We start from the raw sequence: 144,179 nt of genomic DNA on the forward strand, positions 1-144,179 counted from the left end.
ACATGCTCCTCCTCTGTCAGCTAGCATAACGTCTAATACCATACGATTCTGCAATGCAACAATTCTAGTAACCTGTAATTCCTCCGTAAGATTCCCAAGAGCAGCAGCAGTCTGATTTGTCACAGCTTCTACCACTCTTGTTAATCTTCGGATCTTCCTACTGTTCAGGGCAGCTCCAACAAAGAAAAACAGTCCCAAGTTAAAATCAATATACTGTTGCAGACTGGTGTCAGTCTGATCTACATCATCAATTGATAAAGTACGTTTATACCTATTTACAGTCACATTATTTAATAATTTCAAATCCTTATGATAAGATGCGGGAGCTAAGAATACTGGAGGTAATAGAAATGATACATAGCATACCCCAGACCACCCAGCCGGCAGACGGTAATAACCTTTATTTCCACACACAAAGTACGTATTATGGGAGGCTAAGAAGGTACTATTGTTCAACCCATCAATATTCAAAACAGTAATGCAATCACTAACACCAACAGGAATAAAACCCACACTCTGGACACACAGGTCCGCTTGAGCTTGTGCTACTTGAATTACAAACTTGTCCTTTTCCACAGTGTCTCTTGTGTTCGTAAAGATGTAGGGAATGGATTCATTGTCTGGTCGGTACTCTTCCCACTCCCAAATTGTCCCATTTGCTTGTGGATACCCATTTTTGTCTTGATGGCATTCTTTATTGAGTCTGAAGAGCAATCGTCCCACTGTTGGTTTCCGAGTAGCAAAAAGCAAGGTATACCATGCTCTACAAGAGCCATTGTGAGAGAAAGGAAGTGGTATAAATGGCGTTCCTCCTTTCTTCTGATGAGCTGGCATCATCCCACATATCCAACAGTTCGTAGCATTCGTAGCAACGTGGGTATGATGCAGCATCTGGATGAAAGTGTTATTCAAGTAAGATTGTCGATGCTTCAATTCTTGATACGGTAATGTATAAAAGTAGTGCTCCTCAGGCACCGGAGTTGTCAACACAAGAATCTTCCGAGCGGGAGTTACATCCTCCACGAACCATGTGGTTATCCCAACAATGGCTACTGTCAACATGAACCCTAATGCGCAAAGTATTTTCTTTTTCTCCATATCAAAGCAAAAATAAAACCCAATATCTTCCTGAAACTAGAAGTCTGTCAGAACTCTTCCCCTTGGGCAGCGGTTGATTTCTTCACCAGCGGGCCAAGACGGGTGTCACTACACTAATGCAGGGCTGATCCCCCCCCCTTGCCTCATCGGCTCTCCGTTTCACTAACCCAAGGGCCGTTCTGACAGTATGTCCCGGTACTGGAAAACTCACTTCCTTGGTCGAAGATGATATCGCCTTCCTCCAGGAGTCGCGTGGTCCGGAAAGAGCTCCTCAGTGGCGTTTGGCTCCGCAGCACGGCCTGTCTCTGCAGCCAAGATTTCTCGTTGATCGGTCAGCACGGCAGGTTCCACCAATCCGGGCGGCACCTTCCTACAGTGCAGAGAGTGGATCCAATTCTTTCGGTTGGAGACTCGCACAGCCGTCCTCGTTGCGAGGAGGACCTGCTCAGGGCCCACCCATCTCGGTTCCAAGCTGTTCGTCCTGTCGAAAACTTTCACCATGACATGGTCACCAGGCCGGAGACCATGTCCTTCACCGGTAGACCGATCAGGGAGCGCCTCTCGGACCTGTTGATGAATAGAAACCAAGTTATCCGTTAACTGTGCCAGATAATCGTTCATCATTACACAAGGTACATCATACACAGCCTTAGGTTTTGGTGGACCCCAAATATTCATTGGGCGTCCAAAAACAATTTCGTAAGGTGTAAGGCCAGTTCGAGAGTGTGGTACCGATCTAATTGACAATAACGCCAGTGGCAGAGCGTCTGGCCAAGTCAAAGACGTCGAAGCTTGAATTTTGGCGATCTTAAGCTTCAGTGTACCATTATACTTCTCAACTAGGCCTGCAGACTGAGGGTGAAACACGGCGTGGAACTTCTGGGTGATGCCTAGACCCTTCAAGACATACTTTATAACGTCCGCTACAAAGTGAGGGCCATTATCACTCCACAGAAGTCTACAAACACCATATCGGGGGAAAAACTCCTTCAGCAGCAGCTTCGCAGTAGTCATCGCAGTATTGTCTTTCGTAGGGTACGCTTCAACCCATTTGCTGAAAGCGCAGACCACTACTAGAACATACTTCAGATTGTTACAGCGCTCAAGCTGGATGTAATCCATCTGCAGAACCTCAAAGGGTGCAGTGGGTGTCACAAATCCTCCTGCTGGAGCTCGAGTACCCTTTCCTGGGTTGTACCTCAGGCAGATCATACAGGTCTGCACCACCCTCTTCGCTGTGCTAGCAATCTCTGGATGCTCCCAGACTTGGGTAAGCAATTTCACAATTGCGGAAGCCCCAACATGTGCTAGCCCATGTGCCATCTGAACCATAGGCTGTACAAAAGCCGTAGGTAATTTCCGTCTATCCATCTGCTTATTTCTCCAGCAACCCTCATCATCCAATTCTCCCTCAGTAGCCCATTGTTCCCGCTCTTTGTCAGAAGCGGTCCTTTGCATTTCTCGCACTTCCTCCTTCGCATCATGCCATCTTTCCACCTGTGACTTCACTACATACACGGCAGTAGTACCGGGCTGCATCGCAGTTTCCCGTGCTACTCGATCTGCCAACGCATTCCCTTCTACAACTTTGTCAACTACTTTCCTATGGGCGCTACACTTAACGATAGCAATTTTCTTTGGGTATGTCAATGCGGTTAAAAGATTGTGAACTAACTCTCCATGCATTATCTGTACTCCATGTGACGTTAAAAACCCTCTCTCCTTCCAGAGTAGGCCGAAGTCATGCGCTACTCCGAAGGCATAGCGGCTATCTGTATAAACATTCACACATAGTCCTGTACTGAGCTCACATGCTCGTGTTAATGCTATCAGTTCCGCTGCTTGGGCTGATTTCTGTGGTATGCGTGCTGTCTCCACTATCGTTTGTAATGTGGTAATTGCATATGCTGCTGAAGCCGTACCATCTGGCAGCTTCAGACAGGATCCATCCACCCACAGTTCCCCATCTACATCTGGAAAGGGCGTATCCTGGAGATCAATACGACCCTTTGTTTGTTCCTCAGTCACGAGAATACAATCATGCGCTTTCCGCGTCTCAGGCTGGGTTTCGGGGTATGGCAACAATGTTGCCGGGTTTAACGTTACGCACCTTTTTAACGTAATATGAGGAGCCAAAAGCGTCAACTCATATCCCGTTAAACGGGCGCTGGTCAAATGCTGCGTCTTCGTTTGATTGAGTAGGGCATCGACAGCATGGGGGACTAATACCAACAACTTATGAGATAACACAATTCCCTCACTTTGGCGTATTGACACAGCTGTCGCCGCAACCGAGCGAAAACACCCCGGTAATGCTCGGGCAACAGGATCAAGTACAGCCGAAAAATATGCACATGGGCGCTGCTTATCGCCGTGCATCTGCACTAAAACTGACAATGCACATCCATCTTTCTCATGCACATACAACGAAAAGGGTTTTGCATAATCAGGGGTCCCTAACACTGGTGCTGAACAAAGGGCCTGTCGTAGTTGCTGAAAAGCAGTATCACACTCATCTGACCAAGGGATTGGGATAGGCGTGTCCTTTGTCAAAAGGGCTAACAATGGCTTAGCTATGTGCGAAAACCCCAATATCCACTGTCTGCAAAAAGAAACAAGGCCCAAAAATGCACGCACATCCTTCTGTGTGGATGGTCTCGGTGTATCCAAGATTACTTGGATACGATCCGGTGTGAGTGCACGTCCCTCCTTAGACAAAAGGTGACCCAAATAAGTCACCTTTGGTCTACAGAATTGCAATTTCTTCCTAGATACCTTATGATTGTGGGACGCTAAAAAGGAAAGTAAGGATAACGTACTTTTTTCACACAACTCCAGGGTGTCAGCCGCCAGCAAGATGTCATCGACATATTGAATGAGGGCGACCCCCTCGAGCAGAGCAAAAGAATCCAATTGTCGTTTCAAAGCCTGACTGTAAATGCTAGGGCTTTCTGTATAGCCCTGGGGAATCCTACAGAAACGATAAGATCTATTATTCAATGTAAACCCAAAAAGATATCGGCTGTCAGGGTGAATGGGAATGGAAAAGAAGGCATTCTTCAAATCAATCACTGAGAACATGGTCGCCGTAGGCGGGACCAAGGTAAGCAACGTCGTGATATCGGAAACCACTGGGTATTGAGGTATCACGATCTTGTTCACTTCTCTCAAATCAATTATGAACCGATAAACTCTGGCATCCGTATCCTTTTTCAGTATAGGAAGAATCGGACTGTTACAAATGTTGTAGGGGACTTCCTCGACTACCCCAACCGTTATCAAATCATGCACTATCTGTATGAGAGCCTCCTCACCCTCCTGGGAAATACGGTACTGTGGGAGGCGAGGTAACACCGCCCCCTCCTGGACGCTGATGTGGACCGGTGGAATCACCATTTGTCCTACATCAGTATCCGAAGTTGCCCACAAAGCACGAGGGAGGGTAGCTAACAGCGCATCCTCTGACATCGTACACATTCGTTCTGATCGGGGGTAATTGTCATTCAATATTACCCGTACACCAGCAGGGGAGCAACGGATCGTAGCCCTAAAATGCTTTAACATATCAAGACCCATAATGTTGTCCGGTGTGTACGGGGCAAGCAGAAACGGACAGGGTGCAGAAAAAGAATCAACCTTAAACACGAGGGGCTGTGAAAGAGGGCTTCGGGAGAGTGTACCATCGAACCCTACCGATGTGACCATTAAGCCGGATGGGGGAGCCCCCGGAACCAATTGCTTAGATAGCGCACTACGTGTCGCTCCTGTATCCACTAGGAACTGATCAGTAGAGCCCAAAACCTCAGCCGATACATAAGGGCCCTTCTGATCGACCGGCACCTCAACTGATTCTAACCCCCATCCAACGCAATCCTATGCATGCTGAGAGTCATGGTACCCCGACCGGTCAATTCCTGATGCTTGATACTGATGCTGACGATCGAAAACATTTGATCTATCTCGGTGCTGCCCAGCAGAGTCAAAACGAGCCTGTTCGTTAGAATTCCCTCGAAAGTTCGAGAAACTCCCTCTACCTCGCGGGCCACCAGAGGTATGCCCCTGACGCGATGCATGCAACACCGGGCAGTCCCTAGCCCAATGACCCGATTGCTTACAATACGCACATTGGTTCCTATTTAAATCAGATCGGCCCAAGGGAGGACCATAAGATCCTCCCCTACCTCTATTACTACCCCGTCGGGGCGGGCCATAGACTTGTGCCAACATCACCTTTGTTTTCAAATCTTTCGATTTCTTTTCCTCCTGGCCCTTTGCTTCTTGCTCCTGATGCTCATAATACTGGGCGATAGTCAGGAGGGCCGTCGGTGTAGCGGAGGACCAAGAACTCTCGCTCGCTTTTAGACGGGCCGCAACTGCCGGCAGCAGATTAGCCACATATTTATCCGCAAAAAGGTGGCGACCCGTATCGTCAGTAAGCGACTGGCCACTAAAATCAGGAAACGTCTCCTCAAAGCGCGTAAAAAAGTCCGCAACTGACTCGTCAACTTTCTGTTTACATGCAGCTAACATATTCCAGTCAATCTTTTTAGGGGGGATAATTGTCTTCAACTTAGTCACAATAGCAGCAGGGAGATCTAAAATACTCTGGGGCGGTTTCTGCGCAGGCTTCCGCTCCCTATCCTCATCTTCCAATTCAGACCATCGAGCCTTAAAAGTGGCAACATCATCTACCTTCCGCACAGATCGCCACATGTCTGGTGGTAGAATAAGCCCAAAGAACAAATCTATGTCTGCTAAAATCATGACGCAAGAATTCAAGGCCCCCTCGACTTCTTCATAGAAGGCCGCTGGATTCTTGCGGGGGTCAGGCAGCGCATTCTTTAATGCCATCACATCAGCTCTATGCCACGGAGTATAAACCCAATTATACACAAAATATCCCTTAGCATCGGCGGAGGTAATGTCCGAGCTAGTCCCCGCTCCTTTAGGAGGAACATACAAAGGCGCCGCCTCGCGCATTGGCTTAGCATGCACTAGATCGCTCTTATCTGATTGAGAGGTGGATGAGTGGCCTTCTGCAGTACACGAATCCGACTGCGTCTCCTCCCCTGCTCGTTCGCGCGCTTTTTCTCTATGGGCCAGCACCGCCTCCCGCAAGGCGAATAGCCGCCGAGCCGTATCAGGAGCCTTAGAGGGAGAAAAAACACCATCATGCAATGCTTTGGCATCCGATGTCACTTCTTCAGGCTCAAAGACACTAGAATATTTCCGAAAAGCAGCAATCACTTCCTCAGCGAAATGGTTCAAAAAATACAATCTCTCTCTATCCTGCCACGACCCCCAAGTATGGAACAATTCATCCACGGACACCTTACCCTTAAGTGCACGGAAGGAAATTTGCCGAAGCTGAGCCATTTGCTCAGCCGATAACATGGACCGCGTATCTACCTTACCCGGACCCGGGACAGAATCTTGTGGCCTCGGAGCAGATGCGCCAACATAAGGGGGCGGAGAGCGATCTAGTAAATAAAAATCATCATCAAGATTATTAAGGACAGGATAAAGTGGCTGCCGAACAGCGTATTGACCCGAAACTTGTAGCCTACGCTCCTTCTCTTGCCTGTCCGTCTGCTCTCTGTCCTCCCGACGCTTCGCTTCCTGTGCTCGCACATGATCATTCTTCCGTTGTTCTTTATCAAACAGCGCTTTCTCACGCTTCTCTCGCTCACGCACCTCCTTCACCCACAACCGCACACACTCAAACATATCCTGACGAGCACGCCGCTTACACATACACTGTTCCACATACTCAATCTTACGTATATCAAACGATCCATACAAAGGCCATCGTAACTCAGGATTTTTTGTATATTTCCTCCATACTGTGCTGTACATTATGGAAGAAAGACCATGCTTCACATACATATCCCTATTAGGAGTCCCCTCTGGGGGAGCTGGAGCAGATTCCTCGAGGTTCAACCGGTTTCCGAAACAGCAGCACCACTTACGGAGTGCGCTGAAAGCAGGCATGCTCAGAAATAATGCAAAATATGCAATATTATAGAAAAATGGCACTTAATCGTTGCGCCGTTCAAAGTCACACAGCTCCGGAGAAATCTCTCCACATTACCTGCCTATATGTGTTGCAACGCATATATATTCACAAAGACAAATTCAAAATATGACTAGTCATCACAAATCAAACTCAAATAGCCGGACCAGGCTTCAAAATCTCGGAGCAAGTACCGTACACCGGTTCTTACCAATCAAGAGTCCAGATTCCAACTGCCAAGCTCCACAATCGCCCAAACGGCTTTCACGGCAAGACCGACAGAAGAGGTCTCAGTCGAGGACCGGCGCCACCCAGACGGTCAGCTCGGAAGGGAAGGAAGAAAAACCTCGGGATGCCAGGGCTAAAACGCCGCGGGCAGTGATCACGTCCCCGGTCAAATTCCTCACCTTCGTCGCGACCAGTCCTTCGGGCATCCGAGTCGCCGATGAGCCCCACGTGACGGGCGCCAATTGATGAATACAGGCCCCAGCTAGGCCCGCAGGACACAAGGGTTCGCTCTCCTGTAATGGAATCTATAAGGAAGTTGGCACGGAAACTGTAAAGTACAAAGACAGCATTTATTAACCCTTAAGGGTGGTCCTACAATCCACACAACACCCTTCAGTATTGCATAGAGTAGCACAAAGAACTTGCGTACACAGTCCCCTTTTATACACAACAGAGGGGCTCATAAGTGGGTGGATACAACATGAGGCTGAAGAACATTACCATTTATGGTCATTTTCGATACTGAATCAATATGTGGGCGGAGCTAACACACTCCTTGAGCCCGCGAAAACATGGTCAAGCAAGGCTAACTGATAACAGATGTGGTCAAGTCTGGGCATGTGCCAGATGAACAAAGGAGCTATTTATAGACTGTTACTAGGCAGATTACAAGAGCAACTAACACAGAGGTTGGACTCTTCTCGTGGGGAACACGTGGAAGCATGACAATACAAAATGGAGTCCGAACTTCGGTCAACATAACAGAGAAAACATGATCTATAAGAGGGGAATTAATGTCTTTAGTAAATGCTTAATCACATCGTTGTTTCACTTTACAACACACCCACTAGATCTCTTCGATCTAACAATCTCAATCTTTTGTCGGTACCGCGAACCAAAACAGTCACGTGGGGCGATAGGCGCTTCCTTGTGGCTGCTCCCAGATTGTGGAACTCTCTGCCAGTAGCCATCAGAGAAAGCTCGTCCTTGATGCAATTTCGCAGAAAAGTAAAGACCTGGCTTTTCGGTCAATAATAGCTGCGGACCAGCCCCTGTGGGTACCTCATGCATTGTTTCCAGCACCGAGACGCCTACGGGCATTTGTTCGCGCTTTATAAATTGTAAAAATAAATAAATAATAAATAAATAAATAACACAAGAATACCCACTCACCTTGCTAGAACATAGCATGTGAGCAATAGGAAAGCGTCAGGCGAGGTGCATCAAAGATTATGATTCTCAAGAAATCTTGGTAATTCAATTCTGTTAGGAAAAATAGAGTAACAGTACAGTATAACCAAACAATAAACTATATGTAAGTAGCTAGTCGCAAGTACATAAAACAGCTCACATAATCCCAAAGAGAACATAACAGTACCCTGCCTGTAAGTCCGCCAACAAAGTGAAACGCGTCACAGCATGTTACAAAGGCACAGCCAAATAGTTGTATCAAGTGGGCTTTAATATCGTGGGGGCGACATTTAACGTTCACGGAGTCCAACAATATGACGAATGATCAAGCCTCAATAGTAGAGTACGCCAATGAAGAAGGCTGGCCCGTACATTTCTAACGCCTCCAATATTCCAGCATGTAACGTGATCCGTAGAATGCGGCAAGGAGAAATAATGTCCATAGTACCGCTAATCCCTAAGTCCTACAGCGTAAGGCATAAGCGCCGCAAAGTGCTAACAAAACATAAAACCGTAATGTAGTTCTGCCGTGAGCGCGTTGCCAAAGAAAATGTGAAACTAATTTCTAATCGTACCGAATCCAAAAGCCTTTGTGCACAATAATTATAATGGAGCCTACTAGGGTGTGTTGTCCATGTATGACACGCAGCGAATCATTACACTCACACCCTGTCTGTCAACATTGTTCCATTCTGCGCTATTTTGACTTTACTACTTGACTGGCCTGGTGCACTTTATTAGTTTTCTGCATGATCATTAGCCCTATTTGCACTACGGGGTACAATGTCTGTTTTCATGTTATGAGACTACATACGTGAGCAAATCATCGACTCTGAACTGTTACTTAATACATGTTGTTTTTTTATTCAACACTTTATTGAATACAGGCATGGTTTTGCTTCAGTCACGTACTCCCCTCGTTCCCAGATCTTTCCTGTCCTTTATCCTTCCTGATGTTGGATAAAGTCCAAGTCTTGCGACAGACGATAGTTTACGTTGTGTTTTTCTGTACATGTTTGGTATTTATCTTATCATGTACATCTATGGGTCATACTATGGCCCCTTTTTTAATACTCATTTTCAGTCGCTTATCCTGTGCCTTTTTTCTTAAATGCACTCACTGCCCTACGAGAAGCCGCATCCACTTTCCCGACCTTTTCTCATTCTTTACCCTTTTTGGATGCCCTAAAAAAAATGTTTTAACATGACTCCGGTACATTTTATTTTTTACTTTGGCATGATGTACTATTGTTTCGCCAATGTCATTATTGTATTTGTTGCTGAAACGATACCTTTCTGCTCGTACATCGGTACTTAACATTTGTAATTCCTAATAGGATTTTGACATAATTGTTTGCTGTCAGCTGCGGTAGCATTAATTTGCTGATTGCTTTTTTACTAGTCTAATATCTGTTACTTTATTCGTTACCATATTATTTATTATCACCTTCTCATTAGAGTTCTGAAACATCAGATGCGTAAGTAGTGTTACATTGTCCACATACCGGAACTACTCCAAGATGGAGTATTACTGTCTTCCTAGAGCTTTTGATACATAGGATGCGGAATCTGCATCGTATTGTTCACACACCGGAACTTCTCCAAGATGGAGCACTCCGACTACGGACACGTTCTAGTGTACTCTCTCCGTTCAGCACGTACCGGATGTACTTTGTTTGGCGCCATGGTATAACTTTACTGGCGTTCCATTCACTTAGGTAACCGTTCCGACACGACGGCAACTTCGGCGCTACAGACCTCCTTTGGACAGTCCTTAAAATCGAACACTTGAAGTAAGTGTATGGTTGAGATACGAATATGTCGGGCTTTTGGATTCGGTACGATTAGAAATTAGTTTCACATTTTCTTTGGCAACGCACTCACGGCAGAACTACATTACGGTTTTATGTTTTGTTAGCACTTTGCGGCGCTTATGCCTTACGCTGTAGGACTTAGGGATTAGCGGTACTATGGACATTATTTCTCCTTGCTGCATTCTACGGATCACGTTACATGCTGGAATATTGGAGGCGTTAGAAACGTACGGGCCAGCCTTCTTCATTGGCGTACTCTACTATTGAGGCTTGATCATTCGTGATATTGTTGGACTCCATGAACGTTAAATGTCGCCCCCACGATATTAAAGCCCACTTGATACAACTATTTGGCTGTGCCTTTGTAACATGCTGCGACGCGTTTCACTTGGTTGGCGGACTTACAGGCAGGGTACTGTTATGTTCTCTTTGGGATTATGTGAGCTGTTTTATGTACTTGCGACTAGCTACTTACATATAGTTTATTGTTTGGTTATACTGTACTGTTACTCTATTTTTCCTAACAGAATTGAATTACCAAGATTTCTTGAGAATCATAATCTTTGATGCACCTCGCCTGACGCTTTCCTATTGCTCACATGCTATGTTCTAGCAAGGTGAGTGGGTATTCTTGTGTTATTGCGCCTTAGAGGATATTGGTTACTTTTGTTATTTTGGAATATTACTCATTCGTGCTTTTATTAATTACAGAATCTATCCACAGTTAATTACCTTCCCAATACTTTTGAAAATAATTTCGTGCATCAATGTTTCACAATTCGTGGTAAGCGACTGTTTTTTTAGCTCAAACGATCTAGTCTTAGTCTTTTATTTCCTTCACAACACACTTGGTTTTTTTTTGGCATCAGTCATGCGTTCACCTTATGGACATATACTCGGTGTTTCCCTTAGGGTATTTGTTTCTTCTGCTTATGTGCTTTTTCTTCTCACTTTTTGTTAGGTCACATGGTTAATTCAGTCACTTATCCGTAATGTGATATGTTCGTTTTCTTCACGGTCTATTCCTCACTGGTTTTGAACACATTTTGCTGACTCTTCCCTCTTCGCCGTTACTTGATCTTTTTCTTTCTTCTCCTTTACTTTTTTCTACTATTTTTATCTTTACTAAAACGTTTTTTCTTCCTTTTTCTCTCTTTCCACTATCATTGTTAGTGAAGTTTTATAAGTACAAATTAAGGACACATTCCATATCTTTGTATGATTCCTTAACAGCCTTGAAAAAGCCCTTGTCTGGGCGAAACGCGTTGGCTGTGAATATGGCTGTATCACCTTTGGGAATAAAGAACATCTGAATCCTTCAATTTTCGTGTGGACTCAGCAATCAATTCGCAACTGTATTAACACATTATACTCAGTTTTGTGTTGCCTCTCATATCTTTTTGAACTTATGTCTTATTTGTGGTCGTTTAAGCAGCTGGCCATTTGAGGTGGGCAATACTCTCACTACTGTATGGTGACAGGTCCAGGCTGTGCACTCACGTATAACCTAGCTGCTTTCTCCTATATTTTTAAACATATATTTATATCCTGCTCCTTTTGCAAATGTTTGTAATCGGGATTTCCCGAACACGTATATCTCATTTACATTGTTATCCTTTGCATGAAATGAATACATTTTTGGCAAGTGTGATTCGGCTCGAATTTTGCCAAAACAGCTAAACGTGTGAGATTACGTGGGTCAGACACCATGTAAAAATTAACATTATGTAAGAAAAATGGACTTCGGTACTGAAAATAAAGAACGTTGTTCTTTTAAATGAACGAGTTATACGCAGACGGGGCTACCGTGTAGGCAACCTTCTGTTATGTAAATACTACAACGTCACAGAGACAGTAGTGACTACTACAGCCAGGCGAGGGAGTGGGGCCCTCGGGAGAACGCCCGATTCATTGTGATGTGAGCAGCTGCACCTCTGGCCGTGTCGCTGGGAGGCCGCGGCCGCCGCGACGCCTCTCACTGTTTGCGGAGATCTGCCTGCCCGGTTCAGCCTCTTCCTGTCTAACAAGTATCGGACTACAGAAGCAGAAATACCCCGGGCGCTTCTGGGCACATCCCCGGCAACGCCCTGCCAGAGCCAGCCCTGCTTCCGCAATCCTCCCAGACCGTGTCAGGTCACACCCCGACCGCAGCGCCTCTGACTGAGCCGGGGATCGTAGCGCCTCGCACAGTTCCATTCTACTCCAGCTGCACCATGAGCTCCTCCGCGCTGGGACCGAAGTCGTCCGTCGCCGACAGCACCACCCCCTCGGCCGGCTCCTCCGGCTTCCTGGAGGTGCCGGGCCAGAAGGACAGCGCACCGGGCCTCAAGCATGTCGCCTCCGAGGGAGAGATGGACTGGCAGGCAGCGAAAGCCTTCTACGAGAGCATGGGCACCAAGAAGAAGCCCCGGCCCGTGAGTGCGGGGAAGAAAAAATGCATAAATAAGAGCGGTATATGTGGTAGAGAGAGGAGGTGGGGTGGCATGAGGGGGGTAGTGAGGGCGGAGGGATGCGGGAACGGGTGTTGGAAGAGAGTGTACTTAAAGTCTTTTGTGTCGTAGATAGATAAGAGTGGTGGGGAGATGTCATAGGGTGAGAGACTGAGTAGTGAAGGGGCGGGGGCTTTGGGAGGGGGCAACACCAAAGCTTGCGTGGCTTTGAAGGTTTGAGTTTGAGCACATTGAAGACTCTGCTTCCAAGGTTTCAGTTGGCCTTCATTTCCATGCTTCAGTGTGCATGAGCTCCGAAGACAGCTGCCACAGTTTCACTTTTCCTATTAATGTTTTCAGTGTACCTTATTTTTTGTGATTCACCTAGTAGCCTTTGAGTGATACTTCATCGCGAATTGAACTTATCGAATTATAGATGGGTAGCAGTTTGCACTCAGAGCCCGGAGGTGAAAAACGTCCCTTGAATTTACTGTTATCTATCTGCTGTAATTCTATGTTATGTACGGCCCACAGAATCATCTGCCTTTGCTTGCTACATGCAGGCAGAGGAGGGATGGGGGAGCTATACATCAGTCATGGCTGCTGCCAAAGCAGTGGTGGGTCAGCGGCAGGGGTGACAGGGAAGCAGCAGCGGCAGCTGGGGTGAGGGGGTGGATAGGGTTGAATGAAAAGAAAACTTACCTGATCCTGCGGCCGCCTTGCGCTTTGGTGCTGCCCCGTTCTCCTGCTGCTCCCAGCAGCCCCTGGGACAGACTGCCCATCCCATCCAGTTGCTGCTCTTACACTTTGAGAGCAGCGCCAGGGTTTTCCTGAGCGGGCTGCTTTGATGCTCTGCTCAGGCTGAGTCTGTGCCGTTTCATCTGGGTTAGAGAAAACTAAGAGCGCATGTCTGTTTGGGCGGCCTTAGATGGCCGGTCAAACAGACATGCGCACTTAGAAGTTCAGTTAGCAGTCCATTCCTCCTCCCTCCCATGCCCCGGCCCCTCCCTACACACGCTGGCTCAGCCAGCAGCTGAAAAATAACGATAAGATATCGTTTTATTTTTCAGCTGCTGGCTCTGAGCCAGTGGGGCGACTCTCCTCCGCCATCGCGGAGGAGCTGCCGCTGCTATACATAACACGACCTCTCCTTCCTGTCCCAATTAAAAACAAGCATGTGCAATGCAATAGGTCTCGCTTTTGCGAGGGTTTCAGCTCTTGGCATTTTAAATGACAATGCATTTTTTGTAAAACAGGTAAATTAAAGACATTGTCACTTACAATGCCAATAGCTTAAACTCTCGTAAATGTGATGCCTATTGCATTACAAATGCTACATCTGCGCCCTATGCAACTATGCAGCACGTATCATGACAAGTGAAAGTTAGGAGAAAATAAAACTATAGCCATGCACTGCTGCAATTAAGACGTTAGTAGTGAACGTCTTAATTATAGCAGCGCATAATTATATATTTTTTTCTCCTAACTTTCATAATGGCTTCAAATACAAAGCAGTTGGGGTGGGGGGAGGGGAGAGGAGGCAGCTGCCGTGCTGGTATGCCGAATCCCAAAAAAGCGGACGGCTGCCACATTTATGCATGGACTGGGTGGGGAGATAATGAGGCTAGCATTGCAGCTTGTCCAAGCCCTGGGGGCGGAGTGGACTGCTGCTAAAAACATAATTAAGTCAAGCACATGAAATGTAAGCATGAACAACATGGGCAGGACGGAGATGAGGTACTGTGAGCAGCAGGCGCCATTCGTGAGTTTGTGTTAATTTTGGCAGCAGTGCATAACAAGACATGAGCGGCTGCCATTCTGGAACCTGAAGGTGCCTTGCGAGGAAAGCATGACGCGTCTGCAGGACAAAATAATTAAATAAAGTAGTGCTTGCAGGCTAAATGAGACATACCATGTATCAACCGAAGTAAAAGGACCAGTCCTCACGGGAGGTAACAAATGATGACAAGGTGGTACTAAGGAGGGACTACCAAGCCTAATAACAAATCAGAAGCCAGCATTTACAAAGGACAATGACACAAGCCAATGACAAATATGGGCGGAGAGTGGTTGGGGCTTCAAGTATATACTCCAATACAGCATGGCTCGCAGAGCAGCGCATGCGCTGCCTAGGCTCAACCTAAAATTACATGGTGCCCTGCCACCCACTCCCATCAATCTCTGTGCCCTACCTCTCCTCTAGAAGCTGCTCACAAGGGAATTCAGAGGGGCCAGCCAGAGCAGCCTGGAATTCCTTTATGATGTAGCAACATCTGCTACTCATCGCTGCTACGGCATAGCAGTGAATTACTGGATTTAGAATCCAGTTGTTCATGCTAATGGCTCTCTATGACAGATGTGCATTATAAAGCAGTAAAATCTATGCAATAAGATGAACATCAGAAATTTTCCCCATCTGAGCAATCTAATGCCTCAGGTATGTCCTTAAGGTATCTATCCCATAATGCAAAGGGGTCTTGACAGAAGTCCAAGTATTGTAAATTATCACAAATGTATGGTAAGTGGCCCAAGGAAATCTGCCACTTTATTACAATGTTTTTAAGCAAGTCTACAGCTCACAGAGTATATTTTCTGACAAATGGATGTGCCAGTGCTGAGCATTAATGATGAAACAGAGGAATGCTTAGGACTGGGCGATCCATTTTCCAGTTCCATCGCATTATCAATAGTGATCATTTTATTGACCAGAAGTGGATAAGAGGCAGACTAGTCCCTGCCAATAATTGAACCTCAGTGCTCCAGGTTATAGGCAGGCGTGCAGCAGCTGCTCAGACCACTGAACTGTCTTAATGTAGGTGAATATCATGACATCAGCTCTCTCAAACAGAATTCTGCTGTCACCTCTTATTGGCCTGAAGTAGCTAGCATTCCAGTAGATTATTCCTTAGTGTTACAGCAATTCTCGGAAACAGGTTGGATATGGAACATAGGCCTGGTGTTTGTTAAGTATTGGGCCAATTCACAAATATATTTATGAGTGTGGGAAGTAGTACTCCGGTAGTATTATTTAAAATAATCTTTAAAGGGTGTATTACTTGGCCTTCAAACATCTAAGATGGGAGTATCAATATACAAGTAGTACAAATAGAAAGCACATGGTTTCTTCTTTGAACGTTTACTAACAGGAAGTTGCACACTTCAGGTCAAATTCACAAAGGCATTTTTGATTTGAGTTTGCGGTGCTGGCAAACACACATAGCAAACAGCAGGCAGCCAGGACTTCTCCTAGGTACTGTTTTCTTTATAAGCCTGGGCGGAGTTTGCGGAGTTCTGCTACCCAGAACTCCGCGAAGTGCAAAAAAACCTCCCCCACACTACGCGGCGCTCCGCAAGTGGCAGACTGCGTTGGTTGCCAGGTGCTTGTCTGCACTGTGCAATCATCGCGAATGGCACCATGCACAGCGCTAGCGGGCGCTGCTTCCTTTCTGCCGCTTGAGTAGATTTTTATTCGAGCGGCAGCTTTCTCAACGCGAACAGACAGTTTCTCAACGTGAGCGGTCGCGAGCATACGCGACCATTTGCAATGAGATCTGACCACCTGCGTTGAGTAATCTCGCCGGGAGGTTGATTTTCCACACTCGCGCTCGCCAACTTGATGTTGACGATCGCGAGCGAGGAAAAATCTTTCTGGAGGTGGAGTTTCCTCGCTCGTGCTTGCCAACTTGACGTTTACGAATGTGAGCGTGGGAAAAAACTCTGTACCGCTACCCGTTTTTTTTCTTTTTCAGAGCTCCGCGAGCTCCGTGTAACACAAAGTTTAGAAATCTCTGCAAACTCCGCGAGCGGAGCAGAGTTCACTGCCCAGACTTCGTTTTCTAGCAAGTAGCAGTGCCAAGCAAGGGCCGCAGTGACCAGCGGAAGAGGTGGTAGTGCATTGTCTCCTATGCTGCCAGTGAGGTTAGCCATGAACAGGCCTCTGAGTGCCTTGGCTTGAGCAGGTGGGTGTGGGTGCTCCTGCCCCAAATGTGAGATGTGACTCAATGTAGCCTGTGCTGCAGGTGCTCTTGGACCGCCTTCAGATCTCCCAAGCCAGATGGGCCAACAGGGCGAGTGATTCATGAGTAATTGCCAGGCCCACAGTAGCCCCAAATACAACAAGACTTAACTGTGGGTTCCTTGCCAATACACTGGGGCTTGTGCACCCTGCTAGTTGCTTCTTCTGTCACCTCGCATGACATTTGCACCACAGAAAACAGCCAGTTCCATGATGGGTGGGCCGTGTTGTGCAGCACTTGTGAGGTTAACCAATCAGGATCCAGATTGACTCTTTTGGCATTACTGTTCGGTCTCTACCAATTACGCAGGGTACTTATAGTAAATACATTAGTCAGACACTCGAGTGACACTTGTCAAGGCGTTGGAGGTGCAGTGAAATATCAGGTTGGGTAGGGCATATTTGAATGTTAATGGGTGTCAGGGAGAGCCGGATGAGAGGGAGGGATTGCATGAGTAAAGGGTCACAGAGTTGCAAAGTACGGTGTCCGGAAAGGCTGTCAGTGGCAGTGAAAGGAAGCGTCGTCTCGCAGGAGGTGCTAGAACGCCAGTGTCTGACGTCATATGGTGTGCACAGCCTGAACGTGGAGTCTCTGCTGCCTCTGCTAATGCTGTCCCTTCCCTCCTCAGCCCAAGCCGAAGCATGCAGTCACCATCGCCGTCTCCTCCAGGGCTCTGTTCGACATGGTGGAGGAGAGGAAACTGTATGAGGATGAGGGGGTGGAAAAATACGTCAAGTACCAGGAGGAGCACGAGCAGGAGCCTCTGAAACCGGGGCCAGCCTTCCCCTTTGTGAAGGTAAGGAATTGGTGCCGACTGGCTGCCACCCTCAGTCCACCCCACCCGCCCCCCCAGCAGTTGTCTGCACACACAGCGAGCCCATCTGTTTCATTGGTTTGAGGTTACTGGTGACAATAAACACCCCACCCCTTCCTTTGTGAGTGTGCCTTTTCATGATCTGCTTGGGCTTGGGGCGCTGTAATATTTAAATGCCAGATTTAAAGTGTATTGAAAGTTAGTGGCCTACAGTGGAGTGGGTCACGATCCGGCTGCACAGCCTTATGCACTTAGTACTTCAAATTAGTACACTTCCACCAGAGTAATCCGTAGTTTATCCATTTTATTTGCTTTATTTTTCATATTTATCCTTATTTTTCAACACGTCAAAGAGTATACAAAATTCATTAGTTTACTTTCAGCATATTTGTGTTCTACATATTGCCCATCCAGGCCTATAAGTGAACAATCATAGAATTTTCATGTCCTCCATCTGTTTCAATACACATCAAACTCAATGCATTTCGGTTTGTATAACCTTCATCAGGAGTATCTGCGAATTAAAAACGTGTGTGTATCAGTAACATTGCATTAACAACCCCCGTGTTCACAATGTATAAATTACCTACGTGCCCGTGTTAAATTTATCCCTTTCGATTTCTCCACGAATGCACATTAACCCAATTCCTACTCTCTAAACCTGTGCTCGTTGTCACTGCAAAAACTAACTCATACTATATAAACCTAAATCCCCTTTACTGCGTAGCTTAAACTAAATCACTTCTTCCTAAAACAACTTCACCCATTATCGTATTCAACCAATGCGCCGGTTCCCCCTGCATACCTGATATGAAGCGTATTGCGTTTTAGTTCTCCCTCGTTGTTTGCAAAAATGCTACATTGCTCTCAAGCTCTAAATAGATGTTAATCGACCCTCCTACGCAATCATGAACGTGGAACTCCACGTGTGTTCTCTCTACTCGCTCCTCCCATTTTAAGTGACAGATTTAAAGTGTAGCCATCAGGAAACATAGAGCCCTCTAAATATGAGCAATGCCAAGAGCCAGTTTCAGGTGGACGCTTCTCGACATTGTGGGCCATATGTAGGTAGCAACACATTTACCGATTCATAAATACCGAATTTTACCGATTCGGTATTTATGAATCGGTAAATGTGATGTAGGTAATGAATCGGTAAATTTTACCGATTCGGAAAAATTCGGTAATTATGAATTGGTATTTACCGATTCGGAAATGGGGCATACCTTCCCATTGATTCCTATGGGCCTGGAGGCCCATAGGAATCAATGGGAAGCCAGTCACCATTACCGATTCGGTAAATACCGATTCGGTAATGGGGGGAGCATATACAAGGGTGGCAGGGTGTCACATTGACACCCTGTTGCACCCCTGATTCTTGCATGTGTGCACATGTGGCACACATACATTCCCTAAGGGCATGTATGTCTGCCACATGGCACTCTTACATCTGCAAAATATTGCGTTTTGCAAGGTACTCGTTATTTATCACCAACCTGTATTTGGTGGTAAATAACGAATTCTTAATTCTAATTTGCACTCTTTAGAGTGCTCCCTACATTCAGGATTCGGTATTTACCGAATCGGTATTTTACCGATTCGGTAATTTACCGAATCCTGAATTATGCCTCCTACATCCCAAATAGCTAAATACCAGTCGGTAACGGGATATTTACCGAATTTCGGCCGTTACCGACCGGTATTTAGCTACCTACATGAGGCCCTGTATGTTTAAATGAATGACTGCCATTTGTGTTTTCAACACAGTATTGGTTTATTGAGAGAATGATTGGCTAAGATTGCTGGGTCCCAGGCCGCACATATTTTTCAGACACCTTACCTGACTAATGGACTCATGTTTTCATGTTAGCATACTTACGAGTTTGTCAATAAAGCAAACATTAAATAACTTTTTATGCCTCTGCATACCCTTGGTGGTCCCCCTTATATATAAGAATTCATAAAACAGTATTCTCAAGTAAAAGAAAACGAAAGGTGAAGCCACAAATAACTAAAGAAATAGCAAAAACAGAGTGAAAACATAATATTCAAAACCCTCATACAGAGCACATATTGCTTTACCCACAAAAATGTTCCCACACAATTGAAGTTCACTGTCCAAAATTTTGAGAAACAGTGTCCCAAGGGGGCTGCAGTTCTTTTAACTGTGCAGACAAGGTCTATAGTAAATATCAGACAAAAGGTACATTAAATAAGAATTCTTCCTTTCTGTGGGTCTCACTTTCAGACATCTGTCAAATTATACCATGTTTTATGAATGTGTGCACAACAACATTACACATATGATTCCGATGAGCATTGTACATTTTAAGAGATATGGCCAGGATCACTGTGACATAAAGAATTGTTTATTTACCTAATTTCCTCACACACCCCAAGCCTGTATGCGTCAGATTGTTGAGATTTGCCCTTTGATACATATAGTTTCACAGCTATCATAGAAAATACTGCCTATGCGAAAGTCACCTACACCGAACATTTATTGTTTCACAGCAATTGAGTCATTGCAGTCAGTCCAGTTGTCCTTTAGTTTCAACAATTCCTCCCCAGGGTAGCAGTGATTCTCCATTTGGCGCCAAGTGCTATTTGCAAAACTATTCCTTATTTGTTCACAAAATGCTACCCTTTTCCCCAAATCTTTTTTTTTTTGTGAGACTATTATTGTGCCGTAATTATCCAAAATGTGTTTGATAAATGCCCAAACAGTTGCCTATTTTTCAACCATCATTGCTTTTAGGATGTTTACTGCATTAAGTAGAGTTTATCTTTGTGGGTAAGTTGTGCGTCAGGAGTATGCACAAGAGTAACAACAATTGGTAGGTACCGCAAGCGGCATAGAAAATTACTAGATACATTTAACTGTCTTCAGAGATAGAGCAGGAAAGAGGAAACTGTAGGCAGCACTGAGATCCTCTCATTAGTTAAGAGTTCTTTATATAACAATGGCTGTTCTTATTTTATACATATGGCATTTTTGTATAAAGTAAACCCACAGATGGTATCCAAGCACTAGTTGTCAGTAGAAAAGAATCCCAGAAAGAGCAAAGGTTTAAAGCCTTTTTAGGTCTCGCCTAGCGACGCAGCGCATGCGCCGCTCGCTTGCCAGATCTAATGTCGGTTTTCTTTTGGAAGTGGGGTTGGTGACCGTCCTGTCTCCCTTAGGCCCCACCCACCCGGACTGGACTCGTCGTCTGTTGCTCGACCCCTCGTCACTTCCTCATAGCGCTTCCAGGTTCCCGTATGCACGTGCACGCAGCGGCGCAGGATTCCAGCGTGGCCTGTCAGCTGTACCTCGTCTGCAGACACCTGGCGGGAGCAGCGCTGATTTGGTTTGACAAGGAGAAGCCTGGCAGAGCTGCTGCAAAAAGCGTGCAAACAGCTGGAGGTGTTTTACCTTTTAAATTCTCTATTATGGACAATGCAGTCACACTATTCCTTTTGTTGTGTATGTATCATTGCATTCAGGGTCTTCTGATATTTAGAATGTTTACATTTGTTTTCACTGCTCGTGCCGGCGCTCCCTCCTGTGAGGTGCTTTGCTTCAACTGACTGTCGTCTTTCAACTTAGCGCTGCACCCGTTTCACGAGCGCAGCGCTGATTTCACTTTCATTCTTGTGTCTCTTCCCCCGCTCCTCCACGACATTATCTCTGCTCTTCCTCCCTCCCCCTACCTTACATTCATTCACGTGCTACAGCTAGGTCAGGGCTTTAAACAAACCGCAGAAGTATGGTTTGAGAAGCAGAAGCCTGGCAGAGCTGCTGCAAAAAGTGCGCAAACAGCTGGAGATATTTTACCATTTAAATTTCTCCATTATGGACAATGCAGTCACACTATTCCTTCTGTTGTGTATATATAATTTCATTCAGGGTCTTCTGATATTTAGAATGTTTACATTTGTTTTCACTGCTCGTGACGGACGCGCCCTCATGTGTAGTGCTTTGCTTTAACTGACTATCGACTTTCAACTTAGCCTTCTTCCATATTTTCAACTAGTTCATAGTATCATTCCTAGAATATTCTAGTCAAGTATTCGGGAGTTCACCGGAAGGAGGTACAGAGTGTCAGGATGATACACACACCTAATAGGGAGCACAGATTGTATACAATGTTGCTATTTCCACCAAGCATGTCACGCCACTTTACACACCGAATACCATAACAACTATCAGGCAAGCATATTCTCTTGTGTTTACACTTCTAATGTTTGGTGTTTCACACAGCTCTTAAATCGTCTTGCCCTGCAACTATACAATAGTACTACAACTTTCTTGTGGCAAACATGCACGGTAGACAAAGTAATGTTTAAGACTTTAATCCGAAAGAAAAGCCCACAAAGAATGCACAGAGATATACAACCGAGGGGACTTCAATATCAAGGTGCGCAAACCCAGGAAACAGTGAAACCTCATAATCTCCATGCGCTATAGTAATACATAGTAAAACCCCCAAAAGAGAACGTGCAAGAAAAATAATAACTAACACATAATACAATATCTCCCTTTCCTCAAACGAACATGGACAAAAATAATAAATCAAAACCAGGCATATATGTGGTAAAACAGGGATACAAATAATAAAGAAACTATCACATTACAAAATCTTGAAACCTCTGAGATAGTTGAACACTCTTTTCTGCTGTTTTATATCTGCACATCAGCATGGCTAATACAACTACTCACACAACATCCTCCAGCAGTATACTCCGAGACTTGTTCGCAACTAACATTACTAATAACATCAGTGGGAAAGGAATTGGTTTCAAAGTCTCCCTTTCTCATTCTAGAACAATCCACACAAAAAAATCCCACAATGTCTGACTGTTTCTTTTTTATTTCCATCATGCTTCCCTTTATCAATTATTTCTATTTGATACAGCTTTATTTTGATTGCAGAACCTCTATTCCACCATCCTTCAACAAACTTGAATTTCCTTTTTGAACCTTAAAAGGTTTCTTATTTTTTTATTTTATTAATTTTTTTATAAGTTTTTATCCATACATAAATTTGTTATCCGGGTTCACCGCCGTTGGTCTAACATGGTATAAAAATAGTATAGAGTACATTTTCGGTTGGGTCCCCCATTGCTGGCTATATTTTTATGAAGTAATAGGTCGTAAGGTAGGAAAGTACAGGACAGATTGGAATAAGTCGAGGAGGAGGATAGGACAGAAATACAACTGTATATTCCCTCTTGGACTGGTCGTAGTTTTGTTCTAGTCCTACTTTTACCCGAGGTCCACCACGAAATCAACAAGCATGCATCAGTCGATCATTACAAGTAGCACCCCAAGACTACCTCCTTCCTTTAGTTGCATGACCCATAAGCATCCACCAAATTCCAACTTCAGGAAGCTAACTTCGAGCACTCCTCCCTGAAAAGCTTTACACCATATTTGGAAGAAAGAAGACCTCGATGGGGAGGATGCAGGGCCTCGTTGCTTCATTCCCCGCCCCTCAGCAGTCACAGACTGAGTCCCTCCTCTGTGCTGCTACCAACACACAGGCAAAACGGGAATGTTCTCCACCAAGGGGCTGGGTTTAGAAACACTCATTTCGCAACTACACATGCAGTCTGCAAATGTAATGTGCGCGCAATAATTGCAGATTTAAAATATACTCATATTTTAAGTTGTACATTACACCACCAATGATGCCCTACAATTCACCTCACAGCAACAATCCAAGAAGCGCCCAACCCATAAGTTAAGAAAAACATACAAAAATAACAAGCATTGGCAAAGCCAATAGGTCTCACTTTTGGGACCTTATAAGTGTTTAGCCATGCAACAGTTGATGTTGTTGCATCAAGGATATTGTGCTGCATAACTAAATACTTATAAGGTCCCAAAAGCGAGATCTATTGGCTAGGAGGGGGTTTGGCTCGGCTAATGTAGAGAAATGACTGACAATTATACTAGAAAGATCACACTGCCTACTCACCGGTTCCTTCCTCCGCAACACTTGCTGTTTCACGGTTGCTGCTGTAGTGGCTCTGCACCTCACTGACAAACTCGTCATCGTCGCTGGCCTGTGAATCTGCTCCAGCTGTGCCTCGGGCACCTAGGAAAATAAAGTGCAGTGGTAAGTATCAAAGTGGACACCCCATGGGTTGGGGCTCCTTCCATGTAAGCACCAAGTACAAAAATGGAAAGGCCGTTCAGGTTGAAGGTTAGCCTTACATAAAGGAATGATGGAAGGGTAGAATGGATTTAAGGCGATTTCGGAAATACATCTGTCCAAAGCATTACGTACCTGCTGCAGCCATTTTAGTAGAGACAATAGAATTTTCCAGCATCTCGACTCCTACTTCCACACCCTTCCTACCTATGGTATACAGGGCTACTCCACACACACCAGTATGACATCTACCACACCTGTACACAAAGTATGAACATAAGACCCTGCAGACATGTGCAGTGTACTGCAATTAGTAGGAGAGTTTGAAACACCACCCTCTAGCACAATAATGCGGACAAACCCACTTAAAACGGAGCACCTTTACTACACAAAGGGGTCTACTGCCACATGGCATGACACGAGCTCTTTGACACCACAGGACTTCGTCCTTCTCAGGTGCTCTGCACTGCCAACACGCCACATGACGTTCATAAACACTATTAGTGGTTGTGTTTACCGTTGGAAAGAATGCTTAGTCACCATAAAAAGTGGGGGGAAAATGCCTGCAAAAACCATATAGGAACAATGAAGAGCACATGAATATATTACTAGCAACAAAGTTATGTACTGTTCCTACACCGGGGAAAGACTAAATACATGATCATGAAAAGAAGAGGATGTCTGCGTGTACAACACCAAAGTAAGCTTCGGAGAAGGAAAAATATGTCCTTAGAGACCGGCATCAACACTCACGATTACACCACTGCTTAATGCGAGTGTTCTGGCTGAGTCATAACACTGAAACATTAGCATTTAGCCCGGCAGACAAACATCTAAACATTACAAACCGGAAGTAAACACGTCCAAGCGGCAGCTTGTACAAACAATACTCAATCCCTGCACATGCAGGGTAACATTACCCGGTCTAAATGTTTAAAAAAAAAATCAAAACTGTAACAATAGGCAGCCCTAAACCTCAACAAATACCATAATGACGTCTTAATGGACTTCGTACATAAAGAACCCCTCCAACCAAACAGCCTGTCCTTCCCATTGCAAAATTAACATACTATAAGGGTGATGGCCTCACTCCGGGTCATTACAGACACGAACGATATCCAGTCCTAAACTTCCCATTTACAAATCACTGATTTCGGGGATGTTAATCTAATTAGGTATATAAAAGCAAAACAAGCCTACGACATCCAGTACGTTCTATTGTGTCACGCAAAAGTCCAGGTAAACACTAGCGTAGTGAATTGGAGGAAGGTGGTCACCATACAGCTATTTTGTAAGCTTATCAAATTTAAAAAAATAAGAAATCGGCATTAACAAGAGAAAATACTTCTGCAAACGTTGGCAAATACTGAAGGACGGCTGTCATCTAGTAGTTAAAGCAAGAAATAACAAGAAGGGCTGGGCGAGAAGGGAGGGGGGAATGTCAGCAACAGAGGAGCCCACGAAAGTGAAAGTGATCGTGATTACGATCGCTACGGAGGAAAGACACATGGCGCTGCGCGCGTGCACGTTCACGTGCACTGTAGCTTTAAGCCACGGCAGCACTTTGAGAAGCCCACATATAAAATGTCTCTTTGAGCCTTTGGCTCACGAGACCTAAAAAATGAGAACATGTGGTGAGCCCCAGTCAGTGCTTTAAACAGAAATATAGAAGTGTGGTACTCACTCTTTGGAATACCTGGATTCACACGTTCTTTTTGTCTTACTCTCAATCATTTTATCTAGTGTTTCTTTCTTTGATTTATTCTTCCTTTCTTTCCCTCTCTTTCCTCCCCTTCTCATTTTTCCTCCCGCAATCTGTTCATATTCTCTCTATTTCTTCTCCCTTCCCATCTCTTCCTCTCTGCATAATTGTCACTACTTCACTTTTTTCTTTCTCTTTCAGTCTCTCTCGCTCTCTCTCTCGTTTTTCTTTTCCATCCTTTTAATTTATCTTCCTCTTTAACCTTTCGCAGTCCTCTTTTTTCTCCTTGTTCTCCTCTCTCCTCTTTTTATCTTTCTATCTCTTGCACCCTTTTATTTTATTTCCCCTTGTTCTTTTTCTCTATCTTTCTCTTCTTTTTAACTCCCATTTTCTTTTTCTAGTTCCTCCTCCTTTCTACTCCCTCTTTATTTGTCTTTCCTTTTCTCTACTGCACTCTTTTTCTCCCTTCTCTTCCTCTACCTCTGTATCCTCCTGCTTTGCTCATTCTTCTTCTCCTTTCCTCTAGCCGGACTGTGAATATTTCAGTCTTCTCTACATCTCTATAGATAGGTGCTGCGTGTTTGTGCGTGTATGCTAATAGTTGAAGTATATCAATGTTGTCCCATATTCCTCTCTATCTAGGCGCACGTTTCTGTTTGTGCCTGTGTTAGTAGTATCTATCTATCTATCTACCTATCTATCTATCTATCTATCTATCTATCTATCTATCTATCTATGGTTTTTAGTACTTAATGATGGCAGTCAACAAACAAGCATTGGCATAGCCAATAGGTCTCGTCTTTGGGACCTTATAAGTGTTTAGCCATGCAACAGTTGATGTTGTTGCACCAAGGATATTGTGCTGCATAACTAAATACTTAAAAGGCCCCAAAGGCGAGACCTATTGGCTATGCCAATGCTTGTTTCAAATGTAACGAGGAAGAAGACCAGATACATCTGTTTGCCAACAGATCTGTTATTAACCCCTTCGCCGCGGCAGGAATTCCGCCGCGGCGCTGGGGGGGGTTTGGGGGCAGCGCGGTGGCGCTGTGCTCGTGACGGAACCGCTCCGTCACGAGCCACGGTTGAGCTGTGCTCATGACGGAGTGGTTCCGTCACGTCTCCGCCCACTGCGCTAATCGCCCGCACAGGCGGGGAATTAGCGCCGCGTGGGCGGAGCGGCGGCCAACGGCCGCAGCATGACGGAACCACTCCGTCATGAGCACAGCGCAACCGTGGCTCATGACGGAGTGGTTCCGTCATGAGCAGGGAAGGGGTTAATACATTTTCCTTATTAGCTGGGAACAATTTAGCCTTTGCAAGATGGTTGATACATTAATGTTTTTTTCTCTTTTCTGTATGTAGCTGGAAACTCCGTAACAGTCTTACATAATAACCACAGGGAAAGTGTTTATCTGATGTGTCATCCCATAGCAGGGTTCCTAGGTGGCCCCTTATGTTTATTAGAAAGGTTCTCTCTTCAGGCAATAGCTTTTTCAAGATGCTTTTCGAGCCTTTGATACTTATCTTTGTTAGGTTGCTATTGAGCGGGAGTTAATTGGTGTTTATTCATGTTTTGATGATCTTATGATCCTGATGATGACCCCAATCTAAATATTTGTGCTAAGGGGTCGAAACGTCGTCAAAATCCTGTGTGGACTGGTTTTAAATTTTGATTGTGTCTCTGGATACTCGTACTATGAGTGCCATTTGTAACAACATATTGTCACATGTATATATTTTGCATAGAACACAAGCGCACTTTTCAATCACTTTTTCCACTCTCCTTAGCTCTCTGTAGGAGCACCTTATCTTTTGAAAAATATGAATGTTGTGTCATTTATGAATAGAATGAATTAAATAAATGCACATACCGCATAACTAAAATAAATCCACAGAAGAGTTCTTTATGTTGCTATTGCTGTGGAAGTCCAAGGCTACACTTCCACCTTAGGGACCACCTTTTTGATAATAAGTGTCCAGCACAGGTCCCTGGGTTACTGGTTTGCCCCTTTGTCTCTAACACTGCTTCGCTACCTGAGAGAGTCAAGTGCTAGAATAGGGTACTTGGTCCCCAACAAAGAGAAAGTTGCTGACTTATTCTTTGTGAAGGATTCACATACTTCTCAACTAATCACCCAATCTTTTACATTTAGAATTTGTATGGTGCACTACTGTGATATAGTGTCCTAGTACTCAAACTATTCAGAGTGATTACCGGCGTGCATGTCTTTTAGGTTGAAGTACATCCTACAAGGAAAGAGTTGGGTATGGTGTGTGAAGTTTTCATGTGGTCTGGTCATGTCAGACTAATGCCATTTCTAGTACGGGTGCCATAGCATATGTTAGAGGTGATAGAGTTCACTTCATGGAGCATCAGTTTGACATATTGACAGAGTGAGCACATGGTGGATTCATGAATGTGTTCTTTCAATAGATCAGGATTAAGAATGGTTGGGATTGACGATCACTCAGAGGTCTGAAGAGCCATGTTTTTATGACTTTCTGTAAGCAAAGATTTGTAGCTTCCTTATCTGGCTTGAGAGCGAGTTCCACATTTTGCTGGCTTGTAGTGAGAAAGTGTATGTTTCTGGTCTGTTGCTGCATGGTATTTTAATTTACAGGAGTATATTTGAATGAAGGCTGCATCTAATACGGTAGTTTTGAAATTTCTTTGGTGGGAATTTTAGCTTGTTTCATTGGAAAACTCGATACGTTAAGCACAGTGGCTTAAACAAGTCCGTCAAGAGTATGAAAGCCAGTGTACACTCCAAAAGGCTGGGTTATGTAGTACCAGTGTTTTCAAAACTGAAGTAACCTTGTTGGTGAATTTTGGATTCAATATAATTTGTGTAGAAGGGATTTTAGTGCTTTTGCACAATTTATGTGAAAACTAACAAGCTCATCTGTGGCTTTAATTCTGTGCGGGAAACCTAGGCATGGACAAATCTGTTTCAGGATGCTGCAAAGTTCACTGCACCATCTACTTGTAGTTCCATAATAAAGCCTGCATCCAGGATGATTACTAGACGTTACTGTGTCCATCGCGGGATTGCTTCTCATAGGCTTTTCAGCAAATTTGGGATCCTTTGTGTTAGTGGCCAGTTTCCACATCCGAGGACCTTTAATTTGTCTGCGCTGAATTTAACATGTTTAGTTATTATCCTGTCTGATATCTTGATCAAGAAAGTGTCATTGTCATGGGCATGGCATTTTGGGCATCCTGGAGCTTGAGAATGCTCTTTCTTATGCGTAATTGACTCTGATAAAATGATGGAGTAAATGGATTCATTGAGAGATCTGAGATAGATGGTAAGGAGGACTGGAGAGATTCCTGAGGATGCCCTCTATTCAGCTGGTAACCTGCAGAGTAGTAGGCTGCTAGTGAAATGGATGTGGTTAAAGTTTGCCAGGAAGGAGGCGATCTGATCTAAGGTTTTTCCACAAATACCCACATTCTGTATTCTGATCAGTTGTGTTATGTGATGTACTATAACAAATGCAGAAGTGAAATCCAACAGCATCAGTGCAGATGACCTGTTGGAATCATCCAATTTATTGGGCTCATTCATAGTAGTGACTAGAATAGATTCAGTCTTACTTGAGGGACAGACAGCAACCCGTACATCAGAAAGTGTGGTATTTGCTTGGCAACTTGCAGCATCTTAGAGAAAGCTGCCTTTTCATTCAGCTTGACCAATACACATACATTTTTTGAGTTTTTTATAGGTTATCTTGTAAAGTACACATTGCACCTGGTTAGTATTAGAGCACTGTACAGAAGAAAGGCGTGAAAAACCAGGTAGCATGTCACCCATGCACTGAATAACAGAAGAATGTGTTTACAGTACATCATTAATCATGAATTAAAGAGGTAGAGGGGATTACTATACAACAGAAACTATACCAAGATAATGAGAGATGTATACATAAATAGTGGTACATGTTACCAACAACAAAGAGTACAGGTTTAGCAGAGTTGAGAATAAATTATATATCTAACATAGAGCAAGGGTTACTGCACTGTGCATAGTGCACTGGTAATAGCAAAAGATCCAGTTCTATATGTTCGAGTATAAGATACAGGTGCTGGGAAAGTACAGGTGGCATTTGGTCTAGAGCTTTTGCTCAAGGCAGCAAAGCTGAACTGGTAGCATTTCCATGTTAATTACAGAACAACATAAGTCATGGATTACAGAAGAGAGGATTACAATGCAACGAAAATATACATATTAGAGGTATATATATAGTGTTGAAAAATACATAGCGATATGGACTACAGGTTCGGCTTCAACGAGAATAAGTACATGAATAAAAAAGAGCAACAGTTAGAATACAGCACATTAGCACTGTATGCAGAATCATCAGTGTGCAATGGAGACAGCAGAGAAACCAACATTATTAAGTGAATAATAAGAGAGTGGCAGTGGGAAGGTGCGGTTGCTCGGAGTTGTAGAGCTTTTGAGCAAAGCCTGCAAGAGGCACTAATGAAGGTGCTCTATGAAAAGGGAATTAGACAGTCAGGAGCAGCTTCTAAAGACGGGATATAAAGCTCTGAGAGACAGAAGCATTTTTGATTTAAAGATTGAGATGTTCCATATTCTGGGAGCCTTCCTGGAGAAGGTAGTGCTACAATGAACTTTTTCGGAAACATGGAGTAAAGAGATTTTTTTTTCTTTGCTCAAGATTGAAGAACAGCATCCATAAAACCAATGTTTTTGGGCAGACCAGGTAATCCATGTGTTGTAGATCTGTAATTGCCAGGATTACTTGCTCCCAGACCAACCTTGTTTAGAAGATGCTTAATGGACCAGGGTTCATCTTCATTTGGTATAGCACAAATTAGGAGTGAATTTTTGGTTATTGTTCATGCAGCTTGAGTGATGAACTGCAGAGATAGGATTTCCTTGAAGCTTGCCAGGGGGACTTGTGTCGGCATGAGAGCCAGGTTTCTTGCTGTGTTTATTAGTTTCTTTCAATTATTGGTGGAAGGAAGATTATTCATTCAGTGTGTTTATATTGATTGCTAAAATGTTCAGGCCTGGCCATGGGTGTAAGTTGTTTAATAGTATCTTAGTTATCTTAAATATCTGATTGTGAGGTCCTGTTTCCAGGAAGTGAGAAGCCAAGGCAACAGAAAGTATTTGCAATTTAGACGAACTGTTGGGTCCTGAAAACCTCGTTTGCAGGGCATGAGGCAAAAGAGAATCACGAGGAGTAGTATTATTATTTTTTCGTTGCTGGAAGTTGCTCTGTATAGGATGAGTGAAACAATTTCTGCTTTCTAGGTCTAGTTGTTTTCCCCATATTCGCTCAAGTACTCTAGAGGGTGGTTTGAGGGATGCAAGCTCCTTGATGAACCATTTAGCTGAGAGGCTGGCGATAAGGGTTTACCTTTTTTCAGTAGAATGTTAGTGTGCAGTGCTTTTGACAGCTGTTCATTAAGCTTTGGACTTGTGAAGCCAAACAGATGAAATTGAAGTGATTTTGAAGCGGTGATGATGGTCTCCAGTGTGTCCAAGTTCAGATCCTACCGAGCTCGATCTTCATTTTTGGAGGGAAGACTCATTTGGCTTTACAGCATTTTAGCATTCTAGCATTCTGATGTTGAAAGGATGGCAAGCTGATGACTCAAGGGTAGGGGCAGGTTTGTATGTATTTATGTTTGTAATTTGAAAAGATTTAGGCAATGTACATTCAATCAGTGACCACCATTAGGGAAATTAAATGGGTTGTCGAATTTTACTTTTAGGTTTAAATATTTTTTTATTGATTTTACTAAGGATGTAGACAATACAAAAACTCTTTCATTTACATCCATCGGCCAGTGAGGAACTGTATTTAGAAAGAGAAGGAGTTAGAAAGAGATAGGTAAAGAGGATAGCAGTGTTATGTTATGTTAATAATACGTGTCCTGGCGCTGGCAGCTTAACTCTTTTGAGACAGGGTAGCACGGAAATGTAGCTGGAGGGGACTATAATTTAAAGAGCCAAGTTTTCAGTTTCTTCCTGAATGCGATGAGGTCGGAGGAGTTCCTCAAACTCCAGGGGAGGGCATTCCATGCTTTGGCCACACCTGTGATGAAGCTACTCCCTCCCCACGAGGCTTTCTTTATGGGTGGTATGCTCACCAGTTTGGCGCCTAGAGAGCTTAAGGTTCTTGTGGGAATCTACCATTTGAACTGGTGAGTCAGATAGTCAGGGCCCAGGCCATGTAGCGCCTTAAAGACAATACATAGTGACTTAAATTGCACCTGTTTCCTAATGGGCAGCCAGTGTAGTCTTTTAATTTCTTTGGCTACCGATTCGAATTTAGGGGTGCCTGTCACTAGTCTTGCTGCCGCGTTTTGCAGAGTCTGCAATCTGTTTAGATGCCGCTTTTTCATATTTAGGTATGGCCCATTACAGTAGTGCAGCCGTGATAAGATGAGGGATGATATGACCGTTCGTAGGCTGTCTTCTGGCAGGAAAGGTGTGACCTTTTTAAGCAGTTTGAGGGAGTGAAAGGTGGCCGAGATCATGGCATTTATCTGATCCTCAAAGTTCAATCTATCATCCACCAGTACCCCCAAATTATTTGCCTTCCACGTGGGTTTGAGGAGGATGCCCAGATCTGCTGCCCACCAGTCTGGGGTCCAGAAGTTGGGCTTATTTCCGAACATGAGGATCTCGGTTTTGCCTGAGTTTAGTTTTAGGCAGTTCTGTGACATCCAAGATTTGACTGCCCTCATACAGTCATGACATTTTTTGCCCATCCCTACTTCTTGCCCTGGTATCAGCGACACTACAATTTGTGTGTCATCTGCCTATAAAGTAAGGCTGAATCTATGAGTTCTGATTAGAGGGACCAAGGTTGCCACATATACATTAACAAGCATTGGCATAGCCAATAGGTCTCGATTTTGGGACCTTATAAGTGTTTAGCCATGCAACAGTTGATGTTGTTGCACAAAGGATATTGTGCTGCATAACTAAATACTTATAAGGTCCCAAAAGCGAGACCTATTGGCTATGCCAATGCTTGTTGTTTGTTAGGCACGGGCAGATTAAGCGATTTGCCCAGAATCACAGGATTTTCAGCGTCCGTGACGAGACTCGAACTTGGTTTGAGAAACTCTGAGGTCGACCGCTCTAGCCGTTAGGCCACACCCTCTACCCTACATTATTTTATCGAAGTGCTGCTACTACTTTAATGCAGCTGTAAGCAGCTGTCTTACGCTGACACCGCACATTATAGTGAATTACATCAAAAAGGCTCCGTCACTGGAGAATAGGAGCGCGAAAAAGGCAAAATATAATTTCGCCAGTGTCTCAGACCATTTCTACAGCAGAGCTGATGGGCATTGTTTTTGTGTACTTATTAAACAAAATAGGGTTCAAGTCCTGGCCACCACTGTGCAAGCCATGTGATCTAAGGCAAGCCACGTGTACCTACCGATAACTCAATTGTCATTTCAACAAAGACATTTCAAGTTTCCGAAAGATACAGGCCAAAGTGGTTTGACAATTTGGGCAAACATGTGACTGTTTTTTTGTTTGGAGCCGCCTCTTACTCAAGCTTTCACTATTGGAATCCGCTAGTTGTGAGACAATAAACTTGCCCTACAGATCTGACTTTGTTGTGAACAGGATACACGTTGAGTAGAGACAGTAGGGTAGGTAAATACAAAGCGATGTGATGCTAGGTCTGAAATCCTGAAGATAGGGTATTTTTGTTGAGGCTCTAACTGCTGTCAGGACAGCTCGGTGGGTTTAACGCGCTGCTACGTAGCTCCGTATGAAACCCGAGGTCGGATATGCTATATATAAATGATTTTGTGATTTGCATAGGAGGCTCGGCAGTAACTCCCTGTGAGCCTGCCTCAGCGGACACTGTTGTTTGTGCGACGCCTGCTTGACATGTTCATGTTACGATTGCAGTCATCTGTGGAAAGCGCTCGGAAGCTTCTAGGAGCTACGTCGTTATTTCAATGACATAAAAAACAAGACAAGCCCGGCGGAGCGTGGCGCGCGCGTGCTTGGGGGCGGGGGAGCGCATTCCAGGCAGGGGAGCGGACCCTTTGAAGTGCGATGCCAAACGGATTGCATGGCGGCACGATGCGCGTGATTGTGCGCGTGCTAGCCATGCAATCCACTTTTAGGAAGCACTTTTAAAACCCCCTTACAATAGTCTCGCTTTGCGATCGCTTACGCGATAGCAAGGCGAGACCTAAAAAGGGTCGGGCTAAGGGACGATCCCTGAGGGACTCCACATGGCAGTGAAAAAAGATTGGAATAAAATTTCCCTAAGGCTACTATTTGTTTCCTGTCTGTTAGAAATGTCTTTAGTAGCTTCCACGCCTTGCCTTTGACTTCAACCTCCGACAAACGGTCCATCAGGAGGTCATGATTGACCGTGTCGAAGACCGCAATTAGGTCCAGCATAATGAGGGCAACCTCGCCTCCTTGGTCCAAAGCTTTCCTGATTTCTTCTGTTGATTTAATCAAGGTGGTCTCGGTACTGTGCCCTTCTCTGAACCCATGCTGAGTGGGATCCAATAGCTTGTTCGCGTAGAGAATGGCACTCAGCTGGGCATTTCTTTCTTTCTCCACCAACGGGAGGCGGGAGATGGGTCTATAGTTGTTTGGATTCTTTGGATCCAGGTTATTTTTTTTCAGTAATGGGAGTATTGAGGCCATTTTCCAGGAGCTGGGGAAGTCTCCTAGTTCAAACATGGTATTGAATACTGATGTCAGTATGGTGGCCACTGTCACTGGACAGGGGTCGTAGGGAGATCCTGACTTGATGGAGCCCAGTAGCTGCTTTGTCTCGTTGATACCAAGCGGGGCAAATATCTCCAGTGCGGGACATACTCCTGTGCCTTTTTTAGGACATGTCATCGTGTTTCCTGTAGCTCCTTGCGGGAGTTGGTTGAAGGCAGAGAAAATGACTTCTACCTTATTCTGGAAGAACCTTGCAATTTCTTCACTCAGTTCTTGGCTTGATTCGACCCTAGGTATGTTTGGTGTTGCCAGCCTAGCTACGATTTTATAAAGTTCTTTGGAGGAGTTTCTTGCTAGGTTGATTTATAAAGAAGAGTTTTCTTGCATTAACAACAGCTTGTTTATATGCAGTGAGGCTTTGCTTATAGGGTTCTTTATCAGCTGTGCTTTATTTTCTTCGCCCATTGCGTTGTAGCCGTTTGCAGGTAAGTTTCTGTCTTCTAAGCTCCTCTAAGTACCAAGGTGCAGTTGGTGAAACTCGTTTGGGATGCACGAGTTTAACCGGGGCTAGCTTTTTGCAGGCTGACTCAACCCATTGAGTATACCATCTGGGGTCGTCTTCTTTATTGGAGGCGGCCGCATGGTGGTCTTAAGTAGTCCCTGTAATTCAGATCCTACCACTTTATTCCAGGCCCTTGTTTTTATCTGATTTGACACACCCCCTGGTTTGTAGTGGTCCACTGGGCTGATTACTTCAAATAATATTCCTGCATGGTCAGTCCAGACCAGAGGTACCGTCCCTGTGTAGGTTCACAAAGAATGGTTGCGGAAGACCCTATCCAAGGTGTGACCTGCTGTGTGGGTGGGCTCGTTTACAAGTTGGGTAAGATTTGCGCTGCCCATCATGTCTAATAGGGCTTTAGAATGTGGGTCAATGGAGGCTTCCAAGTGTAAATTAAAGTCCCCCAGGGTGGTAAATGAGTTGGAGCAGAGCCCTTCTTCCAGTAGAGTCCCTAGTGTAGTTAAAAATGATGTTCTGGACCCTGGCGGTCGGTGCCGCCCTTGAAGGAGTGGTGGGGCGATAGGCCAGCATTGAACGAAGGCTCTTCACAGGCTGTGTTATTGGTTGTCTGGCACGCTAGTTTAATAGTGTTGTGGTGAATTATTGCTAGCCCCCCTCCTCTCCCTGTTGGCCTATTCAAGGTGGAACACAGGAAACCAGGTGGAGTGGCTGCCACTAGGTCTGGCCTTGAGGCCTTATCCATCCAGGTTTCCGTGATAAAAGCCAGTTTTATGTCTTGCTCCTCTAGGAGTCCGGTGCACTCGAAGCTGTGTTTCGCTTAGGATCTGGCATTTACTAGTAGACATTTAATCTCGTATTCCTTGGGTTTAGTAATGCCGGTCTCAGTAGCTCCATAGGTATGCTAGGTTTGACTCTCTGATTGAGGACTCAGGGAAGTGGTCTGTGGCAGTTAGAACAGGTGTAAGGTATGGTGGCATCTTTAGAGTGCACAGATATCAGCTTGCATTCTGGGAAGGAGATTAGATAATCTATCTAGGTGCAATGATGGCCTTCAAAGTGTAGACAGATTGTGTCACCACATAGAATGAAAAAAGAGTGTAATGCCAATGCCCGGGAAGTCAATCAACTGTTTGAATAATTGGTGTGAGGTGTAGGATGAGTAAATAGTCCAGGCAGGCCAGCTCTAGGAACTCCTGCAACAAGAATCGTAGGCATGGTCCCCATGTTTTATCAAATTGGGGCATTTTGTGCTCTATAGTTGCCATTAGCATTTCCATTTAAAAGGAGATCCCAGCTTTTGTAGAGCCTGTGTAGGTGGGTGGGTATTTTGGCAGTACGCCAACAGGATAGTAAAACTTGCTTTGCAGCGCATAAGGTGAGAGTGATGGCTCCTCCCGTGTTGATTTCAAGGGGTATGTCAGTGCATTTGGGAGGCCTAGTAATATGTAGCTTTGGAATCTGGGGAGTTGAGCGTCGTACATCTGGTCAGTGCTATCCAGCACTTCAGTCCAGTAGTGTTGAAGCTACGGGTGTTGCCAAAGAAGATGTGTTAATGTTCCTTCCTGTCCACAGCCTGTCCAATCTCGTTTCTATTAGGCTGTTGGTGCAGGGGTATAGTACCAGTAGTGAACTAGTATGAGAAGCGTTTCTTTACCTGCCGTACTGCGTGCAGAGGAGTGAGCACGCGTGTGAATGTCTAACCATTCCTTGTGCGTTAAGGGACGTTCGCATTCTTTTTCCCAGTGCAACTGTGCCGCAGATTTAGTGGTGGCCTAGGAAGCATTGAGAAAAGCGTAGATATCGAAAAAAAGATGTTGGTCTCTGTTTCTAATGAGAATAAGGTCTCGCTGGCGTGTGGGCGAATGTCAGGTTGGGTAACCCAGTGAATTTTACTTTTAAAGTAATAATACATAGGAAACCATTTTAAAACAGTGTATTTTTTCTGGCTGATTAGAACATCTTTGTTGTTGCTGGGACTCATTGAGTTATGAGAGCCTTAGACAGAACAGGAACTAAACTTGAAAACCCCGTGGTGCAACAAAGTGGCGGCCCTATTTTCTTCATTCTTACCCCCAAGCACTTGTTCTCATTTCCCATTTCAGTTCTGGGATAGTGCTCTTCTCCCAAACGCTGTTGGTAGGCTGATGGCTTGTAAGGCGGTGGGCATTATTGTGCTAGTGGGTGACTTTCCTCTGGTGTCATACAGCTTGCTCCTGACTAAGACTGTCAGGACTCCTCTACTTTGGCATGCAGCAATAATACCTTTACCATCATGCAGAGTGTGAGCTGCAGTCCAGAAGAGAATTAAGAGGAAACAGCATTGCAATAGGCAGCCCCTGGCACTCCCCATCTATCCATATAGTGCTGTCCCATGGTAGCTCCAAAAAGCTTTACTTTTATTCCCAGAACTTCTCCTTCATTGATCTCTGTGTTTTTCCTTACCCTGGCTTCTGCAGCACCTCCACTGTTTGTGGAGCCCAGCAGTGTGTGATCTCTTTAGATTTTATTAATAGCAGCTGAGATCTTTTGCACAACATTTTGTACTTCATGTCTGCAGGTAACGCACAGTGGTCAACGTCGCTTCCTCAGGCCCTTATCCACAGGTCAGTTCTCATAAGCAGGGAAACAAGAGGGTAATGCAGCCTCTTCCTGACCTATCTGCGGCACAAAGCCCGCTTCTCACCGCTCGTTATGCACATATATGGAATCCAAGCAGTGACGAAAACAAAACTAGCCTTGGCAATGCCAATAGGTCTGACTTTTTAAACAGGGCCAACTATATAAATGTACAGATCACAGCTTTGTGGAGGTCAAGCACTTTTATGTGGAAGCACACAACTTCTGCCCAATCAAAATGTACTCCTATCTCCACCATGAGTTTGTGGGTGAACCCAAAGCCTCTCTTTAGTGATGCTCACAAAATGGTCTGTTGACAGCTGCACTTTCAAGCCAGACCAAAAAAACAGTACATCTATGAGTCCTGTGCTTGAACCATTATGCTTCACATTGTGTTCGTTATTACAAGACTAGATGAATAGTTGATCGTCTCTTGGATGTCCACGTCCTCATATACTGTGAAAAATGTTTAGTTGTTCAGTAATTACTGCTGATGAGACATACTTGATTTGACCTGATAGAAAATGGCCAAAAAGAGCCAGTGTATTATTCTTTGTTCACGCTAGAAACAGCAAAATATATGATCTCTGCTTTTAAGCCAGCTTGGACTTTAACCTGGAAGAGGGAAGAGGCTAGGTAGAAGGTAATCAAAAGAGAGAAGAAGGTAGGCAATGTAAGTCTAGTCAAGGTAGTGCTGCTTTTGTGCCCTACAGTTCCTCAGTCTAGGAAGAAATTCAGATGTCCTATCGAACTAAAATTTAACTATGAAGAGGCCTAACGGCTAGAGCAGGGGAAAGGATGTGGCCTATTAGCTAAAGTGGTCAACCTCGAAGCTGGGGAACTGGGTTCGGGTCTCGATAGGTCCTGGGCAAATCACTTAATCTCTCTTGTCCTAGCAAAAATGAATGTGCCTATCTGTAACACAACTGGTGCTCATGTAAAGCACTCTCATGCCTTCAGGTCTAGTTCGCTCTATATAAAACAAAAAAAAAGGGATTAAATGATACAGTTTTCTGTTCAGAAGACTTTTGACTGCATGGGAGACTGGGACCTTTGTAGCGCCTTTAGATATGGTGGATAGGGGCAAGCGAGGGTTCTCTGCTACCGATGACTCCACATGTGGGTTTGGCAGTGACAAATCATTCCCCACAGGTTGAGCGTCGCTAAACGGCACAAAGTGCAAAGGAGTCTCAGTTTCTGTTGCCGAAATCCCAGTTCTCACCCAACCGTCTGTTGGTAAGGGGATCGGTACCTTTTTCGTATGGCTGGCGTGGACCCAATTCTTCCGGCCTTTCAATCGAACCGCAGTCCTCGTTGTCAATAGGACTTGAAAGGGTCCTACAAATCTTGGCTCCAAGTTACGTTTCCGACCGAAATTTCGGGTAACGACCCAGTCGCCTGGCCGGAGCTGGTGCCCAGGACTCTCTGTCTGCGCCGGTAGAGCTTCAAAGACCTGTTGATGGATTAACCGTAGTTTAGTGGTCAAATCATGCAGGTAATCAATTAACATTGGATACTCAAGACTATCAAAAGCCCTTGGCCTCGGGACTCCCCAAATATTCGCAGGGCGGCCGAACACAATCTCATATGGGCTAAGCCCTACTCGAGAGTGTACGGTCGCTCTGGTCGATAGGAGAGCCAGAGGCAAGGCATCAGGCCATGATAGACCAGTCGTAGCTTGAATCTTGGCGAGTTTTAGTTTTAGGGTACCATTGTACCCTTCAACCAAACCCGCTGCCTGAGGATGATTAGCACTATGGAATTTTTGATGAATTCCAAGGCCCTTACACACACTCTGCATTACACTTCCCACAAACTCGCTTCCATTATCCGACCACACGATCCGTGGCATTCCGTACCGAGGAAAGTATTCCTTCAGCAGGATTTTTGCTGTGGACAGGGCAGTGTTATCCTTAAGAGGATAGGCCTCAATCCATCTGGAGAACGCACAAACCACAACCAAAACATACTTCAGGTTATTGCATCTCTCCATATGGATAAAGTCCAGCTGGATAACCTCAAAGGGACAAACAGGAGGAGCAAAATGACCAGGTGGAGTGGGGGTGCCCTTGCCAGGATTGTGCATCAGACACACCATACAGTTCTTAACCACTCTCTCGGCACACTTAGCAATACCCTCATTCCTCCATACAGGGGACAAGAACCTACATATTCCTTTCGCACTGATATGTGACAGCCCATGAGCCATCGTCACAACAGCTAATACGTACGCATCTGGTAACATCCACCTCTGACATTCCGTCAGGTCAACCCAACATCCATGCATGTCCAACTTTCCCGTACTTTCTTTCCACTTGGTCTTTTCAGCTTTAGTAGCCTCATTCTGAATTGCTTTCACACTCTCAATAGTATTTTCACACATACCAGTCTCCGTCGGCCACCTCACTGAACTCGTGACATACATTCGGGTCGCAAGATCCTTAGCCGTTTCCTTAGCAATCTCATCCGCAAACGCATTACCACGACCAACATCATCCGTCACTTTCCGATGTGCACTACATTTAACAATCGCCACTTGTTTAGGCAATGTAAGTGCATCCAAAAGGTCATTCACGAGCTGCCCATGCTGAATCTTCGTACCATGCGATGTCATAAATCCTCTTTCTCTCCACAGTCTTCCAAAGTTATGCGCAACACCGAATGCATACTGACTGTCGGTAAACACATTCACTCGCTTACCTTTAGACAAAACACACGCTCTTGTCAATGCAATCAACTCTGCAGCTTGTGCTGAATTCTGATTCAATCTCGCAGTTTCCACAACCGTGCTCAACGTCACTACAGCATACGCAGTCGTCACATCGCCATTCGGTAATTTAAAGCACGAGCCATCCACATACAAAGTACCATCGGGATCTGTCAAGGGAGTGTTTTTCAGGTCCACACAACCTTTTGTTTCTTCCTCAGTTCGTAAATAACAATCATGTGGTGGCACATCATCTGATTCCATCTTAATCGGCAACAATGTCGCCGGATTCAGTACATTACAACGTTTGATCTGTATGTGACTTGCCAGAAGGGTCAGCTCGTACCCAGACAACCTTGCACTCGTCAGATGTTGAGTCTTTGTCCGATTCAAGAGAGTATCAACTGCATGCGGAACAATCACCATGAGCATATTATCCATGACAAGACCTGCGGACTGCCGAATAGACGCCGCTGCTGCCGCTGTCGCCCTCAAGCAACTTGGCAACGCTCTAGCTACTGGGTCTAAGGTCGAGGAAAAATATGCACACGGGCGCTGCTTGTCACCAAATTGTTGCGTCAAAGCACTCAACGCACAACCTTCCCTCTCGTGAACGTATAATGTGAATGGCTTGCTGTAATCGGAGTACCTAACACGGGAGCCGAACACAGTGCATCACGTAGTTCAGAAAAACTTTTCTGACATTCCACCGTCCATGGCAAAGGAGTCGAAACATCCTTGCACGTGAGAGCTATCAATGGCTTCGCTAACAGTGAAAAATTCGGAATCCACTGTCTGCAGTATGACGTGATACCTAAAAAGGCACGCACATCTCTCTGGGTCGTCGGCACAGTCATTCGAGCAATTGCTGCGATTCTTTCAGGGGTCAACCGTCTTCCCGCCTTTGACAATAAGTGACCTAAGTAGGTAACTTCTTGACAACAATATTGTAATTTAGAAGGTGACACTTTGTGGTGTAAGTCACAGAGATGCCGTAACAGTGACACAGTAGCAGTCTTGCAAACTTGTTCAGTGTCTGCAGCTACCAACAGATCGTCGACGTACTGAATCAAAGCCGCACCAGTCGGCAGCACAACTGCATCTAGTTGACTCTTAAGAGCTTGGCTGTAGATCGATGGGCTCTCACAGTAGCCTTGAGGTGCGCGTTTGAACCGGAAACTGCGACCGCCTAATGAAAACCCGAACAAATCACGACTTTCCTCAGCAATCGGAATGCTAAAGAACGCATTCTTCAGATCGATTACCGAGAACCATGATGCAGAGGCTGGAATCAGAGTCAGTAAAGCTGTAATGTCTGGAACCACAGGAAACTGCGGGACAACAATTTTATTTACTTCCCGTAAGTCAATAACTAGACGGTACACGGGAGGCTTGGACGGATCAGTTCGTTTCAGAATAGGCAACACGGGACTATTACACACGTTACCTCGTGTCTCCTCGATAACATCTTTATCGATCAGATCATAAATGATCGCTAATAGTGCCCGTTCACCATCAAGGGAAATACGATACTGGGGTATGCGTGGTAAGCGCGCATCAACTTTCAATTGAACAACATAAGGTGGTATATCCAGCAGGCCCACATCATTAGGACCTGTCGCCCACAAAGAAACCGGAAGAGAACTCAATTCCGGTGGGAGCTTATCGATCGATAGATACATAGGGGAAATCACATTCTCACCCAATGTAAGCTCCACGCCCGTAGGAGAGCAGTACAAAGTCGCATGTAACCTCTTCAACAAATCCAAGCCCAAAAGATTCTCACCACAACCAGTAGTCAAAATCAAAGGAGCTTCTAACTCATGGGACCCAATTGTAAGGGGCAAGGGGCTAGAAACTGGATTGCTAACGGGGGCGCCAGAGAATCCAACGGAAACATTCGTTAAGCCAGACAAAGGCGCGCCAGGGAGTTTCGAATGCATAATGGAACTTTTTGCTGCACCAGTGTCCAACAGAAAAGGCTCAACGACGCCCAATGTGATTACTGCAACATAAGGCCCTCTCTGATCAACCGGAACTGATACTTCTCCCGTCCTTTGTCTATGGCTGTCCTAGTAGATACCGTCCGTATCAACATCACGCTCGACATAACAGTCATCCACATGATACTGTGCAGATCTACCGGACGATGGTTCGCGTCGATCGAAACAATTCTGCGAGTCTGAGGAAGTGGCAAAACGCTCGGCCTGATTCTGAGTAACTCCACGACCTCTACCACGTGAAGCTTGTTGAGGACCACCACGACCTCCTCGAGCTGACACACCATTGTTCCTATCACGGAGAACCGGACAATTAAACTTTAAATGGCCCTCCCCTCGACAATATGCACATTGATTATATCCCAACACAAAACGAGGTGCGGGAGAGTCATTTCGTGTCTGCGATCTGGAAAACTGTGATTGCGATCGATTTGGCTGCTGCGAATCACTGAAATTCGAGCGCGGAGGATACGCTTGCTGCAATAAGACCTTAGTTTTAAGATCCATCGTTTTCTTATCAGCACGCTCACTTTCCTCCTTTTCCCTATTTTCGTAGTATTGGGCCGTAGCCAATATTTGAGTAGTGGTAGAAACAGCCCACGAACTCTCAGAATTTTTCAACTTATTGCTAAGTTCGGGCAACAAGTTCGATACAAACTTATCAACAAACAGCCGCTGACCACCCTCCGAACCCATGTCCTGGCCACTATGATCGACAAACGCTTCCTCGAATCTCGTAAAGACATCGGAAACGCTTTCATCCCTCTTTTGCTTGCACGCGGACAACTTGTCCCAATTGACGCGCATCGCTGGCATAAGCGTTTTCATAAGGGTAATTATCCTCTGGGGCAAATCCACAATAAGCTGTTCAGGCTTAGCCCCACCAACTTGCTGAGCGTCTGCCGCCGTAAGGGCAGCCCAGTCACCGCCTAACTCGGCCGCGTGATTCTCGTGACGAATTTTCGCCCAAATCGGCTGAGGCACTACATTGCCAAACAACATGTCAATATCAGCAAGGTTCATAACAGTAGCATCCACCAATTGGGACAGCTCCTTATAATAACCTGCAGGATTTTTACGGGGATCAGGCAAAGTTTGCTTCACCTGTAAGACTTCTGATCGTTTCCAAGGGAGGTGTATCCACACTCTCTGAAAATGGCCTGGGACAGCAGGGTTAGCATTAGGATCACCTGGCATCCATACTGGGGGAACTTCCCGCATCGGATATTGACCAGGTTTTGCCATCCACTCTGCAGTCTCTTCCTTAAACAATGCTCGAGGTTGCACTGTGCATCGAAATGATAACAAACGTTCTAGAGCTTCTCAAACCTTGTCACCTACGATCACACCAGTTGTGAACTGATGCTGGAGCTCAGAAACCTCAGACGGTACATTATCTACCACATCATGATCCCACTCCTCCTTCAACGATTTACACAATTCCTCAAACACGAATCGTTGAGTGGGCGCATTAAACTGAGAAAACGTTTCAAACACTACACGTGAAGTGTATTTAACTGGATTACGAATCCATTTACGTGCCATTTTTACCAGCGATTCACGTTCCCTACCATCAGGAAGCTGGCTGCGCCTCTGAGCGACATCTGAAAGAGTCGAGCCGAGTATTGGCCCAAAAAGCGGAGAATAAAGAGTAGCAACAGCAGTCAGGAGACGGCTACGAACAGAAGGAGAAGAGGAAGAAGATGCAGGCGCAGCAACAGCAGGGGTAGAGGCAGTAGAAGTAGACGCGGCACCAGGAGTAGCGGGAACGACAGACTGAGGAGGGACTTGGAAAGGCGCAGTAGGAAGAGAAGCCGGTAAAAGAGGATGAACGATCAGCGGCACAAGGGGATTCGGGAGAGCAGGAGGAACGGCGGGCTGACCAGCAGCCGCCAAAACAGCAGGTTGAGGAAGAGGTAGAATCACAGGACCCACAGCATCGGGAGCATAGGGAGGTGGTGATTTCAATAGATAAGACAAGAGCGAATCCTCTATCGCTTTTTCTCCCGTCTTATCGACATTAGACGGTAGCACCGGATAACATTTGTCCACCGCCATATGATGAAGTCGAGCACTAACTTCCTGCTCTTTCTCATCTTTGTCTCTCTGATACTGTTCTGCATTTCGCATCACCGTAATAACGCCTTCTCTTTTATTTTTCTTACTCTGTTTGATTTCTTTCTGCTTGGCCTCTTTCCGCCATAACCGAAAGGAATCAAACATGGCCGGCCTAGCCTTCTTTTTAAACAGTTTAGCTTCCAAATTGTCTAAAACGGCAGTTTCGAAGCTACCATGAGATGGCCAACTAAGAACACCATCATTTTTAGTGTAGCGGACCCAATATTCATTATACACGATAGCACCCACGCCATGGCGACTATAGAGCTCGTAAATTGGAGTTCCAACCGGAGGTATCGGACATGAATCCTCCAGCCGGGAATCCATTCTGCAACATTTGAGAAACCCAAACAAAGTACTACGGCTAGGCATCGCGCACACTAACCGAGCTTACAAACTTCAAGGGCTATCGAATTTATGATATCCTCGCAAAAAAATGCAAGACCCTCGGTTTTTGGCAATTGCAATCGTCAAATAAAACCCAACAACTAAGAACCACGAATGCTATGGTACCATGCAAACAACAAAGGAACACTGGGAGCGACCCACAAATACTTAACTGAGATAACAATGGCGTCACCAGGAAGGCCCGTCTATCGTCTCGCCGTACAAAGGACTACGCCAGGCGCCAAAACAGGTCGACAGTCAGGGCATCAGTCCGTCGCAGCCGTCAGGAGGCGGGGATCTTCGCGGGAAAAGACGTCGGGCCACTTATTTCGACAACTGGATCGATGAAGCGGGGTGCACCTTCCCTCGGAGATTTCACACGAAGTTCCTCACGATCGTCGGGCTTTGGACCGGTACCGTTGATGTCGCCCGACGTTGGGCGCCAACTGAAGGACTGGGTTATTCTAAGACCCAGCGGTGCCAGGGAACAACACCTGAAACCTTCGTGGGTTACCTGTTCTGGCGTACCAAACACAGAGACACGGGACACTTCCAGCGACGTCAGAGATCAGCGTTTATTTGCTGCAGGGATACAGAGGTCACAAGAAGTACACAACGTGTAGGTTCTCGGAGACTGCTTCGAATTGCAAAAGTGGATCGCTCCTTTTATACACGTTTTTCCCATAGAACAGTATGGTGAACAAAGATTACAACTCAGTTCCCACAATAAACTTAAAAGAGTCGTGCTCATGTTTCAGGAGGCCGGAACATAATTACAACAGTATTGCCGGTTCCCAACTGTAAAAACATATCTTCTCTGCAATAAAACACATTCCATCCTGGCCGTAAACACATTAGGAGAAGGGACAAAAACAGATGCAAAGAAAGGACAAGGATGCACAACAGATTAGAGAAGAGTGTTAGGAGTAATAAAGGAAACTTAATAACGGGATCAAAGACCTTGTGTCTAATGTATGCATGACTGAAACAATAGACCGGCACGGCAAGATGAGCCTTGAGCGGGGCCATCTGCCTTCGCCGTGTCATTTCCCTCGTCATAAAAGTCACACTCAAAGGAACACGTGTCCCTCGTGTAGGCTTGGGAATCCCAGGGTCACGAAGCGGACAAAGTCCGTTCGCTGGCTACTTGAGGGCAAGAAACAAAATGGATGCCGTATCTAAAATGGAACCCGAGGGTTCAGATGAACAAACCCAAAAATAAGACGAACCATACGTGGTTGCATAGCGAAACTGCGTACACCCACTATACTCGTCATTTGCGGTTCGTAGACACCAAACTCATCCATATTCGTCACCACTCAAAAATGTCGTTCCGTCCCACACGGAACCTCAACTCTGTGCACTGTACAACTGCTAACCAGTGCTAAAGCGCATGTGCGCTCTCCCTAAAACATGGTAACATTGACTCATACCCAATTGACATATTAAATTGATTTATAAGTCCCTAATAAAGTGCACTACATGTGCCTAGGGCCTGTACATTAAATGGTACTAGTGGGCCTGCAGCAATGCTTGTGCCACCCACCTAAGTAGCCCTCTAACCATGTCTCAGGCATGCCACTGCAGAACCTTTGTGTGCAGTTTACTGCCACTTTGACTTGACATTTAAACCCCTTTGCCAACGCTTAAGCTCCCCTTTTATTACACATAAGTCCCCCCTAATGCAGGCCCTAGGTAGCCCATAGGGCAGGGTGCTGTATAAGTAAAAGGTAGAGCATGTACTTTTATGTTTTGCATGCCCTGGTAGTGACAAACTTCCAAATTTGTTTTTCACTATTGTAAGGCCTACTACTCTCATAGGCTAACATTGGGAATGCCTTAAAAAGTAGCTGCATTATGTTTCATATATTTGGACTGGTACTGATAAATCCTCTTTACTGGTAAAGTTGGATTTAAAATTACTGCTTCTTTTATAAAGTGGACGTATCTCTGCTCTTACTGCTCAGTGTGCCTTGCAGACTGTCTCCAATACACGTCTGGGCTGGGTGACAGTTACACTTTGTTCATTCCCTCCAGACAGCCACAAACACAGGAAGGCTCGGTGTGGATGAGCATTCTGAAGTGCCTTCCTGGGCAGGAAGAGAGGAAGGGGCTAACAATTGTGTTTCAGTAGGTAGTGACCTAATCCCACAAAAAGGACTGTTTACCCCCACAGATAGTCTAGCAGACAGGACTGGGTTGAAAGGACTACTGGTGCACTTCAAAGTCACTCTCTGAAGTTTCCCACACATCAAAGACACATTTGGGTATAAGTACTGGGTCTCTGACCCCACCAAATCAGCCACTTCTGGATCTACAACTGAACATCTGTCAGGAGAACTGCTGTGCTGCTCAAAGGACTCAACTGGACTGCTAATCTGGAAGGCCTGCTTTTCTGTTTGTTGCACTTCTGCTCTCTGACTCAGAGCTGGACTCTACCTTCTTCTAGGCGATCTCCAAGGGCTTGTTGGCTTGCCTTGTTGCTTGAGACTCAGGGATATCAAAGTCTCTACCCCTGCTCCTGTGTCTGACTCAATGGAAGTGGCCCAGATAGTTGCATCATGGATTTTGACGCATCTCCTGTCTGCATGTAGCAGAACTGGTGCTTCCATCCGGTTAAGGTAGTAAAATCGTGCATTGCCTCGGAACAAGCACTTTGCCTCCAAATATGGACGCATCAGACAGCATATCACTGCAGCTGGGTGAGATGTACGCATCCCCTCAACTGCATGGCAGAATCCAGCACATCGCTCGATGCCTCTCGACTCCGGCACCCGTCTTCGGAACTGATGCATCGCTTTCGCTGCGTGGAGAAGATCGACGAATCCTGCGGGCCTCACCATCAACGCTCCTCGCTGTTTGCGACCAGAAAAGGTACTCTGTTCACCAGGTCCTTTGTGGGTCCTGTAACCGGCCATCACTCAGTTTTGCGGTTGGTCCAAACTTTGACTTTGCCCCGGTCCAGCAAGACTTAAAGTAACCTTGTTAGTGCTGCTTATTCCTAAGGGCTTTACTGCATTTATTCTTTCTAAATTCAGTATCTCAACTTCTGCTTATTGGATTTTTGTTGTTTTGGTCTTGTTTATTTATGCAGTCGCACTTTAGTGTTCTAAAATGTTGTGGAGTCTTTTTGTGGTGTTTTCACTGCGCTACTGTATGAGTTATTGCACAAATACTTTACACATTGCCTTCTAAGTTAAGCCTGCCTGCTCTGTGACAAGCTGCAAAAGGGTGAGCACAGGATAATTTAGGTTGTGTTGTGACCTACCCTGACTAGGATTGTGGGTCCTACTCGGACAGTGTACATACCTCTGCCAACTTGAGACCAGTTTCAAACAATTTTTGTGTTGGGGGGGGGGGGGGGATACCTGACCTACTCCCAAACTGGTTCTGGTCAGTTTTCCCCCTCCCCTGGGTTGGGCTCCAAATTACCTAGAGTGCCAAAGGCATGGGCAGGCCTGGTGTCAGGTTTCTTTGTGTGTGTTGCAGGCAGTGTCCTTTGTAGTGTAATTATAATTCCTTCCCAACCATCCTTTCAGGAAGACCCACTCCCTATACACCCATTGCCCTTTTGTCCCTGGAAACAATACACAACACACCTCAGGAAACCAATTCACAGTCGTGTGACTATGGACACTGGCAGAAAAGTTAATTTACTTTAGGCAGAAAAATGCCAACTTTCTAAAAGTTACATTTTCATTATAGTAGATTAAAATCTGACTTGACATGTAAACCGGATTTTCAATTACAATTCAGATAAGTGGAAGACGTATTGCTCTATCTGTTCCCAAAATGAAATTATCACGTATTAAGTGTAATATGGTAACCCAGCGTAAGTCTCTGGGAGAGATAGCCTTACTACAGTGAAAAATGACTTTAGGAGTTTTCCACTACCAGGATATGTAAAGTACACATGTCCTACTTTTAAATAGAATGCACACTGCCCGATGAGCTTTGAGGGACCTACCTTTGGTGTGACTTATAAGTAATAAAAAGCAAGGTTTAGGCCTGGGAAAAGGTTACGTTTTGCATGGTCAAAATGACAGTTTAAAACTGCACGACAGGCTACAGTGGAAGGCCTAAGAGATGTTTTACAGTGCTACCTTAGTGGGTGGCCCAATGAGGCCTGCAGCTCACTAGTAGCCTTTAGTTTAAAGGCCCTGCCTACATGTAGTGCCATTCACTAGGAAGATATAAGTAAATTAAATGTTCCAATCAAGTGTATACCAATTTTACCATGTTTTCATGGGAGAGCACAAGCACTTTTTTCAATGATTAGCAGGGAAAAAGTGCACAGAGACCTAAAAGCCAACAAAAACGGGTTTGGCAAAGGAAGGTAAAAATCTGGGGTTACCCTGCAGAGAGGGCCTGGTCCAATTAGAATAAATAAACAAAAGTCATGAACACACTCAACCCACCCAAAACAAATTGTGAGCAGCAATTTCTGCAAAAAATATAATTGTGGTAACAGTGTGTTCTATTTTGGAATTGCAAATAATAGTGTTTCCCCCTCAATCATAAACTTTTAATTATTGGCAGGATATTCCATTGCAACAATAGGCAATATTATATGAAGAGAATGTGTCAATTTTTGGAGCAATACCACAATTTGGTAATTATGCGCTTGAAAACCACATCACCTTAAATAGCAGCACAGTGTTAATTATGCTGAAATCTGCTTATTTCACATTTAACATGATTTTTACTACCCCCAGCCTTCTTTAAATGAGGAACAATAGGTTCCAGTGATTAGATGCTTTGCTTTGTGCACTGTGAAAATGTGAATTCAAATATTTTAAATTTATTCCAGTTTGGGAATTTTCAGAACCTTACATCCACTCTTGACCTGCTTAACATGCTTGACATGGTTCTGCTCCCGGTAACTTGGAATCCATTTAACCTTTTGGCCAGAAATCTGTTCGCAACATATTACTTACATACTTTCTGTCAAGGTTACCAGTTTGGGTTTCATCTTCAGTTTCAGCTTATTATTTTTTAGATTTGATAATTAGTTTTACTGAAATTGCCTACATGTATTGATTGCCTAAATTGACAAAAGTGGCTGCTGACTCAAAACCTCTCTCATAATTTTCTGGCTGGACCACTTTCTTGTTAAGACATTATAACCAGATATCATTGCTTTAATATCTTTTTTCTATAAATATCCATACAACAAAAATTGAGCTGACTCATTGATGTTTGTCTTTGCTTTTGGTGGAGTATGGTTCTCTTTAATTATCCACATTCTTTCTTATTGAGTCAGTCAACTGATTTGGTAGTGTTAGCGTGAATAGTGTTCTAAACGTGTGTCATGCCGTACCATTTAATCAGTCCACTTCCATTGTCCTATCTTACTTCTACAGTTATCGACATTCTCTGAATGTACTCGCATGCACCCGGAAATTGGTTCTTCTCATGCTTACAGACTGACCATGGCCATCGCTTTCTATTGTTACTACTTAACACAAGTCCTCCTTCACTAAAAGAGGTTTCACCAATCTCTTCCCTACACTCACTGACTAATTGAGGCAGCAATCCACTCCTTTTTAATTTTAGAAAAATTAGATTACCCTATAAAAGAGGTTAATAAAGCGTTTTGAAATCTTATCAACTACATAGTACTGAAACATTGGTAGAATCTAGAAGTATGGTTTGTAGTGTCATAAATACATTAACAAAATATATTGTAAAGAAATGCCAGGAAGAAGATAGAGGCCGTCTTATTTTTCTGAGTTGAGGAAGACCGGGTGCTGCATATGACCTCTGGCAGGAGGGAGATCATAAGTCTTTATTCTTCACTCTAAAAGTAATGCCTGTCCAGTGATAGATGATTTGTTTGTTTATTTACAGTTTTTTTTATGGTGCTACATGTCACCTTGCGGACTCTTTGAAGTGCTGGATGTATAGCAAGATTAGTTCGAGCTGGACAGGAGTAATTGGTGTCTGAATGTGAAGAAGTATCCCAAGTTTGTATTCTTCCGTAGCTAATATCTTTTTGGCTGGTTATCAATGAAATGCCAGCATCACCTACTCCATATCTGGGGCTTCCTGAAACACTGGTGGTTGAGCTGCAGTATGCTCAGGGATTTCTCATTTTCATGGGGACTAAATTCTAGCTCCACAGCTACATAGATGTGGTTTTATCACTCACAGCGCGGTTTCATCCGCTTTACATTGTTTGGAGCCACCTTAGGGTGTGGGAGTTAGCTCGACTTCTTTACATGCCTTTGAAAGTGCTGAGTTTTGAAATATTTCTATATTTACTCGTACACAATCACCTGTGTACAGAAACAATAGGTCTATATGATAAAGAGCTTTGTGAGCATAAATCTGCATTCTGTACTGTTTTGAGAACTTAAAAAGCACACTTCCTGAAGAAGGTTTCTTTTGTGCATAGAAAATGAGCTGATCTCTGTCCGTAAAATATATAAGGCAAGCTTTTATCTGTTATGAGCACTCATGTTTATATTCTTATTACAGAAAACCAAAGTCTAATTTGTTGAAATCAATAGTGAAATTACACTTTTTTATCATAAAAGCTTCTCAAGAAACACACTTTGAGTCATTGGTGAATGTTGGCTTCCAGTTGAACTTTACCACTCTGTTGCAATTATCTTGTTGTACTGGATAATCTAGCTTGAGCTTGAGTCATTACCTTTGCTAGGAGTGGCACAAATTAGGGTGCAGCTCACTTGCATCCATTCATACACCTCTCCCAGTTTCGCAAGCCACCTACATTTTCTAAAGCATCAAGATAATTTCACGTGTTTGTTGCATCTTTAGTGACAAGGAAACTCTTCCACCTCAAAAGCTGAAGTAGCCCCTTTTGAATAATAAACATGGTTAACGCCTTTTGGTCGACACTGACAGTGATTCAGAAATTGTTAATTGGGACTTCACGACAGTGGGATGGGTGTTAAGTAAATTGGCCCAGGGTTGGATTAAGTTCCACAGTTTTATGTTGGAGTTAAAAGAACTTTAAAGAAAGGAGGGAACACCTATATCCAGGCATAACTATTTCACTAATAATGGTATAGAAAACCAAAGTTTTAGTCAATGCTGTGGCCAGCAGCTCACAGCTATCTTTTCAAAGCTTACTAATGGCACACAGGGAGGCGCGGGGCAGGGACCCTACACAGAAGGTAGATACAACTCTAGAGAAATCGAATTAGCAATAGGACTAAAGTTAACACTCCTCAGTAATCAACCATAGGAGAAGCTGGGGGCAACATGGAATGTACTAGGGGAACTTGCAATGTAATACTTAATTTTAGTTCAAACCATTTTAGTTAATGGTGACACAAGAGAACCCTAAGGTCAAAGACAGTAGAACACCACATTCCTAGTTGGGGTAACGGGTAGGGGGAAGCAGGGGAGCAAAGTAGGAATTGCCATCTCACAAATAGGTGCACTATATAAGCAAGAAGAGTAGAAATGCAAGTTAAGAAACCAATACGGATCACAAAGTGAATACATTTAAATTTACAGCATACAATGTATGCAGGCTAAACAACCCAGTTAAGAGGCAGGCTACCTTGATGGAACAAGGTGAAGCAGATGTGTGTTTCATACAAGAGACTCATTTACTCCAAATAGACCATACAAGACTCTGGACACATCTTTCCCAAACCAATACCTAGAATCAGACTAGGGAACAGAAATGGGTAGGCATCTTCTTATCAAAATGATTCCTTTAGGGTAACAAATACAGTTAACATTTAATGGCTTCTGCTTAATGGGCAAAATAAGGGATCTCCCCAGTCATTAGCCATGGTATACCTCCCTAAACAAATGACAAGAGAGTTTCCTAGTTAAGAGAGTGTGAAGGTAACAGTAAAAGCCACAGTCTCACTCTTATTGGGAGTGGATACCAGTATAGCGCCCAGGTTATCTCAGCAAAGGGCAAGAGATTTATGTGGACTCAGGGCCTTGTAGGTGGCTGGAGACATAGGAATCAACTACAGATTGACTACTTTCACTTTTCACGTGCCTACAAGGCCTGTGATCGTATTTACTATATCTTTATGGGCAAAAGATTGGTGAGAAATATATTAGAGGCTGAACGGAGCCCACTGAGGTTGTCATACTATGGTCCAGTTTTGATAGAACTACAACTGGGAGAAAATCAAGGGGTGGGGAGCATACAACAGGATGGGCACTGAGTATCTGCTAAAAAAAAAGCACAGATAGTAAAATATATAAAAGAGACTGTTAACAAATACATATAGTACAGTACAATAAAAGAGATCCCCATGGCTACTCTATGAAACATCCTCAAAACTGTCTTGAAGGGATGCTTTAAAAATAAATCATAAATAAATCCAGTATTTGTAAAGCGCAAACTACTCACCCTTATGGGTCTCAAGGCGCTGGGTGCCGTCGTGGAAATTAAGTGAGCTATTGCCCAGAGTCACATAGTGCTGAGCTGTTCTGCCACCGGATCCGGGGATCAAGCCGTGAGCGTTGTGCTCCGAAGTCAGCTGCCCTGGCTGCTGCCCCACACCTCTCATTATAATAGAGGCATCCCAGCTGAGCAGTGAAAAGGGGCCCAAGTTGGTAACCCTGAGGCAGGAAATCTCCCTTGAAGAACATCACACAAAACCATTATCGCAAAAAGCATGGCAGACAATAATATATAATATAAGGCTGAATGCTTACTCAATAGACTAGACTTAAAGTATTAGGGGGGAATTAAGTGGAGACTGTGGCAACTCTGCCTACGAGTTAAGAGCGTATATGACTACATTGGGGAGGTTCAAATGACTAGGGCAGTGGCTGACAACTGAGAGGTATGAACAAGAAGTATTTTGTAATTTTTTCACCAGTTATATGCAAGAGAATCAGACTCCAACAAAACACCAGAAAACAAAATAACACTGTTGAGTAGACCCCTCGGAAAGGATATATCCTTTGCAAAGAAAAAAGGCAAACTTACTCTCACTGTAATCCTTCCAGCCAAATCGTCCTTATGGGGAAAACCGAGAATGCCAACATTAGGATCTTGGTGAGTTAGAATTTGGCCCACATATATGGGCATGGAAAAACTTGCAAGCTATATGCATGGGAAGGAAAAACATTCACAAAATAGTGTGGCCTGTTTGTGCTGTATCTAGCAAAGGACTTTGGAGCATTCCAGTGCCCAAAACAATTCAGTGCTCTAGATTGTTGATACACCATGGAAGCTAACCATATTGGTGACAAGAGCCAGAAAAGGAGCAATCTTGCTCTGAAATGACAAATAAGATCAGGGCCGCCAGGGGAGTGACATACGGAGGAATAGTATTATGGAGTGTGGGAGGGAGGTTAAATGTATTTTGTTGTATAATTGTACTTACTGTTGAGCAATGTGCAATAGCTGCAAGTCGGATATGCTGCTAGTAGACAGTAATACAGAACATTTTTAAAAATAAATAGAAAAGTATTGAAAATTAGAAAAGTAAAGGTCCAAGAGCAGGGTTCCACAAAACCTGTTAATTTCTAAATTAATGTCTGGTGCCATCTAAATATGTGCTATGTAATATATTCAGCCATGAACTGATGATCTGCACTGTTGAGTTGCTATTCAATGAAGAGATTCGGCAAGTATTGACACCATCAACTGCACTGTTGAGTTGCTATCCAGCTGTTTATTTTTTCACTCTTAAGGGATGCCTGTGCTAAATGTATGGTGCTTTCACTCTAAGGAGTTGTGTGAGCATATGGTGGCAGGACCACAGTCTGTTATTCCTTTTTTCTTTGGTGTTCCAAACTCCTCCAAAATAAACATAGAGTGATCGAAACGTATATACCTTTTCTTAATGGGGGTGGGTCTGGTCAGTGCTCAGCTTGATTATATTTTTTAATTGACTATTAAATATGCTCCACAAACGTCACAATTGATATGTTATTAAGCTTACAAAAGGAACATTATGTAGTTGTTTTTTTCGTGGTTTTCACTTATTCATACGATATATAAGATAAAGAACAGCAATAGTGTATTGTAGAGATACCTCAACTCATCAAGGACACCCAAAGCATGTAAAATAATTAATTCCTTTCCAGAGACTGGGGTGATGTGCAAAATTCCTTTGCATGTACCATAGGTTTTGCTGGAAAGGAAATGTGCATACTATCCCAAAAGACATTCTTTTAAAGGAGTCTTAGACTCAGTCCCGTAAGGGTCTCGGTTCCATGGATGGAACGAATCTACAACCCCTTTATATATGCCTTTTGGAATAGTATTAACATTTCCTTTATTTTCTATATAGTTTTTTTGTGTTAAAGGCGTGTTGGTATGATTAGCTGACAATAAAGAGTACAACAAGTGAAGTCTCCGCCCCGTACCATGATTTCAGGAATAGTACAAGCTAGCGCAGCTATATTTGTTTTGAACATTGCTGGTGCGCTTATCTTTGCATGCCCATTATGGGCATTACCTTAAGATAACTACCACACTAATACACCTACTGTGAACTCCTTGGTTAGTCTCTGCCCACAGAGTGCACAATATGAATATGGAGGCATATAACTTACAATGTATTTGCAATGCATTTGAAATGTACGCCATAGTATGTGCAGCATATATTGTGACATATATTATGCTCTGATTACTACAAACGTGTGAACTTGCCCACTGGGGCATTTCGTCATGATCGTTGACAAACTTGGGATAAATCCCAACATGCAGGAAATATGTGAAACTATAATGTGTTAAGCAACACTGAAGTTAATTTATTATATTTCCTTTTTGAAACATATAGCTATATGTACGACTTGACATAAGGTTATTTGAACCTAATAGACGTTACAAGATGACGTTCACCGAAATGTAAGCTGTTTGATACTCCTTTTATGTTTATGGCACTTAAACACTGTATATGTGAAGTACTTTGAACATTTTGTCAGTATCGTGATCAAGACCCTGCGAGGTCGAAACGCATCAAGTTAGAGGCAAATAAGCATGTTTTTCTCAGCACACCTGAGTGCGCGCTTTGTCAACCTGTGAATAAGAGGAGTTTTGTTATATGTATGTGTGTGTGTATTCAATCCAGATAACGGACTAATATCCACCACTCAAACTACTTTCATATTTCACTATACTAATTCACCACTAATCAGTCAGTCAGAAATAACTGTATTTCGCCAACACAACATCTGCATAAAAAGTATTCTACAAACACATTTACATCAATAGATAAAAACTATTATTAAAATTTTGAATAACTTGTATTAAAACATAATTAATGATCATAATCTAAAAGGAAAACATTAGTTCATAAATATACACACCACTAATTCTTTATGGGTTCCGGAGTAGCGTGCTACTCGACGGAAAGAGCGTTTTAACACCCCATCAGGGGTAACAAGATCTTTTATCTCTCCAATAATCTTCTGATTCAAATAACTGACTAACCTATCCACCACTCAAATTATCTTCATATTTCACTATACTAACTCAAAACTAATCCATTATGGGTTCCGGAGTAGCGTGCTACTTGCCGAAAAAGCGCTTTGATGCCTCGTCAGGGGTAATAAGCGCTATATAAATGCAATTACAATAAAATATATATATATATATATACGCCATCGCCACTGTATAGTAATGATCCATCCCCTCTCAATTTCCATTGAAAAGAAATTTTTGGATTTGCTTAAAACATTTGACCTGTAGACGGATTTGCACTAAACTTGCCAGGCAACTAACTCAGTCAGCTAAATTTTAGCACGTAAAGTTTCATGAAAATCTGTTACGGGAGAAGTGAATCACTTTGTGGGAAAAGCAAAAAGGCTGAAGAGATTTACACCAAACTTGTCATGTATGTAGACCTTTACTCAGAAAGCAAGCTTTTTGTGGCATGGTTGATTGGCAGGAACATACTTAGCACATTTAACCTTTTATTTGCATTTGTAAGTGTGTGCAGATACTCCTGGGGTGAATAAAAAATGAGGGGGCAAAACATTGTTCATTTGCTAATAACATGGACACCGCGTGATGAATTTACCCAGAATTTGGCAGAAGCTGGGGAGTTGTGTTTTGTGACTGGATATAGTCATTATTTGCGCCAATCCATCAGGGGATGGAGGAGGGAGACAGGCAATGTTAATATAGGAGGCAATACAATTGTTTATGTATTCTTGTGTATCATGTGCAGAAACTGAAAGCCTGGTCACATTCATTTGAGATGTATTTTGTATTACTTGAGTTACAGCAAAAGTCTGTCTAATATTTTCTAGTTATCTGGAACAGACACCCCATTCTATCTACATGTGAGTCATTTCTTCTGTAAGGGAACACTTAAACTTTGTTTGTTATGCTGCATAACAGGCTTTTCTAGAAAAAGGATACATTTAGAGAGTTTTGGCTTTCAGCAGGAGAGATGCTACCTTGCCAGGCCGCTAAGGACTTGGCAGAAACTGCACTTTAAAAATTCTACCAAACAATAACAATAAGAATGTCACCTCATATTAAACTCCAGCGAAAGAGCCGCGGCCACTTTTTAAGATAACATACGAACTGCCTCTAAAGAGGCAAACTGAAGAATGCCACCTGGTTCCCTTGCTTTATTTAATAGCTGGATATATTGATCCCTGCTCACTGAAAGTTTGAATTCGTGGTTACAAAATGTCCCTTAGCCTGTGTTCGGAATTCTATGCATTGCAGATTTCTATGTTAACACCTAACCCTGTACCAGTTGTGGAAGATTAATGAGGGTACGTTTACAGTTATTGTGTGCACCTTAAATTGAATGTATCTTGCGTTTCCCCCACTTGGATGCATGTTTCCAGTTAGGACAGGTCTGTGCACCAAATGTGCACACTGAGGGGCTAATTTAAATGTGTGTGCAGCTTCACTCACCAAAACATCACAAGTGCAAACAGCATTTGTGTTTGGCCTCCTTGCTGTTTTGCACTCAATTTAGGATGTAAATGAATCCAAGGAATAATTGGTGCGAACGGTTTCTGGGACAGTTTGGAAAACATGTCACACATTTGTAAGCTTTTAACTTGTGCAGGCCTCTCCAACAAGCAGCTCGTGAGCTTCTGGTGGCTCTCTAGCTGCCTGTGAGTAGCTCTCCTGTGTGCAGCCCAGCCTACTAAATTAGAAGCTTTTGTTTGGTTGAATTATTATATGCATTCCAAAATTGAAAAGTGTGTATTCGAGACAAAAACTCCCGTAATTTCAGAATTAATAAGCTAATATTTAAAGAAAAAAGGTTGAATTTCCCAAAAATATTTAAAGCTGATATGTGAGTGATAAGTTGTGATTCTTTGGGAAGGCTTGTTACTAATAGTATTACGTTGGTGCTTGGATCACTGGAAACGGTGGCTGTTGTGTATTACCCATGAGGACGCATTCTAAATTGATATACATTGCCCAGCCAGCCATCCTGATGCACTGCTCGTAATCTTGCATATGATGGCCAATAAAACAGTCTTGAACTGATGGTGTTACTATTACAATACTAATAATGTTAGTAGCTATGGATGACTATCATTCAACATATGTAGCTCTTACCAGAGATAAGGTTAAGGACCCACTGAACTAGTGCCAAAACCAGCAGCAGGAGCTAACTGTGTGTGGGTCTAATTGTCTGCCATCCTGATTTTATGATTTGTGATCAGCAACTTACGCCTGCAGAAGGAGCCTTCTGCATTGCCAAGTTGATCTTAGGCCGCCCAAATATTTTATGAATCAACGCCATTGTCTTGGAGGCTGTTGTAATCTTTGTGGCATTTTCCTGTACCTCTCATCCCATGCACTCTTACATCACTTGTGCCCTCCGGAAGGTTGTTGGTGCTTTCCTTTCCAACAAAGCTCTTTTTACTGCTCTATCCCAGGACTTCATTTTGGGGGGTAAAACTTTGAAAATGGACAGGCTTGCTTTACTTCATTTTGGTGTCCTTACTATTGAGTCGTGTTTATTTGATGTTGTTCTTTGCATTATCAATCGGTTCCTGCTATCAGTCTTCTCATGGCTGGTTGCAATGACCTTTCTGGTACCTTGGTTCTAGCACTTCAGAGGCATGGGTGATGCCCTTGGCAGCCACCTTGACCTTACACGAAAGGACCAGATGCCTCTAGTGATGTTACGTTATCTGAAAAAGGAAAAAGCATTTCGCATAAAAACCTCCCACTGAATGGTGAACAGGAGTCTGGCTTGAAGAAGGACCTGGCTGAGCACAGACCAGCACAACACACCTAGAATAACAGCAATGCAGTATTAGTGCTGATCGGGGCAAGGACTGGTGAAGATCAAAACAAGAAGAAACTAACTGTGCTGCAATGCAGTGATCAGAACTTCAAAGCTTCTTATGCACCTATTGAAACAAGAAAAGGCCCACATGAATTTGAAACAGTAATTCGCCAGGACGGATTGGTATTCCACATTAAGAAGAATGGTGGTAGCCTTCTTGGATTGGGAGAAAATGGAAGAAATAATGTCATGCATGGCTGACTAAAGAACTTTCTCGTAAACAGACAGAACTTTATTAGTTCACCAACAATGAGAATCACAACCAAGCCTCCACTCCAAAAGTAAATGAGATCCATTGGTTTGGGGTAAATGGGAGTCATCCTCGTCTTTATTTAAAGAGTTGGTAACATTATGTGCGTAGAGTTTGCAATATTTATTTAGACCCAAGGAAAGTATATATATATATATATATATATATATATATATATATATATATATATATATATATATATATATATATTACCTACTGGCGGTCGCCAGTAGGTAGTTATAGTTAGGACCCTGTTTCCATAGGAAATCCGCAACATTCTATTTGGAATAACTTTGGCGCCGGTCGACGAATCCTCGCAAAATTTTCAAAATAGGTGGGGCGCTACGCTCCGCTCCTACCCTGAAAGTCTCGGGGGGATTCGTCAAGCAGGGGCCGAGAAAAAAGGGGGTCCCAAAACGCGTTTTCCCCATGCATTTTTCCATAGGACCTTTAGACACAGCTACAGCCCGAACGGCTGAACAGAATTACTTGAAATTTGGCAGAGAGGTAGCCATAAGGTCAAGGAAGTGCCTTTTGCAGGTCTGGTGTAAATCTGTTCAGTATTTCCTGAGAAAATAGCATTTAAAAGCATATATATATATGTGGGCGGAGCCTAACCACACATCTCATCCTGAGATCTGATTGGCTGTCAGCACTTCATCCAAGAAGTGTTGGCAGCCATCTTGGGACCAATATACATGATAGCACCTCATTAAAAAGCATTGCAGTTAATAGAAGGTTTTAAGACTTTAGTTACATTATAAATCATTTGTTGATGGTACCATACTCATTTTAGGAATTGTGGTATGTTCTAAGGTGATTTCACCATGTGAAAAAGCCTTCTGCTGGGATATCATGATTGAGAGAAAAATATTTTCTCATGCTTTTACCACAGAGGTTTGGAAGGTGATCTATAGGCTAAACTGAGAGCTTATTTTCTGTAAATTCACATCATCTTTCTCAGTCATGTGAGAATGAAGTCTGACATTCTCAGTAAAACATGTACATCCAACAAGGGCAGAGACTGTCAGTTGATTCCTTTGTGTTCTACTGCAGCTTCCCAGAGTGTTCCAAAGAACTACTAGAGCGCTAACAGTCCTACTTATGATAAACGTATGGCACACCTGAAGCCATCTTGCTTGGATTAAAGTGGTAACTCTTAAAACATTTAATTTAAAAAGGAACAAAATGAGGGGGTTCATTTTTCCATAAAAAGTATGATTAGTACTGCAGAAAGAAAAATTAGGGCACATTTTGAGTGACTTCTCAAATCCTCTTCTATTTCATTAAAAAATTCTGACATGCAGACTGAAACATGCACTTTCAATACCAGCAGCAGTTTTCCCTGGTGAGCAGTAGCTTTACTACAGTGATCTAATGAGCAAAAAGAGTGCTAACATTCTGAATTTATGGCAAATGTGTGACACATCTGAATGCCTTCTTGATGGAATCAAAGTAAAAAACTGAAAGTATTTCCTACTGAGGAGACTGCAGTAAATGAGTAAATTAGGAAACTTCACAACAAATAAGTCTCCCAAGATGGCCACCAGAGACAAAAGAGCCCAAATGTAGCCCAAATATCACCCAGATGTAGCCCAAGTATAGCCCAATGACAGAATGTCCCAGAATGTTCTTAAAAACAACTAGAGCGCTTACTGTCTTCATTATGACAAAAGTATGGCACACCTGAAGCCATCTTGATTGGAATAAACTGGTAACACTTAAAACATTTAATTTAAAAAGGAACACAATGAGGAGGTTCATTTTGCCATAGAAATTATGATTAATGCTGAAGAAAGAAAATGAGGGCACATTTTGAGTGACTTCTCAAATCCTCTTCTATTTCATTAAAAAATTCTGACATGCAGACTGAAACATGCACTTTTAATACCAGGAGCAGACTTCCATGGTGCAGTAGTTTTACTACAGTGATCTAATGAGCAACTAGAGTGCTAACATTCAGAATTTATGGCAAATGTGTGACATATCTGAATACCTTCATGATGGAATCAAAGTAAAAAACTGAAAGCATTTCCTACTGAGGAGACTGCAGTACATGAGGAAATTAGGAAACTTCATAACAAATAAATCTCCCAAGATGGCCACCGGAGACAAAAGAGCCCAAATGTAGCCCAAAATCACCCAGATGTAGCCCAAATATAGCCCAATGACAGAAGTGTGCAAAACACTTATTATTTTGTGTTTTTGCAGTGTTATATAGTGCAGACTTGTCAGGTATTGGAGTGCTTTACATGAGCATTGGTTACATCACACAAGAACAAATTCATTTTGGTTGTAGACATGGGGAGACTAAGTGATTTGACCAGAATCACAGAATGTCGAGCTGAAGCAGAAACTGCAACCTGGTTCCCCAGTTGCAAAGTCTGCAGTTCTGGAAGTAACACCACATCCTCTCCCCTAAGTGCAACATTTAATCAAGTGGTCAACTGGATAAAAAAACATAAAGATAACAAATAATTTAAAAGTGCTTTGTCGCTATTTGAAAACTCAGAAAATATGTCCTTATTTTAGTCTTTTAGAGCACTAACCATAATTTTGATGCCAATAAGACCATCTCATATATGTAATTTCTAAAGGAAATGCTCTAGGTATTACAGTTTTGATTACATCAAGATGATGTCAGGCGTTCCACACTTTTGTAATAAATATAGAATGTTAGCAATCTAGTTGTTCATTAGGATACTGTTGAGAGGCAGAGGCCAGGGGCACGGACTCTGAAAATTGAAGGCAGGTAGGAGGGTGCAAAGGCAACAATTTAACCACACTGAGCAGGCAGGAAGGGCCGTGGAAGCACAACAGACTATGGAGGGCAGTGGAAAGGGGGGCAGGGGCAACAAACCAACAATACAGGACTTGCAAGAGAGGCTGTTGGAGGGAAGATCTATTACGGGTCAAGGAAGCTAGGGGCGGTCCCCAGATCCCCGGTAGCCACCACAGAACTGTGCAGGAGAGTGAGTCAGGGACAAAAGGGGCACCTTAATTTGAGCCGGGGTGCCTAGGAACGCTTGCTCCAAAAATGAAGAAAACAGACATATGAGACATGGAATTGGAGGCAGAATACAATAGCAGTTTAATGAGAAGATGCAACTTCAAAGAAACCGCAGAATAGAGACATAAAGTACAAAATACAGAATCCAGATAATCATACAGCTGTCATAATATTCTCTGTATCTCAATTAATGTACTGACAGAGAGAGAGAGAAAACACATCTATAAATGATCATGAGAAACAAGTTACACCAAGGAAAATGTTACCTAGGAACACTCACGTTTACTCTTAGAGCAAGCATTCCTGCAATTACAATACAAAATCTTTTAAATGCAAAAGTAAAGAGAACAATGGTTAAACATAACATGACATTTCATATAGGTAAAATAGAATAAGATACTTCAAGCAAAGCAGAGCAAGACATTTTAAGCAAAGGAAGACAAGAGCTCCCAGCTCTTGGGGAAAACCTGCACTGCCTGTTAACCTACATACAGACAGCGAGGTAGTCCGTCGATATCTGTGGGTGCTCCCTTTTTATATCATTTTGTGGGCTCCTTTGCACGCTACATCTACCTACGTATGCTACCCAAAAGCTTCGTCTGCAGATTTTACCAGACATTTCGTCATTTACCCACTTAATGCTGACAGTGGACTGGGTGAAAAGGTCAGTCTCTCAGGCCAATCGCTTATCGTAAGTTCCATAGAGCAAGCAGAAAATAATGGGTATTGTACGGGAATTCAATATATTCATGTATAAAATCTCCTCAGTTCTCCTAACTTGACGCTCTGCGGTTGCCACTTCCTTAAAAGCGGGAAACCTGCCCAGGAAGCAAGTACCAGTCCAGGATGCAGCCTACTGTATGTCGACAGCTTCAGGGGGATGTTGAACTTTGATACCAAGCACGGAGCACTCGGGTAGGGTGGGGGCTACTAGTTTGGATCAGAAGGCCTCGCAGACCTGCCTTCAGACTGCTATACACTTGAATTGAAGAACTATGGTCAATTTAACAAAGAGGCCTACATATTGAACAGAAGGGCCTACACAGGGGTTTTATGCTGGCTGAGTGGTAAGGATGTCTCAGGATAATTATATAGCAACACAGGACCCGCTGGTCAATTTAATACGGCCTACAAATGCAGCTGGCAGGGCAAGGACAAGGGTCTCATACTTCAGGTGTGGACAGAACGGGCCAGGGGCCCCCTGTGATACAAAATCTACCCTCCTTCAAGGCTGTGGCAATGTAATAGACCATTGTGGGCAGAAGGAAGAGGCAATGGTAGTACAACCATACATGCCAACAGACCCGATTCAGCCAGGAAACGTCCAATGTTTTTAAGCTCAAATGGGCTTTATTTGATCTGTCTCCTGTCTACAATATCCTCTTTTTCAATGTAACTCAAAGGGGAAAATCAATACCCCAGTTTTTTTTCAAAATCTCCCTCTTACCAAGTTCAAAATGTTCGCAAGTATGGTACATTGGATCATGGAAGGAAATGGGATAGGGACATGGACTTGGATAACAGAGGACAGGAGGGACATGGAGAGGTGCACCAAACTGACCCTGCAGGGCAGGCATCAGGGTTTGCAGCAGCACAATACACCACACAGGGCATGCAGGACGGGAGTGCAGCACAACAATCCATAGAAAGCAAGAGAGAGGGGACAGGACCATGCACATGGACAACAGAGAACAGAGGGGCAAGAGGCAATGGTAGCTAGCTGACCATAATGGACAGACAGGAGAGAAAGCTGCAGCATAACAGACCATAAAGGGCAGGAGGGACTGATCAGGGGCATTACAATGGAACAGACAAGCCAGGAGGGAGGGAATAGGGGTCTGCACATGGAAACAGAGGGCTGGGGCAAGGGGGCAGGGCAGGAGCAGCAAGATAGCCATGGAGGTCAGGCAGGATGGGCACTAGAAGCAAGACACACCATGAAGAGCAACAGTGAGACTGTGATGGCATACACACAGACCATGGAGGGAAGGTGGGAGGGGGTCAGGGGCAGCTAACTGACCACACAGGGAAGGTGGGAGGGGCCATGGCAGCACAGAAGACCATGCATGGCAAGTGGGAGGGTTAGTGGCAGCACAATGGCTATGATGGGCAAGAAGGAGGGTGGAGGGGCATGCACAAAGGACGATGGAGGATAGAAGGGAGGGTCAGGACCTGTGCACAGACAAGAAAGTTCAGGGGAAGGGACCTCACAACAGACCACACGGGGCAGGCAGGAGGAGCAGTTGCAGCACAACAGACCAGGGAGGGCAGAAGGGTGTGGCAGTACAATGGACCATGTAGGACAGGAGGAAGAGGATAGGGGCATGGCATGTGGACAGGCAGGGTGGAGGTGGCAGGGACAGGTTACAGTCATCTGACAATGCTAGGCAGGTGGGAGGGGAGTGGCAGCTCAACAGAACACTCAGATTAGATAGGAGTGGCAGGTCCATGGGACATGGTGGGCAAAAAGGATGGAGCAGGGGCATGCACAAAGACATCGGAGGGCAGGGGGAAGGAGAATAGGGGCAGCAAGCTAAGCACAGAGTTTAAGCAGGAGGTCAATGATGGGGCATAGAATTGGGCAATGGAGGGCAGGAGGAGTGGACTGGTACATCATACTAAATTGAGGGCAGTGGCAGCACATCAGACCATGCATGGCAGGAGGGAGGAGGCTAGTCCATGGATTCACACAACAGAGGATAGGGAGGAAGGGGATGGGGCAGCAAGCTAACTGTTCAGAGAAGGCGGGTATTAGGAACTTTATTGTTTTTAAAACATTGTGTCTATGCGAACTACTTAAAATATGAACAAGTATGCAGCATAATCTCACTTTTATTCAGGAAGAAGAGGACGTTTGTGACTGTGACTCCGGGCTCACTTGGCAGAAACACCCCCTGACCCTCCACCCCCTATCGCAAAATGTAATGCCCGTGAAAAGGGTAGGTGAACACAGTGTTATATAGAACATAGTCCTGAGAGCACGATTGAAAATGAAAACTAGATATAGTGTATGGTATAAACTATGCACCAAAAAGTGTGATATAAGATGAACCGGGCGTGAAATATAATATGCAATACATTGTGCGCAATGACAGATTCATTGGAGAGCGCGAGATAGCACAGGCACTAGCCCGTGCTATGCGATATGCACCTTGGAGTGTAATATGCACAGGGCAGTGTTGTGTAACCTAACTAGTCTCTAAAGTTGTAATATAAAATATGTGCTGGGGAGTGTAACGTTGCATATGCACTGTGACAAAGATATGGATCCCAGATTGTAATATGTATGGCATAGCACTGTGCGTTATAACATAGGCATCGAGAAAGGCACGTTAGATGGGGCAATATAACCCGTGCGAAGACAAGTGTGGCATGACATATTCACGGGGTGGTGTTACAGTGCACATGGGCTAGAGAGTGTCATAGCATATGCACTAGCTAGTGGAATACAACACAGAGGTGTGTGGCACTCGGCAGGCAATGGTGGGTGTAACACAGCATTGGGCTCTGTCAGGAGCACGCTGTGACTCTCAAGTGATGTTCATCCCCTTTCCAGAGAGTAAAATAAAAAGTATTACACATCCGGCAGTGGATGTGTGTTTTATTAACCGTGAGGGGGGTTTCTTGCATAGTTTTGGTCGAATTTTTGTCGAATCCCCTTTGAATGGCTTGGTGTGCATGTGTATTAAATGTGCCCGTCAATAGCTACCCATGTTTGTATAAATAAACGACAAGGGTGTCTACCAGGATTAGGCACGGTAGGGCATCAGACATGTCAGAGCTTCACTAGTGGTGTAAATACATTCCACGTGGATTCATTGCATGCATAGTCGCCTTTTAATGAATATCACGCAAATCGTCATGGTGATAGGTACGTACGGTTTGTCCAGCATGTCCTAGGTGTGTCTATGAATATATATTTTTTAAAAATAATAAAAAACAGTGGCCGGCCCTGGGGATTGGGGTCCAAAAAATATAATTAGGAGACTGGCCCTGGGGGATGGGGTCATCAGGGCCAATAAATTAGAATAAGAAGGGGAACCAAACAGCCCCCCTTCTTAAAAAACTAAAATAAATAAAAGACTGGCATCGTGCCGGAGGCCATGCCCCCTCCGTGCAGCACTCTGCAAACGCGCCCCCAACAGGCATCTCCAGTATGCGCCAGGGAGCTGCGCTGCAGCCAGGTGTTCTGAGGCCAAGCCCCTTTTTACACCTCTCTGCAACGCAGCTCTGTGGCGCTTACTGGAGGTACCTAGTGGTCTAGTTTGACCCTAGGGACCCTTAGGATTCAAGGGGACTTAATCTCTCAACTTAGAACAGCCACAGGGCGCGTTTACACAGTGGTGAAGGGAGGGGACGGGGCCTGAGGTGACGTGTGCAAACACGCACTATGGCACGTTTTAAATTGGGGATATAATTTCCCTTCAATACTGAGGGCCCCTGGGGGCTAACTAGCCCACCAAGTGCTTCCAGTAAGCGCCACTGAGCTGCATTGCAGAGAGGTGGTCCAGGCCGTGCCACTTTTTACACCTCTCTGCAACGCAGCTCTGTGGCACTTACTGGAGGTACCTAGTGGGCTAGTTGGACCCTAGGGACCCTCAGGATTCAAATGAACTTAATCTCCCAACTAAAAATGGACACAGGGCGTGTTTACACAGTGGCGAATGGAGGGGACGGGGCCTGAGTTAACGTGTGCAAAAACGCCCTGTGGCCTGTTTTAAGAGGTAGTTTTAATCCCCATGCCCTATTATATACTAGGGGCTTACAGAGGAGGTCATGCTAATCACAGGGGGACCCCAACGCATAATGTTCCCTAGTGTATGTAGGTGTTTTCACTGTATTCTAAGTGTCTTTTAACATAGCACTGGCTCTAGGACTGGTTAGTCAGACTCAGTTACCACCAGTATCCGTCTGAAAAAGTTGAGGGTACAGGATGATTTTGCAACAAGGCTTCTTTCTGCTCTTCTTTTTGTTCTTTCTGCACGTTATCCTTCTTCCTGCACTTATCTTCGTATTTGAGGACTTCTGTTGCTTCTTTCTGCACTTCTTTTGTTTCTTTCTGTGCATTTTTTCTTCTTTCTTCACATGTCCTATCTCTGTAGGCATAGTTAGAAATTAGCATTTAAAAAACCTTTGAAATTCACAGAAAAAACCATAGGTTTCAGGCACGTTATAGTTAGGAATTAGCATTTAAAAAACCTCAGAAATTCACTGAAAAAACCATAGGTTTCAGGGGTGTTATAGTTAGCTGGACTTTTCACTTGTACAAAACCATTGAAATTCCCCCGTTATAGTTAGTTCAGCTAACTATAACTCGCGCGCCCGCAATGCACTGCTGATGACGTCACATATTACATCACTCATGACATGGTCAGTGACATCACTCATGACATCACTGATGACATCTCAAATGACATCACTGATGACATCACTGATGACATCATCCAGTGAATGTGTGTTTTTCTGAAAATTAAATATGTTTTATATATGTATATCTCAAGGTCGATGGAAGAATAAATGGGTATATAAGTGTCTAAATGGATGATTTGTTTTTGAAAAATTGATTGTGTAACTGACTGATTAAGTGTATCATAGTGAATACATGGCTTAGTGAGTAATGTTTAAATATGTAAATATCTGTATCAGTCTCTCACTTTGTGTATAAGTGGCTGCATGGGTTGGTGAGTAGCTACATGGGTGTCTATATATAGGTTATTAGTTGGTTTTTTGAGTATCAGTCTGAGTGTCTGCATGGTTCGGTGGGGGGTATTACGTAGTGCATAGGTGCATGAATGAGTGACTCACTGTTTGTATGGGTTGAACACAACATGTGTGCAGGACTGTATGGGTGGATGAGTGTGTGTATGGGTGTGTTAGTGAGTGAATGACTGTCTCAATAGTGTCTTTATGAGTAACTACATATGTTTTAAACTAGTATATGTGACTATTGGTGTATATATGTGAGTATATGTGAGAGTGAGAGATTGAAAGAGTTCCTGTATGAATAAGTATGTGTTTCTATAAGTGATTGTTTAAAAGACTAAGTATGTGTAAGTTTCCGTAGAAGTAAGTATGGTGGTGTGTGTATAACTGTATATGCAAGTAAATGTATGTTTGATTCTTTATTAGCATGAGTGACTATATGTGTGAGTAACTCTATGGATGAGTGGCATTGTGTAACAGGATGTATAGGTGTATGAGTACATATGATGAGTGAGTACATGTATGAGTGACTGTATAGGACTGTTGGTGAATGAGTGGATGTGTATGTGGATCTTAGAATTACTGAAGAGGTTGTTGTAACTGGTATTGGTATGTCCATTGTTTTGAAAATTTTAGTCTCTATTTTTGAATGTGTGTATCAAAGGTTATATTAGGGTGAGAGGAGGTCTGCCACTCTATCACAAGGATGATGTCATCAGTGATGTCCTCAGTGATGTCATTTGAGATGTCATCAGTGATGTCATGAGTGATGTCACTGACCATGTCATGAGTGATGTAATATGTGACGTCATCAGCAGTGCATTGCGGGCGCGCGAGTTATAGTTAGCTGAACTAACTATAACGGGGGAATTTCAATGGTTTTGTACAAGTGAAAAGTCCAGCTAACTATAACACCCCTGAAACCTATGGTTTTTTCAGTGAATTTCTGAGGTTTTTTAAATGCTAATTCCTAACTATAACGTGCCTGAAACCTATGGTTTTTTCTGTGAATATATATATATATATATATATATATATATATATATATATTGCTCCTCCTCACTCGAGTAACTGCCGCCGCACGCCAGACCAGAGGGTGCGTCGTCTTAAGCGAACTACTCCAGCAAAGTCCGCATACTATCCACCAGTCCTCTGCCAGCAGCCAAAGGATGACGACGCCGTGTCTGGGCTCGATAAAGTTTTATTTATCGGCTGATTAAATAAAACTTTATCGAGCCCAGACACGGCGTCGTCATCCTTTGGCTGCTGGCAGAGGACTGGTGGATATATATATATATATATATAACATGAAGCAGCAACCTAGGATATGCACCATGCCACACAGCAGCCTGGTCCTTGGGGTTGGAATTCCAGTCCAACCTCATTTTGACATTGCTGTGTAAATTTTGACATTGGATAATAGTGTGCATCGAGTGTTACAATATTCAATCATGGAAACTGAACCCACATGCACGAAAGATATTACATGGCGGCATGTTACCAGTAATGCCATGGCAGTTTTTATCTTTATAAACTTGCAGTTTCAAAAGGCCTTTGGCTTGGAAGAAGATAGGAATGCCATTGTGACTGCTTAAAATAAAAAAATATTCATTTCTTTCTCCTGGGCAACCCTCACAGGAGATCTCCCGCTTGGTGTCATCCACTCATTTACTACTGGACATCCTTAAAGACATTTTCGCTTACTGTTCTTCGACTGGTTCACTTTAATATTCCACTCACTGCCCCTTCACTTCTCTCCCTCTTCCTCTCCCCATCCCCCATATTCTTCCCCATGGTGTGCTCATGTAAAAGTCTAATACTGTTCTGTTTTCTGTAAAGCAATTAGATAACCTACCCAGGTGACAAGGCACTATAAAAAAATACTTATAGATAAATAAATATTATTCTTCACTTTTGAGATGCTACCATAGACGCCTAGGACATTGCAAAGTGGTAGATGCTGTTTCATATTTATTATGGTTTTCGTTCCTGATCTAGCGAACTGTTGCTTATCTAATCCCTAGTGACAGAAGAAGGCTAAAGTTTTACGTCATTTTCAGGGATTTCACCAGAATAGTCCAGTTCTGGGGAAATGTCATCTTAAATTGTAGAAATGCCCCAAATGTAGTTTATTTTTAAATGCGCTAGTTGTTGATAAGATAGTGTATATATTTTATTATAGCATCTCTTAACAAGACATACAACAAACAGAGAAACAATGTTAACACAATCATCTCACTCCAAACCATCCAAAACCCCAACAACAGTGAAGACTTTGACGCAACAGGTATGATAACGGTATTACCAGTAACCCAAAATTGGCCGTGTTCAGGGTCAGCCAGGCCTATAGGACAATCAGGCAGTGCCTGATGGGGTGGTCTGACTGTCAGTGTGCGGGCCGTTTTTTGGCTGATTGCGGACCTGGTTTATGGTCTAGTGGGCCACATTTTACTCTCGATTTCCCTGATATTGCCACAAATATTACCGGCAGCGAGCAGAAATGTATGCATCACCCATATCTTTAAAGAAACCCTATACAGCTTGTCCTTGCAAGTTCAAAAGTTCTCAGATTTGCAAATGTGGGCCACTTTTTTTAGCCATTTGATTCGTTAATGGGCCAGTTTTATTTTGGTGATCAGGCCTGTTTTCTGTCCCAGTCTGACGCTGCCTGTGTTCCGTGAGATATCATAGAGAACCTATGCAAAGACAACTCAGAAAGGTGACGAAATGCTTGTAGTTTCTTAGGTCTCAGCTAGCCAACGCGTGCGTTGTCTCAAAGAGACATGTTGTATTCAATATGTGGGCTCCAGCCCACTCATAGACTTCCCATTTGCTGGCTCCATCTTCGCTCTCAAATTCTTTCTCCCCATTTGTCCATGGCCTGCATGCATCATGCCTCTTCCTGTGTGTATGCACTCCCCGAGAACATGGACAAATAACTACTATCCATCCACTGCTCCCAATTTAGAACCTGTTTTAGCAACTACTTTTTTTTTGTTTTTGAGTAATTTACAGGAGCGCTCGTGTTTTCACTCGCTCGGTTCTGTAAACAGGCCTGTAAATCATGTTCTTATCTCGTCACATTTGCTGTGCATTCAAAGACCGAAATCAAATATCAGACACTTTTTTCCGAGGGCACCTGTTTACCTTTCTTTCTCTGACTTCATAGTGAGAGGACTTTTTTTTGTTAATGTGCCAGTTTTGCTTGCCTGTTTTCTATCAACTCAGCACTGCTGTGGAGCAGTAGAAGTTAAATGTCAATATTGTATTTACATAAGCTGCAGTTGCGCATTAATTGCAACTTCAAGCACAAACGTAGTGTAAAGCGTTTTCGGCACAACATCCTTGTTGGTGCCCAGTGGTCAACAGTGCTCAGTAGAGTTTGTGCCTGGAGCTGGCTGAAGCCACTGCACATGCACCTCCCTCCTGCCTCGAGCAAGGTTCCCCATTCCCAACAAATGGCACTAGCTGCACGTCATTTGACCCCATATCACTATAGGATTCACTACAAATGACTGTGCCTTCTTTTGCAAACATGAAAGCTCTTTCTAACCCCCCCAGACCCACCTTTGTATCCCTGTTCGGGTCTGATGCATGCGTGTCTTGACAGTCATCTTCACACTGTACGCAGTGACCTCGGAAGCAGTGCAATGGAGAGGATGTGGCACTACTATGCTGGTGTTACTTGCCCGTCCCCCAACCTCCTCTGGCTTTACTGTTTCACCCGTCCCCCCACTCCCTCCCTCATCGCTGCTTGCCCCCTTCTTGCTTGTTTTTTCTTGTTTTTTTTATAATTTGCGTTAGGCTACACTTCCTTCAGTGTAACACACAATGTGAAATAATTAACAAAACAGCCTTCTAGACCATAACTGGAGCAGCAAGTTTTATATTAACTCAGCATCGCTGTGCAGCAATAGAAGTTAAATATCAATGGTGTATTTATAGAAGCTGCAGTTGCACATTAATTGCAATTTCAAGAACGAACGTTGTGTAAAGTGTTACCGACACAACATCCAGGTGTCCAGCTGTCAGCAATGCTCAGTAGAGTTTGTGCCTCGAGGTGACGGAAGCTGTGTAGCCGCTGTACATGCACCTCCCTCGAGCAAGGTTTCTTATTTCTAACAACTGGCACTAGCTGCTTGTCCCCATATCATTTCTGGATTCACAACCAATGAATGTTCCTCCTTTTGCACACATGAAAGCTCTTTCTAACCCACCTGGATCCCCCGTTTGTATCCCAGTCATCTTTACACTGTGTGCAGTGAACTCGAAAGCAGAGGATGTGGCGCTATGGCCAGAGCTGCTGACTTTGGATCCAGGTTCGAGTCTCAGCGTCAGCTCAACATACTTTGATTCAGGGCAAATAACTTAATTTCTTCCTACCGAAAAAACAACTTTAATTTGTCCTTGTGTAATGTAATTAGTGCTCATGTAAAATGCTCTAATACTTTCAGGTCGAGATTGCGATATGTAAAGCACTGCTCGAAGTCGATATAACTAAACCTAGTAACCATCCGCCAAGCTAGTTGAGTCATGACAATCTGCAAAGGATGAAGCACAGTTAGCACGGAAATGGCAATGCCAATCCTTTACCGTGCTGTATTTTTCTTCTTACTGTATTTTATTTACCGACCTCATGCTGACATCCTAAGGCAAATGTTCCCTATAAATTGAAAAAACACAGCTGCTGTATGCTGCCCACCTCTTTCGGAATCCCTTTCTTACCCAAGCCTGGGTTCATAGGTCTCATTCTGCTCATTGGAAATTAGAAACAACCATAGGATAACCTGCATAATAATTTATTGAACCCCTGAAGCACCTGCCAGATTCTTTACTTGACTGGAAGAGTTAATTATTGCACAATCAGACTTTCCAGATGTTGTCTGTGTTGCGTAATCCTCCCCTCCCTCCTCTTGTCCGTGTTGCCAGTTCCCTCCCATTGTTCATGCTGCCCAACCGCCAAAAGGAAAAAAGTGCTGTGATGCCTCCAGCACCAGCCGTGTCATAGCATTTGTTTCTAAAATTTAGCTACGCTGCACAGCAGCACCACTGCTTTGCAACATGGCTAAAAGACATTTGCAGAGCCACTAGCTCTCGTATATGCTTTGCCAATGCTTGTTTTAGTTGCTCTTACTTTAAAAAATATTTGTTCGCTTGAGGCTTTTCTACTTATGTTGTCAAAGTATTTCAAAGTATTTGTCAGAGTTCCACGCAACTCAGCTTTAATTGGGAATGAATAAGTGGATTTGTAGAGTGTACAGCTGCTCCTAGGAATAAAGGGAATAACGCTAGAGTAAAGGTGCAAAACAGGATGCGAAAGTTGCCCAAATAAGCCCCACCTACCCATTACCAGTGATGGTTTCCTTGTGGAAAATAAAAGACAAAAAGCGAGAAGTGGATGAAAGAAGTGAGACAGTGAGGCAGGAAAGCGAGAGAGAATACCTCTGTGTGTGCACGTATGTGTGTTTGTTTTTAACCCACAATGTGGGGACTAGACCGACTTTAATAATGTTGTTAAACTCTAAAAAGAATCAAAGAAACACCTTACTGTGTAAACCACAACGCTACCTATACTGGCTCCCACAGTGAGCTTAAGTATCAAAAGTGTATAAGAAAACTAGAAGCACAGAAATGTTTACTCTGATCCTGTGTGTTGTCTGTGGGCTAGTGGTCATGTACTAAAAGGCACTAGAACTAGGGGTGCTGGACGAGCGGCAGCACCCCTATAAAATATGAAAGGGTTAAGATAGACAACGAACAACAAAGGCACAATGTGTCGGCTGTAGCTCTTACCTTTAAACAAGCATGTGAAAATCTTAATAACAGTGCTTAATTTGAGCCGGTGGTTTACAATGCTCTGCACCAGCACTTAATTGTCTACAGCTGAGCTTTGTGACTGTCTGCCACAAGGTGGGCACTGTCTGGCTAATTTAGAGATGATTACAACAACAGTCAATTATTTATTTAACATACATAAAAAATGACTTTTACCTGCCATCCTAGCATTTTCAAAGCTTTGGCGGCCTGGAATAGTCTGAATTGTCACACTTATATGAGTATGATTGTTAGTAGTTGTGTTGTTACTATCGTTGGCAACATGACAGGGGCAATGCGCGATGCAAGCTGCAGTGGTGTCCTGATGGGAGCCATGGCACTTATTTTTTTACAAATTAAGCACTGCTTAGTACTAGGTGGTGATGGAAATGCGTGTTCACAGGTGCATCACCGGTAACAAATTGTTACTCATGACATATTCTCGTGCCTCCTTCTGATTATCGTGTCACACGCATACAGGTGTGTGAGCCAACAAATTACTAGGGACAGTCAAGTCAGACCGAGCCTAGGGCCATGCTTGGCTGTAAAAGCCCATACACAAGGTGAGCCCTGAAAAAAGTAGCATGTAAATCATGCATTAACCATCATGTAAAAATACAATAAGGTCTATTTATAATTGTAATTTTTTTTTATTTCTCTAACATGCGGAAGTATTTCTTCTTAGCACATCAGGTTATATCATTGCACTGAGAAGTATTTATTAAAGGTGATAGTACTTAAATATTAAATTTAAAAATCTTCCAGCCACCGTCCCGTACTCTTGACATTTCCATTAGGGAACTAAGTTGTCGTGTATCCCAATTGTGTTATGAATATTTAGTACAGACGGGCACAATTTCAAGGCTTACCCATACATGATAAAGAAGAACAAGCATTTGCAATGCAATAGGTTTCGCATTTGCGTGAGTTTAACCTATTGGCATTATAAATGACAATGCTTTTTTTATGTTTTAAAAACCAACACGTAAATAAAAGGCATTGCCATTTACAATGCCAATAGCTCAAACTCTCACAATTGCGAGACCTATTGCATTGCAAATGCTTGTTTTTAAATGGCAGTATACAGAGCAGCAGTCAACCACAGATAGTTGGAATTGTTCTCTGTACAGCAATTCCCATACTTTTTTTGTATGCAGGATCACACACTGATGGCTATTTAAGCCCTCGGCTTGAAAACATTGATGGAGTCCAGGCAAATTAATGTTGCAAGAAGAAGCATTAAGTATCCAGGATTCTGGATTCACAGGGACAAACAATAGTCATTTTTGGAGCAAATAATATAATTCTTGCATAGGTGGGAGCAGTTGCAGCAATTTATGTATCTCTTTAGATCTGTATAAAAGTGGATCCGAAGTGTGCCTTTTAACAAATTTCGTAAGGTTTTCCAGAGGGAAAACAGAAACATCACAGAATCTCCCCGAAGAAACTACAAGCTCCGGTGAAGTTAACCTTACTATACTCAAATAGTTAGACTAGAGCAGCAGTGGTTAGACATATTCCCACGAATATGGCACGTTACCTCGCATGCTTTTTGCCGCATGCCATTACAACGTGGTCATTACAACGACTGCGTTGTAACAACGCATGCCATTACTCCGCAATCCGGAACAACAACTTGCTCTGGGGGGGGGGGGGGGTGCTGTATGTTGGAATAGTATACTACTATTCCAGCTCTAGTCTGTGCAACGGTAGGGAAGAGTGTTGGATTTTAAATCCAACACCTTCTGACCCCTAGAGCAAGTCGTTGTTCCGACTTGCGGAGTAATGGCATGCATTTTAACAACGCGGCCGTGGTAACGACCGCGTTGTAATGGCATGCAGTGTTCAGGATTCGTGGTAAACTATGCTTACTTATTCCCACAGAGCCCTCTTCACAAAGAGCTATGACTTACTGTTGGAGTACTCCTGGCTTACTCCTAGATTTCAGGAGTAAGTCACAGCAAAATCTTTGTGAATCGAGCCCATAGAATTTTACTCTGGAAATGAGAGGAGAGGTTGTGAGCGTGATTCTTTCCCTCCACTAATTCCATTTGTTTTGCATAATATAAGCAGCTAATGTCCTTATGTATTACTGCATTCCCCCATAGACACAGTATGGGGATAACCCTTTAATACGTCAGACCCAAAGTTTCGAAAAAGAGCTGAAGCTGCTCCTCTCGTACTGAAGTAAACAGGCAAGGTTTGGAACCAGATAGGTGTGAACTTGAGGTGAATATGTCACTTAACTCAGAGGAAATACATGGATGCAGAGGACAATGGCTCTACTGGGGGGACAGCCTTTACAGCGAGGTTTTTACCATGTTGTGACTTTACCACGCATTTTCAAGCACGCGTGTTTTTACAACGTGTATGTATGTTTTCACAACTGATGCCTTTACCACACATTTAAGGTAAGTAGGGAGGTGTGGGGGTTCTCCCCTCCACAAATACATTGTTTATGAATAAATAAACAATGCGTGGTAATGGCATCCGTTGCAAAAACAAACACGTATACAAATGCGTGGTAAAAAATGTGTTGTTACGGCTTGCGACCTATTTTCCTGCGTTGTTCCGTCGTACAACTGCTCAACTGAACAAATGCCACCCAAAAAGAAATATGAAACTGTGATTGTCAACCTAAACGTTTAGAATTCTAGTCCTTCACATCTGGTCATTGAGGATTTATTAATAACAGCTTATGTAACCAAAGGGTGTCGTCCTAAATTTGTCATGCGAGCAGAGAAGACATGATGCCTTCCGCAGCCCTTGAAACAGTATGCTGGGTGGTGTTGAAAGCATGGGTGGTGTCTGGGAGATGTTCACTCTTTGTACATTTTTCTGTTCTCTTAAAATACCTACACCTGTTATTCCTATGACTACAAATCCATTATTTACAGCGTACAACACTTGCAGACATTTTATGTACTTGGTGATGGTGGGCAGCATATAGATAAACAATATTTTAGTAGAATCGTTCATGTTTTTTCTCTCTCTTAATTTGGTATGTTTGTTTTCAAACAACAATGCTGCTCCTATTCAAAAGTGTTTGTGGAGTACCTAACGAAAATAGGGAGGACTGCTTAGTAGATGACAAAAAATAACAAATACAGGTATCAACAAAATGTAAAACTGGAATTTTGCAGCTTATCGCGACTTTTTAAATTTAGTATCTGGAAACTTGCCCTAAATTTTTGAGGGTGCAAACAAGAAGAACTGTTAGAGTCCTCCTTAACAAGACTGATGGAAAAATTAGACAAAGTTTGGAAATGCATGAACTCCACAGTTGTCGTTTAATGTGCAGCATTTTCTGGTTTGCTCATGTTTTACGCGGTGAATATGGTCTGGGCACTACAAGCGCACACTTCATAATTTCTCTGGCTCAGGCAGGACCTTGAGCCCAAATCGGGATTTCCATGCTGTTTGGAATGAGGGTCATAGTGGCACCCCACAATTTTCAGTAATTTTGTTTAAAAAGCAAATGATAAACGGGTCTATGTTGATGATTAAGCCCCTCAATATGAAATACCCAATTATATGGTGTGGATAGGAAACAGCCTTTACAACAAGGTTTTTATTACCTCGTTGTGCCTGCACCACACATTTTAGCATGCATATTTTTACCATGGGCATGCCTTTACAAGGCATGCATTTACCACGCATTTAAGGTAAGTTGGGTGATGTGGGGGGGTCTCCTCCCACAAAAACATTGTTTTATATATAAAAATATTGCGTGGTAATGGTATGCATTGTAAAAGCATATGCGTGGTAAAAACATGTGTGGTAAAAAATACGTTGTAAAGGCATGCAAGGTATTTTCCTGCGTTGTACCGTCCTACAACCGTTGTGGATTCCAAGAAGCTGGAATTCACACACGGCATTAAAGTTATTCCACCTGGAATGGGAATACCAGGCATACCTGGAAATACCAGTTGCTTATCTGCATAAAATACCCACTTCTGGACCAGATAACAGGCCCTTTTCCACTGGGGTTTCCACTTGCTTTGACCCAGTGGTAAATAGCAGTTTGAGTATCATTACAGATGGGCATCAGGTATGAGGCAGGGCTGCAATGGCAGTCTATTACATGCCAGGCTATAGTTTGGCTGTAGAGAAGAAGTGTGATGCCCCTATAGTCCTGAGGACAGGGGACAAGGCAGTGCTACTGCCCCTGTCCTGCCTCTGATGTACAGAGGAAAGATCTGCATCACAGTAAAATCATTCCATTGTTTCCAGGCGCTGTATTTTCTGGTCTGTGAACACTGGACCACATGTATTTGCCTAGAGCTTCAACTCGTAATGAGGGCCTGAGTATGAAAGGTTAACAACGTTCTTCTGTGAGAAGCTTTCTCTGCGTCACATAGGTGTACAAGTCCAGCCTGCTACGATGCTGACATTTCTGAGTTTTGAAGTGGAGCGTGTGACAGCTTATGCACTCTTGCTTGCGAGACACTTGTTTACAATAAAGGGCTTGGAGCCCACCAATTGTTTACTATTTGTTGACGTCATTATCTCTCTTCTTCGTAGTCTCCTAATTGGCCAGCGCAGGCCAAGCATCACTTCAGTTCTTTTCTGTAGAACACAGACCAAGCTAAGATTGAGTCAACTTAATCAGTGCCCGTCGGCTGCTCCCGATGTGATTCGAGGTGGTATTTCTTCTTCCTGCCTCCCACTCACCCATCTCTCGTCTAGTACTCCTTCCCTCTTCCCCTGCACCTCCCTTCGTTTTGTTTACCCTTGCAACTTGAATTAAAAACATTGACAAAACCAATAATAGATCTTGCATATCTAAGACTGACTGGCTTTGCCAGAGCTTGTGCCTTCTGTGTTGTATCTTGTTAGCAGGCTGTCTGAGCTTTCAAAAGGCTCAGATTCTGTACTTTAAAGTGCACAGTCTCAAAAATTGCTTATGCATTTAAGAATTTGGGCCTTGATTAGCCTTACATCCCATGCTTTGAATTGTGTTTATAATATTTATACATATGTATTAATGCATGTTTTGTACTGCTTTTTGCCTGAGCACCTATGATTTCAGGACAACCTGTTCGGAATTAATACCCGCATAGCAAGTAACTGTTATAATCTTTATTGCTTGATTATTTAAAATCATTGCAATCACAACAACTTCACTTCTCAATCTTAAAAACTAGATTAATCATTAAAAAATTGATTACAAGCAAAACATCTTCCCAAACCCTTAAATTAAGAAACTGTCCCATATATACAATGTATAACTTATCAATAAGATCAAATCCAATCACATAACATCCATAATTACAGTATAATATTGCACATTTTGTATTTTAAGGTGATGGCGTGCACAGCATACTATTTCCTTATACATAATGGAAAGATACTCTAACGAATAACATTTACTTTCAACTAAAAAACATTACACATGTTGTAATTCAAAGTATTAATACTAGGGTGCAAAATTAACTAATACAAAATAGTTTCTAATGTACATATTCCTGCACAAATTACATTTCAAAGTACTAATGTGCAATTATTGCAACAGCCATCATATCAAAGCAATAATAAAGTGCATCAATTTACTGTAAAGTGCTAAAATGTGATTATTACAGCGACCATCGTATTAAAACAATAATAAAGTGCATCAATTTACGGTAATAATGGCAGATTTGTTTGGACATTTCAAATTGTCACCCTCACAACATGATTACTAAGTATTAAAGATTATAAGCCAGTTAAAACTATTAGTCAAGAGAGCCGTAAAAATACTGGAGATCTACCTTATTGTATCAAACATTGTTCAACTGCCAATAAATATTTTACCAAATGACATTATAATGGAATCGATTTGCCGGATAGTAACGATTAAAGCCTGACGAGCAGATCTCACCCCGCTCTTCAAGACATGTGGTCTCAAAACTGTACGCCGAAGCTCAGTCAACATGGGGCACACACACACTATATGAACTAGAGATTCCTGTGGCCAACCACAAAGTCTACAGTTAGAGTCCGGCCACTGCTTGATCCATGATTGCGTGCCCTACTTCGTTGGGTTTAATCCCATAAGTAACCTCAAAAACTTAATTTTAAACTTTGCTGGAAAAAAAACATTCAAATAAGGCTGAATACACAGAGATTGGTATGAGTTAATCACATACCATGCATAATTTTTCTCTGCTAATACGATTTTATCCAATTTAAGTGATTCAGTTTTGATAAGGTTTTTTTTAAATTAACTTGCAATTGGGCATTTTCAGATCTTGTAGAGCAATTTGCAGGCCGATATCTCTTAAGGAAATTAAAATATAAGATCTCCAGCTAGCCGCATAGACAGACTTGTCTATTTCTTGCCAACAAATGTTCCCTAGAGATGCTAGGGCTAATGTTGACAATGCGACCATACATTTTAAAAAACTCCTTTTGATACCAGGCTCTGTCTTTGGAGAACAAACTACAGTCTTATTCCTGCTTGACACACTGATTTGACAATCCCAAAAGTTGCTTTGAAAACCTTGACAACCAATAGGTCAAGCAACTTCGCATCTTTCCCTCTAATAATGGGAGAACCATATATGAGGGTTGGATGTAATTTGGCTTTAATTACTTAATGAATAAAATCATATGATTGGCAGTTATTTTTTTTAAAACATTTAAAAGCATGGATCAAGATCACAGCCTTGGCCCTTAGGTCCTTAAAATGAAATTTAAAAGACACATGGTTGTCAAACACCACCCCTAGGTATCTGTACGTCTTAACAATGTCAATTGTACCTGCTCTGGCCTTCCAGGAATTAAACTTCTGTTTAGCTCCACCATTTTTCATCACTTTGATTTTTTTAACATTCAATTCAAGGCCATACTGTTGGGAATAGTCGTCAATGGCAGTAATAAGTCTTTGTACGCCAATAGGGGTATGACTCACAAGGATGGTGTCATCAGCGTACTGGAGGTAGCTAATTTTCACACACCCCCATCCTAGGAACATGCCCATTAACAACATCCAAATGCTGGGAAAGATCTGATAAGACTAAATTATATAAACAGGGGGAAAGGACACAACCCTGCTTTAGGCCGTTATATGTTCTTATCTTCCTTGATAAGGAATTGCCATCACCCAACTTAACTTGAACCCAAGTATTGGTATACCAAAGAATGATAGCCTTCAACAGTTTCCTTGAGATGCCCTGATCTGCCACTTTTTTCCATAACAGGTTTCGTGGCACAGAGTCAAAGGCTGCCTTAAGATCAATAAAAGCAATATATAAATTTTGTTTATTTAAGACAGCCCTCTCCGCAAGTAAAGTTAAAGCCAACAAATTTGTAATAGTGGATTGCCTTTCTGGAAACCAGTCTGGTTAAATGGAATAATGCCCTCCTGCGTAACCCAATCTTCCAAATCTATCAAAAGAGTGGAAGCGAACACCTTTGCAACGACATCAGTAAACGAGATTAATCGATAGTTAGCGGGATTAGCCACCGGGCCGCTCTTATAAATGGGTTGCAGTATGCTGCCTTGCCAGGATTCTGGGACCGTTCCCAGGATCAACACTTCCCTGAATAGACAATGCAAAATGCCAGCCCACATGTCACCATTAGCACGAAACAGGGCATTAGGTAACCCATTGGGTCCGGGGGCGCCATTAGCAGGGTCAATACTTGATCACAGCTTGGGATTTCCAGGTTGAAATTAGGATCAAAACTGGAATCGACAAGATGGTCAATGGCGTTCAAATCCAAGCTCTAACCATTCCCCACATAGCAAGGAACATTTTATCAGCCACTATTTTTATTTGTGTGCTGTATATGCCGTGCATTTGCAAAAATCATGATGTTGTCTTCGTTCAGCAAATGTTTTCCTCTAATATGATGTCCCAGTCTTGTTTAAAAAATAATTTGAAGCAATCAATACAAAAAATAACATAATAATAAATATTTGAAAAAAGAATACAAAAAACGATGTCTTTATGTTACTTGTCCTTATTTTTAAAACAATTGCATGGGCTGTTTTTTAAATAAAAAAAGGTCCTGCCATCATGGAACACCTGTTGAGGTGGCATGCAGGCCGATCAGTACGCACGCCAAAAGAGAGAGAGGAGAATCGCATTTGCATACATGCCAACTCACATGTTGCCATCGTGTGACACACGATATCGGCTCCCATCATACAGGAGGAGCCTATATCACACGGTGGCAGGAAAAATGAGCTGAAAACCTCTGTAAATAGTGGTTTTCCAGCTCGTATTCCGAGGCTTTGACCTGCCAACGTACATTAGGGGGTGTAAAAATACCCCAGGACATCAGCACCAGCCTCAGCAAGCTTTTGTGTTTTTTAGGAGGAGAAGGCTTGGGGGAGGTGTATGGTTTAAAAGTGCCTCGTAGGTACTTTTGGACTCGAGGCCCTGCCCCTTTCAAGGTTCCGACCCCTCCTCACATTGTGAGGATGTTCTTCAAGTTGGCAGGTATGCATTTGGGAGACAGAGAGGAAAACTGGGAGATGAAGGGGCAATCAGGTAGATACTGTGGAAGAAAAAGGGGAAACAATGACATTTTTAGAGGCGGCCCCTGCTCTGTTATCATGGCAAAGCAATCTGTAAAGGTGACAAAAACAGATATTGGTGGGCTACTACTATAACGTAGGGCTTTGGACACCCCCTTGTTTTCAAGTGGCAATGTTTCAACTTTATAAAAAATTATGTTTATAATGAAATTTTATTTCAAAATCCATTACTGTAAAAAAAGCCCGTAGAGAATTACCATAAAACATTATTTTAAACACATTGTCTCAATTCAACCTTTGAAGAAAAAAGTGTATTAAATTCTTTATTTTTACACGGAACATAGCACCACCTCGCTACTCACTTTCAGTTATTTGAAAGAGAACATTCACAAGCTTTCCTGTGCATTATTTTTCCCTGGTACGGTTCACATGTTGCGGTTTATCACACTGGCCGGGTGAGCGTGGGACCGCTTAAGGGCTGTAAAAAAAATGTTTTAATAAATGTAAAATATTTTGTAGAGACACACAGGTGTTGTAAACGGTGCGCGCAGTGAAAGGGTTGAGTGTGAATGGGAGCCTGAGGCTCTACATTCTTCTCAGAAATGCCTAGATAATGGGCACTTTGTGCTCAGTCCCTTTGAAAAATGCTTGTCAGGGGGTTCATTTTGTGAAACAAACCATACAGCAATTCAGCAATGCTAGCCCCTTAAACCTGCAAATGGAGCCATTTTCTGGATTGAGATTTTGCTTTCGGAAACTGCTGTTTTGTCCACTTGCATCAGGCTTCTCCAATGAGTAGCTGTGAGCTAATGGCAGCTCTGCAGCTACCTGGAAGGGACTGTCCTCTGTGCATCCAGCCTAATATATAAGTAGCATTTGCTGGATTGAATTAATATACTGTACCAGAATTGAAAAGCATGTATTCAAGACATACATTTGTGTATTTTATGAACTCATAAGCTGATCTTTGAAGAATAATTGTTGAATTTCGAAAATATATTTAAAAGCTGATATTTGAGCAATAAATCATGCAGCGTAGGAGAGACTGGTTACTGTTGTCACTATCTGGTGGCCTGGAAACAATGCACGTAGGGCTGTATGTATTACCTACGTAGGGACATGCCATGTTGACAAAGCCTCTGCATTACTGCTGGCAGCCATGCCTGATGAACTAAGATGATCACTGCTCCTAATCTTGCTGTTGGTGGCCACCAGCGCGGGACGATTTTCATTGGACAGGGGCGTAACACAGGCCCCCGCATCCCCCGCGGTGTGGGGGGGCCCCCAGCCCCCTCAGAACAGGACTGCGGTCTGAGGCCACTTGATAAAATGCGGAGTGGGGGCCCCTCTGTGTACATTGCAGGGGGGCCCCTTAAACTTTCGTTATGCCACTGTCATTGGATATAAGTAGCTCTTATTACAGAAAAGGTTAGAGACTCCGATCTGAATGTAACTTTGTGCATAAAATGTTTCTGACTCTGACTTCTAGGCCAGACACTGTGTATGTTAGGATAGAACACTTTCGAATTTAATGGAGTAATTTCTTTTATGTGATATGAGCATGGAAGTCATTTTTTTTTCTTAGTACTATGAGGTGGGTACCATCATTGTGCGAAACGAGCAATGTGTCCCGCCAGAGTGTGTTCAAGTATTTAGGTGTCCTTCCTAATTTAAAAAATGACTTAATGCACACCACATTGTATATAAGTCAGTGGTCTAATTTCCTCAACCTGCTCACAGTCCTATTAAAAACACAACCAACTTTTCCAGGGTCAATAAGATCCTGGGAATAAGGCACAAAAACAGAGCAAATTATATTTATACGATTAGTGGCAGCAACGCAGTCCGAAGCTGTGGGCATATTGTGCTGATTTGTAATTTGCAAGCGCACATATCACCAGCTTTTAGTTTGTGGCAAGTGTTACCGTAGAAATAAAGTCCTCACACAGGCCTATATAACTCCTATAAAACCTATTCTCCATATGTGCGACAATAAATAAATCGGGTGCTAAAATTTGAAACAAATTAAAAAAAATTATGAGTAGGGGAGAGTTTGTACCCAATTGTTGCACCAGACTTAAAATGACCCCTCATTTTCTTCTGACGTAGTTAAGCATTCCAAGTAGAAGGTCAGCAATGGGAGTTATGAAAAACGTATGTACTAAAGTGTAGATATGGGATCCACCTCAAGAGAGTAGTAAATCTGCATCCATAAAAGTACTCCTATGAACAGGTTAAGATTTGCTAATTTTTGAAACTCATTGACAGCAGTACACCTGGAAAGCTGCACCAATCACAGGTTTGTAGGTACACTAAAGCAATATTATTAGGTCAAGCCTGGGCAGTGCATGCGCTGCTCTGTGAGGCATGCTGTATTGAGGTACGCCATAGGAGCTCTGCCCATTCCCCGCCCATCTTTTCAATTGGCTCCTGTCACTGTCCTTGAAAAATCATTGCTTTTCATTTGTGAATGGTCTTAGTAGTCCCTCCTTGGTACTGCCTTGTCTGCATTTGTAAACTCCCATGATAACTGGACTTTTTACTTGTGTTCTTACAGGGTCTGCTTTGTAGGTCACTCAGCATTATTTCCTTTAATGATCTTCCCCTATTCCACCCACGACATCGCAACAGGCCACCTGCTTTTATATTATTTGTTTTGAAATTGCAGCATGGTCCGCTTTAACTATAGCGGCCGAGCTTATTTAGTTATTTAATTTACAGCGCGGGGCCACTTTCAGTTTAGCGACCACGCTTATTTAATTATTTAATTTACAGCGCGGACCACTTTCACTTAAGCGGCTGCACTTATTTCTTTATTTAATTAACAGTTTGGGACGCTTTCACTTTAGCAGCCGCGCTACAGAACCTTTTAAGTTAATTTGTTTTGTTTTTTCACTCAGGGTGAAAGCGCACCATACACGCTTTCACTTTAATATTGGCCCCGCCTCTTTCTATAGACGCAGCTCGCTGTAACCTGCGTACGGCTAGCAGCGCCAAAAGAAAGGAGCGCGGCCACCATTTGAGTGGTCTTGCATATTGAGAGATTGAGCTATTTTATTAAAAATGGCAATGTCTTTAATATATAGTGTTGCTTTAAAAAACACATTAATAAAAGGTATTGCCATTTACAATGCAATTTCCGGAATGCGGTATTGTACACTCGGTTTACGTATGGGGAAAGCAGCCTTGCTGAACATGCTCACATTTTTCTGATTGATTTTTCCCACAGGTGAATTCATTTTTCTCATGACTGAACCCCTGCCTTTACTCCCTCTTGAAGTTCAGAGGTATCCGCTCTTCTTTCAACCCTGGAAGGGGATTTAAACTAGCACATGTCCGACCACTTCCAGGGTGAGAAAGAGGTGCAAATACAATTCAGCTGAAAGCTGTCCCCAAACAGCTGGTCCAGCATGTTCCCAAAAATTCGTTTAGGAAAGCGCTGCCTGCAGACGCAATTTTAGGTACACGATTACTGGCAAGATAACGTCAGAGGGTGGGGTTCATCTTCTCTCATGCTGTACGTTGACAGGGTTTCTCGTTTTCTTTCCCTTCCATACATGTCCAGGCGGAATACCTTCGCCGTTTGAAAAAAATATATATCTTGTACAAACATGTCCCTTGAGCAGCGAGTCAAGGCAAGCACAGTAGCTAGGGGAACCAGAGAAACGAAAAAAGCGAAAATAACGGGCACGTGTGTGGCACACATTATTTACTGCTGGCAGATTTCCCACTGAAACCATGGTTACCGTTTCAGCCGTCTGTGCCTTCCTCTCTGCCCTCGGAGCAGAGGGTACCGCATGGCTGCCTGTTTATTTACTCATCCTCGTATCTTCTACCTGCAGGCCGTGGAGGAGGTGAACGCCAGGCTGCGCGAGCTCTACCCGGACAGCGAGGAGCTCTTTGATATCGTGCTGATGACGAACAATCACGCCCAGGTCGGGGTGAGACTCATAAACTCCATCAATCACTACGGTAAGTAAAATAAATAGGCTTTTGTGGCTACTCTTAGCTGCCACGGTGATGGGATGTATTGCACTTTGCCCCCGTTGGCGCGGCTGTTTTTTTTCTCTTTGGATAAACCTTCCTACGGCGGGGCTGTTTATTTGCCTGTGTCAGCGCGAGAGCGACAGCCCACATTTCTTCAGCTTCCAGCAAACTTTTGAAGCCAAGTTCACCCCAGAGCGTGTGGGCTTAACTTGTCAGGGGGGAGCCTCACATTCTAATCAAGGCTCCTGAAGGTGTTATTCCCCTCTCCCCCGGCCTCACGCAGCAGGATTATGTACAGTGTGCCAGGTTTGTGAGGAGTGATCAAACACCTCGCTTGCCACTCGAACGTGCACAGGGTTGCAGGATTGACTGCACAAACATTCACAGTAGGGAGGGAAGCTGTCTGAGGTCATCTGGAGGAGGGCCTGGTGGATTCCAGGGTGAAGTGCAGACCTGGGGGGGGGGGGCTCCTGGGTGGTCTTGTATCTGCACACAGAAGGCTTCTCTCACCCTATGGCTATGTTTAATACACTCTCCCTACATCGTTGTTTTACTTGCAGCCCAGATAAGTGCCTTGTGAAATACCCCGTGGAAAGACGGCTTTTTGTACAATATTTGTAGGAGGTTTTTAATTTTTTACAAATGGATAACTTTCAATCAAATGTCTCACTGACGATACAAAAACAAACCACCGACACCCATTATAGCCAAATAAAAAAAAACCATAAAATAATAATGCCGCTCCTACCCAAGAACATTTTTCACAGGGCCCTTCCTTTCACGACGGCGATGCCTTGTGAGATCACAGAGAGAAGCAACGACACATGAGAGTCAGCATTCCCACTGGGTCCCCTAACTGCTTCATATGAAAAAGTACACAGGGTATATGAAAGTACTTCCCAGGAATGACTTTTATCGCTGTGCTTCTCGAAGCCCCCGCCTTATGTCTGGAAGGAAAGATGCATGTAGTGACCACAGAGAGGACTCCTCTTGGTACTGTAGACTGACCCTCCCCCTTTAGTGACTTTAGGCCTTATGGGTAATTTGCATCTATGATATTTTCATTAGTGTGGTTCAGTCCGCAACCTGCTTGGTAACACACACACACACACACACACACACACACACACTCCCTCTCTCTCTCTCTCTCTCTCTCACACACACACACACCCCCTCTCTCCCCCCTCTCTCTCTTTCACACACACACACACACACACTCCCTCTCTCCCTCTCTCTCTCTCTCACACACACACACATACAAACACACTTTTTTTTGTCCACTTTTTCATTCACAGCATACAGCTAGAAGGCGTTGTTCATTGCTCAAGTTCTTGTTACATCCTTAGACTAGGTTGCAAAACACGCAACTGATTGCAAACTCCCTTTTACATAACTCGGGTAACCACACTCCCTACTGTTTAAATATGTGATTTCCTGCATCTGGATCTCATAATAAGAGTAACTAACCCTTAACTCACTTGCTATTGTTGTTACCTAGTAATCACCATATAGATCCAGGGGGTGGATGGGTTGAAGGCGGTGGGGGCGGGTGGTGTGGGGGGTGGGGAGGGCGGGACAGCCGCTCACATTTCCACACCTCCGTGTAAGCGGACATCTCACCTACTCGAAAAGAGTCTTCCTGGCGCTGTATGCAACCAATATTTGAGATTAGCTGCTTCTGTTGTTACACTTTAGGACACTGTCTGCTGTTGTGTCTGTAGTTTGCCACACGAGAGATATTCGAGGCCTGTGACTGGGTGGAGGGATTGACAATCAGAAATCAGTGATGATGGGGAGAGGATGTGGCACAACGGCCAGAGCTGCCGAGTTTGGAACCGGGGAACGGGGTTCGAGTCTCGGCATTGGCTCAACATCCTATGATTCTGGACGAATCACTTGATCTCCCCGTGCCTACAACAAATGGATGCGCCCTTGTGTAATGTAACAGGTGTTCCTATAAAGCCCTCCCAATACCTTCGGCTCGAGTTCGCGCTATATATAAACTGCAACAAAAAAAGCAGGAGAGTCGTGTTACCTTGTTGCCCTCCAATTGGTTAATACCTCGATATCAGATGGGATTGTGAAACACTGTTGCACGAGGCAAGCAATAAAGCCCACGTATCTTTAGTGCAGTATCTGAGATAGCTTGTTAGGGAGCCAGTGATCCTGAGTAAACGCAGTTTGCTTAATATTTTTCTCTGCCACTGTGTTTTCTAATTTACATTTCCACCTACTATATTTTCCCTTTTTCAAACTTTGGTTAAAGGTGGTTTAGACAGTGTCAGCTGCGGGTGACTGTGGTTTAACCTTGTTTTATGCCAGACATTTGAGAGTTTAGATGATCAGATTATGCAGGAGACGTGGACTCCCTGTTTTATTTTCTTCATATGGCGGTTTAAGGAGTCAGTTAAAAGATAAAGTTATGAAAGTGGTGTTTCTTTGCTGATTTTTTTGAAACTGTTCCATACATAGATCTGATGACTGCAGCTTACTAATGTCAAGGGTGTATAATGTATCCTGCTGGGAACCCTTTCAAAATAAAAGGGTAGCAAAGACAGAAAGTTGTTCTCCCTTTAAATGTACATTTATATCCATAGGCACATTTAGGTTTTGCTGGGTTCTGAAACATGTTAACTTAAATGGGCTTCTCCCCCCACATCACCCTTACTGTGCCTTGATGGTTAAACACTCAGTAGACTGGCACTGCTGCAGGGACTCCTATTCACTAAAATGTCAGGGGCATTCATTGTGACATCATGCACACTTTGGCAGACGATGACATCACAGGATTGACCCGCTGCTCTATCAGAAGCGCCTCAAAAAATGATATGTTGTCTGAGTGACTAACAGAAACAAAAGAAGTGGGGAACCACAGAAAGAGCCTTGCTTACTTTATGTTCCTGCTACTGTCGTCACCCCAGAAACCAGCAGCTGTTTCTATATTGGGGCTTGGGGCCATCGCCCCCCTGTTTGCTTTGACATATTAAATGTTTAATTAATACTGTTATTGATTCCATCTTTGTTTCTTTACTGCAGTGCGTGGCATGACCTGGGCAAAGTTACAGGAGAGTGAGGACGGGGGGAGCCTCCGCTCCAAGCCTGCTTGATGATTGTCGGATGCTGGGCCTCCTTGGGGTGAAGTGCGCATGTCGGGTTGGACAAGTGCCTTGTTCTGACTAGCCCGTCAAGCGCACTTCAACCCTCGTCAGGCTCTGCACTGTAGGAGCACGGGCATTGTTGCCACAGCCCCCAAGGCTCCAAATGAGCGTTCACAGCCAATAGCTACGCTGCTCTCTTGCTGTTTCCTGACAGAAACAGCAAGGGAGCAGTGTCTAGATTGGCTCAGGAGTCGTGGGGGTGGGACAGGGCTTGAGGGAGGTGAGGTGATAACTTCCATGCTTGCGGCACGCGCCACACATGATTAGAGTGGAGCCTGCTGCAAAGGCAAACTCATTGTGTTCGGTGCTGAGAGGGACTGGACAGGTAGTGTTTTAAAATTTAAGTTTATTTAAATTAGTCTAAGAAGATTAACTAAGTCCATGCAGGGTGTTTAGCTCTGTGGTGCTGCTTCTTGCTGCTATATTGTGCGATATTCTTTGAAGCGCCAGATAAGTGGGTGTTGTAGTAACAGCGGATTCCTCTTGAAAAACAAAACCATTTTTTTTTATTCACATGAATTTGCTTTTTAATTACTCCCACTTAGCTGCTGTTTCAAAGAATATCGCCCAAATATCTGATCATTTTTGCGAATACGCCGACCAGAAGTCGATATACCCAATTCTTTCACTTTCATACCAAAACATAAAACCAATGCAGCATGCTGTGTGAAAGTGAAAGAACTGTGGTTGCCGAATTCTGTTTGCAAAACTAGTCACAGTGATCAGCTATTTGTCGCAAGCGGCAGGCGCTGCCCAACACCAGTCCAGTGTTGTCACTGAGTGGACATAATGCTTGCTGCATGGTTTCTCCCCCAAGGGGCCTGTCGGAGTGTTTGCGTCTGTGTGTGTGCGCCTGGGATATAATTTGAAAATCCACAGAACTATAGAGCTTCTAGGTGCTATACCAGGGTAGGTCTTGGGGTGCGGGTTAGTGTTGAAGGGGAAACTAATGGCTAATGGCATGCAAGGAAGCTTGTTGCAACCAGTGGGCCCAGTACTGTTTTGCCCGGAAGCAGAAGATAGGTTTTTTGCTGCCAAATCAACCTTGGGTCACACATTTGCCTGTCGTTGACTTGACTTTAGGCAGTGTGTGTGAACCATGCTCAAGCATGCACTGCTCTGCAGGAGGGGGGACTAGGCAGGACAGCCACCTGTGAGGACCCGACACTTAGGCGAGGAGCGTCAGCATTCTCATCTGTGGGTACCTTTAGTGTGTCTGTATGTTTGTTCTAAAAAGCCAAACTTAATGCTTCTGAACTTCCCTTTTTCTCTCGGTAAGATCATGGACCCGTGAAATCGCGCAGTCGGCAGCATCTGGGTTCACCTGCTCTTTTCAAGAGTCCGTACAAGCTCCGTAGACAGACAGGCCAGCAAGGAAACACAAAACACAGTTCAATCCTGATGCCTGTGTGTCAAAATTGTAACATTACAGAAGCAATCAACTTCGTAGATGCTGCTACATCCTTCACGTAAATGAGTTAGTGTGAGAGCTCAGCATGTGTCCTTATGTATTTATTTTATTTATTTGAAAGGTTTTATATAGCGCTGGCGAGAACCTAGGGGTATCAGAGCGCTTTACATGAACAGAGGCAATCAAGAAAAGCAGTTGTTCAGGGCAAACAAAAACAAGCGAGTACATCTCACATAAAGTTAAAAGGGGGCAAAAATAACCAGCAGTTTGTCAGGGAAACAAAACACGCAGGTACATCTCATATTGATAAAAGGGGGGGGCAGAAATTCAGGGAGGTTAGCGGGTAATGAACATATAAATAATATAAATGGGTGTAGCAATTAAGGTCAGAGAAGAGAGGATATGTAAAGAGGGAGAGTGAAGAGAGGGTCAGGAAAAAAACTGAAGATACCCAATGCAGGGGAAACAGAAAGTATGGTCAAAGGAGAGATTACGGACACCAGTATAAGTTGAGAAGGTGATGTTTTAGGTCTTTTTGAAAGTTGAGGTAGGAGGGGTTACAGTGCAGGTCCTGCGGGAGGGCATTCCAGATGTTTGGGGCATTCCCGGAGAAGGAGCGAGATTGGGTGGATTTATTATATTACTTATTATATTACTTATATTATTCCAGTGCACTACAGAGTCCTCTTCTAACCTTGCACAAGCTACCAGAAATCCCAGGATCAATAAAGATGTTCAGAGCAATCACTTAAGTGTCTCACTGTGCTCTGACTGTCTGCTGCAAGGCTGGTCCCTGGCAGTCACAGAAAGGTCAGGAGAGGTGAGTGACTCCAGTAGGTGAGTTAGACTAAAGCGCACTGAGACCGCCTTTTATAGAGTATGTGTGCGACACGGCGCTTTACATCCTATTGATCCAGCGGGTTACCAACCTCAGATACTCAACTACCATATACTCACCTGGGCCCATAACACACACTCATTCATATAGGCTAGTACATACCGCTGGGGTCAATTTATTGCACTAAGTACCTGTAAGATGAATTTATCTAACCATTTCTTACCAAACCTTTCTGATCCAATGTACTTTCCTCTGGTCAATGGACCTTTTAGTTAACTGAAAAGGTAAAAATTTACATAGAATAAACCTTCTTTAAATACCACAGACTCTGGAGAGTTTTAAATATTCATCTAGTAAATTCAAGTGAGCCAAATAACCAAAATACAGGTAGAACACCGTCTTCTCCAAGGAGAGGAAGGGAATGAAATTTAATTAGAATAATCGTTAAACAAAGTTATTACGATGACAGAACCTGAATAGAGAGGAAACGGAGAAAGCAGTACAATGACATACTACACAGAATTATAGTTACCTAGAATGGTGTGGAAACCAACTCCTTGGCCAAGGAATTGGAAAGGGTCACCTGGAACAGATCAGGTGACAAAGCCTCAGGACAGGATTCAGGGACAGGATAGATGACCTCTTCTAGATACGACGCCTGCGTCGCACCCCTCTCTGACACCATCTTCCTCCTCGATTCTTCCGCGATCTTCTATTATGTGCCTCCTCGAGTCTTCAGCGATGTTCTTCTAATTAATCGGCTCAAAAGTTCTACGTCTGGAAATGGATCTTCTTCAGTATTCTTCTTAATTCTCGGACAGCATCTCTGTTTCTCAGCATTCACCGTCTCGCTGTGTATCTGACTAACTAAACTACCTCAATTATACCTTTCTAATGGCATGTACCACCCCTAAATGTTTCAAATTTATGAAACTTCTAACTGATTGGACAGGGAAACAGGAGATGATCATCACACCATGCTAAGTTTAATATTTTTCGTTGAGCTCATTGTTCTATGTACCCCCCCCCCTAAATTTATTTTCCCATGCTTTATTTCCCACGAGTTCACATTTTTATAAATCAAAAATATACAATTTAATAACTTCTTCATTCATCGGTCATGAAGATGATTCTGTTCCCAGGACAAACAGAGGTCGTGGCCTTAGATGAGTTTCATTTAATTCGTCATGGTTCCTGGTGGGTTACAAATACGCATGCGCAGGGGACACGTGGGGTATGGACTTCTGTCATCCTTTGAGGCTCAAAATACGAACTAATAAAGAAGTCAGAAAGAGACATATTAAATTCAAATAAAATGATTTCACTCTATACCACCTATCTCTATTCTGACCCACTTTACTTATATAAATCTTTCGCATTAGCATTTTATAAAATTTGCAGGGCTTAGTTTCAGCTTAAGCCCGCTCATTAACATGCGAGTTCGAAGCAGACATTTTGAAAGCGATTGCGCAGCTGCAAACATTTCCATCCAAAGCATAGGTACGTCATTACTACGTAGATGCAGTTGACGTATGCGCAGTAAAGATTCCCGTGTTAGCAGCCATTTTTAATCACTCTCGGGTTACTTGTTAGTACGACACATAGGCAAGCTTCCCCTAAGCTTAAGTGTATGTATTTTTGACGTATTATTAGTATTTACTAACACAATTATCACGGTATTACGAGTTATCTGAGAAGATTGCATTCAAGCAAGTCTCTTTTATACGAGTCCTTGCTCCATCACCAGCAGTGTGACTGGACACATGTGCCCCCGCGTGGATGGGAGGTGATTGTTTATTATCTGGTGGAAAAAACCATCTGACCAACAAGAGTGGCTCTTAGAAGACGGCGTTTATTGCTAGGCACAGCTTATATTTGCTGTTCAGGCCACGCAGTGCCTAGAGTTCCCTCGTGATTTATTTATGTGTTAATTGGGCTGAACAAGGCACAGGGTCAAGACTGATTTGGCATATGGCCAGGTCTAAACTGGGGTGGCATGGTGAGCAACAGAATGATGGATTTAACCCAGATCTCTTGACTGGGGGTGAATGTTTTGATTTGTTCTGCATTCCGTCCATCAATTGTGTGTCTTTTGCTTCCTCGACCTAAGTGCGCCAGGTATGCCCAGACGTGGGTCCTGGGCTCACTGTGCCACTGGAATCAAGCTATCCTGGCTGAAGAGGGGTGAAACCCCGAAACCGGTCCTAGGATGCTTGTTTCCGATCTGGGTAGGACCTGGCTTGGCAGTTCGGGCTGGACTGTTCCCATGAGGCACAGGATCAAGTCTGATGTGCATATGGCCAGGTCTAAACTGGGGAAGCATGGTGAGCAAAAGAATGATGGATTTAACTCAGATCTCTTGACTGGGGGGAATGTTTTGATTTGTTCTGCATTCCGTCCATCAATTGTGTGTCTTTTGCTTCCTCGACCTAAGTGCGCCAGGTATGCCCAGACGTGGGTCCTAGGCTCACTGTGCCACTGGAATCAAGCTATCCTGGCTGAAGAGGGGTGAAACCCCGAAACCGGTCCTAGGATGCTTGTTTCCGATCCAGGGAGGACCTGGTTTGGCAGTTCGGGCTGGACTGTTCCGATGAGGCACAGGGTCAAGACTGATTTGCACTGATATGCGGTGGCATGGGGAGCAAAATAAGGATGGATTTAACCCAGATCTCTTGACTGGGGGTGAATGTTTTGATTTGTTCTGCATTCCGTCCATGAATTGTGTGTCTTTTGCTTTCTCGCCCTAATTGGGCTGAACAAACCATGACATTAGTCAGATTAAATAGGAGTCATATTCTTGTATCGTTCCCTAAACAAAATGCCTGGCATAGAGCTTTAATAAGCTGCCCATGTGATGGACACTGAATTTTGCATTTTCTGTGTTTATGCAAGTATTATGCTGAGCCTAGAAGATGATTAATGAAACCATTGCTACTGAAGTATAATGTGAGGCTATATAGACCGGCCTTGATCCACCTCCAAAAGTTAAACACTATATATGTCTGTGTCGCCTTTTTCCACTTTCATTTACCAAGCTATCCATATCCATAAGCAATTAGAAGATTGTGAATTGGTCCTGTTTTTTTGGTGTTCTGATTATTGTGTCAGATTTTTATTTTTTATTTTTATGGATCTATATTAAAATTCACTTCTGTTTTCATGTTTTATCTTTTTTGTGTGTTAAATGAAATTTTAAATCATGGAAACAAAAATATCATGCTAACGAAATATGGTAGTCGCAATATCGACTACCAAAATATTTTTAAGGTAAGCATATATAGGTAAGTATAGATTTATTCGTTTTAACACCACATCTACATACCTGGAAGGTATGTATTGTTACGGTGAACATACATGGAGTCAATTATAGTATATCTATACTTACATATGTATGCTTACCTTCACTATATTTTGGTAGTCGAAGCTCTTGGTCACACAATATTTAAAACTCGAGTGTCAGGAAGAATACCTTCTTTTAAAATGTGGGACAGTACCTGAGGCAGCCTGATGACTGAGACAAAGGCATTTATCATGAATCTTTTGGCTACTGTTAACCAGTGCTGTCCCTTGAAATATTAGCAAATGGATGTACTATGTGGTGCGTGTAATAGTCAACCTGCAGCTGTGTTATACACATGGCCTCAGGATTAATTTAGGCAAAATATATAGAGCCTGCATAGTTATAGCAGGATGTGACTGAAACGTGTTCAACTTTTTTTCTGCTGACAAGAGTAAGCTTATGTTGAATATTTTTCGCAATCTTAAACTGAGGAAGTAAATGAAGGTTAGCATGTCAGTTTCAGGGTGAGGCTGACATGAAATTCGATACTCAGATATCTCACCTTGTCAGTTTCATCGCACAAGAGGGAAGCCCACAGTAGGGTGGGCATCAATCATCTGCCTTTGGTGAAAAGGCTCCCCTTGTGATAAGAAATTCAGTTTTGTCCCAGTTCACCTTTAGGAAGTTGTAGCTCATCCTTTCAAAAAGAGCTGACATAAACTTCAATGCTTAAATGGCAATGGTTATGACCAGCAGCTGGGTATCTTCTGCATAGCTGAATAATGCCAAGTGGGAAAAAACGGAATGAGTGTGCCCAGGAGTTGAGCACGTCTATTAATAAGTGAGGGGCTTGTTGCTCAGCTTTATGGTACTCCACAAGACAGGCTAGAAGTCAGTCTTAAAAGGAGAGGTGGAGACAAACTGGCAACCAGATAAAAATGTGTTGAGCCATTTGAGAGTACTGCACCTCTCCCCAAACTCCTGTAAGTAGACCCGCAGAATGAAGCGAGCGACGGAAATCACCAAGGGGGGGATGCATGCACTGTACTGGTGTGAAAGTGTGTGCAGGCGAATAGAATCATATAGAATTTTCATTGGGCTAGAGTAGCATACCCTATATACATTTTGAATATATATTCATTTTTGTAGTAAAAATAGTGGTGTTTTTTAAACCACAACAGCTCGGAATTTAAAGTTTTTGAGAGAACATTAGACAACGTTTAAATGTATGCCTGGGAGGAACTCCGCTGCAGAGCTGGATACTTAAATTGCTTTAGCTGATTTCCTACACAGCCTTAGTACCTCCTTGAAGTGACCGTGTCTCACCTTTCGAAAACTGCCAGAAGTGTTGGGCAATGCAATGCAAACCAAAGTACCTCCAGTCCAAATCAAGTTCTATAGCAAAGCAGTCAAAATGTGTGAACTAGGTCCATCTAAAATGTCAGGGGTTTATAATGGAAATAATAGACTTAAATACATAAAGTCCAATTCCTAAAAGGTCTGTAACCACTTTATATGTTGAAAAAAGTACCATATGAAACTGCACATTTTAGGCTCTTGAAGGCTTCCCAGCGTCCACCAGAGGGCGTCCACCAATCAGGATCCTCGTATAGGGTAGACGGGCTGGTGTGAAGAAAGGACACGATAGGCTGGGACTGCTAAAGAATGACATCTTGGAGAATGCACTCAGTTTCTGTGATGATATTCTCTTGCCTTCATAGTTTGAGATAAAATAAAACAAACGAGTGACTGTATGAGAATGAAAAACAATCGCCTTGGCTCCAATCCATGGAGGAGGTGCTCTGGGCCGCTGAGATTCCGTGTGTAGGTTGGGTACAGACAGGAAGAGCCCAAGCACATTCTGCAGTCTTGTAAGAGCTTGCAGAAGAATTAGTGAGGCTGCTCTGGTCTGGTGGAGAGCGTCTTTGCTTGGGGGATTTTGGATGCCAACATAGCCTGACATTTCCCAACGTGAAGATGCTTTGAGCAAGCAACAGACATACTTCCACGTACATTGAAATGATGCAAACAGAAATTAACACAAGAGCAGAAGGACAGACTGTTTGATTTCCTCACGGTATGGGGCACCTGAGTACCACAGCTATCGCATCTACGTTTTCAGGGCATCCAGGCACTTGCCCTCTCAGGTTGAAGGGGGCACAGGAATCAAGGAATGGGCAGAATAATTGCCCTGTGTTTAGAGACAATTGTAGTGACTGGCACACCACACACTCAGTCTTCAGACCAACAAGAACACAGAAAGGGAAGATAGCGCTTCAGTTAGCAAGGAGGAAGGCACCGTAAGATGTTCACGTATTTAGTTGTGCATTATGTAATAATATTTAGTCCCTGGATCTGCTGGAATTTCAAAGTTCTAAGTTAGGTGATTAATTATTTTCATGACTGCACACACTACAATAAGTTAGGCTTTGGTAAATATCATGGGGCTTTGCTTTCTGGCATATAAAATACCTTGAAAACTTTACCAAATGTCCCATCATGGCTGGACCAACATTGGAGATCTTACTCCTGTCTTCAGTGTTAATTAAGCTGCTGAACCTCAGAGGTCACATATTTGAGTGTCTAAGTGGGCAAGTGGGGGAGGCATCCTACTTTTTTAGTGTCAGAGCCTGATGAGCTCCATTACAGAACCACACCCACGCCTCACAGTTAAAAAAAGAACACACTCCCTTTGGTTGACCAAAATGTAACATTTTCCCTTAGCGAAATTCATTTTGGAAAAAGACTGACTGGAAATCCTACTACAATTATAGGCTTTATGCAGAGCTTTCAGTGTGGCATAAAAATGATCTTAATCAGAGCTGACAAAGTGGAAATACAAAATGAGTGTAAGCGTAATACCGAGAGATATAACTTCAGCATAGCTGACTTACAACATGGAGAGTGCGTGTCGTGAATTTAACACATTTTGTCACTGGTGAAAATTATGTGGCAGATACCAAAATCCTGTGACAAGTTCCAATGTGGATGAGCGGACCTCTATGTCCCGTATTAAACATGTAAATAGGTTCGTAATGTGCACCATCTTTACCTCACTCATTAAGCCTTTGTTGCTTCACAATAAAAGGGTTGTCCGTGTACAATGAAACGCATAAGGATTGGGAAAAAATGTAAAGCTCTAAACACCAAGCACCAAAAAGACGGTGCAGACATGCAGACTCTCTGGCAGTATAGTAAAGTACAGATGGGTATCATGTATAGATTAGGGCATACACTACAATCTGATAAAACCATGGGACTCTTGAATATTTCTAAGTTGTCTCACTATATTATTGGGAGTGGAGGTCTACCTAAGTAGAGAATGTGGTTATATAGTTGTGTGAACTTTTGCATTGTTAAAAAAAAAGTCCACGATAAAGTAATATACAAATAGAAATTAAGTTTAATAAATATTTTGCAACACGACATGATGGTACACTATAGATGCAATTAAAACGTATTTTTTACGACATCTCTGCAGATCTGCAATATTTGCAATTCACAGGGGGACGTCTTTAGAGAATGTTAATGTTAAGAACTTGCTCCAAAGACCTGGTGCATTAGGTGGATGTTTTCAAAAAGATGCATTCGGTTACTTTGAGCGGGAAGCGTAGATAACAAATGCATCTGCAATTTTCAACTAAGGTTTGAAAATTTGCTTCACATTGTGCATAATTTGTATTGCGAAAATGTTGCACAATTGGAACATGAAAAAGCAGTTCAGTTCATGTCTATGAATTTAAATAGGCTTCTCAGGTCCAAAGTCAGAATGGCCGGAGGATTGTTAAGACTAAAAATTACATAGAGAAGATTAGATCTAATCAAACATGTACCTGAAATATTTTTTATATTTCTTCTATGATAAAATAGAGGCTAATTAGCAGCAGCAATTAAATAACTTGTTGTGGTGGTTGGTGTTGGATACCCCTCTTGCGCCAGGAAATCTGAAGACGCTATTATAGTCCAGTTTTCAATTGTCTGTACCATGAAATGATTGACATCTAATTAAAGTTTCTTTACCAATTGACTCATATAATAATCCTATAAATTCATAAATCATGATTCCAAGATCATCAACTAGTCCACAAGAATTGTGGCCATGTACTTTAAATGCAAATCTATTGGTTCCTTTTTTCAAGAAAACAGTTTGGGGTGTTGACGCAAGATGACCAATTTATAAATCAATACCTCAATAAGGAATGAGTTTGCTTATGTCAGTATTCACCTGACTCCATTCTGTGTTGAAGGTAGTTGGTTCTACGTTGTTGCCCTGATTGTGCGATTGAGGTCAGAATTGGATGGTGCTCATTAAATTGAGTGGTATTTCATGTTATTTTAACTTCGGGTGATTGCTGTCAGCTGATCCTTCATCATTACACTGAAATAAAATCACAATTGAACAGGAAAATGTCATCACTTCATTCAGATATCAGTTCACCTTTCAAGGGTGTGTGTGGTAAACTTTCAGGGCGGAACTAACCATCACCCTACTTTGGAGGATATTCCAGTAAACGTCTCTGAATGATGTGCTCCAAATATATAATCTCGGGTTTTTACCCGCTTCTTTACAGGTTACCTTTGAAAACACCCATACATCACTGCATTTGTGCCCAGGTGTCACGTCATTTCCTTTGCTTCCCCATGTCTTTTGCGAGGACATTTCTCTGAAAGAATTATACATTTTCAGTTGTGTTCTTAAATTGTCTTTCATCTTAACCCTCTCTGTCCCATATCCGTGTTCGCTGTATCTTTTAACTCTGCTCTTTTCCTCCACTCTGTTTCGTAGCTCTTTACCTTACTTCCATGTTCCTTCGCATCTTTGTTGCAGGACATTGTTATGGCTTTACCTGTTAGTTCTGGTTTGGGTATGGGAGCATTTGCAAGGCATGAAGAAAGTTCAAGTTTAATGATATCGGTTGACAAGACAGATCATTGCAGCTAGGGTGAGTTTAGACACCTCAAGTGTCCCAGGAAGACGTCATTCTATTGCAGTACTACACCGGCTGAAGACAGACCTCCTAAACTTCCAGGAGAGGTCTCTGAAACAGTTGTTAGTTTTCTACCACTGTTGACCAGCTAGCGGCAGCATTGAAAAAAGAGGCACTCAACTGTGCTACGTCATAATGTAGGAGGGGTGCTAGCAAGCACGACTTTCACATGGCTTTTTGCATTCTTCAGCTTCCGGTTTTGCTGCATCCACTAACACACTATTCCAGTGTGGGAGGGAAAACATAGCACATTTAATAGCATTGGATTCACTTCGAGGAGTAAGAGACTGTGTCAATCTAGAGAAGTAGGTTCTTCATTTGGTACAGAAAGTGTGGATTTGGGCAGACTACAAGGGCTGGTGTTCCTTTTTTGCCGCCACATGTTTTTTACATGGTTGAGCTGTCTCAGATGATTCAGGAAGTGACTGATGAAACCAATGCAATTCTCATTTCGGGTGCTTGCTGCCTGTCTTCAGAGATATTTCAAGGTACCGCTCTATAACGGGATCCGTATTCTTGTGCCTAGACTTTCGATAAATATTGTTACTGCAGAAACCAGCTATGTTGCTAGAGTTCTCAAGATGGAGGTAGACTGTTACTTCCTAGTAATGGCACTGTATACGATTCGTGGCTTCGGAAGTGGTGGTAGAAAGCTTGCTGCAGGGGCATTTCCTTGTGTTTTTTTTATTGTGTCCTGTGAGATGTCATTGTAATGTTCCATCTTCCTTGCATGTTTCCCTCGCTGTGTATTGTCTACATAAATACATGTGAAGCATACATATCATATACCAGTTTACATGCTAAAACTTTGTGCAAGTAATTAGGAACATTTTTGGCGTGCAGATGCATTCTTATTTGCAATTATACTGACTCAATTTATAAAGTAGTGTATTAAAAAACAATTCAGTCACAGCTCCTTTGTTCACGTTGTATATCATTTTCTTTTCAGGGATGAACATTGAACGTTTCTGCATGACAGGTGGCAAAAGTCCAATTGGCTACTTGAAAGCATATCTCACCAACTTATATCTTTCTGCGGATTCAGAAAAAGTGGGAGAGGCAATAGAAGAAGGTATGGATTGCATTGACTAGTTTGTTTCCAAGTTAGGCTTCCACCCTAAATTGTAAAATGTCATTATTTGTCAAATTTTTGCTCACTTGGTGAAAAGTTTTTAGAGTCAATGTGAGAATTGGTTATGTTGGTTATAATGACACGAAACATCAAGTTCATGGCAAATATCAGGTAATCTAAGCATCTTCCGTGCTACACTTCTGTTAGCATAATGAAGTAAGAGGTAACTTAATTAAGATGAATGGGAACTCCGCATAATGGTGCATACATCCTTGATTGATTGGCTCACAGTTGATGCTAGTAGCGATATCAGGACAGGGTATTTCTATAGCTTTGACTGCACTGCAGGTCATCATTACTTATAATTTTGATAGAACTTGCAGCATCTGAGATCTAGTGTTACCACCCATTTTACCACATTGTTTACCTAATATTTTAACATAGGCCGAAAATATTAGACCTGGCTTTTGCACATCAAGTTCTAACTGGACATGGTCGCTGTGTCCTCCTCCATCCCTTGATTTCTGGCATGAGCTTGGCCTTTTACTTTAAAGTGGCTGTTGATACAGCCACAAGAAGTTCAATATATGCCTGAAGAGCAATTAAAAAATTTCCAGAAGTGTGTCAGCTCATTCCCACTGGCTTTGCCAAGTTAATGTTACTATTATGTTTATATTCACGTTCCCATTAGTATTGGGTCTTCTCTAACCAATAAAAGTTCTTCTCACGCATTCGGCGATCATTTGTTGCTATGAAAGTCTAAAAATCCCCCCTTATTCTTCCATTCCAAAATTGTAATATTTGTGTGACATAACCCAGCTAGTTCTTTACTCATATCTTTGCCTTTGCCCCTGGACAGTTCCCTTCTGCCTTAGGCCAGGTTCATGATAAACAATGTGTTTTGTAGAGTGCTGCATGTTACCTTATGGTTCCTTCAGAGTACTAGGTTGGATCAGAAAACGTACAGCTGGAGTAGAAGGAGGTTACAAAGTAATCTTAACATTATCTTAGCAACCCCCCCAAGAAAAGGGAGTTCAGCTATAAATGAGCCAGTTTTGAAATTCTTCTTGAACGTCGTGTAGTTTAGATTTGAACCTCAGATTTGGATTGAAAGCATTCAACAACCATGGGCCCTAAACTCCATGGTGGTCGTCCTTCCATCTTTTGACAACTCACTAGTCTTTGATAAATCAAATGTGCTGTTATGAGTTGTAAGGACATTTAACGGTCGTAGTTGGCTGCAAGGTATTGTAGGTATCACGGTCCCTTGCCCCAGTAGGCTTTGTGTTCAGAGCAGAGTACCTTCCGTTCAGTTCTGAATGTTGGCATGCAGCAAAGAGCTTTGACGGCAGGTAGATGTAGTCTGTCTTTTGTAGATTCAGGTATGTTCTGTCCATTTGGTTTTGGAACTTTTACACTCTACTAACATGTTCATTTGGGACACCAGCATAGATGATATTAAAAACATCTGCGAGGCTCTTGTTAGCTCAATTGATGTTCCATTTCCAGGAGAGGGAGACGTTTCCAAAACAGAGAAGGATACACATTTATTTTCTTGGTCACTGCTTTTGCTTGGTGTATGAAATAGAGTTTGGAGCAGAATCATATCCTTATGTTCCTCACTTTTGCAGTAGTGGAAGGTGGCAGATCTAAATTTAGATGCCAAATAAATGAAAATTGGCCAGAGATTAATCCTCCAGCCGACTTGGCCTATGTCTTGGCTCCAGTTTATCTAGTAGAGCGACGGCTAAAGCATGTTGTAATGCTGCCTTGAGTTCCTGGGCCATTTTCCAGTTGGAAGGGATTGGGTGTTGGAAGGGTGCATGTTAATGATGAATAGAAAGCATGATAAGGGAGAGCCGTGGGGACTTCACAGGGGAATGTGTGCTAAGTCAGTTCAAATGCTCTGAATCTAACATGTTGGCTGCAGTTAGTAGAAGAACGTGATTAAGATGGCACTCGACAAGACATCCCATGTTCTGTGCCTGTGCAGAAGTACAGTTGGGTTACTTAGGCTGCTGATAGGTTTAGAAATATGAGTGCTGAATTCTTATCTTCATCCAACTAGAGTAGGTGTTGTCAGATGAAAGTCAGGTCTGATTCAGTATCCCGTGGAGCATGAAACCAGACAGATGATCGTGGAGAGGAACAGTTTGCCATACACTTGTAGTTGTCTTGAAACCTCTTTCTCAAGGATCTTGTGTGCACTAAAAGGGTGATTAGTGATCGGGCAATAGGTAGCCATCTCCTTCGAGTTAGCTTTTGGTTTGCTCAGAAGAGAAATGACGATGATGCTTTTTAGTGATTTCCAAACAAATCTCTCTTAAGTGGGGTACTGATCGGAAATATCAGGTCCATTTATAACAGAAGTACAGTATGTTCCTCACCTACAATTACTGTTACTGATACTGACTTTGAAATACCTACATGTATGCCACTGTCCAAAGGTAGAGTCTGTGAGCCGATACCTATAGTGATGACAGAAAAGGTAAAATAAAGATTATACTCTTTGTGAATGAGAAACATCATCAAATTTGTCAGCTAGGCACATGAAGCCCGGCCATCACACAGGAACACGCAAGGTGGTAACAGCAAGGATGGACAATTAAGTACACAGCTATGACAGATAAGGAGCTAGAGAGAAGTAGTGCTTAAAAAGGAAGAAGAGGAAACAAAGACAACACTTGGCAGAAAACAATCAAGCAAGTGATATGTGGACAAGAGTTTAGACTGTCGATCTCTGGAACTGGAAATCAAGTTTGAATTCCATCCTCACCTCAATATCCTGCGATTTTGGGCGAATCACTTAATCTCACCTTGCATAAAAACATGTAACGTCTGGTTCTATTGTAAAGTGCTCTGGTGGCCTCAGTCCAAGCCGGACCTGCATAAAAAATTGCAAAAATAAGAACTAAGGATGGAGGTAAAGGAACAGATGAAATTTGAAAGGGGAACTACAGAAGAAGTGAAAGTTCAAAGAATCAGGATGCAATGAAACAGTGCTAACTCAAGAAATAGAGAAGTGCAGAACACTGAACAGTGGACGTTAGAGAAACAAGGAAACATTACAAAATAGTGTCGTTGAGAAAGCCATGTTGCTGGTTCTAGAAACTGTGATACACTGAAAAACAGTGCAGGTTCAGGAAACAAGGGTAGCAATTGCTTGAGAATCAGGAATCTTTAGAAACTAAAGGTCAGTCCAACAGGAACACTGCTACAATGACCCATGCTGGACTGAAGAAAATAGAGGTTTGAAGAAGCTAGCACCTACTAGCCACAGGTGTGTTTATTCCCCCATCCATCTTTGGCCTGCACAAGCAGAGACGAAACACATAACAGGGAATTTTAGGATTTGGAGTCCTTGTCAAGAAAAGGAAACAGGCTTAGACAAAACCCGGCATGAACCCGGAATTAAAGGGAAACTGAAAATATTGTCCAAGAATCTGGAAGTCCGTATACAGGTGTAGCACAGGTCAGAGTGCTTAGTTCAGCGCTAGAAAGTACACCAGGCAAGCTACCCTCATGGTAGAGCATAGAAAGCGAATTGTGACAATTGGAGTGTATGTAGAAAATCTAGAGTATACTAGTGGCAGAGATCTGGGACGAGAAGGAGATGGATTTGAGGTACACGTGATGGAGCCTTTTCTGTAGTTTTAGATTAGAAAGTGGTAAGAAGGCCCTTGAAATACTGTTGAGACATGCCATTATTGTTTGGAGTGAGAACCTCCTGGTAGATTTGAAAGATCACTTTAGATGCTACTTTTGTATATTTTGCAGAGGGTTTTGCCTGCCTCTAACTTAGATTTGTAAAATTGGCCAATTGTATCAGCCAAGTCTTTGTTGAACCACTTATTTGTGGGTTTGAGGGCAGCCTTTTCTTGGTTTTGAGGGGTGCAGGCCTTTTCTGTGTTTAGGTCTCAGCTAGACAGCACATGCGTTTTCTCAAAGAGACATTTTGGATTGAAACTGTGGGCTTCGGCGTGCCGATAGACATACCATTTGCTCACTCCACCATCACTCCCATATCCTTTATCCCCATTTGTCCATGGCATGCTTATCCCTCCCCAGAGTATGTACCAAGTACTTGTGTCCATCCACTGTTTCCGTTTTAGGAGCAACTTTTTTCTTTGTGTTTGAGCATGCCGCTTGAGTGCTCGTGTTTTCACTTGCTCCATCCTCCGTCTCCTGTGCCTCTTTCCCCCTGCCACCTGCCCCATCTCCACCCCAGTCAAATCGCCTTCACATCCAAACATTGCTGAGCAGCAGATATGTGCAGGAAAGGTTAGGAGACATAAGGTATATTTTCTTCTCACTTGTTTTACAACTCAGAATTTATTAAACACATTGTCAGGTGGTGTTATTTTATAAATTAATTTACATTACATTCATTTATAGTGTTCCTTTCCAATGATTACATGTAAAATGTCAGGTCTCTGTTTAACTTAATCGGAAGATATTTTCTTTGTGCTTATTCTGAAGGCAGTAGAGCCCAAAGTGGCATCTTGTGGCCAAATACAAGAATGTGTGATACTCCAGCATAAAGAATATCATTGCCACCTCCCCTCGTAGGCTTCAGTTTACATGATTAAAAAAATAAAACTTTTCTTTTCCCCTGGCTCAAAGTAGTGGTAAATACAGATACATGGCTAAAAAATATTAACATTAATAAAGCCAATAGCACCAAGACCGGTCGCCCTTTCCAATGCTTGTTTTGTACATTATGATAGAGGATTTACAGCACGGCTTCAGGGTTGGGATGTGTTTGGCCAGTTGATGTTGTTAGAGCAGCAATAGGTTGCCTCAAACTCAGCCATTTTTATACTTGTAAAGTATTTGTGGAGAAACACTTGGATGTCTGGTATTTGCAGGGTAAGAATTGGTATAGCAGCTTACAGAGGTACAAGGAGATATGGGAGCTACCTGTGTAGGAATTTGGTTTGACTGATACTTTGGAGGTTTCTGAATTGTGTGCAAGCCCAAGGTCAAACGTGAGACCCGCAATATCAGTTCGGCACTGACCAACCTGGACGAAGCATAAGGCCTGCATGTTTTCGCATGTCTCAGGCAGGAGATCCAGCACATGAAGGTGAATCCTGCCTGGTGGAAGTGTCAGCTGGTACAGCTGCAGCTCACTTATCGCTTTGTGAGGACTGTAAGTAGAGGGTGAAATATAAGCTGGGCTCGGTAGCTGAACTGGTTTACGCAAGACAGAATATGTGTGCAGAGCACGTGTACATTAGGCTTTTGTGGGTAGAGAATCTGAGAGCCCTACCTGGCGGGAACATCTGTCTGTAGCAGATTATGCAGCTAGTTGAGGCGCAGGCTCATCTTATGCAATGAATATCAATCACTGAAAGAGCTTCTGACCACTGCTAATTCTTTACCTTAGAGATCCGTCTCTGTGAGCTCTGCTTCTTCTCTCATGCGGCCGATCTTTAAAGCCTTGGATATTAAAATGTGCCCATCGATTGACCACCACATAAACCCGCTGTTTTCAAGGGCAACGTGCTACTGGCGGTGTATGCACTGCGGATACCGTCACCACAATGATGAGGTCCAGACAAGTCCACCTCTAAGGTTAGCTCGGGATCCATACAGCACGGATCCCTAGCTACATTTTTAGCTTTCCCATTTCTCTCCTGGCCCGGTGACATGTGCCTGAAGATGGCATGCACCCAGAGGGGGCTTCTTGGACATATGTGTTTATTGTGACACTGTTAGCACAAGTGTGCCTGTTGCTGCCTCTTGTCCTGCCTCTTATAAAATCTTTGAGAAGCTCCACCAATGTTTTTTTTTTTTTTTTAAATAATTTTTAAAATTTTATATACTGTTGTTATGCAGCGCTCATTCTCCTACATAGTGGCTTCCGAGCACTAGGATGCGTGATGCTGACTCTAGTGACACATTGGACAAAATGCAGCTGGTTGTAAGCCCTCCTAAATCTCAGTGAAGGGTGGTCTTCACTGCAGTAACAACACACCAGCCTGCTTCCAATTACACAAGACACATATATGTGTACCCTGCCTGTCTGCTTCAGCACGTCTCCTGTCTGCCTCTTACACAGATCCCCGCACTCCTACCGGTACAGGTGACGGGTCTCTATATAGTCTCGAACAATCTTTTCTAGACTCGAATTAACTCTAACTCGTGAAAATTTGAAAATCACAGGTCAGTCATGTGCAGGAGTGGTTCTAAAACATGCTCCACCCCTCTCAAGCCACAGCATTGGATGATTTTATGTTCAGGACCCAGAGTTGCTTTTATTAAGAGCTGATTCAGGCTTTATGAATGTCCACGCATTCCACGCATGTAAACGTTTGTCAAAAGCGAGCCTCTGAAACTTGAAATAACTTTCTGAGTCATTTCTTACAATTAAATCGTTTCTGTTTAATAGAGGAGTAATAGGCAATTTCCCCAAAATTGATATTTTGTGATGTGTGTATCAGAGCAGTAAATTGCACCAATTATGAGTTTTGAAATTATTTCTTTACGTGTCCATTATTTTCTTATGCAATAAGAATGATTTTTTTAATGCCATGAATACTTTGCAGAGTTATGGTTGATAGACTTTTTATTTTAGACGGTAGTGGATTATAAGGTACATATTACATATGAATCACCCGTGCTTCATCCAGAACGAAGGCAGGCAAATACTCCAGGTTTGTCCCGCAAACTTTCAAACATGTTCACCTCAAGGAGTGTATACGAGACAATTAGTCTTTGAAGAAACAAGACCACTCCTGAATTAGTGGAGGACAGTAATGGAGAATCCAGCAAAAATATTCTTATCCCCTTCTCTGGCAGCATAACTAATTTCTTTAGGGCCTCATTTCAAGTGTCCTTCATGTTACGATTTGGGTGGAAACCAAGTTTGCACCCAAATCGGGTTGTACCTGGTGCAGTAATTAGGGGCGGGCGGAATTTGCGTAGTCGCGCTACGCAAAGCTCCGCGAAACAGTAAAAAATCTCCGCGAGCACACAGAAAATCTGCGAACACGCGGAATTGCTTGTTCGCGATGCTTTTTTCCTGTTCGCGAATGCTGTTTGCATGCTCGGGGGGGAAATATCTCACAAACACGCATTTTGAGAATGCGAACAAGCAAAAAATTCCACAAAGCCGCGGAATGCAGAATATTGGGCAATTCCGCGGATCGCGAAATTACCCAAATTCCGCGAGCGGAACGGAATTTACCGCCCAGGCCTAGCAGTAATACGGCATCACACTAGTTTTTAGCCACATATTTTCACCATGGCCTAAATCATTCAGGAAAACAGCACATTCAAAGTTTGATCACCTCAGAATTCCTTGAAAGACCATCTGGGAAAGAACTGTCAGATAAAGGTAGGTAGGCTTTCCTTAACATGCTGCGCTATCCCAGGTGTTAGCAAAACTACATTGTGGAAACTGCCTCTTTTCTCCTGCTTGGGAGACATTTCCAGTTGTCAAATGTGCTGGAAGAATTTTCATCAGTAATGAGAGATATTGGTGAATGTTTACTGAAATGTTTTTAAAGTGGCTCCTGTCTTGACATCCATCGCCACAGGTTGAAAAATGCTGAATATGGTGGACTTTCCACCACTGCTTTTTTGGAGGTTGTAAGGCTGCAAACAAGGTAGATGGGAAAAACTTTTTAGATCAAGCTCAAAATCTTCCGGATACGCGTAATCCAACCTGGATTATTTTTTGTTTTTTTTGTTTTTAGGAATTGCCGCTGCCACTATGTTTACAGCCAGAAAATCGATGCATTTCTCAGACAAGCAACTCAGGGTGGCGTTTGACGGGGATGCCGTCCTCTTCTCCGATGAGTCTGAGCAAATTGTGAAAGCGCATGGATTAGATGCATTCTTTGAAAATGAACAAGAGTTTGAGAACAAACCTCTTGCTCAGGTAATTACTGAATCAACAGAATTTGCTATTTAACTGTTAATTTCTAATATCAGTATGAAATCCTTAAATCTGTCAATGTTTTATACTTACGTATTGTGTTCTAGTATTTGATTCTGTCAGTCCAGTAGTGAAAAATAAATTGTATGTGTTTTGTGATATATATATCCTATATCTGCATTCATATTTAAAAAAAACTGAAATGCCCTTTATTATCTTTAAATTTGTATGGCTCAATGTACCAGGCAAGTCATTGCAGCTATCCCGCATAATGCTGCTTTATGAAAAGCAGTTCTGACCCTGCTCCTCACATCTCATACTGCCAGGTAAGTCTCCCTCCTAAAAGGAACACGAGCATCCTCAAACTGGTCTCTGCCTCATTAGCTTGGACCCTGTGGCACAGCAAGCAAGGGAACCATATCTGGGCACATCCTTGGCCACTTGGGACTTGTGTTCTCCTCTGGAGGGGACCTCACCTGGCAGTTCGGGATGGGTCGTCCTTATGAGGAGCAGGATTGGAACGCTACCCAGAGCGATTGCCAGCGGTTTAGACTATCTCTTTGTTGCAGCTTTGTAAAGTGGAAACTTGACCTATAGGCATTAGAGCGCTTAACATGAGCACAAGATTACATTAAAAAAAGGTCTTTTTTTTGTTGTTTTTGTTTATTATTATTAAGTGATCTGCCCAGCATCACAGGATGTTGAGCCGATGCTGGGGTTCGTATCTGGTTCCCCAATTCCAAAGTCGGCAGCTCTGGCAGTTAGGCTACATCTCCTCCCATCCCCTTTTGTGTGTTTGATGCAACTCTGTCATAACTGAAGAGACAGATCCTTATGGAACTTCACAGGATTTGTATATAGTCTCACTTGTATGTTTCATGTTGATTGTGAAGTCTTTCCATCTATCATTGTAGCTCGCACAGCCAGTTTAGGAATATGATGTGGTCAATAGGTTTAATGACCTAAGAGATTAAATGCACAAAGGGTCAGTTTGTACCAAAGATAGAGTCACCATACTCTCCCAGAACAATGGACTTAGGGCTTGATTGTACCAGCAGTGTTAAATGTAGGCGCAGTGAGTCTCATAGTCTCAGTTTAGGTTCGGCATGTTTCACAAAGTTCTACTAACCTCTCTGAAAAACTTTAGTTTTATATAGCACGAACTAGAGACGATACATCGGGTATCAGAACGCTTTACATGAGCACCAGTTTCGTTACATGAGGACACATTCATATATATTTTTTTTTTTGTTAGCAACGGTGAGAGTAAGTGATTTGGCCAGAATCACAGGATGTTGAGCGTTGTTGCCGAGACTCGAACCCGATTCCCGAGTTTCGAGGTCGACAGCTCTAGCAGTAAGGCTACATCCAAGGATTAAAACACTTACACCCTCAGTACGAGTGTGCCGAATTTCTAATGAAGCGATATTGGTGCCAGAATTAACGATTCTGCACGGTATCTGCCAACAAAATACGGTCATTACAAGGTTTTCTCTCGAACAGGGAATAACCACGCTGACCCAGGAGGATTGTTTTTTGCTGGTTTTCCCCAAGTAATAATCCCAGTCAGAGATACTGACTCCTCTTAGCAGATACTGAGCAGGACACAGGTCAGGGAGGTATATGGGGCAGGGCAGGTCCTTTGAAACAAGGGGAGCATCAATTTCAGCTTCACTCTTACCCCCTCCACAGGTGATGCAGAGTTTTGTCAGTGACAGGACTGTGCGTGAGCCGATTGCGCCACCTGTAAGACCCGCATTCTTACCGGGTGCGGATCTACACCCGATAATACCGGGCGTGCACCCAGGTATTGTGAATCTGGAAACATTAGGCCACTTATGATCTGGCAGAGGGCCATTCCCCCCTGGGTTTCCACTCAAAAAAAGAGGGAGTCTCTACAGAAGCAATCACAACAAACAAAGCAACAATTTTCAAAGTACTTTGTGAAACTGCATAGTGGGAAGACCAGCAGTAAGGTAAGTATGCTCATTCAGACTACACAAGGGCTGTCAGTTCAATTCTCAAGACACACAACGACATTGAGCAGTGGGCGAGGAGCACGGCATAGATACATGCAGCTCCTTTAATATTCACGGGAACTAGGACAGATTAAAGAAAAATGGAAACTGCATCAATAGGACAAGAGAAATAAAAATAGTAGATGAAAAGCCACATTATTGTATCTGAAACAGTCCAAAAAGTCTTATGCCTTGCTTAATAAGTGTATAGGATTTAGTCAGTGTGCAAAGGGATTTCAAAATATACTGTGGTGTACTCTGATTTGAAATGTAAGAGCTAAATAACTATCCGCAGGAACAGTTAAAGACACATTGAAAATAAATTCAAGCTATGGGTCCGATGCACGAAACTCTTTTGCGGTCACAAAGCCTGCGATTTGCAGCATCCTGTGCTTTGGAGGCCCGCAAGCAACGGTTAAATGATTGTAGCTGTGTCTTTAAGGGTTACCTTTAAAACAATATGCAGGCACTGAGGTTTGCAGTCCCTTCCAGGCCCCCGGCCCTACATTTGCCTGCATTCACAAGGGGTGGAAGAGTGCCTGCTGCCTAATTAATATTCTCAAGGTAGAAGATGTTGCTTCCTCCTGCGAATCCGCAATTTGTGATGCCACTCATGAGGGCATCAGTCACATTGCAAAAAAAAGGCCAGGTGGCAGTCTGGTCTGGATATAAAACCACTGACTGCATTGGGACCTGGCATTTTGTGCATCCGACTCTATATTCCCAAACTGCAGTGCTTTTAAGTGATTGACTCTCCATGGCTGTTAGCCAGGTTAAGTATACAATAGTCCTTGGCCTTGTGAATTGATTGTCGAGTGAGGCACACGTTTTTAGGTCTCGACTGACCCAGCGCATGCGCTGGTCTGGTGACTTTTTTGAGAGCGCTCCAAAAAGTGCTACCGGGCCAGCCTAGAGCTACAGTGCATGTGCGCGGGCGCGCTTTTCCGCGATTACTTTCACTTTCGTGCCGCTTTGATGTTTGATCGCGATCACTTCTGCTTGGCGTAGCCAATAGGCCTCGCTTTTGGGACCTTATAAGTATTTAGTTATGCAACTGTTGCATGGCTAAACACTTATAAGGTCCCAAAGGCGAGACCTATTGACTCTGCCAGTGCTTGTTAAGTTTTGTGAGAGCGTGGTTGCCCTGTTCGACATGGTTTAAGCACCAGATCAGTGTAAAACAGCTTCAGAGCACATTTTTTGGCATTTCGAGGACAAAGTGATCTGCATTTGAAAAATGAATCCTTGTGTTTTAAGAAACATCAAAATCAAATGTTTGAATGGAGTTACTTGCAATGACTGCTAGGAATTGGTAGAATTTTCGCCGAGTTCATTCTTTTAACTTTCGGTGGGGCATGTCTGAATTAGGGTGTTGTGTTCAAATATATATGCTACATTGTGTGGTGATTGTGTTAGATTATTTTGTTAAGAAATTGGATGTTTCAAACATCGAAAAAAGCATATTTAAAGGAGAAATAGAAATCCTAGTCTCTGTTACAAATTATTATTCCTGCTGCACATATTTGAAAATATTTGTTGGTTTGGAAGAAAAACACAGATGCCCATATTACAGAAAAGCGCAGTACGCTGATGTGAGGAGGGTGCATAAGGGACCCACCGCTAGGCCAGCAAGCAATGTTGCTATCATTATACTGATAATGTGCAGAAAACCCTGTCCCGTGTCATAATAGTGTTTTGACCTCGCCCCTGGTGTGGGGTGGCCAAGGACATCTTGCATCACCTGTTGATTTTTCTGAGGAGATTAAGGGGCATCATGGGTGTAGGTGTTAAATGCACTCAGTATCGTTGGAGTCCCCAGACCACCCTAGTTTAGCGGATGCTGGAGCAGATTCTGACCGAGCGGGTCTGGCAGGGGCTCAGAGCAAGAACCCAGGAGCTTAGATTGCATGAGTCCCTTTACCTCAATGCATATCTCATAAAGGGAAAGTGTTAGAGCAAATAAGATAGTCCCCACGCAGTCGCATAATGTAGGGTGGCCTTTAATAGCACACAAGCATTTGGGATTACAGAAGGGGGTCCTTCCTCGCTAAAGCCAAAATGCCCTACAAGCATACATGACAGATTTCGCCACATACTTTCTAGCAAACTTTGTTGAAGAGGACTTATTGGGCCCAAATGTGAAATTGCAAAACATTATCATGAGATTAACCTTTTTTTCTATATTTCTTTTAAGGGTCCTTTAAAAGGCTTCCTCGAAGCTCTTGGAAAACTCCAGAGGAAGTTTTATGCCAAAGGTGCCCGCTTAGACTGCCCAATCAGAACCTACCTCGTCACGGCCAGAAGCGCAGCAAGTTCTGGTGCCCGCGCGCTGAAGACGCTGCGTAGCTGGGGTTTGGAGATCGATGAAGCACTTTTCCTCGCAGGTGCCCCAAAAGGGCCAGTTCTGGAGAAAATACGCCCCCATATTTTCTTTGACGACCAGATGTTTCACATAGAAGGCGCACAGCAGATGGGCACCATTGCAGCTCATGTGCCATATGGTATTGGCCAGAGATACAACAAGTCCACTCCCAAAGAGGACTCCGAGAAAAAATAAAGCAGCTATTTATCTATAAGGAACCTGACACAAGCACCTCCCCCTCCCCCTCCCGTCAATCTGGAGACTAGCCTGTTTTACAATCATGATTCCACTGCATTTTTTAACAAAAGCATCCTAACACTTGGAAAGTCAAAAATTGATTTGTTCACACACCAATTGTAATCACCTATAGCAGTGCCGCACAGTACCTCTAATTCCAGTTCAAAGAAGAAACCGGAAATCCTGAATGTTTAAATATTTTAAAGTGCCCGGTTGCTGGCATGCCTCCTCAACACCTATGGCCTCCTAATCTGAAACCATAGGTGCTTCACTGTTTCTTAGATTTTGGTGCCTTTCTCTTATAAATAACATGCATTCAGTGCTCCCCAAAGGTACCACCACCTACATACACATGAAATGCAGACCTCTGTTTTACCTCATTCTTGTTAGCTCTGTATCTATGGACCAATACTTAGATCACCTGCTGAGATACGAAGAGCGGGCACTTCTTTGCAGGTTGACTGGTGCCACCCCATGCAGAAATCACAGATCTTTTTCGAAATAGTTAAGGTTGTTATTTGTAATCATGTACGATGCCTGGGGCATAAATGTTTAAAGGCAACACAAAGTAATGCCGTTCATTAAAACGCTGAACTCTGCCCGCGTTGCATTCTCCTTTAAACCTTCACAAAGCACAGTGCACATTTCCTACATTTTTAAAAGTTTAGTAGAAATCATGATCTGGTCTATATTACACCTGTGTTAATACACATTACTAGTTCCATATCATGCTTCGAACCTCAGCATAAGCTGCAATGACGCACAATTGACACGTTTTGATTGGTAACTGTGCCTTGAATAGCCCAGGACAATCAGTCTTTCCAACACACCAGGGTGCACATTTTAAAGAGACAGGCTCTGATACTTTGCATTGCACAGCGTAAAATTCTGCATCCATTGACATAAGGCTCATGGCACGTATACAGTTAATTTGGACACCATCACTGATCCAGACTGTTAGAAAGCAGTGCTCCTGGTTATCAAATAAAATATAGCATATCGCAATTATTGTTTAATATATGTGCGTAAATAGTATCTGTGTTCTTAACCTATACTGACTAGAACTATAACCTTTTATGGCTTCATGTCCGTCTATTTTTTGTTTGCGTTATTTTTTTTCCACTGGCTACTTTTTTATTACAATTTTAATGGATTTTTCAGTTTTGCAGATTATTTCTTAAAGCATAATATGAGATCTGCAGGCCTGATCTAGGCAGCGCTTTCCATCCTTTATGGTCCTTCTCATCCCTCTGTGCCCCTTCAACTCAAGAAGATCTAGTCACTTTTTAAAAACTCAGAACGTTATTGTTTTCATTTGTTACTTCTTGATTCTGTGAGCCTGTCACCTTTTGCATAGCTGAAATATTTTTGTCCTATTGGCTAGTGAAAAAACTAAAAAAAGTCTATTGATTGTTCTTCATTTTTAGGTCTACTTTGTACCATTCTTTGTGACAGTGTCCTCTGGGACATTGGGCAAGGATTTCCATGAAATACAAAAGAGAATTGTTCAACAGTGTGACCCTTCATTAAATAACGTTTTTATTTTAAATAACTTAATTCGTAATAAAACTGTATTATGTACCATTTACTCCATTAGATTTTACGTTTCAAAATTCCAAACATATGTTTTTCTTACCTTTTGGATTTAAGTACCATTTTTATAAAGAAAGAAATGCTCTAGTTTTAGCACTTTTGTTAAAGTTTTAGAAAAACAATCCTATAATATATTGTTTTTATAATATTATATATTTTCTACAGTATGTTTTGGAATGTTATATAATTCTCTATGAGTGGGTTGCTAAATGGTTATTTATAATTTGCAAGCTGGTTATGAGGCAAATTGTTTACAAACGTCTCTGGTATTTATCACTTGGTATTCAGGGGCTAGTGGTTCTGGATTTTACTGTATGGATGATGAGAAAAAATAAATAAGGTTTTCACCATCTTTTTATTACCCTTTGGGAAAATAGGTTTCAAAACTGTTTTCTTACTGAAATAAAGCGGACTATATTGAGTACTGAAATGTGGTTTCTTTAAAAAAACAAAACGAATATTACAACTAGACAGGTCCACCATTACATTATAAGGATACTGCAAGTCACCAATAATTTCATTGATCACATAGAAAGAAGCCTTAGGTCGCAGGTCAAGTGCTTTATAAAATCATGGAACTCTGAGGAGAGATGCAATATCATTCTCATATATGATTGTGTGCATTTTTTCCCTATAGTATATGGCCTTGTTGCCTCAAATGCTTTTCTTCCAGCCCCACTCGTTTTATAGTTCCAATAATTGCAAAGCAGGCTGATATCATATTTGACACTTTAACCCAGACCTGGCTGTTTCACCAAGAACACTTAGCATGTTGGTATTTGTAATGCAAATTGAGGAAATAAAATAAATTACGAGCCTCAGAATGAGACAAGTAGTTATGACCGATTGAGGGTATCACAACATGGCATGGTGCCCGTCGTCAACAAAAGAAGTGCAGTCCCCTAGTACAAATAAGATCAGCCCTGGCCATAATGCAAAGTAAATTGGGTGTAGAATAAAACATTGCAAAGCAGCCATTTTAGAAGGAATCCTGCCCCTGACAAATGCCATCTTGTTGCTCCTTTTTGGGTCTCGGCTAGCGAAGGCTGCGCTTGGCGAGATTTAATGTTTTTCAGTAGTGGGGCTTGAACCCGCCCTCTTCTCCATTGGCTGGCTTCCTAAACGGAGGCCAGCCATTGGAGGAGAGCGGCCTCTGTCCATTTAAGCCCCGTCTTTTTCGGATTCGGGCGTGTTTTTTAGTTTCTTTCTCTCCTCTGGAATGTAAACATTCCAGCCAATGGGAAGAGGAGAGAAAGAAAAACACGCCCCCAAATCGGAAAATGACGCTGCGTTTCTCCGAGGCATTTCTGCATGACCTCGGAGAAAGATGGTGGTGTTCATGGCGTCATCCCCACCATCCTCAAGATGCAGCCAGAATGCAATAACGAGTTCCATCAGCCAGACACTGGGAAGTACAGCCAGCTCAGACCCAACTCTAGCCCAACGAGGTATGGCTCCAGGGGAAAAAGAGACCCCGGTATTGTTGTTGATGTCCCAGTGCGGGAAGGCTCGTCCCTTTTCCTCTCAGCCCCTTGCAGACGCAACAGCAGGCCCGGGTGCACTCCAACTCTTACTGCGCCAGGGCTCCGGTGATACGCGGTCCGCCTCGCCATCCTTGTATCACTGGGTCCAGATGCAGCTACGTGGCCAATCCCGCGGCACAACTTCCAAGAGATTCAGGGGCTCCCCAACTGTCCAGGTCCATCTCGCCCAGTCCACCGCTCTAAGAGCCGCGATCACCAGCCCACCAGTTGCGAGCAGCCTAGGATTCCGCAGTGACGCACCCGATCAAAGATGGCAGTGGCGATTCTCGTTGGGGCACAAAAAGGCAAAGGCCTCCATCATGGCCAGTTTGTTCTTTGAGCCCAGAAGCACCCCTGCTTTAGGCGCACACCAACACTTACTGCGCTACAGCTGCGGGAGTTCGTATTCCCCCCCCCCCCACCTCCACCCCCCTGCGGCAGCGTCCTCCGCTCAGGGCACCGCGTCCAGAGGTGGTTGCCGGTAGATCCCACCAGCACTCTTTTCGGCACCGACACTGACTTTTCCTCATTTGATACGAACTGTGAGCAAGAGAAATAAAAACACACAAACGGGAGAGACAGGGAAAGGCGGCAAATAGGAATAAAGCAGGGCTCGGTAAGAGTGAGATAAAAGGGCAGCAAGTGTCAGGCCGTGGATTGAAGAGGCCTGAGGTGAATTCCAGACTACGCGATCTTGGTGTTTGGTGCCCATGTTACTAATAGCAGCACCAGTGGAGAACTTTGAGCTCCAGCACTCATTCTTTTACAAATTAAGCACCAGGTGCAGGGGATTTGAGCGAGGTTTAGGCATACTTTTATAATTCAAATAGCAGCTTTGGGGTTGGGGACCCCTTCGATTTAACTTCTTTTAACTGTTATAGTTTCACGGCATAAAGCAACCTAGAATTTGTTGGTGTGTTGGCGAGTCTCCTTTGTGGAACAGGATGATTTCTCCACACTCAAGGCGAGATGATGGAGCCTGTGCAGTGGTGGTGGTGGTTTTATTGTAGTGCATGGTTAGGTCACTGGGGGCGCGCAGTAGGGTGCTTTTTATACCCCCAGTGTCTTCTGTTAATCAGTGGTCTCCACTTCTGCCTATCTCGCAGCCTGACCCTTCCGGTGCGCCGTCTAGGGACCCTTCTGCACCCATCACTTCTTCGCTCAGCCCTGGCGCAGAATTGAGTACAGTGAAGTGACATTGTATAGCGTGAAGTGACATTCGCGACTTAGAGTGGCACAGAGTTGAATAGCACCAAGAGTAGAGTGACACAAAACCAAGCTCTTCAATGCCTCGTCAGGGGTAGTGTTATAAAAATAAAATTATAATGGAGTGCAGTGAAGCAGCATTGTGGTCTGTGGAGTGGCGGGGCACTGAGTAGAGTGGCATTGGACATCCACATTTAAATACAAATTTTACTGCAATATTTATATTTGATTCCTGAGTGAAAACTTGATATGGCCCATTTCATCAACTGATGCAGCTAGTTTGGGACCAATTGCTCAGAGGGCACCAAAGACAGGTTGGAAACAGGGCTCTGTAATTGACTACACTAACTTGAGTGCCTCTAGAGGCCCCCCAAAAATCAGTCTTTACCCTTTCCTTCCTATCTTCACTCACCTACATGGTATGTTAAGAGACAATTGTACAGTGGAAGACCCTTCTGATTGAAGGTGGTGGGTGGGGGAGGGAGGGGGCGGGTGAGGTAAACTTTGTTCAGCCACAACCTTACGGAAAGTCCGTATGGAACCTTGGTCACTTTAAGCTCAACAAACTCCAGAAAATATAACTTTTCTCAACTGGCATTTAACAGTCTAAAATCGTTGTTGGAATGGCCCAAAAAACACATCAGATTTCGGCCCAACCTAAGCACCCAGCTTGCCTCAACCCCTAGATTATCAGAACCTTATTTTCCTCATTCATATTCTAGTGCTGTGAAGCAGTCCAAGTAAGTACGGCCGGTTTCATACACATCATTGTGAGGAACAGGGTGACGCGTTGGCATCTGGTCAGCTGAATGGGATTGACATTGTAAATAACAATGCAGTTTCTTTAAATGTTTTAAAAACAAAAACAAAAATAATGTCATGAGCAATGCCAATAGCTCTAACTTTACCAATGCCGAGACCATTGCATTGTAAATGCTTGTTAGGTCTGACATTAGCCAAGACCTTTTGTTTTCCTAAAATGATTCTATAAAAATACATAAACATTCTTATGTATATACAGGGGCTTTCTTTCAGTTGTGTTCATCCATTGATCTGTTTTAACGTCACTCACATTGTGCTTCCACCCGCCACAACATACAGCATGGGGCAGTGGAGTGGGTCAGCCTACTTCAGCCACTAACTCCCCTCATTGTGAGTCACTGCATTATGTCTGTACACTATGTGCACTACAGCTGTTAAAGAAGTCCAGGGTCTGGTGGGTCAGTGTGTTCTTTTTTTTCCAAAACATTTTCCCTTGCAATAACTTTTTTGTGATGTTGCAATGTAGGGAAGAAAGCAGCACAGGGGTCATATTTGAGGTGTTTGGTGATTTGCTAACATACCCCACCAATACTCCCGTTTCTGTAAACTTAAAAGCGCCCAATACAAGATGATTGCCATAGACTTGCAAGTTCTGCCACACAACTATGAAACACTTTTTTTCAGTTGCATAACTGGTTAATAATTGAAAGTTTTACATAAACTGCTTGACTTGACTTGAATCTACATCTGACTTGAATTAATATTTATGTCCTTTTGATAGGGCATTAATTTTCCAAGATGGATGCTATTTCAGGACTTCTTCATTGAGGACACTTTGCATTTTATATTTGTCTCTCTTCTATTTCCACCGTGTAGTGTGTCTGTGTTTGGCTGTGATGCCATCTGAAATGCTGTCAATGAATAGTTTACTTAACTGCAGAAAAGTATTTTTCCACAGAACAATAATACTGCTGCCAAAACAAAGGCTATGGGAATGTAAAATTTCATAGCTTACGCATTTCAAAATTTTCGATTCTATCTAGTGAATAAAGGCAACGTTTATGCCTCCTTTACTTTTATTTGCTTACTCAGCAGACAGTAACTTTCAACATTAATAAACCTAATATGAAAACAACTACATATCCCAAGAGTCTTTAAAGTAACAGAAAGACATTAGAACATGGCAACCAATCACAACAGTCCTATGAAGATAAAGACGTCCTCAACATATGTCACCTACTCTTTTCTCTGTGAATAGTCATGAAAGATGCCAAACAGCTTATTCTTGCTTGTACTCCAAACCAGAAACGAAATAAATGCATTACTATTTTCAAGACATGAAACTAACTACACGAAAAGTAAGCAGTACCATAAAGAATGTATGTTTAATATATACAGCAATGTGTATAGCATATCTTTCACTATCACGTTCTCGCTATCATCAGCTTAGCATGAAAATCACCTCAAACAAACAATGGGTGGGACTGATACACCAGCCAGATTAGTACTCTGTGGTATAATGCTTGCCTCACTGCCTTAATAGAATAAAAAACTTTCAACTGTGAAAGCTAGGAAATCTTACATTCTATGTCAGAACCGGAAGCTAGGATTATACCAGATCAAAGCTTATCGATAAATGGACAAAATATTCTTGAAATAAAAACGTTTAAAGACGGATTCTGAAAAGCAGTCTGCATTTGAGAATGTCCTCTAGGCGGACTATAGCTAGATATTTGGAGTTCTCCTAGAGGAGATCCAAGATGACTTAGAGGCCATAGCACCCCTGGTCGACTATGCCCCAAATATGGAAGTATGTAAACCCACTTCTGACATAAGCCATCCTACTCATCTAGCCAAAGTGACTGCTGACACCAGGGGAGGCTTGATGAATTAGATTAGCAGTAGAGTAGCATTTCTTGGTCTGTACTCACCTGAGCGAGATTCATATTCTTTTAGGCACCTGACCACACAGTGGCTACTCTGATCTGGAAACCAAAGGTAGGAAATTGATATGGAGGAAGTTTTTTTTCTTCTGACAATGGTAAAGGTCACTCGTTCTGAGATAAAAATCCTACCAGAAATGTCTAAAACCTTAACATCATAGACTCTTCCATAGGAAAGCAAGCAAAGTACAGTTGGGAATTTGAGCGACAATTACTTTTTGGATAAACTTATTTGAGGGCCATTTCTATAAAATTGCAATAAAACATTGACATCCCACAGTCCAAGGATCCAAGGAGGAATTACAAAAAGAGTATCTATGAGGAGTTTACAGATCAGGTGGTGTTGGTTCACTGGATTGTGAGAAACTGAATCATGCCCTGCAGAGGTGACAGTCTGAAACTTATTTAGGAATCTGGAAGCCAACTCAGACTGCCAACTCTGAAAGAAGTTTAAGATGTAGGCCATATCTGCTTGAACAGGATCAAGATCCCTTTCCAGATTCCAGCGCTGCCAGCACTCTAAGACGAGTTGTAGCACTTGTGAGTGCTATCTGCCCAAGCTCCACCGAGGTATCCTGTAGCCTTTGCCAAAATGTCGTATGGCTTATACCTCCTTCGGCTAAACTGTGTGTTTGTCTGACAACATAAACATCGGGATTGTGCCAGCCAGACTGATTCCGTGCACACCCTCAGGATATGTTGGCCTATGTCCCTGCTTGCCACAGTGCATCATCGATACCCCCTAACCTTACAGGGCAACAAATGTGTAGGCAACCTTAGAGCATCGCAATCAAAATCCCCTCAAGGAAATTGTGATAACAGATTTAAAACCTTTTCGTTTGGACTCTCATGCATACCCAAGAAATATTCAGCAAGGCTTTTCAATATTTAAGTGTTGTGATTCTTGCATAAAATACATACGCTGCAATAATTAGTAGAATGAAATAAATTAGCATTATTAGAATTACAATGGCAAAAAAGTTGAACATTTCCACCATTGTACTAAGACAGTGAATATATTCAGGCATATAAGTACTGTGTATAGTTGTACTCCTACTTAGCGCTCCCTAACCCAATTTAGCCAAGGGTGCGTCATCTGCCAAATCCCTGAGAAAGATACCCACTTGGCCTGTATTTCTTCTACTGTGCTTGCTAAGAGCTATTGGTTCTGTTCCACTTGTAATATAATACTACTTATCCATGATTTTTTGTAAGATCAGGTTTATTATATTTTTTCCAAAATATCTCATATTTGTTGATTGTAAAACAGCATACATATTTAAAAAGTCTACAACTACATTTTGACAATTTTTCCATGTATTTTGACATGACTGTTATATCAAAGATAGAGATATAATTTTATCATTTCTATAAAAACAAAATATAACTATTGCAAAGAACTACCCTCATAACCAATCCTCTCACTCTAACATCCATTCAAACTCAAAAACTACCATAATCAACAATCATACCATGTCCAAGCAAACTACACATACATAAGAACTGACAAAGGTGGAAACACAGATTGAATTATTATCCATTGTGTTGTGGGCTGGGATCTTTTTTCCAACATGCGGTCAACGTACTTTTCGGTGTGGGCATATGATACTACCAACCACCTTCTTCAGGACCACACAACAATATAATAACTTCCAGAGGTAGGTATAAAGGAAAGAATTGCAATATTTTTTTCATTGCTCCAGATGCTTAGAGGTGCTCATTCATATAGATAATGTCCAAAATCAGAGGCTTAGCCTCACTCCTATTAGAGTAACGTTTAACTTTCAATTGCGCCATATCACTGTGGTGCGCCTTATTCCTTGGCAGGGTTCTAAGTTAGAATAATATATGTTTAAATACCACCACTCTCAGAGTTCATATCGATTTAGCAGGCTCCTGGTTTTACCTCTGGAGGTCCTCTTGTAGATAATGGTTCGCTTCTGCTTCCTATGGCAAAGAGTTTGTGTAAGTGCTGGAGACAGGAGTCTGCCAAATCGCTGCCAGGGCGGTCTAACTCCCCATTACCTGTGGGTAAGTGTCATCAGGCTGCCCGTCTTGGTGTAGAGCTCGACATCCCTCGTGGCAGTAGCAGAAATCATCTGAGCTGGAATTCCGACATGTGGTAAACCTGCATTGTCAGCTGAATAAGGAAGTGGTTCTGTATATATAACAATATAACCCATGGGGCCATGTCACAACCCCTGTAAGACTGCAATTGTTTATTCTAGTTGGATGGCGTTGTCGCCTTATGGACGATAACTTAAATAACATTTACACACTGAACATTATCTCTTGAACTGAATGCTCAAGGTAAAGTGATAGTGTGCCTACGAAGAGGAAATGTAAGCAATGCAGATTCAGAGAATGTTATCCTGCATGGTCACACTTGCAAATGTATGTCAAATGTCACTGTGCGTAAAAGAGAAGGCAATGTAGGAAAAGTGAACATGTAAAATGGCAGTGTTTCTACCTGGGCGCCTCCTGACCAAGTGATAGAAAGACCTGCTAATTGCTATCCCTCCTGGAATTCTTCCAAGCAGAGGGTATGAGATGTCCATCCAGGATCAGAGGATGATAATTGCTGCATTGGTCGGTCAACCGATCCAGAAGTGGTGGGGGGAGAAAGGGGCAGTAGCACAAAAGTTCCAGGAGGATGGGGTACCACACCTGAGATTTCCACAAGGTAGCTATGAGGGTCACTTGCGCTGCTTGTCATCGTACTTGGGCCGTGCCTTTGGGTAGCATGATTAAGTAGGGGGAAGAAGCAGCAATCTAGAAGCAATAATATTCAAAAAGTTTTGGATGGAAAGATTGAATTAATCTCAGCCACTGGTAATTACTTGGGCTTCATTTCAGTCCATTGTTATTTTGCACATCATGCCACCTCGGTTTGGACCCAGCTGTGTGCAAATCAGTCTTTACCCTGCTTCTTTTACTAGTTTTCATCAACCATCTGGACACATTCTGGAATCTCCTTTAGAGCTTGAGGTAGCTGATTCTTCTGTGCCAAGTCATCAGGGACATCCTTCCCTGAAGCACTACGCTATAAAGGTGCTGGGATATGGACCAAGATACCTTCCTCAGAACGGGAAGAAACTTGCAAAAGAAATAATGGAGTACTAATTTCTCTTGGAAATGATCCAATACAAGGGAGTGATTCAGCAACAGACTCCTTCTCCCATAGAGAAGATTCATCTGGCATTTCATGGACTCTTGGCAGGATGAACAGGACAAGCTCTGAATATATGATGGTGTCCTCCACAATATAGGCATAACCCAGCCTTTCATGTGGGATTGTTCTCAGTTGCAGAGGACTCCTGCAGTCCCAATTTGCACAGGTTCTTTTTGGATGGCAGAAGCATCAGGCCAATTGCCTTACAGGTGGAAAATGTTTGGTTCAAAAGAATGGCCCGGAGACTTAACTCTTTCACCAATAATTGTTATGTTCCAGGTGACGATGTTCAACGACAAGCACAGTCTAGACTCTGTTAGCTTAGAAAAGGATTTTGGCCATGCTGAGAGTGCCAACTCATCCTTAATTTTTTCCTCAAGACTCTCCCACTAAAAGTGTCACTTAAATTCTTCAAATCCACCAGTGTCCTTTGCCAGCTGCCGAAAACAAGATACAATGAAAAAACCATCAGCATTTCCTGGTTGGATATCAGATAAAGCTTCAGTGAAAACTTTTCAGTACAGAATCACAAACATCTTGTTGGAAGAGCTCAAAAAGAAGGAAAATCATCCCATCACAGGTTAGATGCTACTACCCATCGAATAGCTCGTGCAAGAGCAGTGTAAGGGAGAAAATCAATCAGATATCCCACTTTTGATGGATCAGAGTGGGACAAAAAGGAAAATCAACAAGAAGCAAATCAACAAATTCTTACAATGTGGTTGGATCGCCATAAAAGAACAGAATATTTGGAATGGTTACAGGAAGTTCTAGAGCAGCCAATGTCTGTATAAGAAATTAATTCTCACTTTCCTAATGTTAGAGTTGTTCGAGCCTGCTACTGAGGTGCCAGTGCTAGGTTATGTGATTATTCTTTATCTGAGCCATAATTAATGAGTCATGGTGTTCCAATCTGTCAACTACTGAACACAACAGGATCACCTTCTTCTCTTGTCACATCTGCCAGAAAGAAGTAAGGGTGGCTCCTTCTTGTAGCCAATGTTTTGCTTAATACTCATGAATATCATATGAAAGCAATAGACTCTCTCTAAGGAGCTACAATATGAAGGGAAAAAGCAAAGCAACATAAAAAACCTTCAGGAAGGCAGGAGAAATCCAAGTTTGAAAATAGTAGTTAAAGCTGTCACTCACAACCCCTGAACTGAACCATGACCACATTTTGCAAGGACAGTTTTCCAGGGTTGTAGCTGATGAAATTCTCCTTAGAGTACGAGAGTCCAAAGGGCAGGAAAAATTGGAAAGAAGGAGCAAAGCAACCAGGAGAGAAACATCTGCCAACACTGTTACTGAAGCATTTGTGTAGCCTGCCGCCACACCCGATCTGAGGGTATGATTGACACTGCCTTTCACTTCCGAGATGGCGTGCTTTTTATTTCTTTATAAGCACTCCGTGCTGCCTTACGGAGGTACCTGGCTCCTTAGTTGATCAAGCAAATACTGAAGGATCTAACCTTCAATATTTTATGTTTATAGTTGGGTTTTTCACACTTTTTATTTAGTTTGTTTTGCTTACCTAATAAAGTTGTCGTGTAGGGTAACCTCAGGTCAAGTGGGAGTTGCCGGACTCCAGTTTTTCCTTTATTGCTATCCCCCCTGTTTTTTTGGCCAAGTCACCACATCACCGCTTTAGCAGCACCCATCTGTGCCCAAGCAGTACCCAGTGCAAGGACCACTGGATTTCTTCCTGCATACTTCTCTTCCCAACTTGCATACTCTGGTAATCATCTGCTAGAACTCGACATTTCAGGTAAACTACACACATGCACATTCATAAATTTAGATGTCTATGATTTGATACATCAGTTCATCTGTCAACAATATTGGTTTACCACGACCTCGATGCTAAAGAACTCCAACATGCTCATTAACCACACTTCCCCTCACTAAGAAAGGGGCTTGTGACACTACCATTTAATAGGATTAGAAACCAGCTTAACATGCCCAAGGATTACCTTTCTTGCTTCCTTATTAATTCAAGATCACTAGTTAAAAATACATTTGAATTTATGGCATTCATTCACTCATATATACCTGATTGTATTTTTGTCAAGGAAAGTTGAGCCCGTGATTCTTCAGGCCCGGATTTAGCCATAGCTATTCCCACTGGATAGTCTCTGATCAGGCACAACTGCCCAAACAACCCGAAAGGTGGCCTATCCGCAATCTTCTCTGATGTGTTACAAAGTAACATTTTGATTATTTCTTTATTGCTCTGTGAAGCATTCGCTTTTGATATTAAGATTGTGGATTATTACATCTTCTCTGGTCTGTTCTTGTACTGGCACCCAGCGTTTAGAACGGATTTCGCAATGGCCGCGTTAACACTATTGAAGCTTCTTACACATAAACCCAATGTAATTATTCTTGGGGACTTCAATGTTCATCTTGAATTGACTAACAACAAAGAAACTTCTCTGGCAAATGGCACTGACCAATTTTGGCCGAACCGGCAAATCTTCTAACGCATACTGCCGGACAAACATTAGACAGCATCTTCACCAACAATCCTGACTTTGTATATCAAAGACGCCATCCAGCGTAATTTGTTCTGATCACAAGGGAGTTAGTTTTTATTTAAAAATACAGAGGAGGGTAATTGTACCTGCTGCTGCCCTTTAGCCATGGACATTCATGTAATAACATTTCCCAAGTCGATCTGATTTCAGCGCTGACCACTAGGCTACCCTCTCATTCACCTGATGTTGACCAGGCTCTTATATGGAGAGACTCACTACTGCAATGGACACAATAGCATTAATGAGAGAGGTTAGACAAAAATGGTCCACTCCATCTGCAGCATGGTACTCGGAAATATCAGGAAAATGAAACAAAAATGCTGTAGACAAGAACAATATTGGAAGAAAGCGTATGATCCACTAGAAAAACTAAAATACAATGAAGTAAAAAAAAAAAAGTAATTGGTGAGTACAGGGCACTGAGCTTCGAAGAAATATCAAAATACTTTTAACAAGATTGCGAGCTCAAAAAATCCTATTAAGGAGCTCTTTTCAGTAGTCAAAGGACTTTCCCCGACTGTCCAAAACTTCTAACAAAGACATGACACAGTCCTTCTGTGATAATTTAGTGGTCTACTTCCAGACAAAGGTCAATGCTATTTCGCATGAATTATGTTCAGCTGACAATTGGACTCTCATGCTTATTCTAGTGTTATGGTTATAGAGCCTAACGACCAGGTCTCACAAAAATGTTCTCACCTCATGGAACAGCAGTTACAGCATCTCATTCTTAACACAAAATCTGGAGATCCATCAGATGTCTGTCCTCCTAGAATCTTTCAACGTACACCAGACATTGTCTCTAGTCATCCTACTGTAATATACAATATGATCATCCGTTTGGGTTGCCTCCCAACGGCTTAGAAGGAAGCCACAGTTATTCTGCTGATTTAGAAAAACCTTCCGTGGATCCTAAGGACCTAAAAAACGACCAACCTATATCTCTTCTGCAGATGTTGACAAAAATCCTAGAGAAAGCGCAGAATCAAGAACTTATTGCATTTCTGGATAATTATAATCTTTTAGATTCATCACAATCTGGATTCAAAAGCAGTTGCAACACAAAATCAGCTTCAGATAACATCCTAACCACTGTGGATAGCGGTGCCACTCCTTTTCTCATTATGTTAGACCTATCGGCAGCATTCGATACTGCCTGCCACCCGGTGCTAGTGACTCGATTAGCCAATTTGACATCAAGGATAAGGCCCTTGAATTGGTGAGTTTTTTATGGCTAGGTCTCAATCTGTAGCCTGCAAGCAGTTTATCTCAAATTATTTTCTCTTGGCCTGTGGTGTTCCGCAGGGTTCGTCACTAAGCCCCACCCTTTACAATCTCTAGGTTTAACCTCTTGCTAGTTTGATGGATCATTTGGCCTCTCAGTATTTTTCCATACATGGACGACACCCAGAAACATTTTTACAATTTCTACCAATGTCTAGTTTGCTGCTGCTAACTTTCATATTTGACTGTGAGTCAGTACATGGATGAAAAATGACTGTCTTAAACCAAACGCTGAAAAGACAGAGGTTATCATCTTTGGTAAAGAACCATCTAGTTGGTCAACTGCCTGGTGGCCCAATGAGTTCGGCACAGTACCTGGCCAGGAATCTAGGTATTTGATGATGAACTGGCTTTCGAGACTCAGGTTAGCCAAGCTACATTGTCATGTTTTAACACTATCAGTAACCTGAAGAAAGTTTTTCCTTTTATCACACTTTCCCTACGTAAATGGAGTTGAAATACTTTAATGCCCTTTGCTTGAACATCAATCAGCCGTCATTAAATAAGAGCAGGCATTGCAAAATGCTGCAGCCGAATTGATCCTAAATATTCACAGTCTCGCAGGAATTGACCAAGTTTCCCCAGCTTTTTGTTAGAGAAAGGATTATGCCTAGTACGCAAAGCACTCTATAACACTGGCCCTAGATTTTTTTTAATCAAAATTCCAGTACACACAAAAACATGTCCTTCAATCAGCAGTCAGTAAGAGATTTGCAGTACCCAAAGTGGCTCGAACTGGAACTACATGGGGAGGCAGATATTTCTGCTAAGCTACACCTAAACTATAGAATACAATGTCCTTTAATATTTGAACCTTAGAGGACCACATGCCTTTCCATAAAGTCTTTAAAACGTGGCTATTCATTTTTCTGATGGTCTCATCTCCTTATATATGGAGAAAACAGGAAAGGAAGACAGAGAAGAAAGTGGAGTGACATACAGGGAGTTGGTTTGCCATGATGGGTTTGGGAACTCACAAATAATGTATTACCAGAGGAGTCCATATTGGACAGGGAAATGCATACTCTGTCGCTCTGTATATCATAGACAAAGCATACGTAGAATGGAGCCATATTGTGCAAAAGAATGAAACCAGGTTCCCTAAACAAATATTCCAAGTTAAGGGTCTGAGTGCATAGAAGAACAAAGACTTAAGAGAATGCGGAGAGTGAGAGGGACCAATATTATTCAGGACCTTTCCAGCGCACAGGAAAAAAGATAGTGTCAGGAAGAAGGGATGGAAGTATTAGTTATCACTCAAATCTCTGTAAGCATGGAGGAGCGATATAACCTGACCATGCTTAGTTCATCTCAGTCAAGAAAGTCTGGACTGGGGCATCACAATATGTGGAGAACGCATTACAGGACTATGAATTACATTTCCTAGGAGGGTATGAGCTCACATAGTCTGGCGATACAGCGGCAATTTTGAATAGCTGGGCATAACTTTGTTCATTGGCCACTGTATCTTGGCCATACAATCATGATAAATTGTTGCCGCAGCTCCAGCTACTGCTATGCAGATATAGCAAATGAACTTTGAACATTTAGTTTGAACTTTCCTAAAGACAGTAGGATTTGCCCATTTCACTTGGGGTTTATCCTGTGATGGAAGGGAATGATTCTTAAGTCTGGACTATGTTGCTTATGCTCTGGGTATATGTTATTGCATAAATGATACAAGAGTCAAGTAGAAACTATAACGTATCTTTCACAGATAGTAGAAGCCGGAGTTTCAGGAATTGCAGGCTTCATATCAAAGTGCACTGAGTTGGTTACTGAGATATCGCCACGATAGCTGCCTGCAGACAGCAGTGACCATCAGACATGACAAGTTGGAATGATGGGGGCCAGTGTATTTTTTGTTTCATTCCCATTCTTCTACCATTGGCCCTAATACCTTTGTGTATGTGGTCATAGGTGTAGGTGGTGTTAGACGCCTCATTTATTTTTTACCAAGCACTTCCCCCAAACGCCATACTTTTCTTTTTACTTGAAGTGGTTAATGTTTGAGATGTTTACAGCACAAAACTCTTTCAATTTAGCAAGCATACACTGTAACCCAAGTGAGGAGTGGCTTAAAACAAAACATATTGTCTACATAAAATAGTGCATCAATATGACCTCAAATACTTTCGATGGGAAGCTAATCAGGTCACCCCAAACCAGATGTAATATTGTGATGATCATGTTGTACCAAATGGGAAAGAGGAAGCATCAATGCTTAATTTATTTAGAGATAATATGGTAGGTATAGCTGCCACACTTCCTATATACAGCATAACCCAAGTGCTGTTTATTATAAGATAATGGGTGCCCACAAAATATCAAGAGGGCTACACAGTATGTAGACTAGAAAATAACAACAAAATCAGGCCGAGGTCTACCTATGCCCAAATTAATGAAGTCCTATTCTTGGTGATCGTTTTTGTTTTCAAAATTTGTAAGCAAAAAGCAGTACAGTGTTTTTATTGAACCCTGTTTTCATAATGAGCAGAAAGGCATTATCGTCGACCCAGTCCTGAGAAGCATCTCTGCAAGGAGTCAAAAATTCCAGAAGTCTGTAGAGAGATGATGTGGCTCTCTCATCTTATAAAAAAAAATAGTACCAGCACTGGGATTTTCAGTCATTAAGTATTACACCAAAACTCTAGGCTGCTTAGGTATTTTTATTAACCTACTTTTCCCATGCTTTCCTAAGTATGAAGCTCTCTTTATGACTCGCTTTTGTTTTATGACAACAAGCAACAATATCTCAAATGGTATCAATGGCGGAGACAGTTAAATTAGTATGTAACATACATTACAAGGAGGGAAAGAGGGAGACGCACGAAAGGTTTTTCAAATGTGCACATGGTATCATATATTTAGAAAATAAGTTTTTGGAAGCGGTACAGTTCTATCAGCACTGTAGGCCTGAATTGTATATGCAGCCCAATTTGGACTTGGTGCACAAATGTGCTCGTGACACATATAAGTGGCGACGCAAGTGACAAAGTGAAAACAACGAAAAGGCGCGTAGTGACAAACGGTGAAAATATGTACAAGTGACTGTGTGGTTCAGCACAAAATGATTCACAATAGTTGCATAGGAATGGATGGCGTGATTTGACTAGAACCACACGGAGCAAGGGCGCCTTCAATTGTGCTGAGGAGTCGACGACGTTCTGATCCCATGGACTCAGGATCATCTTCAGGACGGAGCTGCTGTTTTGGACGTGCTGTACAGGGAGGGAAGGAGAAGTGTCGGTGGGGGCGGCGAGGGGCAGGAAGGCGCGCTGGATGTGTGATCAGAGAGCGTGACGGGACCTGCCCGTGGGTTAAGATGGAGGTGAGGGCTGATGCCTAGGGGCAGAGAAGGAAAGGGCATGGTGGGACCTGCCTGTGGGATAGGCTAGAGGTGAGGGCTGGTGCCTAGGGGCAGGGAAGGGGCGCAACTGGGCCTGCCTATCGGTCAGGCTGGAAGGCGCGCTGGATGTGTGATCAGAGAGCGTGACGGGACCTGCCCGTGGGTCAGGCTGGAGGTGTGGCTAGTGCCTGGGGCAGAGAAAGGGAAAGAAAAGGGAGGGGCCCGGCGGGACCTGCCTGTGGGATAGGCTAGAGGTGAGGGCTGGTGCCTAGGGGCAGGGAAGGGGCGCAACTGGGCCTGCCTATCGGTCAGGCTGGAAGGCGCGCTGGATGTGTGATCAGAGAGCGTGACGGGACCTGCCCGTGGGTCAGGCTGGAGGTGTGGCTAGTGCCTGGGGCAGAGAAAGGGAAAGAAAAGGGAGGGGCCCGGCGGGACCTGCCTATGGGATTGGCTAGAGGTGATGGTTGGTGCCTAGGGGCAGGGAAGGAGCGCAGCGGGACCTGCCTATCGGTCAGGCTGGGGGTGAAGGCAGGTGCCTGGGGGCAGAGGAAGGGAAGGGGCGCAAAGCGGGGTCACTGGGAGAGGGGGGGCCTGGAAAATGAAGGAAAAAAGGGAGGAGGGGGGAGGCGCAGGGAGGCAAGGTAGGCAAGAACTAAAGCTGGGAAGGTGGCAATATGTACCTGTGATCGCTGCGGTTCCAAGTCCTCGCTGGGAGGGTGATGGTAATCCAGCGTCTGTGGGAAGGTGCACAAGGGAGTGTGCAAGGCTGAGCGTGAGTGAATCTGAAAAGAAGGGGGGGAGGCAGGACTGGCTCAAGGCAGTGCGCGAATGCTGAGAGGCAAGAGCAGAGGAAAGCGGGGGCCGTCTTACCCGTGCGGGGGCCGAGTAGAGAGCCGTGTTGAGGATTGGCTTATGATGCCCGGCGTCGCGGAAGGAGGGCGCTGCAAGCACCGGGGGCCGGCGGGTGGAATTCCATGCTGGGTACGGTTTTCCGAGAATCTGGGGAGACAGAGCCGGGTCAGAGCCATATGGGTGAATGCGGGGTGTGCAGCAGGAGGGTCGGCGCCTGGGGTGTCTTACTGGGTGAAGGAGTGAATCCTGGAGGAGGGGTACGGCGCGCCAATCTACCGTGGACCGCCACAGTTGCGTCCGGTTTTGGTATCAGTGCATCAAGTGTGGAGATGTAGGGAATGGCGGTCATGTGACCAGAAGGCCGGGGGTGTGTACAGGGGAGGACACAGTGGCTGCCTGGGGGCGGGATGAAGGGGAGGGCGGGAAGGATGAGTAGATCGACAGGGGGTGGGGAGGAGAGACACAGAGGTGAACTGGAGCCGTGTCGAAGGGGAGTGCGGGAGGGAAGGACGAGGCGGTGAAGCACAGGGGGATGTGTGTCACGGGGGGGGGGGAGAAGGAAATAAGAAAGAGTGACAACAACCTGTGGCATGAGGATCATGAGGTGGACGTAACGTGGCATGCGTCAGACTGTGGAGGAACGGGTTAATAAATGAATGGGCCAGGTAGCTGTATGTTTGAAGGCCATTCATGTGTAACGTTACACAAATGTCAACGCGGAGCGGTACATAGGGAGTTGGGGTAGGAAGGTTAAGGTGCCGGTAGACCAATTCATGTAGCCCCATGCAGGGGGGCGTGGTAGGGCAAAGGGACAACAGTCAATGTAGGGTACTGGTCATGTCGAGGACGACAATCAACATGGGGCCACATATGCGATAAACGATAAAGAAAAGCATTTAAGGAATCAGTCAATGACGTGCACAGGACATGTTGAGGGTGACAATCAACATAGGGCCACACATGTAACAATTCAAGGAGCAAAACAATTATGCAGAGGAGAAAAACAGACGGGTATCGGAGCAGCAAGACCCAGAGGAGTTACAGTAAAATAGTGCTGTTGCATTCATCAATAGTATTGAGACCCTGATTAACTGATTTACAGATAGTGATCCATTTGCATTTGCTTTTGTTCAAAAGGGCTCTGAGGTTGCCGCCTCTGAGAGGCAGTGTGGGCTGGTCGATCACCTGCCAGGTTTCGCAGTGTTTTTTTTCAATGTAATGGGAAACAAGGGCGGCAGTCAAGACTTTACAGTGTATCCTGCTTTTGTGCTGGATTATTCTCTGTTTGATCATCTGTGTGGTCTGGCCAATGTATACGAGGTCACAGGGGCAGAGGATGGCATAAATAACATTTTGCGACCTGCAGTTGGTGAGTGTGTTGAGTTTGTAGGTTGTGTTGTCCACTTTGAAATCTTTTGTGTTGTATGTGAGGTCACACACTATGCAGGTCTGGCACTTGTAATGTCCAACTAATGGTGGAAGCTCCCAGGTGGCAGTGATGGTGTTCTGTGTTCTGTCGATTAGGGGTGGTGGGCCAGGTGATCGCATGTACTAGGTGGGTGCTTAGATTGTTGCCTCGTTTGTAAGAGAAACTACTCGGCCGCCGCACAGGTGAGACGGCCCCCGCTTGCCGCTTGCCGCTGCTCCTGCCTATCATCATACACGCAATCCCTTTAGCCAGTCCTGACTTTCCCCCCTTCTTTTCAGATTCACTTGCGCTCAGTCTTGCACACTCCCTTGTGCACCTTCCCACAGACGCTGGATTACCTTCACCCTCCCAGCGAGGACTTGGAACCGCAGCGTTCACAGGTACATATTGCCATCTTCCCAGCTTTAGTTCTTGCCTACCTTGCCTCCCTGCACCCCCCCACCGTCTCCCTGGGACCCCACTTTGCGCCCCTTCCCTTGCCCTACCCCCAGGCACCCGCCCTCACCCCCAGCCTGACCGATAGGCAGGTTCTGCCGCGCCACGCTCCTTCCCAGCCCCTAGGCACCAACCATCAACTCTAGCCTATCCCACAGGCAGGTCCCGCCGTGCCCCTCCCCTTTTCCCTTTTCTTTCCCTTTCTCTGCCCCAAGACACTAGCCAACACCTCCAGCCTGACCCACGGGCTGCTCCCGTCGCGCTCTCTGATCACACATCGAGCGCCTTCCAGCCTGACCGATAGACAGGTCCGTCGCGCCCCTTCCCGTCCCTGCCCCTAGGCACCAGCCCTCACCTCTAGCCTATCCCACAGGCAGGTCCCACCGCGCCCTTTCCTTCTCTGCCCCAAGGCATCAGCCTTCACATCCAACTTAACCCACGGGCAGGTCCCATCGCGCTCTCTGATCACACATCCAGCGTGCCTTCCAGCCCCTCGCCACCCCAACCCTGACACTTCTCCTTCCCTCCCTGTACAGCACGTCCAAAACAGCTGCCCCGTCCTGAAGATGATCCTGAGTCCATAGGATCGAAACGTCGTCGACTCCTCAGCGCAATTGAAGGCACCCTTACTCCGTGTGGTTCTGTTCAAATGACGCTATCCTACGCAACTATTGTGAATCATTTCGTGCTGAACCACACAGTCACTTGTACATATTTTCACCGTTTGTCACTAAGCGCCTTTTCCCTGTTTTCACTTTGTCACTTGCGTCGTCACTTATATATGTCACAAGCACATTTGTGCACCAAGTCCAAATTGGGCTGTATATACAATTCATACCTATAGTGCTGATAGAACTGTACCGCTTCCAAAAACGTATTTTCTAAATATATGATGCCATGTGCACATTTGAAAAACCTTTTGTGAGTCTCCCTCTTTCCCTCCTCGTAATCTTTGTTACATACTAATTTAACTGTCTCCGCCATTGATACCATTTGAGATATTGTTGCTTGTTGTCATATTATTACCCAGATCTCAATTGGTTTATGGGTCATACTCCTGTGGTTTTTTCCGAGAATGTGAGCAGCTGCCGAGCTGCAAGAGAAGGTCCCTACGTGACCCTTACTTTCAGACCAATTCATTTGCTCCTTCTTTTTGCCATTTATTTGCAATTTAGAATGTCTAGGGAGACTTCCGCGTACTCCGAAGATTATATCCAACAAATACTCAGCGGCCCTTCACTGCTTTCGGGGCCTCCCAACTCCACCGCCTCCACTCCCACCACTAGCACCTCCCGCGTTCTATTAGACAAACTCGAGAAACTCAAGAAAAAACAGATCCGAACTAACCTCCATGCTCGCATGCTTATTGAGTATCTCAAATCAGATATCATCCCCTTAGACTTACAAATACAAAACACCCCTGCCATATTCACCCAAGATCCCAAATTTCGCACAGGCTTCAGCCACCTAGCAACCACCTGCTCACGCCACTGGATGGTGTTGGGGATCGATGCTGCCATCGAACATAGTCGGAAAGATCTGGAAGAGATAGATGAATTTGAGAAACTCATCTTGGCAGACACCACCTTCACAGACGCAAAGAACCTTCTGGACAAAATCAACACCACCATAGCCACCTTCAATACTTTCGGACTCAACAAGAAAATTACCAAGATCCAGTAAGACATCCGATTCTACAACACTGAAAAAACCTACCCATACTTGCGGGACGAATTTTACAATACTCCTTACATCCCACCTAGGACCCGCAATTGGGGAAGATTCCGCAATAATCAACAATTTACTTTCTCCGACTCCTCCAACACCTCCATTGAGGATTCTGACACAAACGAGGGACCGAGCACATCCAGGGCCTCCACGAGACCAGCACCCCTTTTGCCCCCTGGTTTTTTAGGACAGGGCTGCGGACAACCCCCTACCCGTCCACGGAACAAGCGCCAATACCAACCTCAATTCTCAGGAGAAAGACAAACCCGAAACAGGTTCTACCAATGGGGACCACAACAGTAACCAACGACGTCGCTATCCTTCCACCCACTGAGACTGCACCACCCATGGACTCTCAATTGATTCCGATATTCAACTTATCCAGCCATGTGCTATCCCATGATGAGACTCAACTCCTGAGCAGCGGGCTCAGCTTTGTACCCACTGAAAGTACCAATTTCCTCGACCTCCAGCCCAACTTGTTGATGTTTTTCCGACGCATCCGACTTAAACAATTCTTTGTAGACAAACCGTCCCCAGCAGAACCCTCAGGCCCCCGATTCTACCCGCCTTCCACGTTCAACCCCCCGTCCTCCTCCATGCCCCCGAAATACTTGCTTTTGAACGCCTGGTTCCACGAGAAGTCACTGACCTCCAAACCCAATTCGAATATGTTCCCTACAACCTTCCCTTAGCTGAGAAACAAGCTTTGATCAACCTCAAAAAGAAGACCGATTTAATTATCAAACCAGCGGATAAAGGCGGGGGGATTGTGGTTATTGATGTGGACCAGTACGACCAAGAGATTAAGAGATAATTGACCAACATCAGTCACTACCTCCCACTCACCAAGGACCCTTTACCTGACCTCAAAACCAAAATTCAAGAGATTACCGGTAGAGCAAGATCACTAAACATCTCCCAGAAAGAATACAACTTCCTCAACAATCAACATCCCTGTACTCCGGTCATAAATGTACTACCAATGATTCACAAGAACAGCACCAACCCACCGGGTTGTCAATTTGTGTCCGGCTGTGGTTCCATCCTTGAACCCTTAGGCAAGTACATTGATGCGATCATAAAAGAATTCGTCCCATCAACGACAACTTTCATCAGGGACACCATGGATCTAATCCAAACCATTGAGGATAGACCCTTTGACATTAAAACCAAACTCATGGTGGGACTTGATATCAAATCATTATACACAAACATCCCGCACACTGAGGGACTCAAAGTTATTGAACAACTATTGGAGACCAGACCAAGACCTACCTTGATCCCCACTGAGTTCTTCCTAGATCTGCTACATGTCGCCCTTGAAAACAACTACTTCCTATACAGCAACACGTTGTATCTGCAAATCAAAGGTGTCTCCATGGGGGCATGCTTCACCCCCAATTTTGCCATTCTCTTTGTTCACAACCTAGAAATGACCATTATACTCACCCCCAACAATCCCTTCCTTGCACAGATTTCCCTCTGGCGACGATACATTGACGACATTCTGCTATTATGGAAAGGGACCGCAGAGACTCATGACCCCTTCATCCTTTGGCTTAACCAATCACAACCCCACCTCAAATTTACGTGTGACTACAAACTCAATGACCTTCCTTTTCTGGATCTGACCATACACGCTGAGGATGGTAAAATCAGTACCTGGCTGTACCGCTAACCCACTGAGAGAAACACCTTACTCCAATACTCGAGCTACCACCCACAAGGCCTACGGGACGGCCTCCCTTATGGGAAATTCCTACGCATCCGCAGGAATTGCAAATGGAGGAAAGATTACTTTTGCGAATCCGATATCCTCATACAAAAGCTACTTGACAGGGGGTTTCCGAAACAATTGATTACCCGGGCTCGCAAGAGAGCCTGATATTGCCACCGTGAGAATCTTTTCACCCCAACCCAAGAAAACCATGTCCTGCATACCCTTTGTCTCTAAGTTCAGTCCCTGCAGCAACCAAGTAAGCAAGTTCATTAAACGCAACTGGTCGCTCCTACGTACACATGAAGCGTTCAAAGAACCCCCGCTCTTCTCTTACAATTGAGGCGGCAATCTAAGCACCCACCTAGTACATGCGATCACCTGGCCCACCACCCCTAATCGACAGAACACCATCACTGCCACCTGGGGGCTTCCACCATTAGTTGGACATTACAAGTGCCAGACCTGCATAGTGTGTGACCTCACATACAACACAAAAGATTTCAAAGTGAACAACACAACCTACAATCTCAACACACCCACCAACTGCAGGTCGCAAAATGTTATTTATGCCAATCCGCTGCCCCTGTGACCTCGTATACATTGGCCAGACCACACAGATGATCAGAGAATAATCCAGCACAAAAGGATACACTGTAAAGTCTTGACTGCCCCCCTTGTTCCCAAATACATTGAGAAAAAACACAGCGAAACCTATATCACCTGGCAGGTGATCGACCAGCCCACACTGCCTCTCAGAGGCGGCAACCTCAGAGCCCTTTTGAACAAAAGGGAATGCAAATGGATCATTATCTGCAACCCAGTTAATCAGGGCCTCAATACTATTGATGACTGGAACAGCACTATCATACTGTAACTCCTCTGGATCTTGCTGCTCCGATACCCGTCTGTTTTTCTCCTCTGCATAATTGTATTGCTCCTTGAATTGATACATGTGTGGCCCTATGTTGATTGTCACCCTCAACAAGTCCTGTGCCTGTCATTGACTAATTCCTTAAATGTTTTTCTTTATGGTTTATCGCATATGTGGCCCCATGTTGATTGTCGTCCTCGACATAACCTGTACCCTACATTGACTGTTGTCCCTTTGCCCTACCATGCCACCCTGCATGGGGCTACATGAATTGGTCTACCGGCACCTTAACCTTCCTACCCCAAACCCCTATGTACCGCTCCGCGTTGACATTTGTGTATCGTTACACATGAATGGCCTTCAAACATACAGCTACCTGCCCCATTCATTTAGTAACCCGTTCCTCCACAGTCCGACGCATGCCATGTTACGTCCACTTCATGATCCTCATGCCACCAGTTGTTGTCACTCTTTCTTATTTCCTTCTTCCCCCCCAGTGACACACATCCCCCTGTGCTTCACCGCCTCGTCCTTCCCTCCCGCCCTCCCCTTCGACACGGCTCCAGTTCACCTCTGTGTCTCTTCTCCCCAATCCCTGTTGATCACCTCATCCTCCCTGCCCTCCCCTTCGTCCCGCCCCCAGGCAGCCACTGCGTCCTCCCCTGTACACACCCCGGCCTTCCGGTCACATGACCGCCATTCCCTACATCTCCACAATTGATGCGCTGATACCGAAACCGGACACAACTGTGGCAGTCCACGGTAGATTGAAGTGCTGTACCCCTCCTTCAGGATTCACTCATTCGCCCGGTAAGTCACCCCAGGTGCCAACCCTCCCCCTGCACCCCCCGCATTCACCCATACGGCTCTGACCCGGCTCTGTCTCCCCAGATTCTCGGAAACCCGTACCCAACGTGGATTTCCACCCATCGGCCCCCGGTGCTTGCAGTGCCTTCCTTCCGCGACGCCGGGCATCATAAGCCGATCCTCAACACAGCTCTCTACTCGGCCACTGCACAGGTGAGATGGCCCCCGCTTGCCTCTATTCTTGCCTATCAGCATTCGTGCACCACCTTGAGCCAGTCCTGACTCCCCCCCCTTCTTTTCAGATTCACTTGCGCTCAGCCTTGCACTCTCCCTTGTGCACCTTCCCACAGATTTCGGATTACCTTCACCCTCCCAGCGAGGACTTGGAACCGCAGCGTTCACAGGTACATATTGCCACCTTCCCAGCTTTAGTTCTTGCCTACCTTGCCTCCCTGTGCACCCCCTCCTCCCTCGTTCCCTTCATTTTCCAGGCCCACCCTCTCCCCGGGACCCCGCTTTGTGCCCCTTCCCTTCCCCTGCCCCCAGGCACCCGCCTTCACCCCCAGCCTTACCGATAGGCAGGTCCCGCTGCGCCCCGTCCCTTCCCTGCACCTAGGCACCAACCATCACCTCTAGCCTATCCCACAGGCAGGTCCCACCGCGCCCCTCCCCTCCCCTTTTCTTTCCTTTCTCTGCCCCCAGGCTCTAGCCAACACCTCCAGCCTGACCCACGGGCAGGTCCCGTCGCGCTCTCTGATCACACATCCAGCGCGCCTTCCAGCCTGACCGATAGGCAGGTCCCGTCGTGCCCCTTCCCTTCCCTGCCCCTAGGCACCGCCCTCACCTCTAGCCTATCCCTCAGGCAGGTCCCACTGCGTCCTTTCCTTCTCTGCCCCTAGGCATCAGCCTTCACCTCCAACTTAACCCACGGGCAGGTTCCGTCGCGTTTTCTGATCACACATCCAGCGCACCTTCCAGCCCCTCGCACGTCCAAAACAGCAGCCCCATCCTGAAGATGATCCTGAGTCCATAGAATCGAAACGTTGTCGACTCCTCAGCGCAATTGAAGGTGCCCTTACTCCGTGTGGTTCTATTCAATCACGCCATCCATTCCTACGCAACTATTGTGAATCATTCTGTGCTGAACCACACAGTCACTTGTACATATTTTCACCGTTTGTCACTACTCGCCTTTTCGCTGTTTTCACTTTGTTACTTGCGTCGCCACTTATATGTGTCACGAGCACATTTGTGCACCAAGTCCAAATTGGGCTGTATATACAATTCATGCCTACAGTGCTGATAGAACTGTACCGCTTCCAAAAACTTATTTTCTAAATATATGATGCCATGGGCACATTTGAAAAACCTTTTGTGCGTCTCCCTCTTTCCCTCCTCGTAATGTATGTTACATACTAATTTAACTGTCTCCGCCAATGATACCATGTGAGATATTGTTGCTTGTTGTAATATTATTACCCAGATCTCAATTGGTTTATGGGTCATACTCCTGTGTTTTTTTCCAAACCTCTGTTTTGTTTTAAGCAGCCTATCAGCTACCACTTTTCGGAATTTTCTGGTATAACCTTTCTCTATGACCCACAGCATTCACTGTCAGTTTTCGCTCCACAAGGCCTTCTTTTTATAAAAGTCACAGTGTTGAAAAATGCCTTAACTGCCTACCTTAACTCCCTACCTTAATACATTTCTTATAGGTAGAAAGAGACTAGTCTTTATTGATAAGGCCAATAGAAGATAATGATCTGTTTGTTGTGTGGTGTGTGGTTTGTTTGTGGGGATTCATCAGAGCTTATAAGTGGTACAGAGGAAACAGAATTGAAAGAGCTCTCAGAGCGAATGAAGTGCGAATGGCTAGACTACAGGACAGTCAATATCAGAACATTAAGAATATGGAGAGATTCCAACGGGGGAGGATGGCGACAAGTACTGTTTAGGTCGGTTCTTTCTCCAAGGGAATTGTGTGATGGTGTGATGACATTTGTCATCAAAGGGGGGAACTGATAGAGCGCCACGTTATTCTGAAATTTGTAGGGGTGCATCATATTCACTGTTAGTCCGCACCCACATATTACTCAAAGTAGTTTAGGTGTGACATAGAAATTGTATCACTAGAATTGTTTAACATAGGTGCGATTAGAAATGTAACCATGCTTTTCATGAAGAGTAATGTCGTAGATCATTGCAAATGTATTTTTAGTTAATGCATAATGATTGATTTTCATGTGATGCAATGTATCAGGTTAAACGTGTGTCATATTAAAGTTGCACGTGTAGTCTGCTTACTCACGTATAAAGGAGTAATGAACTAATGCTTAAAGTGTGATTTAGGAGTGTGTTTAACAATGTTAAGGCCTGATCGCATATACGTTTAAAGAGAAAGGCCTGTTCATTTCTTATGTTAGCTAAATGTTGTAGGCCGAAAAATGATTTCCTGTGGTAAAGGCTTTTGGTTTACAGGAGAATGGAAAATCTTATAGAAGTGAAACGTTTTTCGTTCCCATGTTTCTGTTGCAGGTGGAAGGACATTTAGCTTGTTAGAGAGACTAGGTCTTTGTTTTAGGAGTTAGGATGGTACAAGAAGCCAACAGGGGAGTACATTGGAATTTACAGATGATACTTTCAGCAGAGATGGTGCCTGGGACCCAGGTCAAGCTAACCGTCGTTGGATGAAATACAAGTTTTATTGGAAAAATACTGGAAGAAGACCTGGCTGAAGAGGTGTGCCGAAGTGCGTGTTCTATGTTTTTGGGATTTTGTATTAGGGACAGTGCCCCGAGGGTGGAGCAGTTGAGGTTTAGATGAGAAGCTAGAAGGAGCATCTTAGAACGAGCTCTGACTAAGTGAATGTACTTCTAAGGAAGTCTTCACTTCTGACACCTTTTCTTACTCTCTAGCCTGGGAGGGACATGCTAAGTAGGGATGTCAATTTAGAGATAGAGAAGGGACAGACTAACTGGTTTCCTTTTAGGCTAATGATTCCTAATGTAGACATTGGATTAACTATTGCATTTCTTATGCTTTTGGAATTGATTATGCTTCTTATTCTGAGTCGAATGAGACTCTTGCGTAGACTTTCATTTGTATTAGTGCCCATATATTTTCTTCACCTTGTATTGAGGTGTTTGTATGTGCAGTTATTCTTGGTTGTAATAAAATCCTAAAATTTTAGATTCTGAGTCAGTAGTCCTTGGAATTAAGGGTTGATTCTGTTGATTATGTATCGAGAATTGAATTTACTCCCCTCTACACTATTTAGCTGATAAAAAGATCCTGGCGACCTGATAGGATTCTTGAAGATTATAAGGTAGGCAAGAATCTGGTCCTATCAGTATTAATCAATATCACATGCTACACTTAAAACATCACGTAGAATATCCTAAAATTCGAAAACCCTATGGACATAGACAAATCTAGACTTGTTGAGTGCCTCTACTCAACTAGAGAACGGATAATGATCAACCGTCTCAAACTCAAGTCTGAAAAGACAAATATCATGAACTACTGACAACCTAAAACAATATGGCCTAAAGAATTGGAGGCTCTACCAGCCGCATTAAGGGAAATATGAAACTTTGGAGTGATCATAGACTTAAACATATTCCTGTCCACTTTTGGTAGAATACCATCAGAAATTACAGGTGATATCACACTAGTAATAGTTTAGACACATGGGAGGTACCAAAGTACTCCATGGTTCCCACTATGAAAAGTACAACAGGTCTAAAACACCACAGCAAAACTGCTATTACACCTCCACCTAAAGGAACATATGACAATGGTGTTTCAAGCACTACATGGGCTGCCAATATTCAGATGTTGCACCCTTAAAGCAATCTGCATCCAAGTGAAAGGCCAGCTACATCTACACATGAAATTCTAACAATACACCCAGAACGCTCATAATCATGACTTCCTATATAAAAAAGACAATTGGTGGAACAGCTTTCTCTGTATAGGCTGAAAAACTCTGGCTATCCTTGCCAGCTAAGTTATGAAATATTCAAGACCATCTGAAATCTAAATTTCAGTAAGGAAGCAAAAACCTGGCACTTCCTGAGATAACAACCCAGAACAACCAGGGTGCCTATATATTAACAACAAAACTATAATCTTGTCCAGAATACTCAGCCTAAGACTGCACACAAGTAAAAGGAACACTACAATTGGACTCTTTTGTGGCCACGTCATCCAGGCTGGATGACACTAGGGACCAAATGTCAAGGAATTACCACAATTATAAGGATGTAATCAGTCTGGGCTGGATGACAGATATACCCTTTGACCACAACTTGCACAGCCACATTGTCCTCTTCATCTGCACCTAACAGTGTTGCACCCCAGAATTCCTTGTGCGACTAATTGCGCTGCGCTTTTACCTTAACATGACCCAACGTGCCGCCATCTTTGCTAAATACACCGGTGCTGGGCAGTCCAGTCCTGCAACAATATCAGAGCGTTTCATTACAAGGGGAAGAAAAAATTAATAATACTCACCTCGCTGTTTTACTGATGGGATTGGGGAGTAATATGCATTCTTGCTTTGGACATTTTATTTCTGCTTTTGGATACTTATTACAAACTGAGTCTGTCACACAATAATTATCTGTGCTCAAAGCTTCACAATGACGGCTTGTGAACCAGAGATGCAGTGGCTGCAGTGGAAAGCATACTTTCAAAATGATATTAACAGTACACTGGGAGGATTTGGGGGGACCGAGAGACAAACCTAGTGAGGGGACAAAGATAATTTAAAAATAAATTCAAACATTCTTACCCGTGCTCTGCTCTGCTTTCTTCCGGCGTCAACGCGATGGCAGGCACCTCAAGGAGCCTCAGGCAACCCCCTTCTGCAAATCCTGACGCTGCTCTCATCCTGCAGATGAGCAGCATGAGAGCAGCACCAGAATTAGCTGGAGCGGGCTGCCTCGACACTCCAGCAGGCACAGCAGGCCTGTGACTGCTCTCCACCCAGCTGAAACTATTAGGTGGAGAGGTTTACACTGTGCATGTCAGGCTGGTCATCGCGAGACGGCCGGACAAAGTGACTTGCGTAGTGTAAACTGGTGGAGTGAGCACCACTGCCTTGCTGCCAGTCAGCAGCAATGCCCCACCCCCAAAAACTCCACAAGGAAAAAAATAGATACTTAAGCATCCTCTGGCCCCTGAAGGTTTAAGAGTGTATGAACAGATGGAAAAGAAAACAAGAGTTACAGAGGGAGATGTTTTTGTTAATGCTATGGTTGAGCTTGATAATTATTTTTGTACCATCTGTCCTCATTTCTATTATTGTTTCAGTTTTTTCTGTGCAAACAAGAAGTGCATGAATCTATCACAGATTAAGCAGCAGAACTAAAGAAAGTTGTTATTTCTTGTACATGTGGTAACCTCTGTGATGATCTCATGAGAGGTCAAATTGTCATGCACACAAATGATTCAAATGTTCTGGAAATGCTGTGGGCAAAAGGCAAAAGATGACTTGGCCTTCAGAGATGCAATTGCCACTGTAAAAAAGGCAGAGCTTTCAAACCGGTGAGCTACGGCTGCTTCATCCAACGTGGAGACGAAATATAGCATTTGGAAAGTTTCAACACATAATGCTATTGGCTTGAAGAAGTTACCAGCACAAAAGAATAAATTATTTATAGACAACAGAACTGGAAGTTATACACAAGACAACCGCAGTGGATATTACAAATGTGGTCACAATGAACACTTCTTCTGTACTGTTCTCA

General features: G+C 43.5%; 1 protein-coding gene across 1 annotated transcript; it reads left to right on the top strand.

Moving 5' to 3' along the window:
- The first annotated feature begins 12,174 nt into the window (after positions 1–12,174).
- NT5C1B (5'-nucleotidase, cytosolic IB) lies at positions 12,175–115,229 on the top strand. The gene is made up of 6 exons (XM_085610638.1): positions 12,175–12,758; positions 17,418–17,585; positions 85,819–85,948; positions 100,588–100,710; positions 108,414–108,598; positions 112,808–115,229. The coding sequence occupies exons 1-6, from the start codon at positions 12,558–12,560 to the stop codon at positions 113,168–113,170; spliced, it is 1,170 nt and encodes a 389-aa protein (XP_085466764.1). The 5' UTR covers positions 12,175–12,557; the 3' UTR covers positions 113,171–115,229.
- The last annotated feature ends 28,950 nt before the right edge of the window (positions 115,230–144,179 follow it).

The sequence above is a fragment of the Triturus cristatus genome, chromosome 6, assembly GCF_964204655.1.
Source record: "Triturus cristatus chromosome 6, aTriCri1.1, whole genome shotgun sequence".
Classification (NCBI taxonomy): domain Eukaryota; kingdom Metazoa; phylum Chordata; class Amphibia; order Caudata; family Salamandridae; genus Triturus; species Triturus cristatus.

What these genes read in the sequence shown, in the direction of transcription:
- NT5C1B (XM_085610638.1), top strand. Translation starts at nt 12,558, where the DNA reads ATGAGCTCCTCCGCGCTGGGACCGAAGTCGTCCGTCGCCGACAGCACC. An exon ending in CCAAGAAGAAGCCCCGGCCC is followed by an intron (nt 12,759 to 17,417) that starts GTGAGTGCGGGG and finishes TTCCCTCCTCAG; the next exon opens with CCCAAGCCGAAGCATGCAGT. An exon ending in CAGCCTTCCCCTTTGTGAAG is followed by an intron (nt 17,586 to 85,818) that starts GTAAGGAATTGG and finishes TTCTACCTGCAG; the next exon opens with GCCGTGGAGGAGGTGAACGC.